At 37.7% G+C, this 144179-nt stretch overlaps 11 protein-coding genes and 1 non-coding gene across 18 annotated transcripts in view; 6 read left to right on the top strand and 6 right to left on the bottom strand.

Annotated features, from left to right (window-relative positions):
* The window catches only part of LOC114519939 (zinc finger protein 318-like), an 8974-nt gene extending 2791 nt beyond the window's left edge, over nt 1-6183 (bottom strand). The window contains exons 1-7 of one of the 2 annotated variants that reach the window (XM_028540120.1): nt 5852-6183; nt 3937-4084; nt 2719-3067; nt 2036-2142; nt 1746-1897; nt 226-312; nt 1-79 (exon numbers count right to left, since the gene is read on the bottom strand). The exon at nt 1-79 is cut by the window's left edge and continues 93 nt beyond it. In XM_028540120.1, coding sequence (XP_028395921.1) covers nt 1-79; nt 226-312; nt 1746-1897; nt 2036-2142; nt 2719-3067; nt 3937-4084; nt 5852-6079 — 1150 coding nt within the window. In that variant the 5' untranslated portion in view covers nt 6080-6183. The remainder of the gene's footprint in view (nt 80-225; nt 313-1745; nt 1898-2035; nt 2143-2718; nt 3068-3936; nt 4085-5851) is intronic. The other variant, XM_028540121.1, reaches the window with a different exon arrangement.
* A 669-nt stretch (nt 6184-6852) lies between these two features.
* On the bottom strand, nt 6853-8799 carry LOC114520277. The gene is made up of 3 exons (XM_028540512.1): nt 8511-8799; nt 7639-7965; nt 6853-7122 (listed from the first exon to the last, which is right to left on the bottom strand). The coding sequence occupies exons 1-3, from the start codon at nt 8613-8615 to the stop codon at nt 6979-6981; spliced, it is 576 nt and encodes a 191-aa protein (XP_028396313.1). The 5' UTR covers nt 8616-8799; the 3' UTR covers nt 6853-6978.
* Nucleotides 8800-23397: 14598 nt separating this feature from the next.
* LOC114520106 lies at nt 23398-25766 on the top strand. The gene is made up of 2 exons (XM_028540318.1): nt 23398-25096; nt 25381-25766. Exons 1-2 carry the CDS (start codon nt 23468-23470, stop codon nt 25471-25473), a joined length of 1722 nt encoding a protein of 573 aa, XP_028396119.1. The 5' UTR covers nt 23398-23467; the 3' UTR covers nt 25474-25766.
* Nucleotides 25767-36506: 10740 nt separating this feature from the next.
* LOC114520187 lies at nt 36507-46640 on the top strand. The gene is made up of 3 exons (XM_028540413.1): nt 36507-40722; nt 41334-45760; nt 46340-46640. Exons 1-3 carry the CDS (start codon nt 36507-36509, stop codon nt 46451-46453), a joined length of 8757 nt encoding a protein of 2918 aa, XP_028396214.1. The 3' UTR covers nt 46454-46640.
* A 730-nt stretch (nt 46641-47370) lies between these two features.
* On the bottom strand, nt 47371-50897 carry LOC114520132. Its single transcript, XM_028540352.1, has 3 exons — nt 50476-50897; nt 49229-49555; nt 47371-48893 (listed from the first exon to the last, which is right to left on the bottom strand). The coding sequence occupies exons 1-3, from the start codon at nt 50623-50625 to the stop codon at nt 48273-48275; spliced, it is 1098 nt and encodes a 365-aa protein (XP_028396153.1). The 5' UTR covers nt 50626-50897; the 3' UTR covers nt 47371-48272.
* A 6137-nt stretch (nt 50898-57034) lies between these two features.
* On the bottom strand, nt 57035-89117 carry LOC114520098. 6 transcript variants are annotated; one of them, XR_003686662.1, is made up of 8 exons: nt 88493-89025; nt 87991-88347; nt 86340-87616; nt 85037-85193; nt 84651-84714; nt 73620-73669; nt 73350-73463; nt 57035-58000 (listed from the first exon to the last, which is right to left on the bottom strand). XR_003686662.1 is itself a non-coding variant. In XM_028540309.1 (3 exons), the coding sequence occupies exons 1-3, from the start codon at nt 88592-88594 to the stop codon at nt 86960-86962; spliced, it is 1116 nt and encodes a 371-aa protein (XP_028396110.1). In that variant the 5' UTR covers nt 88595-89025; the 3' UTR covers nt 86059-86959. The 6 variants fall into 6 exon arrangements, 1 of the variants encoding a protein (XP_028396110.1); XR_003686661.1 differs by lacking the exon at nt 57035-58000 and adding an exon at nt 72695-72748; XR_003686664.1 differs by lacking the exons at nt 57035-58000; nt 73350-73463; nt 73620-73669 and adding an exon at nt 78409-78662 and having other exon boundaries at nt 88493-88651; nt 89017-89117.
* LOC114520186 lies at nt 58007-78366 on the top strand. Its single transcript, XM_028540412.1, has 8 exons — nt 58007-61435; nt 62337-62664; nt 62740-62808; nt 63460-63677; nt 63954-64018; nt 64739-64875; nt 65220-77152; nt 77468-78366. The coding sequence occupies exons 1-8, from the start codon at nt 58127-58129 to the stop codon at nt 77558-77560; spliced, it is 16152 nt and encodes a 5383-aa protein (XP_028396213.1). The 5' UTR covers nt 58007-58126; the 3' UTR covers nt 77561-78366.
* LOC114520100 lies at nt 78975-83626 on the bottom strand. The gene is made up of 2 exons (XM_028540311.1): nt 83437-83626; nt 78975-80146 (listed from the first exon to the last, which is right to left on the bottom strand). The coding sequence occupies exon 2, from the start codon at nt 80062-80064 to the stop codon at nt 79123-79125; it is 942 nt and encodes a 313-aa protein (XP_028396112.1). The 5' UTR covers nt 80065-80146; nt 83437-83626; the 3' UTR covers nt 78975-79122.
* Nucleotides 89118-89197: 80 nt separating the features above from the next.
* Nucleotides 89198-110117, top strand: LOC114520095. Its single transcript, XM_028540304.1, has 6 exons — nt 89198-89289; nt 92396-92703; nt 94243-95966; nt 96290-96429; nt 96619-108266; nt 109169-110117. The coding sequence occupies exons 2-6, from the start codon at nt 92407-92409 to the stop codon at nt 109256-109258; spliced, it is 13899 nt and encodes a 4632-aa protein (XP_028396105.1). The 5' UTR covers nt 89198-89289; nt 92396-92406; the 3' UTR covers nt 109259-110117.
* Nucleotides 110118-115968: 5851 nt separating this feature from the next.
* Nucleotides 115969-119947, bottom strand: LOC114520184. The gene is made up of 3 exons (XM_028540411.1): nt 119938-119947; nt 117237-117493; nt 115969-116859 (listed from the first exon to the last, which is right to left on the bottom strand). Exons 1-3 carry the CDS (start codon nt 119945-119947, stop codon nt 116200-116202), a joined length of 927 nt encoding a protein of 308 aa, XP_028396212.1. The 3' UTR covers nt 115969-116199.
* A 6061-nt stretch (nt 119948-126008) lies between these two features.
* Trnaa-agc lies at nt 126009-126081 on the top strand. The gene has a single exon. It is a non-coding gene; the product is annotated as a tRNA-Ala (tRNA).
* Nucleotides 126082-134815: 8734 nt separating this feature from the next.
* Nucleotides 134816-142649, top strand: LOC114520096. The gene is made up of 2 exons (XM_028540305.1): nt 134816-140892; nt 141202-142649. Exons 1-2 carry the CDS (start codon nt 134830-134832, stop codon nt 141277-141279), a joined length of 6141 nt encoding a protein of 2046 aa, XP_028396106.1. The 5' UTR covers nt 134816-134829; the 3' UTR covers nt 141280-142649.
* Nucleotides 142650-144179: the final 1530 nt, after the last annotated feature.

Genomic DNA, 144179 nt, shown 5'->3' with positions numbered 1-144179 from the left:
TCTGTTTTGTGCTGCAAACGTAAGTCAGGAGCTCGCTGATGTCCCTTGCCTTTGGTGGGTCTTGTTGGACCTCTTGCTTCTAAAACGGACAGGAAATATGATTATAAAATAGCTCCCAGTTCTTAAAATATGCTCATGCAAAGGATTACCATTCTGCTTACATTGTTGGGATATTCTAGACAATGTATTTTTGATAAAAATATCAATACAACTTCCCATATTTACCTTCATAATTTCAGGATCAAATACTTTGCCTTGTTTCTCAATGGAGGCTTTCACATGACGTTCGCTCAAGAAATGCTTGTAAATGTTCTAAAGAGAACACACAAAGGAATATAATGAAGTGAAAAAGACCCTATCTATTCAAACTTTGAGATGACAAAAACATTGTTTACTTCAGGGGCTACTCAGGCGCGGATCTAGACCGTATCGAACGTGGCTCGAGCCACGGTCAGATTTTCGCATCCAGAATTTTCCCATCTGCAATCTAATATTCACACATTATTTAGAAGTACATATTAATTCTTTGAATCACACCAAAATTAAGGAAATATATGTCTAAAACAAATAATTTGAGTACTATCTTTCGTAATCGTTGTCATATTGTTACCAATTCCTGCTAAAAATGGGAAAAAATTCCCAATTATTATTCCTTGTTTCATATTATGATTGTTCAGTTAACACTGAACTATAAAATTCGCCGAAAGCTTGCCGAATTGTGCCGAGTATGTCCGGAAGCTAGTCGTGCATTCGAAGCTGCGATCACAGCAACTGGTTGACACGGTCAGCGTGCAGATTATTGCGCAATTGTTACTAAATATAGTAACGTCCGGACACGGTGCAGTGTAGCAAACCAATCACAGGGCAAGCTTTTGCCACGTGAGCCACGGTGCGACACGGTGGCCTGTTTTTGATTGCGCAATAAGCATGATAAACAATAAAGTTCGACACTTCTCGACTTCGAACTCGGATATAGTTTATAAATAACACGTTAAATTTGTCTGTTCGCTGCATCCTGGCTGATTCAGGCTGAATCGAATGTATTAATACATGAATCCGTCGAAATTTCTCAAAAGCAAATCTAAGCGAGCATATTTCAGGGGAAATATCGCTCTTCAGGCTACAACATGATGGAATTATTACTAAAGAAAGGCTTCGCTCGCTCGCGTTATACAATCGCAACGACAATTTTTAAACTGCTATTTCCCAAGAGACAAATACTGAAAATCTTTACTTAATGTCCTTGTAAGGTAAGACTTTTAGGTTTTAAATCGAACTATGGGCGCTCTTCTTTATACGGAAAAACGGCCAGACCGGTTCTGTTGTGTTCGGTAGTCGGTACAGACAAAAGTGTATCGTTATTTACATCTGCCTAACACGGGAAATGCAGTTTCACCGCTATATTCTTAACGAAATACTCTATTTCAATTTAAAATATGACCGGTCTGACCTTTTTGGCCGCTTAATGGAAAGCGCCATATGATACAAATTTGCATTTACGCTGTGAATAATTTGTGTATGCAAATCTCACGTTATGTTGAGTGTGAATGAAATATCCGTAAATACCTTAATAAGCCTTAACAAAAATTTTGAAAATGGTTTAGTGGTTTTATGAAAGTACAGGGATTTACAATATTCGCTTTTAAACGTTCCCCCTTCGCCATACGCCCCCCCCCCGACCGGAAAATTTTTAGTCCAATATGACACGGTCAGATTTTCGGCTGGATCCGCGCCTGCTACTGTACCTTTGACTTGAGACAAACAATTTTACAGAGAGAGCACCAGTAACGTTTGCCATCATAGTTTGTTTTAATCAACTCTTGGATATCTTCATCAGCAGCATTCTTTGATAACTTCGTTTCGCTTTCTTGATTTTTAGCATCTTTCCCCTCAGTTCCTTTAAAGTTTAAAACCACTACTTAAAATAACAAAATACTTAATTCTTCTATAACTGCATTAGTACAAGTTTTAGGGAATTATACCACATTCAATATTTCAATCAGTAAAAAGGTGGTATCGTAAACATCCAACAAACCTTTTGTTGGTGACCTGGCCTTAGTCTCTTTTGCGTCCTGTTTCACATCCTTCTTTGCAACAACTTTGGCAGTTTGTGTTGTGGTCTTCTTCACGTTTTGATCTTTTCTGCAATATTGAGACCAGAGGAAAGGCATTTAGTGAAACAGTATGTTTACTCGCTTCATAACTTATTGTCAATAACTTATTGTCATCATTTTGTGACGCCATTGATTACAAGTAAAATGTTGAAAAAAATCATAAAAATATTTTTTCACATCAAAATTCTCAATAGGGTAAATGTACAGTATTCACATATCTGGATGAGATTCATAGGGTGGAAAATAAACATCATTATATCTGCTAACTTGGAGAAATTGTTGCGCTGGTCTTTGCCGAAACCCAAATTTTTGATGTTATGTACTTTAAGCAATGGATGTGATTTAGAAATCTTAAACAATTTCAGGCAGCATTCAGAAATTATGTTCCATTCAAGCTAGGATAATTCTTAAAACTCATTTGACATCAAATGGTACAAATTGCAAGTGAATCAATACCACCACATATCTTAACCTACTAACTGGGAACTACCATAATTATACAGAGAATATACAACAGCAAGGTTTCTTGCTAATGATAGTTGGCAACTGCCTTGTTCCTATGCAAAAATAGTGAAGGTTGGGCAAAGAAATTCAATGAATAAACCTTGCTGCATCTCCATCTTTTCTCTCTCTTTTGAAAGGTCGCGGTGGAGGAGAGTATCGTCGTTTTCTATCATCTCTTCTGTTGTACCCTCCTTGGCGTTGCCGATCATTTCGGTTGAACCGGCCCCCCCTTTGTTGGTTCATCATCCTACCCCCACTACGACCATATGGAGCATTCCCCATCAGACTTGGTGGGCCAGGATTGGCAAGCTTTGCCTGGGCTTGAACTGCAGCCAAGAGTTGCTGGGTCTGCATCATGTTTAAAATTTGCTGTGTCTGAGAATTCAGGTTATTAAGACCACTGCCAGAACTGTTCTCATTCCATGACGAACTACCTAGATCACCAAGTCCTTATGAAACAAAGCACATGTTTAGCAAGAAGTTAACCTTTGTTTTAGAGTTCAAGTTCAAAATGAAAATAAAGAAAAACTATGCATAAGCAGTGAGGCAGTTTGAAGAACACATACCACTTAATTTGCCATAGAAATGGGCAATTCCAAATTGTGCTCAAAATCAGGGGTTTTTAGCAGTGACAGTAAAAAAAGCAACTTTATTACTTCTCGAAGGACAGAAATTTTAGGAGTAACTTGCCAGTCTCAAATTTTACCAAGAGTCAATATTTATGGAGGTTCCTTTAGCCTTATAATATAGTTTCTTACAGGCGCACAGAATATAAAGTTCTTGATTTTGTTGGAACACAGCTTAATCTGTATGACTGACAGTTTTGCATCTCAAAATGTTTTCAAAATAGTTTTGCTAGACAAATTATGGTTCATTGAATTGAGAAAACAAGAATAAAGAAAAAAATGACACATTCACTAGCTTTTAACTAAAATAGATGGTTTATAGGAAAAGAGAAGATAGTTCTTCTTAGGTTTGCAGGATGACATGAACGCATTCACAGTAAATAAAAGCAAAGCAGTGGTACAAAAATTTCAGGTCAGGAAGATCGATTGAAAAATTAATACAAAGAATACAAAGATGTGAAATTATTAGTTTGAAGACTTATCAATAGAATTGTTGAGAAGGAAAAATGTGAGAGATACAGGTATGAATCAATCTGTAATTAGACATATCAAGTGAAGGAGAGAAAGCTTTCAAAAAACATGGTGCAGGTCAATTATTACCATACGTACTTAAGAGAAAGTGCAACAGCAGGGTAAATGTACCCATCTTAACTACAAATATACTACAACTATTCAAATAAGAACATGCAAACCTGAAGATATTGCAGGCCTGTTGTTACCACTTGGGGCTGCGCCTAAAATTCCAGCTCCACCAGATCCAAAAACATCATCATCCTGACCACGTCTCTGGTTTCGTTGGTCTCGACGATCATTACTTCGTCTGTCATCACGATTAAATCGCTGTTATAGTTAGAATACAAATATATGAGTTGGAAAAAGTAAAGTTGAGATGTGAGTATAGATGGAGTCATCATCTGTGGAATTGAGTGCTTAAAGAGTAGAGTGGAAGAAGGAAAAGGGCAAATTTTGCTCCAGGATATTTCTGTACAATAACATTGTCACTTCAATTTTATCGAGTGCCCTTACCAAACCATGACATGGAGTTTCTGTGTGCGCACACAAATACAGAAGTACGAGCTTCTGAATCTTGATGATCAAAATTATACATATTTCTCATGTAAGTACACCTTCACAAATGTGGCAACACTGTTTTACATGGAATATAGGTGGATACACCTCTTGATAATTCACCCTTCATAATTTTCCAACAATGGTAAATTAATGGAAGGTATTTGAGAGCAATGTGGGCACAGTCCTGAGGTATTGCACAGCAGTTTCACATATCTTCTTCATTGAATCCACCTTCAATATTTCAGTTTATTTAAAATGAACAATCAATTGTCAATAATTGACACTTCAAAAAGCACAATGATTTTCAGTAATTATAAGGTAGACCAATACTCCCTCATTGAAGTGTATTTGTCAATTTTTGGTTTTCAAAGATAATACAATCATGTAGGAAAAACTGGATTAAGACAGGAAGGAATAACGACAAAGAATGGATAAATGTAATGTGATGAAGCAAGTGACAGGACAATGGTTTAAACAAAAACGCAAAATAAACATTCCTGTTGTATATAACATTGCAACTTCCAAAGCACAAGATATACCCAATCAGGCAGGGCCATGTTTTCTGTGTGCATTAGCCATATGGCAATCAAAGACCTTTTGAAAGGTCTGTAATCATGTCTAGCAGTCTCAGCAACGAGAGAAAGCTTAAGGTACTCTTCAACATACAACTACTTTCAAAATACGAAAGTCAAAGAACATAATTTAAGAAATTAAACTATGACTAAAGAGGAATTATGAGAACAGAACATTGTGGCTGATGAAATTCAGTATGTTGCAACTGACAATAAAAGAACTTGTAGTGACGAAAGAAAATCATTCTACTTGTTTTTCGAATGAATCCAAGTGAATCTTCTTCGCCAAGTCAATTTTATTTATTAACAGAGCCACCAAGTTTGGCTAATTTGGCATTTTTACTTCAGTCAAGTTAACAAATAGGACTACACAGAAGCACAAATTATAGAAAGAATTACTTTTCTGAAGTGCACCTAACTTTCAGTTTCTTAACCTACATTGCAGTGTGGATAAGTGGTCAATTTAAACCAGGAAAAAGAAAACATGTCTATAAATGGAAACTTAAATTTCTTTCACATTCACTGTTATTGGCAACTAGATCCATTACTTCTTCAGTCAGGTTTTAATGCTGAATTAAGCAATTACCAGATTATTTTTTATCAATTGAATGCCAGAGCGGCCTAAATAGTCCTTAATATGCATTCCCCTTCGAGTGTAGACCTACATGACACTATAATTTGACTGGACATTCATGGAAATACGTGGACACTGGACAGGTGGCAATCTACTTGAGACTGAAAAATTTTCAGCATCTACATGTCTGCCTACACTTTAATGCTTTGCCAACGCTTTTGCTCTCCCCTGATCTTCTCTTAGCTGACTAAAATATACACATGGCAACACAATATAAAACCAAGCATCGACCAGGATACCTAGCTTCCGACCTGTCGATATATTTTGCTAAAAAAACATATAAGCTCAAGAAATCTACAAGTTTAACGAAAAATCGGCTTTGATATTTACCCGAGGAGGCGAGGGAGATCGCCTGCGAGAGCGATCGGTGCTCCTACCGCCGAAGAAGTCGTCGTCCATTGATCTTCGCGAATCATTTCGACCATAGTTGCTTTCCTGCCTTGAGGAGCCACGATTACCTGCCATCAAGCGATCAAGCCTTTGTGCGGACTGTGCTAGTGTTCCTAGCATACTCATCGATCCTTGAGAGTTTAACCCAAAGTTTCCCAACCCAGACATCGTCGTAAAGTTTCGGTTTTGTCAGGAAATGTATACTGCAGTCCAAATTTTGATCAAACGCAGTTCTCTTGCGTTTTATAATAAAAAACACGTTGCTTTCGAAATCTCGAAGCGAAACTAAACACGTGATCTCTTCTATACCACAATTCCTTACGCGCTTCAAAAATTAAGGTTGTTAGATTGCGGGTGCTGTGCTGCGGGGTAACGGCGATGCGAGAAAACGGATGAATCAAATGTTCTTTTACGGATGCATTTGATAGTGCTAGCAATGTTACCATACTGGTGAAGCGAAGTCAATATACAGATGAATATTTTAGTGAGAAAAGACTTCATTTGTTATTTTATCCAGCGGCTGAAATTTGCATTCCTATGATTATTTAAGAAATAGAAAACATTTTCCGTGTTTCTATACAGTTATAGAAACACGCGTGGGAGTTTGGGAGAACGAGAAATAATCAGTGGGAAAACGAGCCCGTAGGGCGAGTTTTTCCACGTTATTTCGAGTTCTCCCAAACTCCCACAAGTGTTTCTATAACTGTATAGAAACACAGGAAAAAATGTTTTCTATTTCTTTTATAATATAACTCAATAAAAAGATTTTGTACAAATATTATGATTCGATTCAATTACAAATTCTCATTACATCGCTTCGCTTGTCAAGTTCGGCGGGAAAATTCCCGTGTTTCTATACAGTTATAGAAACACGCTTCTCGACCAATCAGCACGCGCGTACTATAAATGTTATATTATAAAAAACAATGCCAACTCTCGTCTTTCGAACAAGTTATCTTTATTAGTAGCAACAACTGCATGCATGCAATGGTAAGTTTTTTATCGATGTCCAGAAGCACGTTTAACTTCTTTGCCTTGTTTAATTACGTAAATATCCTTTACTTATCTTAACCTTTCATTTTATTTAATGCAGTAAACGTCACACTAGTTGAATCTTCTTTTCCGGAAGAATGACAAGTAGAATATATAGTGCTGTTTGGCTGAACATCGTAATCTTTTAACTTAAGAAGTCTTTTGTGTTTCCCTGTTTCCTATAAAAACAAAAACAAAAACCGAGATTTGGTCACTCGATAATATCAACTGTTGTTACTTTACAGATGAAACCAAGGAATCACTTTACACAACATTTTATCATCCATTTTGCCGACAATCGTACTAAACACTTTTTGACAACAGTTTTCATTCTGAAGCTCGTACTCTTAATTAAAGAAAAGAGTTTCAGTGACAAGCGCCAATTTCACCCTAGATTTAACTGTCGATTATAGAACTACGGACCACATTGTTAAAAATATGCAAGTCAGGTGTACTGTATTTTAAAATGCAAAAAACCGAACATAATTTTGTCCGTTTGCTTTCTGAGCTAAATAAACACAGGGGCCGGTTGTATAAAAACGTAGTTAACTTTTAAGTAGAGTTAGTGACAGAATTGATCAATCAGAGTTATGTATTTCTGAGTTAACTACGATTTAACTACGCGAAATGTAGTTAAGAGTTTTATACAACCGGACCCATAATATCTAAGATAAAATGATTTGTTGCATAGGCACCTTTAACTCCAAGTCGTTATACCACAGCCGTTGTTCGTTACGAGGCGTCTTTAAATTTTGTTCAACAATAAATTTCAGATCGGTAATAGTTTGATTTGGGTCATAGTCAACTATATGGCATTCTTCAGAAAGGGTGGTTATAAACAAGTGAGATTTTGATGCGACGTCATGAGATTGACGAACTGTTTTACTGTCATCACCAGCGCCGATTGGGGGGAAAAGAAATTCCAAAGCTTGGACATATTGTGTATACTGCATATTGTGTTCAGTAACTCGGGAATCACATTGGGAACATTTTTGGTGGTCTCGTACCGATGCTGTTACACACTACAAGAGGAATAAATTAAATTACCCAATCAGCATGTGACATTATGAGGGGCATTTATAGAGGTATCTAGAAAACGAATGGCGTAGCCGAAGGTTCCGGAAAATATAATACTGCATTATTTAGAATGCATGCATGCTAGACGAAAGAAAATGCAAACAAAACTGATGAGCATCAAAGTTATTTGCTGATGTATTCGCCCTACCCTTGGTCTTTCTTGCACCGGAACTGGTATCGTATATAGGCTATTCAAATAAAATTAAGCTCTTTCATGTCAATATGGCTTGCCATGCACAGGTCAATTGATTTTCTTTAACAGCTTAAACCCAGCAAAATACTGCGGTTCGCTTGCATTGCCGAAATCACTCCTACTCAAAGGCAAGAATGTTTCTATATATATACACAACGTACAGTGGTAGCCGGCTTTCATGGCTTCACTTCAAACTATATTAATTTTTAGCCGTATGGCACCCAGTAGCTACAATATCAGGGAAACTGGGAAACTACAACAACATTACATAGCCTAATACGCTGTGATAATACTTACTCTAAGACAATGCAGCAATGGATGTACTTCAGCACATTCCTCCGTGAGATGTTCCTGTGGAAATTCTTTAGAAAGTTTCTCTTCACCACAACTATAGCAAATCATGTTTCACTGACCAAACTGCAATTTACCTGCATGAGCAAAATATCGCAGCCTTAATTTACTGGAGTAGAAATAAGAACGAATAACTTGTATGAAATAGAGCGAAGCACGAAATTCATTCCCGTAGTTTTATTGCTGCCGGGCACCTGTCAACAAAATGTTGAAGTGTCAATGCCGAATTTCGAGAATAATGCGAAACCTTTCTTAATTTTTAATACTTTTCTTAATGTTGAACAGAGTGAGATTTGAAATTAAATATGCAGCCCCCTGCGTCTTCACCTCGTTATAACGTTGCACATCAACGAAAAACGAAAGCAGTGGTTTTCTGTTTTGAAGTTCGAGATCGCGTATAAATTAGAACTTCTAAAATTTAGTATAAGTCTATACCTGTAAACTTTGCATTTGTTGTACAAAAACATAACGTCATGCTAGTCTAACTACTGCAGATTTTATAATAAGCAATGCAAGTTATCTAAATAGTAAATACAATATTGAAATTAAGTTGGTGTCCCTGCTGTGTTTATGAGAATGTAGATACAATGTTGTTGTTGATTCCACATATCATGCATATCTTATAGTTATAAATCTTCTACAATTTATCGAAGGTATTTACTATTATGCAAGATGTTAGACTAACGACTTTATACGGCCATGCGCTTCGCTTCATTCTATAACGGACATGCTGAACTTATTTAACCCACGATCAAGAAGTTTAGTTCAAGGTATGACTGCTGCATGATTAATGAATTGAACTACCTGTTTGAGGCTACGAGCTATAATGTATGTGTAAAATATGACGGGCAGGAATATGAGCAAGGTGATTATTTTCGCTCATTTCCAGGTTATTACGGCTGAGATAAGGAACAGTTTGTAGCGGGTATCTGTTTTTAGGGGTAAATTCCTGGTTCACTAAAAGCTGGTTTCGCTTTCGATTCGTAGTCGACGGCTAACCGCGGTATGTTTTGTCGAAATCATAGACCAATTTTTTATGTATCGTAAAGATATCGTGGATTCTATGTATGCGAAACACCATTACAGTTATCCACAAAGTGACTGACTTTCAGATTTTGCTATTCAATGCTAACAATCCGAAATTTTGCTTCAATGCATTTATAGTAAATTGGGACAAACGTCATATATAATGTAAAACAATGTATATAGTTATATGGCTTATGTAAACATTATATCCTTGGCTTTCTTTAGTCGGTATAAAAGCTCATTTTCAGAAGTACTATATAAATGAAGATACGAATCCCTTGAAATATAACCCATTTCGCTTAAAATTCCAGTTTTGTGAGGTCTTGGATACTGCAATCTTCTTGTGTATAAAAATGTTTGCATATAATAATAATGTGGCCATAATATCATATTAACGTTTCAACTAATTTTACATGCTTAAGATGGCGTAAAGCATTTTATACGTTTTAAAAATCTATTCTAAAGTATTTTGCAATCAATAGAGGCTATCAGGGTCAGGACCGTAGCCTTAGAAACCTAATTGGGGGGGGGGAGGGGAGGGGGGGCGAGGTGCGAGGAACTCAGCTTCAGGAAACTATCGTCAGTAGAAAGAGAAAAAATTAAATATAGCTGATGGATGGGGAAAGTATTCTTCACAGCCGTGAACCTTTTTCTCACTACTATACACTCAAATTGGCACTCAGCATTCGAGCCATGTTAGAAGCAAAGTTTATTACCATAGAAAGAATATTTACTCATATTCGGTGAGATAATTCACCGCTCCCTTTCACAATTGTAGATTGAGCTATGGCTGAGCGCCCAGACAATTCTTCTTCACCGAATGCAGGTGGTTTGGGAGTTGACATCCTTAAAGAATATCAGAATATGATTACAGCCCTTTTTTCATTTATAAAAGTGGGAAATCGGGATGATCAGGTTGCACACCAAGGAATGCTGCGTTGTGTGATGAAAAGTGCTCCAAATTTAGTCGCTGCCATGAGTTTGTTTGAGCGTTCTGATGTATCCATTTTGTTTGCCTCTGAAGACGAAGTTATCGATTTCTTTGTAACTTATTTTCACGAGGCGCAGAACGTGAGCGAAAAGAAAAAAAGTTTACCAGAGAAGCTAATTGAATTCGCAAAACTACCAGAGAAAGTTCTGGGTAAGCTTCTCAAATCGGTACACTCATTATTGCAAGAGTACGCTCAGTCTGACGAGGTGTTAACTGAAGAATATACAAGTGTTCTTGTTAAATTATTAATTCTATTGAAGACTCTTGGTTTGCATCAGTTGATTAGAATCCTTATGCAGTTTTCCGTTTCATTACCTCATCAAAATGTACTTCTCAGAATACTCGACGATAAGCTCTTCGCAAAGGTTTGGGTCGAAATTCCATTTGAAGAAAAGGTCAACATTTGTGAATCGTGGGCTACCACCAGAGTTATGAATCTTAACGGAGGCAGTCAACCCGGTGGCTCAGGGAAAGCTGTGGCAGTTTATGAATCAATTGATGCAATAATGCGATGTTCCCTGAATGATTCCATTGGCGAAATACTGGCTCGGAGAGTGTCTGACAGTGTTGCGAAAAGAAGTCTTGAAAATTCTGATTTCTTTGGCGTTCTTCAAGCTTTTGGTGCCATAGAAAAATGTTCACCCGTTGTTCAGAAGTGCTACATATCCCATGTAGAGAAGATGTTAAAACCAGAGCAGATAAAAAAGTCAAGTAAACTCCTAGAAAATTTGTCCAGCAGCAAGTGAGTATTTCTGTTTTTAAAATTAAAATCATAAGCACACCAGACAACTGTGAAGGCAGCATCAATGAAGGTAAACAAAAGATCAATTAAGTAATTAAGCTTGTTGGTACACCACGTAATTATTTAATACTGCAAAGCTTTCGGTCCGTTAACCCGGGCTTTCATCAGTGCAATTACCTGAATACACATCATAGAAATAATAGTCTATTATTTCTATGATACACATTCACACGTCACTTAAATATCACGTTAGTCGTGATTTGTTAACTCGCGCCATTATTTAAACGGTTTCATTTACCAAATAATTATGAAAAAGATATAGTTTTATTTAAAGACATAAACAAGACACTGAATATCTATCCTCTGTCTGTTTACCGTTAGGATTTTAAAATCGTTATGATTTTAAAAGAAGTTAGAATACAAATATACCATTCAAACAATAACAAATTGTTTCGCGCGCTCTTTACACGCACAAGGATGGCGTCGATGAACTTCAGAAACCTGGTGTGTACCGCATTCCATGCGAATGTGGTTTGGTTTACATTAGAGAGACCGGTAGAAATCTCTCAATACGTCTAAAAGAACATAAGACGAACTAGAAGAAAGGTAAACTGGATACGTCTGCTGCATGTAGCTCACCGTGCGTGGACTTATGATCATCGCATTAAATACAAAGATGCAAGCATCTTATTTGAAATCTATAAACATCAAACTGTTGCCAAAGAGGGCAAGCCTCTCAATAGTACGTACGTACTTTTTTCAATGTCTGCTAGCTAAATACTTGTCTAAGGCACGCGTATTAATTAGAACTATATCTTTTTCATAATTATTTGGTAAGTATATAGATATTTCCTTAACTGATATATTTCCTAAATAAATTAGAGACTGTTGTGAGTGTTTTATTCACAAATAAACGCACACGCTGACCATACAATGGACAAGAAATTTCAATATTGAGATATCGAAATTTCGAGTTCATTTTATGGTTAGCGCATGCGTTTACTTGTAACAAAATACGAACATTATGTCTCTAACACTTTTAATATGCTGAACCTCTTGAAATGTTGATTGATTGCTGCATTGAAAATCTAAGCTTCGTTGCAGGCTGTCATTTTTGAATAAACCATGATTTTCATGGGTTATTGCGAATAGATTATGACTCCCATGATCTGTCGCCAGGCAATAAGAAACCACGTGATTGACTTTGACCAATCGCGTGAGTAGATTTAGGCCAATGCATGAAGATTGTATATTAAATTATCATACATAATAATATTTTGGAACATATTCTAAAACCGAATCTGAAAAAAAGTTGTTTCTAGACCGCTTATTGTTGTCTTTATATAGTGTTGGCGAAAGAATTTTGTTCTGTATTTTGGGAAGAATAGAAGTACCAAATGTTGAAAGAGGCGAAGTGAATGAAGAAAATATCATAAAAATCCCCGATTGGTATGATGTTTGGATCAACTTACTGAAAACTAACGGTAAATTACTTATTTAACTATTTTTATTGTAACTATATGGTGACGGTGAAATGGAGACATGCGGTATTGACGCAAAAAGCCGCCGTATATTACACATTTTTAACCAATTACACGGCAACTCATACAATAATTAAGGTTTATGGATTTTCAAATTAAAATAATTTTCAAATTAAAATATTATACAAGATTTTAAACACGATTATTGAAACGGGGCACACAGTCTTGATCATGCACCAACATCCGAAAACCCCGTGGATTTCTGCAAATTATTATGCAAAATTGTGTTTTATCGTTACGAAAACTCGAATCTCTTTTAGAAAAGAATGGGGACTCCGAAAAATATGAACCCGGAAAAAGAATTTGCAAAGAACTAGCAGAACGCATTAAAAATGGCAATATAACCACCGATTTCATAAAAGTGCTCGACAAAGAAAAAGATAAAGTTTCAAAATTATGTGCCGGAGTATCTGATGAGCAAGAGCAGTTTTTTGTGGATAAAATCACTGAATTAATGAGCGTTTTGAATGAATCTTCCAAAAAAGTTCAGTCTCTAAAGTCCGCGATTGTCTTTGGAAAGGAAATAACAAATGATAAGACAGTTTGTGGAACCAAAAATATTAATAAGGCACTCAATGACCTAAAGAAAACCTGGCGTACCAGAAAGATGAAGGAATTGCAGGACGATAAGTTTTGGGAAACATATCCGCTCCTAAAACCAGCTCAAGCATTGCAACCATTGGTGAATTCCCAGTTTTTTAGAGTTGTGGCTAGAAGAGAACTCGAAAAGTTAACCACAGAATTTGACGATTTTTATGCACTGATTACGTTCCTTGCTACAAAAGCCAAAGAAGAATTCCTAAATATGTGGAATGAGCCCAAAACACTTATGGTAGAAACAATGAGCAAGTTACTTAAAAACTTGAATGAAAACGAATTGGATAACGAGCTAAAGCTTTTGGAAGAAAACCTTGGGAAAACGCTGTTTCAGAATGTCAACATGTACACCAAAGAGTGTTCCAAGTACCCATATACTTTGGAACGGGTAAAAGCTATAATAGGCATACATCAAATCTTCAAATTAGCAGACAGTTCAGGTAAAATGACGCAACTTGTAAAGTTTCAAACGGATTTAGAGAAAATTACTAAGATGACCTTAGGCAGTTTACATGAACTCATGGAAAACACAGAACAATTAAAGCCAATATTCAATCTTGAAGACGCCGGTGATTGTGTGGTTGAAGAGTTGTCGCGGTCAAGTGAATTGGTTAATTTCATCGAAGAAATAGTTGACGATGATATTCGTTTTGTTATCGATGCCGTTGAAGAACATTTCGACCAGTTTATATCAGAATCGTCAGTTTCCGATCTTATCGAAGTCCATGGTTGTCTCAAACCTTTGATAAAGAAGAAGAAGGAAGGGAATTTAAATTTCCAGGGCCTCCTATGCATGTTAAAAGAATCTTCCATTGGTCATAAAGATATAGCAGGAAAGATTAAGCAGTGTAGTACTAATGTCAACAGCCTTCGTGGATTGTACATGAGCATTACCAACCGTGGTGAGATGACTAAAGAAGTAATTCGAAATTGCCTGAACAGAGGAGAATATTTGGTGTCGCAAAAAGATGGAGAATGTGAAATTAAGATGAGTTACGTACTTCAGAATAGCAGCAAGGATGTGAAGCATTATTCTTTGTCGGAACTATATGATCTACGAAGTCGTGCGCATCTTATTGCTATCTCTCATACAGCTAGATCTAGTGAGTCTAAAGAGTGCAGTGAGGATTCTATCAAATGTACTGAGGCCAGTGATCAAGGAAAAAAACTTACGCGCACTCACACGGACACACAAAGGGAAATACAAACCAGTGAACATATCGATTTTGACGACTTCATACATCAGGTTAATCTGTTGACTGAAATTTCTACTCTTCTATTAAGACTGAATTCGTCTGGGTATGTGAAATATCTTGAACCGTTTTCGAAGAAGATGAAGTCAATTATAGAACTTGAAGGGAACAGGGACAATTTGAAAGACGAGCTGGAAAACTGGGAAAAAGAGTTAGAACACGCACGTGGTAACTTCCACTTTCTTAACTACTACCACTCCGATCAAATCCTCACACTGTACGATTTTTTCAAAAATGGTTCGAAAGATAATTACCCAGATGTCCTTTCGTTACTAAAATTCGTCGATCGAACTATGACTACACAGCAATTGAAGAAGCATCAAGAGGGTCAGGAGTTGCCACACTCTGATTTGAATAAAAACCCGGCGGCGAAATTACTATCAACTGTCGGTAAAGGTTTAGAAAAATTTTTTAGAAATTCGCAACATGTCATCAGAAAAGTACCAGAATTTCACAAGCCAAAATTTGAAGTTACTCCGGGAGAAATTTTTGTTGCTGTTTTGGAGGCGGGAAGTCTAAAAACAGCAAAAGTCAGTGACGACGAGAGCACGTCAAAAATATTTCGAGAGTCGTATCAAACTGTTTTCTGCAGCTCCGAGACAACATGGAATGAAATACATCTTTTAATTCAAAGATGCTTCGCGGTTTCAAAATATCCCAATCATAAAATTATCTTTTGTATAACCAATGTTGAATTGCTGCGAAATGAATTACAAGTTAGACTAGTCAGGGAGCTTAAAGAGAAACAGAAATGCTTTCAAGGTCGTGAGGGGAGTAAGAATAAAAACGCCTATTTTAAACTTGTACTAATATGTCGTAGTGGAGACAAACACCACATTGTCGAACAGTTTGCCCAATATACACAACACTTTGCAAGTATGACTGACCTTGTCGCCAGTTTGACGACAGAAGATACGAAAAATCAAATGCATGGCAAACTGGAAGCCACAGTTAGAAAGGGAGAGATATTTGTTGCTAGTTTGAAACCGAATAGTCCATTAACGCCCAACGTCATCCTCGCCCTGTATGAAAACACGTCGAAGGCATTTCCAGAACCATCTCAAATTGTTTTCTGTAGATCCGAAACAAAGTGGGAAGAGATACAACTTTTGCTGAAAAGATGTTTCAAGCATCCAAAAGATCAGCGTCATGAAAGCTTGTTCTGTATTGCATTTGTCGAATTGTTGCCAAATGAATTGCAATTCAAAATGGTTAATGAAATTAAAATGTCTGTCAACTCCCCTAACTATAAACTTGCTTTGATTTGCCGTGGTGGCGACCATCACCACATTGCGGAGCAGTTCGCCGAATATACCCATCACATTACAGGTATGAGTGATTACACTTTCGGACAGCGTCTCAAAGCTGGTTGGCCTAATGTAAAAATGGTCACATCCACTCTTCCGGGTTTAGGAAAAACAGAACAAATAAAACACGAGGCACTTGACAAAAGCATGAACGTTGTTACATTTTCCATCACAGGTCCATTTGACCCGAGCAAAATCATCCAGCGTCTAAAAAAGCTCAAGGTTAAAAAATATCATTGTCTGCATCTGGATATTGGTGAATTGAGCGATCCGCTGTCTTTGGACACATTCTTATTTCAACTGATTGTCACAGGAATGGTTTCAGCTGGAAATCAGTTTTATCATCTACCAACAACACACATTTATATTGAAATAGCCAATACAACGAAAAATAAGCTCCGGGAATCGATGATGATATCAAAATATTTCAACCGTATTCACTTGGAATGGCAACATTACAAGGACTATTTAGTCAGCGATGGAATAACAAGTAATGCTCAAATTATTTGCCAGTACTTAGATATCTTTGATCAAGGTTGTATTGATTCGAAAGACGTTCTTTTCAGCGAACCTAAAACACCCGAACCATTGAAAGCATGTCGTTGTCAAGAGCTTTTGGCAATGTATTTTTCGTCAGCAGACGATACCACCTTTACAACGCTCCGAACGTTTCTACAAGTACTGGCTAAACAACTTCTGAAATTTACTATGAGTGCTTTTTTTAAAGTTGCAAGTCTTAAATCTATGGTGGGTGATGAACAGAGTATCCGAAATATTCTTTTTAAGGCCCTTTTAGATGTCTCAAAAGAGTTCGCATCTCGTGCCATAACAACTTGTAGCTCAAAAAGAATAAAAAATAATGCTCAAAATCAGTCAACAAGCGCTTCTAAATCTGCCAAAAATATGGTTCAACGTGTAGAAGGGATGACAAAATGGAAAGACAACAACCATTTGGTGGTCGTGTTTCATGGTCTTTACTCCCAAGCAATCACCGCTTTTTATCGCAACAAATCTCGTGTCCCACCGAGCGTTGAAAAATTACTAAAGAGTCAAGACGTGACAGGAAATGAGCTTGATGACTTCAAAGAATTTACACAAGAACAGTTGCAGGAGAAGTTAGAGATGATAGCTCTCACAAAACCTGTAAGAGGAGAAAGAAAATTATACCCAGGTTACGCTCTGACCCCAGATAACATCTTGAAAATGATATTGATCATATTACGGGTCCGTGCCAATGTCCCAGTAATCATCATGGGGGAAACGGGTTGTGGAAAGACAAGTCTCGTTCAATATTTGGCGAATACTTGCGGAGTGCAGTGCTGTACATTTCACTTGCATGCTGGACGTTCTGAAGAAGAAATAATCAAATTTATTGAAGAAGTGGAAAATCATGCCAAAAACATCAATGAGCAAGTATGGGTTTTCTTGGATGAAATAAACACATGTGATCATCTAGGCTTGATCAACGACATAATGTGTCATCGTACCTTGCTGGGATATTCGTTACCCAAGAATCTTGTTTTCCTTGCAGCTTGTAACCCGTACGTGTTGCGTTCCGAAGAACAAATCAAGACAGGTGGCCTTGAAGTCAAGAATATATTTGATGAGTATTCTGGACTTGTTTATCGTGTCCATCCACTACCTGAAGCTATGATTGACTATGTTTGGGATTATGGCTCCTTGTCCCCAACAGATGAACGAGATTATATTAAGAGGATGGTGAGATGCGAACCAGAAAAGGATCAAGGAATGTTAGTTGATTTGCTATTTGAATCTCAACAGTTTATTCGGAAAGCTGAAAACAACAACTTTTGTGTCAGTTTACGTGATGTGCATCGTTGCATTCACCTGATCGGCTGGTTTGAAAAAAAAATAAAGGAACGTGAAGAGGTAGATGCAATATCCTCTAAAAAAGAGTGCCCCGAAAACATTCGTAAGTATTACAACCTGTCAGAACGATATGACGTGAAGCTCAAGAGCGTTGTTCTTGCTCTTGCACATTGTTATTTGTCCCGAATGCCAACTGCAAAATTGCGCAAGAATTACAGAGAACAAATGATTAAATTGTTTTTTAGTTATGGAAAAATAATGATCACAATATATAATTCAGATACCTTTGAGGCAATTGTACGTATGGAAGAAGAAGATATTTTGAATCGAATGGAACTCCCCCCAGGAACAGCAAGAAACGCCGCCCTACGTGAGAATGTTTTTGTAATGCTTGTTTGCATCTTAAACCGCATTCCTATCTTCGTAGTTGGGAAACCAGGGTGCAGCAAATCATTATCCATTCAATTAATCCGAAGCAACCTTCGCGGACGTGATTCACAAGATCCTTGGTTCAAAAAGTTGCCTCAGCTTTATGTCGTCTCGTATCAAGGTTCAGAATCTTCCACGTCAGAAGGAATCATGAAAGTGTTTGAAAAAGCACAAAAATACAAAGAATACAACAAAGATGGAAATATCTTGCCTGTCGTTCTACTCGATGAATTCGGATTAGCTGAAAATTCAAAGTACTACCCTCTTAAAGTTCTTCATAGTTTGCTGGAGCCTGGTGAAGGGAAACTTCCTGAAATTGCAGTTGTGGGAATTTCAAGTTGGTGTATTGATGCCGCAAAGACGAACCGAGCAATTCATTTGTCCAGACCTGAGCTTACCAAAGACGACCTTTACGAGACGGGGTATTCTCTACATTACTCTGTTAATGGAGATAGCAGTCATTGTTTGGCAAAGGGAGAGATAAAATGTTTAGCTGATGCCTATTTTGAATATCAAACACAACAAATATATTCTAATTTCCATGGTCTGCGCGATTACTATTCCCTGGTTAAAACAGTTTGCAGCAAAATTGAAGAAGTTAATGTCTCATTACAGCGCAACTTTGGTGGCATTCCTGATGAAGTAACCAATATTCAAAAAATCTTCCTCAACAAATTGGACAACACAACTTCCTGTGATATCATCCCAGTAATCCAGTTAATTCAAGCGAATCTTGCAGATCCCCACGCTCGTCATCTGATGCTTATAACAAGTGGAGCTTCAGCCATTGGAATTTTGGAAAAAAGTTGTGTTAACTCGAAGAAGGAAATCATCAAAATCTATGGCAGTCGTTTCGAGGAAGACCAGTCTGAAGAGTACAACTACAGAATTTTGAGTCGTATTATTCTTTGCATGGAGCGCAATTGCATCTTGATACTAAGAGATCTAGAAAGAATATATGGAAGTTTGTATGATATGCTAAACCAGAATTACGCAGTGGTCGGTAGCAGAAAACACTGTCGTGTTGGGCTTGGAGCCTACAGCAACTCAATGTGCCAAGTAGACGATGGATTTCGTTGCATTGTTCTCGTTGATCAACATAAAGTGGATTATTCTGACCCTCCATTCCTTAACAGATTCGAAAAGCAACTTTTACGATTTTCTGATGTGTTGACTGAAGATCAGAAGGGTGTTATTAAAGAACTCCGTGATTGGGTTAAAGGAATGTCAACAATACAAGCTTTAGAATTAAATTTCAAAGAAACAGATTTGTTCATTGGTTTCCATGAAGGCACCCTACCATCATTGGTCTTATCACATGGAAAAGAAAAAGATAACGTGCTACAGAAATGTAAAGATGACTTAATGTGGATTGCATCTCCCGATGGAGTGCTTCGGATGAAAAAATGCACAATATTGAAAAACGATACACATGAGGTGCAGAACTTACATGATGAATATTTCAAGAAACCAATCCACCAAGGTTTTGGTGTTTTTATGGAACACGTAACTAGCCAACAGAAATCATCTTTTTTTGCCACTGATGAAATGGAATCCAAAACGGTTGTCATGACATTTGCAAACATTCATACAGATATTCTTAAGTCCTTGGGGGACAATTCAAAGTTAAAATGCCAAACTGAACGGCTTAGTGCGTATAAATCTGAGAAACAACTGACTGAAATGATCAACAAATACTGGAATGCCCCAGATAAGGAGTTGTTAGTTTTACAATGTAAACCAGGTTTGGATGGTACACACTTGCTACATGCACGCTTTATCATCGAAGAAGAAAGAAATGCCTACAAACGAGGATTAACAAAAAAGAAAGCACAAACAAACAAGCATGTTTGTATCGTAGTGCACGTTCAACGCGGAGAAACACCAGATGTTTCCTGGCAGTTTAGTTTCCTGTGTGGTTGGAGACTAGTCTTCCTTGACGTCCTTGAAACTCCTCCTATTCCACTGAACGAAATACTTGGTAAAAGTGCAAAAGATCTTCTCAAATCCAAATGGTCCATTAGCACAATTGCGCAAAGCCACCTATTATGGTGTTTCACCTGCCTTAAATATACTGGTAAACAACGTCCTGTAGATACTGTTGTACACATTCCAAACAAACTCTTCCAATCCAAAGCGGTTTCGACAAATATCGAGGAATTAATCTTACAGTCAGCAGACCTGAGAGCTTTGGAAGATGTAAATTGTTCAAATTGGCAAGTTCGAGTTGCATGCGACCGCCAGTCGTTAGTTAATTCATCCACTCTCTACTATGCTTTGAAACAGTTTGTATCGAGATTAGTCCGAGATACACTGTGCAAAATTGTATATTTCCTGGAAAAGGAGAATGCTTGGCCGCCTCATCTAACTCAAGACACTGACGATACCCTAAAACCAAAAATGGAAGAAATTTGGTGCAATTTAATCCAGAAAACTTTCAAAATATCCGATATACCAGAGTATCTTGTTGAAAACACAAGCCTTCACCTATGCCTACCTTTCAGTCAACTAGTGAGCAGAAAAGTTGACGAAGTCAAGGAATTGTTTTTAGAAGACCACGCAAAGCTCCTAGAAAATGACGAGGCTGAGGAAACAGCTCGGCAACAACAAGTGAAAAGATTCGCGGTGATAATCAAAAACTGGGTTCCTGAACTTTCCAGTTATACTAGGGACTGTTACGGCTTGTACATGAAAGATATTTTCGATATAATGACTGCCGATTTTAGCAAAACACTAAGTCGTCCACAGCGGTTGTCAACAGCGCAGGCTGTGTTTCTTTCAGAAATAAAGCCAAGTTTGCCACCGGATGACCTGGTCGAGTTTTGTACATTGCTACACACCTTCGTATGGGTTCATCGTGAACGGATTGGTGATTTACTAAGAATGATTGATTTATGTCGGCCGTTTATAGGACTTAACGTTTTAGAAAGTTTAACAAAAGGCAGCCCATTTAGCAGCTCAAAAAAGGTCACTTTAGTGAAATCATTACCTCGCATCAACGACGGGGAAGAATCGGTTGATACGGAAAGAGAGAATGCAGGTGAATCAGGAACGTTTGCAGACATCTTGGTTACAAGGTACTGTGAAGAAATGCTTCCTTCGCCTGAAACGGTCAAACAAAGTGGTGGTGTCGAAGCTTGGAGACGAAACGCAAATTTACTTCTTTCATTGGCGGTAATAATAAGTGAATATCCATCCGCCGTACATTACCTACGTTTATGTGTGAATTTCTCAAGTATTATCACTCCTTTAAATCTACCTTCGTTGCATAATCTTCACAAAATCGGTCTTGATCTTAAACCAGAATACCTAGAAAACAAGAAATCGTTTGAAGAAATAAATAAATATTTAATCAAACCACTTGAGAAAGAAAGGAGTATACAAGCCGTTCATAAAAAGCGTGATTTACAAAAGTTCTTGGCTCTATTTTATGGTTGTTGTATCGACATAAACGTTGATGCCTCCGCTGTTTGTCCAATCATAAAAAACGTTTTGTCTTTGGATCGAGCGGAGTTTACAATGATGATGAGTTCCGTTGTCCTACCGTTACTCATGGTTGAAGAAATACAGTCACCTGGAATATTTATCGACTTAATTTCCACGCCTCGTGGTATGGAGAGTTGCCCTTGTCTTCAGAATATCGACGAAGCTTTCAAAGAACGTTTTGAGCAAGGTTTAATACACCATGATTCGTATCCTGCGGTAATGATTTGTGATCTAATTCAATGCCTGTTAAAATTCGATATTCTTAAATGCAGGGATCGAAATGACAATGGAACGTTTAAATTTAGAGACGTTAATGGCTCTGATTGTGAAGTTCTTACAGTTGTAAAATCTGCCATAAGATTGATATCCCAAAACAGTGAAGATAAGTGTGGTTTAAAAGTTCTCTCAGCTGTCGCATTCCTTAGAGAATTCATCACCAAGTTAGCGAAGTTCATTGCAAAAAATCCTGGTGTAGTGAAGAAAGACAGTCCATATGCTTGTGTACTGACAGAAATCAACTCACTTTTGAAAAATTCAAAAACCTCACTACAAATGTTTCTCATAAAACAACTGCACAAAAATTTAAATTTTTTTAATTTACAAAATTTGTTTGAAAAAGGCAATGTTCTTTCAACTGAGGAGAAATTATTGCCTCACGATATGTTGAATCCTGACATGCAAGATATAGCTGTATTTACATCTGTACTCAAGTATTCCGAATACGAAGATGCAAAGAATTCTTTCTTGAAATTGATGTCAGAGGAAGATGAGTCATCCATCAAAACATTTTTGAATAAATGCTATGGCTCTCCAAAACATGCCTTTGTTCTCCTTGGAATGCTCATAAATATGGTCTATTTAAAGCGGACTAAACGAAAACTCACTGATAAAGAAGAAAAATCAGTCGAATGGCTTGTTGTAAATACAGAACCCTTCCCAACGTTATTTCGGGAACTTTTGCTAAAAATTATCGGGCAGCCTGATTTCAATTGTTCAAAACTTCAACTGACACCCGAGTCGTCAGTGAGTGAAATAGAAACGGCTCTGCTGGTTCTTCACGTTGCCTGTGTCGTCGCCACTAGTTTCCTAGGCGAAAAATCACCAATGTATCGATACCTCACAAATCCTCAAAAATTCGTACAGCCTTGTGTTCTTGCCCATGGTAAAGACGAGATCCGTTCCGTATTTCAACACCAACTATTCACCCAAGAATCCGTTCATGTAACATGCTCCTGCAGTTTGAGGTTAGCTTTCAAAGACACAATAAAGGAAATCGCGTGTCCACGCTGTCCGACACGCTGTCATGAAGCCTTGAAACATGAGTCAAAGCGCATCACGTGTTACGATAATTCAAGTTCAGAATCGGATCTTTGCACAAAGCACATGACTCCTGCGGTTTATCGTGCTTTACATCTCATTGTTTATTCGTCCTACTACGCTGGAATTGCTGTGGGAACTTCGACAGAGGAAAGTGTGTCAAGTGTCCTAAATATGTTGCACGGATCTGAAGGAAAACACAAATGCAAAAGTGCAGAGGATTTTTGTTTTGAAACTATCGAATCTGATATGCAGCATTTAATGAAAATTCTTAGTAATAAGAAAGATGTTGTAATAAAAATCATGCATGTCGTGCTTGAGAGAAGTTCAGATCTGATCAGAAGTAAAAATTTACTAGGATCAAACGACTGCTCAACACCAGAGATGCGTCGAGAATGGGAGGGTGAGTTTGCGAAGCGTACAAAAGAGGTGTTTCTGAATTCCAGTGAAATGTCCATGGAAATAAAAAATATGATGAAACTGCAACAGACTGAAGACAGTCAAACGAAGGTTACAATGTACGCCCGCATCTTGGAACTCGACAAATATCCTGAGCATCGCGAAGAGCAGAATCAGCAGTTAAAGAGATTATTTCGAGTGACGAAACAACCATCTTTTGAAGATTTCCGCTCGGCATTTTTGCATTCTCCAAAAGACGTTCAATCAAAGCACAGTTTCTTGGCCTTGTTCTTCGCAAAGTTTAATCAACTAACGATGGTAGGAAATCTTCATCATCTGTTGAAATGGTCTCGTCTCGTATCATCGGCATTAACCCACCGCATCAGTAGAAAAGATGCAGAATCTAAATCAATTAATGACTTCATAACCGGCCACCTTTTAGAGATAAACCGCAGTCCACAAGAAAAAAGCAGCTTGAAAATGTTGTTTGAAAAGTTTCAAAAAGCGTGGAATGAAGTTTTTTCGTTAAATGAGCAAGGAGTTAAAGAAGTGGAGATGCCAGGACTAATGGAGACGGATTATATAGCTTATTGTTTAACGGAAGGTGAATATAGCATTCACCTTGAAAAAGCTATCAAAATGCTAGTTTCACTCCAAAATTCTATCTTAGACGCAACAATTTCTCTATCATCACGTGGGCATCCGGCTCTGGGTTTCCTTGAAAAGAAAAATTGCAGCGGTGTCGCGATCGCTTCGATTCAAGAAGTCAAAGAGGATGAAATAATCAGTTTTCAATGGTCTGATGATTTGTTGAAATACACACCAAGGAATCTCGAGTATGGTAAAGGCCACGAAATCGCGTATGATTTTGAACGAATAGAAATATTGCTTGCAAAAAAAATAGCGTTCGGAAAGTGCTATTTGGCAGGTACACTGAACAAGTTCATATTTGCAAAGGAATTGTTCCACATCTGTGGCCCTTTATTGACGGAGTTTCGATCATTAATAAAACAAAGTGAAACATTGCCAGAGGATGTGGGTAAAGAATTAGTGAAGCTGAAAGAGCAGAGGATCAAAGACGCCCAAGATCTTCTTCAAAATATCGAAGTGCTCATCTTCTTGCTAAAACGAAAATTTAAGGACATAAACGTGGATATGACATTGAAACATTTCACTGAAAACTGTCCCCCTGAAATCTCTTTTCCAGTAAAACTATTCCCCCAAACTGGAAGTTTGATCAAGATTGAACACGTTGCTGCACTTTACGAAGCTCTGGAAGACGTTCTTGCTGATGGTGCTATTGAAGGACTTGATAGAAAATTTCGGAAAAAATTGACAGACGACATGAAAAAGACCGTTAACGCTATGACAAACAGAACGACTGGCGGTGCTCAATTGATACCACGCAAATTCTTGAAAGTGCTTCGTCGTTTCGTTTTCCGTTATCTCTCATCTGAAAAGTACTGGCCTGAAGAGAGTACACCATTGCAGTGTCATTTGCAGGAACCTTCGCTGTGGTCCTCACTTGTACCACCAAATATGGATGATATCCCGAAAGAAATTACTCTAGAATACATCTACTCGATAGTGAAGTATCTTGAAGAAGAAGGGAAGGTAAGTTTAGATACGAAAAGTGTTCTTGATCCACAAAGAGTGGGAGTTTTTCGATATCCTTTAGGAATTAAGTATCCTTTAGAACATTTTATCTAATTCATTCGATTAAGCCCTCCTACGCAGTTAAGCTAAATTTTGAAATCAGAAAACTTAATAGTACAGCTGGCAAGCTTAGCACCATAAATTTGGTTAAGTTAAAAAAGTATCTGCATTGAATTTAGTGCAACGATTCGAGAAATAAAATTAAAGATTTTGTTCAAATACTGATATAAACTTTTTTATAGAAAAAGGAACGCAAAACCATAATTAGTACATCAAGGCAAGTAACCAACATTGGCCAACGACGTCAGCTTAGGAAAGCGACGTTTATAAAATGATCTGAAAGTATACAGCCTCATTTATAGACAAACAATAAAATGCTTTTGTTATTCTTAATGTAGCGTTGCCAGGAATATTTAAAATTTAACCACAGGTATTAAAGGTAAATGATCGATGTAAATACAATGTGCGCAAAATATTGAGCCAATCTCGAAAACTACAGTCTCGGTTTTTTCAAAGGAAAAATAGCCAGCCAACAATGAGTGTAGGAAAAAGCAAACAGTTTTGGTAACCAACAAGTGAAATCTGAGAACTAGGGATCCAATGATTAAATCATGTTACACGCTCGAAAATGGACGTTGTCGTTGTAGATTCCGGATGTTGTGCTATGAAGTAACGGCGAAAACAGTTCGCCAATCTCATGACGTCGCGTCACCTGTAAATCTCACCTGTTTGTAACCACCCTTTCTGAAGAATGCCATATAGTTGACTATGACCCAAATCAAACTATTACCGATCTGAAATTTATTGTTGAAAAAAAAAATTAAAGACGCCTAATTGTAACGAGCAACGGTTGCGTGATAACGACTTGGAGTTAAAGGTGCCTATGCAACAAATCATTTTATCTTTAATATTTGTATTTACTCGGAAAGAAAACTGACAAAGTGGGTTTCGTTAAGCCTGGTTTCATATATCGTAATTCATCGGCGATGCCGGGTTATTGACGGTGGTCATTGCTGCATGAAATCCTTTGTCTATCGAAGAAAATTATAATTAATTATATCGACAATAGATCGTAGACCATCGCCGATGAATTACGACATGTGAAAACCACGCGTCATTCGCTGTTTATGCTATCGAGTTGTACGCAAATGTTTATTATTATAATAAGCTATATTTCACCAATTTAAATTATTCTTGCATTCTTTTAACAATTTTTATTATAAATTGAAAACATTTACATAATAAAAAAATCTTAAAAAAAGTTCACAACATTTAACGAGCCGCCTATGGTTTAATATGTGGATTTATCAACAAATGTATGGCACGTCTTTGAATTTATTCGTCAATTTCGTTGAAATTAGTTTGATTGGGAAAGCATTTATTTTTAAAGGTGAATCTATTTAAAAAGGAATTGTATGGCGTCATATATCCGCCAAAATTCAACTTCGTTATTTTATGTTGAACATTCTTTGTTTTATTGGACTTTTTGTATTCTGCATTCAAGTTTGTGTATTACATTCATCTTTGTATTTTAAATTCATGTTTGTGTCGGTTTTACATTCAAGTTTGTATTTTGCATTCGAGTTTTCGCATTTTACATTCAAGTTTGCATTGTACATTCAAGTTTGTATTTTATCCAACCGCAATCCAATAGCTAACCGGCTTCGCGGGCGCGGGCGTTAGACATTATCTAACTTTACAATAATCAGTTGAAAATCGGTGCAAACATCACCAGAGGCCTCATATCTATCTATTGCATTAACAACGTCATTAAGTAAATACCGTACTTCCTCCATAGTTCAGTTGTGGAATAACACAAAATTCACTATTGTATTTTAATTTTGTTTTTTTTTATATGACACACCGGCGCACTGAGAACACACCAATGAACTATAAACAAACGACTTTACCTACAGTTCAATGAGAAACACACGCGCACTAACCATTTCGAAATACCACCTCTTTTGAAATCATTGAATCGAAATCAGTGATCGAAATAGAGGAAATTGAGTTCACTGGCACGCCCGCCATACTTGCGCCCGCGAAACCGGTTAGCTATTGGATTGCGGTTGGATAAAATACAAACTTGAATGTACAATGCAAACTTGAATGTAAAATGCGAAAACTCGAATGCAAAATACAAACTTGAATGTAAAACCGACACAAACATGAATTTAAAACACAAAGATGAATGTAATAAACAAACTTGAATGCAGAATACAAAAGTCCAATAAAACAAAGAATGTTCAACATAAAATAACGAAGTTGAATATATGGCGGATATATGACGCCATAGAATTGAAATTTCGCTAAAAGTTGTAGTAGCTATTTAAAACTATTCGTAGTACCAAGTATAGGTATGGTTTAATTTGATATCTCGAGAGTCAAGAAGTCTATACCTGTAAACTTTGCATTTGTCGACTGTCGTTATACAACCTCGTTCCCAGGGCCTTTATTGAAAACGCGGAGGGGGGGAGAAGAGAAAAAGGCCCTGGCACCGGCTGGCATATGTAGCCATTTGATTGGTCAACTGTATCACGCAATTAATTTATGCGATAAGGAATATTTGCATAATTATGTCGAGAAAAAAACTAAGATAAGCGAAAAAATATCGGGATTGTAGTGTGCAAAAAAGTTATTACGAGTTTCTGTCTTTGAAAACCAGAATGGCAGAAACTCCAAAAAAGATAACAGCTCGGACGTCATGTCGACTGTGCGGCTCATTGTACGAAAGTCATCCGATTTAAACAAGCTTTTCCGCTACTTTCATACGATGATCAACAAGCTGGAGAACTTCTGCCTCAATACCGATGTTCTTAGCAACCTTTAACTGGTCCTCGATGATTGCGTTTAAAGGACAGACAACAATAACGATATTTTTGTCAGCTTTGGTCGGCAAGAAATTTGGCAGAAGTTGAAACAGAAGAGATTTGCCAAAGCCAGTTGGTAAAACAGCAACGACGTCAAATCCGTTTAGTATGTGCTCAAAACATTTAATCTGTAACGGCTTTAAGACAAACGATGGGAAACCTCCCATATTTAAAGCATTATGAAGTCGCTGCAGCACGTGTAAGTGGTGTAAACACTTCGAAGGGTCGGCCATCTTGGAATATTTAATTATCGATTTAAAACCACGATTCGTGATTTTAGAATCAGCCGGTGCCAGGGCCTTTTTCTCTTTTCCCCCCCTCCGCGTTTTCAATAAAGGCCCTGGGAACGAGGTTGGTCGTTATAGTGATATTGGTAAGTATCACGGATACGCCCACATTGGAATTAATAGTATTCTAAAAATAGCGGTTATTGAGTGAGAGGCATACGTCTCTTGAGATACATTCAGTTATGCTCAGTTGTACTTTGTGATTTAAATAATGATTCAAATATAGCGGGAATGACATCAAACACATTATAGTTCAGCTGTTTAATTGCGTCGGAAGCATAAAAGCAGAAGCTGCAGCTTTATCGTTTTGTTTCGATGATGAAGGTCCGGGCCTTTAAATTTTCCCAACACGTTTTTTAACTGCTTTGAATCCTTGTTTGTCACACCTGACTGGAAATTGATTTGTTCGGACAAAGCTTTCCTCGTTTTATTTTTTTCTTGCATGGTTTTGTAATTGTTCTTTTTACTTTCTGAAAGATCTTTGTGCTTCCGCGCTAATCAGTTCGGTTTACAGCGTGCGACCTTTCCAATCGCGAGAAATATTGTCTACCTTAAGGCATCTTAAAAGTAACGTCGTACGAACGCATTGGCAAGTATAACAACAGTTTACATATTTTCTATACCTCCCTTCATTAATTACTAATCAACATGAAACCTTAACTCCAGCAAGTCACACTCGAGTGGGAACAGAGTACGTATCAAGCAAAACAGATCGAATCAAAAGAACCAAAGGACGGTGAGAAAAATAAATTAATTGTAATTTGTAGAAATTGCGGGCGTAATCATCTACACACGGGAGCATGCCCAGCGAAAGGCAAAACCTGTGATAACTGGGGAAAACCGAATGATTTCGCCAATGTTTGTCGAAGAAAACAAAATCAAAAACAAGCGCGGACACTGCGAAATCGAACATATAGATCAAATACGAAGTATAAGCCCAAGAATCTAAAAACATTAGACCAGGAATCAAACTCCTCGGACAAGGAGACGTAACATTAAATCGCACAAGCACGAAAGCTTTTGCCGATACGAAATCACCAGTCCAATTCTTAGGCAAATTCGAAGCGCGGTTATAGAAACACGGAAGCGGATTTCGGTGGCAACATTTTACGTAGCAAAAGGCGAAAATAGTGGTTATAATTACTTCTCCACAGCCCATGATTGATAATTAGTATGAACAGTATCATGAACGATTATACAGGGTGTATCAAAAAAAGTAGACAATTTTGAAATGTTTAGAAAACAATAAATTTATCAAAATATCTCATAGATTTGTGCTAGTATGGGTACTTTTTTCACAACACCATTGTTAGTTTAATCACCCGAGCAATCACTCATGCATGAAATCATTCGTGCATGAAAAAAGTTACTCAAGCTGCGAGTTAAACGGAAAAAAGCCCACGTTTACGCAGTTGCGCGGCTGACTTAATTTTCATCAAAATTTCTGAAATTTCGACTCCTTGTAAACAAATACCCAAACGTTCAGCCCTTGAATTCAAATTGGATTTTAAACCTCTCATTCATGTTTGCACAAGCAATTCAAAATGATGCTTCCACAAACCGCTCTTCCATTTTTCGAGGTTAATTTTTCTGTTTGTTTTTAGTGTTAGAATGACCTGAAGATGGTAAAGTACCCATACTAGCATAAATCTATGAGATATTTTGATAAATTTATAGTTTTCTTAACATTTCAAAATTGTCTACTTTTTTTTTATACACCCTGTATGATTTGCGATAGATTTATACATATAATTATATAGATACATTAATGATATAGACATAATATTCAAATTGGGAATTTTGTTTAAAACAAGGGAAGTGATATAGTGATATTGGTAAGTATCACGGACACGCCCACATCGGAATTAATAATACTTTTCTAAAAATAGCGGTTATTGTATAGTTGTTGACTTCTTGTTGACAAGAAGCCTAACTACGGCAGATTTTGCAATTTTAAGCATAGGTAGTCGAGAAATGTTTTCGTTCTCGTGGCGCTCGCGCGTGTACGCGAGTCTACTCAGCCTATTATTACGACAAGGTTCAATAGACCTTTTTCATAATGACGTCAAACGCGGAAAGTATGATGTTACACGAAGTTTGATTGGCTCGATAGTTTTGTGGAGCCAATCAAATTTCGTGTAACATCAGACTTTCCGCGTTTGACGTCATTATGAAAAAGGTCTATTGAACCTGCTCTTTGATGTAAGGGTGTTTACCGTGTTTAACCCATACGCCTCAAGCGAGCAGCTCGTTTAAAGCCAACGAACGGGAAAAGAAGCGACATTACAATTTACAACCAACGGATTGTTGAGGTCGAGCATGGCTCCTTCACACCGGTCGTCTTCAGCGCTTTTGGCGGATGCGGGGTGCAAAGCTTGATGGCAAGAAGAATCATTCTCCATCTATAGTGGTTAGCAGGTTACGACGAAAGATCGCCTTTGCTTTGCTTAGAGCTGGCGTGGTGTGTGTTCGTGGCAGTCGAAGTTGGAGGACTGCGTCCATCACATCGACTAATGACATCACTTTGTCTGAATGGAACTCAAACATTAGCGAGTCTAGTTAAGTTGTTTTTGTAAATACTCTGTAGAACTGCTGTATACTTATTTTCAATGCATAATCGATTATTGTAAATTTCCCTAGTACTAATATTATTAAAAAAATAATTATTATGATAAGGTTGGCAAGTTTTTTTTACTAAAATACTGCAACGTTTGCTATACCTAAAAGGTGACGATAGGGTAGGCTGGGTGTCTACAGCATAGTTTTGATGAAATTTTGTCAAAATTACAAAAATATTTGCTTTTTTAGCATCCTTAATATTGACGTTTGAAGTTAAAACTTCGGGAGAATGTCAAATTACCGGCTTTAAACGGATGTAATTTTTTATTATTTTTATTTGTAATTTGTGAGATAGGCGGTAGCAAACGTTGTAGTATATTTTAGTAAAGAAATTTCCAATCTTATCATAATACTAGACCGAACTGTGTAACCGAGTAGGGGCTGCTTGTGATGCAAGTTATCTAAATACAATATTGAAATTAGGTTGGTGTCCCTGCTGTGTTTATGAAAATGTAGATACAATGTTGTTGTTGATTTCACATATCATGCATATCGTATAGTTATAAATCTTTTAAAATTTATCGAAGGTATTTACTATTATGCAAGATGTTAGACTAACGACTTTATACGGCCATGCGCCTCGCTTCATTCTATAACGGACATGCTGAACTTATTCAACCCACGATCAAGAAGTTTAGTTCAAGGTATGACTGCTGCATGATTAATGAATTGAACTGCACGTTTGAGGCTACGAGTTATAATGTATGTGTAAAATATGACGGGCAGGAATATGAGCAAGGTGATTATTTTCGCTCATTTCCAGGTTATTACGGCTGAGATAAGGAACAGTTTGTAGCGGGTATCTGTTTTTAGGGGGTAAATTCCTGGTTCACTAAAAGCTGGTTTCGCTTTCGATTCGTAGTCGACGGCTAACCGCGGTATATTTTGTCGAAATCATAGACCAATTTTTTGTGTATCGTAAACATATCGTTGATTCCATGTATGTGAAACACCATTACAGTTATCCACAAAGTGACTGACTTTCAGATTTTGCTATTCAATGCTAACAATCCGAAATTTTGCATCAATGCATTTATAGTAAATTGGGACAAACGTCATATATAATGTAAAACAATGTATATAGCTATATGGCTTATGCAAATATTGTATCCTTGGCTTTCTTTAGTCGGTATAAAAGCTCATTTTCAGAAGTACTATATAAATGAAGATACGAATCTCTTGAAATATAACCCATTTCGCTTAAAATTCCAGTTTTGTGAGGTCTTGGATACTGCATTTTTCTTGTGTATAAAATGTTTGCATATAATAATAATGTGGCCACAATATCATATTAACGTTTCAACTAATTTTACATGCTTAAGATGGCGTAAAGCGTTTTATACGTTTTAAAAATCTACTCTGAAGTTTTTTGCAATCAGTAAGGGCTATCAGGGTCTGGACCGTAGCCTTAGAAACCTAATTGGGGGGGGGGGTGCAAGGTGCAAGGAACTCAGCTTCAGGAAACTATCGTCAGTAGAAAGAGAAAAATTTAAATATAGCTGATGGATGGGGAAAGTATTCGTCACAGCCGTGAACCTTTTTCACTATTACACTCAAATTGGCACTCAGCATTCAAGCCATGTTAGAAGCAAAGTTTATTACCATAGAAAGAATATTTACTCATATGCGGTGAGATAATTCAACCGCTCCCTTTCACAATTGTAGATTGAGCTATGGCTGAGCGCCCAGACAATTCTTCTTCACCGAATGCAGATGGTTTGGGAGTTGACATCCTTAAAAAATATCAGAATATGATTACAGCCCTTTTTTCATTTATAAAAGTGGGAAATCGGGATGATCAGGTTGCACACCAAGGAATGCTGCGTTGTGTGATGAAAAGTGCTCCAAATTTAGTCGCTGCCATGAGTTTGTTTGAGCGTTCTGATGTATCCATTTTGTTTGCCTCTGAAGACGAAGTTATCGATTTCTTTGTAACTTATTTTCACGAGGCGCAGAACGTGAGCGAAAAGAAAAAAAGTTTACCAGAGAGGCTAATTGAATTCGCAAAACTACCAGAGAAAGTTCAGGGTAGGCTTTTCAAATCGGTACACTCATTATTGCAAGAGTACGCTCAGTCTGACGAGGTGTTAACTGAAGAATATACAAGTGTTCTTGTTAAATTATTAATTCTAATAAAGACTCTTGGTTTCGATCAATTGATTAGAATCCTTATGCAGTTTTCCGTTTCATTACCTCATCAAAATGTACTTCTCAGAATACTCGACGATAAGCCTTTCGCAAAGGTTTGGCTCGAAATTCCATTTGAAGAAAAGGTCAACATTTGTGAATCGTGGGCTACCACCAGAGTTATGAATCTTAACGGAGGCAGTCAACCCGGTGGCTCAGGGAAAGCTGTGGCAGTTTATGAATCTATTGATGCAATAATGCGATGTTCCCTGAATGATTCAATTGCTGAAATACTCGCTCGGAGAGTGTCTGACAGTGTTGTGAAAAGAAGTCTTGAAAAGTCTGATTTCTTTGGCGTTCTTCAAGCTTTTGGTGCCATAGAAAAATGTTCACCCGTTGTTCAGAAGTGCTACATATCCCATGTAGGGAAGATGTTGACACCAGAGCGGATAAAAAAGTCAAGTAAATTCCTAGAAAATTTGTCCAGCAGCAAGTGAGTATCTCTGTTTTTAAAATTATAATCATAAGCACACCAGACAACTGCATGTGAGGGCAGTATCGATGAAGGTAAACAAAAGATCCACTGTTTCCATTCATACTAGTCCCATGAAGAGGTGATCTATTACATATATATATACATATATAACTATTTTGTAGTTAATGGCAATAATTTAAAATTTCCGATTGTATATGATTTATTAACATCAGCACTATTCTTAACACTGACTTCCGTAATTATTGTCTTCATAGTCTTGGTCGAGAGCTGTTGTTTTGTATTCTTGACATCATACGTGCACCCGAAGTGGCCGAGAAAGTTTTGACCGATGAAAAAGCCTTCATGAATATTTTAGACTGGTGTGATGTTTGGATAATCCTATTTAAAACAAACGGTACGTCACTGCCGCACAAAAAACCTTTAACAGATATTTTTGCATATGTTTTCGGTTTTTATTGATCATATATCATATTTCACATATCATATTTCTTTATTTACCTGCATAGCGGAGTATTTCGTATTCTAAATTTCGCTGGAATTTTAGACGATTCCAGCCAGATAATAGCGAGGAAACACATTTTCAAAAACTGTGCAAATTTTTCTTCGCCAACTCTTTAGGAATGCTTGAGAAGTCAAAAAAGTATCGCGCGGGAAAATTGATTTGCCAGCATCTGGCAGAGCACATTCGAGTCGGCAACGTCTCATTGGAACTATTAGAAGTGCTACACAATAATAAAAAAAAGGTTTCATTGTTATGTTCAAATATATCATCCAATCATGACTTAGGACAGTCTTTGAATGAAAAAATCTCCGAATTAAATCGTGTTGTTGAAGATTGCCCCCAAAAATTTCAGTTGCTTGAGGCAGCGATCAATTACGGAAAAGCGGTGTCAGGTGAAACGTTTCAATTTCAATCCGAAACATTTATCGAGGCACTCAATGTTCTGAAGAAAACCTGGCGCACGAAGAAAGTCAGAGAGTTACAGCATGAACAATTTTGGGGACTATTACTGCCTCTTTTAGGCCCAGCTAAATCACTTCACGATGATTTTCAAGCGCAATGGAAGTCTTTTCGGCATTATCCAGGATTGCTTCGCGTAGAAACCGTTAGTACATTACTTGACACCTTGAAGAGTGAAAACAGACTTATCGAAGGACAGCAATTGTTGGAGAAATACTTCAACCGAAAATTTTCTCCTTCCATCAAAATGTACATCGACGATTGTGTCAATTTACCTAATGTCCTGAATACATTTCTGTGCGTTGTTGATGTATTAGAAGCCTTTGGTTTGACGGACCCATCTGTGAAAGAATATTTACAATTTCAAAAAACTTTGAAGAACAGGAAAACGCTCACATTGGCAGAGCTGCACGAAATAATGGAAAAGATAAAGCCAACAATATTACTATTTTCTGGAAATAACGTTGATAGTGTGTTGCAGGAGCTGGCACGATCAAAGGAATTGATTAATTTCATGGAACAGATTGTCGAAGAAGATGTTCGTTTCTTGATTGACGCCGTTGAGGAACATTCAAATGTTACCATGTCATTGGTTTCCGATTTTATTATTGTTCATAGCTTTTTAGCACGTTTGATTAGGATGAGAAACGAAAAGAAAATATTTTATCTCGAGGATTTTCTAAAAACGTTAACATCCCGGATTGATGAAGATATAGCAGGAAAGATTAAGCAGTGTAGTATAAACGTCAACAATATTCGTAGTTTTTACAAGAGCATTGCAAACCGTGGCGAGATGACTAAAGAAATAATCAGAAATTGTCTGAGCAGAGGAGAATATTGGGTGTCGCAGGAGGATGGAAAATGTGAAATTAAGATGAGATATGTTACTGTTGAAAGCGACAATGAAAAAATCTGTTTTTTCTCGCTGTTAGATTTAAATGATTTGCAAAGTCGTGCTGATCTCATCCGTGCTTCTTGTGCAAATACGAAGGTTCCATTCAGCTATTCTAGCAAGAGCGAAGAAGACATTGACTTTGACGACTTTATAAATCAAATTAATTTGTTAACAGAAATTTCCATCCTTCTCTCGAAATTGCTTTCGTCTGGCTTTGCAAAATATCGAACGTATATAAAAATTCTGAAAACCACGGATGATCTCCAAACTAGCAGAGATGAGCTGCAGATTGTTCTAAAAAACTTGGAAAACCTCTTGAAAGAATCACGTGATAAGTTTCACTTCCTTAACTATTACTGCTCTGATCAACTGTGCAGACTGTATTATTATTTGATAAATGAGTCTGACGTTAATTGCGACGATATTCTTTCGTTAATCCACTATGTTGACCGTACAATAACAAAACAAGAGTTGGGGCAGCAGAGACAGTCGCAGAAGCCCGAGAAATCAGGCTCTAATGACAGTCCGGACATTTTATTATCGACTGTTGGTCAAGCCTTGGAAAAAATCTTCAGTAATTCGAAACAAGTTATCAGATTCATATCCGATGATAAAGGAAGCCTGTGGTATTCCAAGCTAGAGGCCTTAGTTACACCTGGTGAAATTTTCGTTGCAAGTCTGGAACCTGAAAGTCCATTGACGGCCAACGTGATCCTTACACTGTACGAGAATACATCAAAAGCGTTTCCGGAACCGTATCAAATTGTGTTCTGCAGTACTGAAACGACTTGGGAGGAAATACATCTCTTACTTCAACGATGTTTTGAGCGCTCAAAAGACGTGCATCGGAGGAATTTGTTCTGTATTGCAAATGTTGAGTTATTACCGAATGAATTGCAATTTACATTAGTAAATGCAATCAAAAACAGGCAGAAATGTTATCAAAGTTCCGAGGCTATGAACGAAAACCCCGATTACTTACTTGCCTTGATTTGTCGCGGTGGCGATCATCATCACATTGTGGAACAGTTCGCACAATTTTCGCACAACATTGCTGGTATGAGCGACAATGCTCTTTCAGATCGTCTCAGATCTTGTTGGCCTGAAGTTAAAATGATTACATCAACACTTCCTGGTCTTGGCAAAACAGAACGAATCAGACGTGAAATACAAGAGAAGAAAATGAACGCCGCAACATTTTCAATCAGTGGTCCATTTGAGCCAAGCAAACTCATTGAACGCCTGAAAAAGCTCAAGCTCAGGAAATATCATTGCTTGCATCTGGATATTGGCGAAGTAAGTGACCCGTTGCTGTTAGATACATTCTTATTTCAACTAATTGTCACTGGGATGGTTTCAGCGGGAATGCAATTTTATCATCTTCCAACAACGCACATCTACATTGAGATTGCGAACACGCTGAAAGATTGGCTCCTGGAATCTTTAGTTGTGTCAAAATATTTCACACGGATTCGCTTGGAGTGGCAGAATTACAAGAATCTTTTAGTCAGCCCGGAAATTACAAGTAATATCCAAGTTGTTTGCCAGTACTTGGATATATTCGATCGAACTTGTATGGAATTAGAAGAAGTCCAATTTAGTGGAGCAACTAAGTCAAAACCTTTGTCAGCAAGACGTTGCCAAGATCTCCTGGCTAAATACTACTCGTCAGATGCTGATATCACCTTCACAACCCTTCATAGATTTCTTGGAGTTCTGGCTAGTCAACTCTCAAAATTTTCTGAAAGTGCCTTTTTCAAAATTGCAAATCTAAAGTCTATGATGGGTGATAAAGGTCATAGTGTTCGCAGTAATCTTTTTGGCGCCCTTTTGAAAGTATCTAAAGAATTTGCATCACGAGCTATAAATACCTGTCGCTCCAGTGATAAAAAGAATCTATCTCAAGAAGAGTCAGCGAAAGCGTTTGACGAGGCCATGGTGTCGACTGCCACGTCCGCTAAAGATATGGTCGATTGGGTAACGGGAATGATAAAGTGGAAAGAGTGGAATGATTTTTTTGTCGTGTTTCATGGTCTTAACTCGCAAGCAATCACTGCCATGTATTGGAACAGATCACTTGTTCCCGAAGGTGTGGAAATGTTACTAAAAAGTCAGGGTGTGGGAGAAAATGAAGAGCTTGAAGACTTCAACTGTTTTACTCAAGAACAGCTTCAAAAGAAACTAGAAAAGATAGCTTGTTCTAAACCAGTTGAAAGGAGCAACTTATTCCAAGGTTATCGTTATGCACTGACCCCAGATAACATCTTGAAAATGATATTGATCATATTACGGGTCCGTGCAAATATCCCGATCATCATTATGGGAGAGACAGGCTGTGGGAAGACTAGCCTTGTCCGCTATTTGGCTAAAACGTGTGGCGTACAGTTTCATACATTCAATTTCCATGCTGGAATATCGGAAAAAGATATCGTTGCATTTATCAGTATGATAAACGAGAGAAACGAAGAAATGTGGATATTGCTGGACGAAATAAACACGTGTGATCATCTGGGATTGATCAATGATATAATGTGTCATCATTCTTTGTGCGGACGACGACTATCCAAAAATCTTGTTTTCCTTGCAGCTTGTAACCCGTACAAGCTACGTCCTCAAGAACACATTAGAGCAGCTGGTCTCGAAGGTAAAAATATCACTGATGAGTATTCTGGACTTGTTTATCCTGTCCATCCACTACCAGAAGCTATGATTGACTATGTTTGGGATTATGGTGCACTAAGCCCAGAAGATGAGCGAAACTATATTAAGAGAATGGTGAGAGACCTGCCAAAGAAATATGAGGGAATGCTCGTTGATTTGCTAGCTGTTTCTCAAAATCTCATTCGGAACGTTGAAAAAAATCATTTTTGTGTCAGTCTACGGGATGTGAACCGTTGCATTCACTTGATCAGTTGGTTCAATAATATGCTCAAGACGCGACAAGAGCTTAAGGAAAACAAGGTTGAATACCCCAGCCATCTTCAACAATATCATTCGATTTCACAACAGTACAAAAATGATCCGACGACCAAGAGTATTGTCCTCGCTCTTGCACATTGTTATTTATCCAGATTACCAACCGCGGAGTTGCGAAGAGATTACCGAGAAAGCATGATGTACATATTCAGCAACAACAAGATACAAATGACCTACGATGCAAATGTAGATACGTTCACAGCCATTGTACGTATGGAGGAGGAAGATTATTTAGAACGAATGGACCTCCCACCTGGGACAGCAAGAAACGCTGCACTTCGGGAGAATATGTTTGTAATGTTGGTTTGCATCTTAAACCGCATTCCAATTTTCGTAGTTGGAAAGCCTGGCTGCAGCAAATCATTATCCATTCAATTGATTCGAAGCAACCTACGCGGACGTGATTCACGAGATCCTCTATTTAGACAGTTGCCACAACTTTACGTCGTCTCATATCAAGGTTCAGAGTCGTCCACATCAGAAGGAATCATGAAAGTGTTTGAAAAGGCACGAAAATACAAAGACTACAACAAAGATGGAAATGTTCTGCCCGTCGTTCTACTCGATGAAGTTGGATTGGCTGAAAATTCAAAGTATAATCCTCTTAAAGTTCTTCATAGTTTGCTGGAACCTGGTGAAGGAAAATTGCCAGATGTTGCCATCGTAGGAATTTCTGATTGGTCTCTAGATGCTGCCAAGATGAACAGAGCTATTCATTTATCCAGACCAGAGCTAAACAAAGAAGATCTTTACGAGATAGGGCATTCACTGCATTATGCTGATGAAGGAGATGACAGCCAACACTTGAGAGTTGAAGAACTACGATGTTTAGCCGAAGCCTATTTTGAATATCAAGCTCAACAAAGACATGCGAATTTCCATGGTCTTCGCGACTATTACTCCCTAATCAAGAGTTTGACTGGTAGTAGTAGCTTCCAGCAAGTAAACATTTCACTACAGCGCAATTTTGGTGGACTTCCAGGTGAAGTGACCAACATTCAGAAGATTTTCCTTGACAAATTAAAAACATTCATGGTATCAAGTGGTCAAGACATTATTCCAATCACACAACTAATTCAAGAGAATCTCTCAGACCCTTACGCTCGCCACCTGATGCTTATAACAAACGGGGATTTAGCCCTTGGTATCCTGAAGCAAAGTCTGGCTCAGTTAGAAAAGGAGACCATCACGATATTTGGCAGCCGATTCGAGGAAGACCTTTCGGAAGAGTACAGCTACAGAATCCTCAGTCGTGTCATTCTTTGTATGGAGCGGGATTGCATTTTAATTTTGAAGGATCTAGAAAGCATTTATGGAAGTCTATATGATATGCTAAACCAGAATTACACCGTGGTCGGGAACAGGAAAGACTGTCGTGTGGCCCTTGGAGCTTATAGTAATCCAATGTGTCAAGTAAATGATGGCTTTCGTTGCATTGTCCTCGTTGATCAGCACAAAGTAAATTATTCTGACCCTCCATTCCTCAACAGATTCGAAAAGCAACTTTTACGATTTTCTGATGTGTTGACTGAAGATCAGAAGGGTGTTATTAACGAGCTGAACCGTTGGGTTGGAGGAATTTCTACCGTAGAAGGTTTACAATCACATTTCCACGTATCAGATGTTTTCATTGGTTTTCATGAAGACACCCTCCCATCACTGGTTTTATCACATAGTCATGACGCAGATAGCTCAACAGACGTTTTGAAGAAATGCAAAGATGACCTGATGTGGGTTGCTTCACCTGATGGCGTGCTTCGAATGCAAAAATGTAACTTTTTGAAAGAAGATTCAAGCGAAGTCCAAGACCTAAGTGATGAATATTTCCGGAAACCACTCCATCATGGTTTTCCCGCCTTCTTTGAACACGTTGTTGCGAATCATCAGGAATCTTCTTTCTTTGCTAGTGATGAGATTGGTTCCAAAACGATTGTCATGACATTTGCCAACATTCACACAGATATACGTCAGTGCTTGGGCAATGGTGTAAGATGTCAAGTCGAACGACTGAGTGCGTACAAGTCAGAGAAGCAGTTAGCTGAAAGAATTAGCCAATTCTGGAATGCTTCAGAAAAGGAGTTGCTGGTTTTGCAGTGTAAACCAGATTTAGATGGCACACATTTACTCCTTGCCCGTTCCATAATTGAAGAAAAACGAGATGCCTACAAGCAATGGTTGCATGAAACAGAGAGTAAAGCACAAGGATTCAAGCACGTTTGTATCGTAGTACATGTGCAACGCGGAGAAGAAAACGCAAATAGTATTCGGTGGCAGTTCAGCTTTTTGTGTGGTTGGAGACAAGTCTTCCTTGACGTTCTTGAAGCCCCTCTTGTTCCACTAAACGAAATTCTCGGTGAAAGCGTGCAGAAACTTCTCACGTCTTCCATATGGCCTATACGGAGGATCGCGCAAAATGATCTGTTATGGTGTTTCACGTGCATCAAATATACACGATGGCAACGGCCTCTGGATACGGTTCTTCGCATTGCCAAAAGTCTATTTTATTCAGATACAGTTTCCGAAGTCATTGAGAAACTTATCCTGGAATCGATTAATCTGAATACCCACGAAAAAGACCAGGATATTTATTTTAGAGACAGTTGGCAAGTAAAAGTTGCTTGTGATCGGCAGTCGTTGGTTAATTCATCCACTCTATACTGTGCAATGGAACAGTTCGTCTCTCGGTTAGTGCGAAATCCTCTTGCTAAAATCGTCTACTTTCTGGAAAAGGAAAATGCTTGGCCACCTCATCTTTGTAACGATCTTGATGAAACCCTGTTGCTAAAGTTAGAAGACATGTGGCGTAATTTTATCTTGGATAGCGCAGTTTTCAATATGTCAGACATTCCTGAGCCTCATGGAGCTGAAACATATATTCTTGAAAGCATCAGCCTTGATCTTTTGCTACCTTTCAGCCAACTTGTTAGCAAAAAAGTTGACAGTGTTAAGGAATTTTTTTGGAAGATTGTTCACAACTGGTGGAAAATAAAGATAATTTGGATGAAAATGGTGAACTAAACCAGTCTGTTCGACAACAGCAACTGGAAAGATTTGCAAAGATGATCACAGACCAGGTACCCGAACTTGACAGCATAACCACTCACTTCCATATTTTGTACATGACGGATATTTTCGATATGATGACTGCCGATTTTAGACTAACATTACCTCGTTCACAGAGGGTGGCACTAGTACAAGCAGTGTTTACATCGGAGGTTAAGCAGGGGTTTCCGGCAAAAGACATGCCCGAATTTTTCGCATTGCTTCACACATTTGCTTGGGTTCACCGGGAAGAGATTCTAGATATGCTGAAAATGATTGACCATTGTCGCTTGTTCATAGAACTAAGCGTTCTTTTAAAGATAACGGATGATATACTGGGCAGTTCGAAAGAAGTTATGCTGGCGGAAATTGATGAAACGGAGTCAAACCCACAAGTAGACAGCCAAACTGAAACGCTTAATGAAAATCTGGAGACAGCAGAAAACACTGAAAGCGACGGTGAATTGGAATCAAACGAAGATCCATCCGAGCAGAGTGAAGCAAAGCTTGCTGATATAGACCTGGAATTCGAGAAACCTTCATCAGAAAACGAAGATAACGAGGAAGAGGTCATTGAAGAGATAATGGACGACCCTGGAGATTCAACCGAAAAAATAGGAGATGTCTTGGTCACTTTGTACTGTGAAATGATGTTCCCTTCGCCAGAAGTTGTTGAAAAAAGTGGTAGTCCCGAACTGTGGATGCGAAATGCCAACTTACTCCTTTCATTAGCACTTAAAATCAGTGAACACTCACCAGCATTCCATTACTTACGTTTGTGCGTTGATTTTCTACGGATCAATTTCATCTCTGACGAATTGCCATTGTGTACTTTGAGTGAAATCGCCACAACTCTTTCTCCAGAATACTTGGATCACGAGGATTCATTCGAAACGATAACTGAGCAACTAATTAGACCGTTGGAGGAAGAAATGAAAGGTAACAGGCATAAACGGGAAGCCTTACAGAAGTTCTCAGCTCTGTTTTACGGCCGTTGTATTGACACAAATGTTGATACTTGTGGTGTTAGTCCTATTGTTAAAGAAGTTCTTTCTTTGGAGCGACCTGAGTTGGTGTTGAAAATGAGTCCTGTTGTGCTACGGTTACTCATGGTTGAACAAATGCAGTCTCCTGGCATATTTAAGAATTTGATCGACAATCCAAGTGTCATGGACAACTGTCCATGTCTTCAGAATATCGATGAAGTTTTCAGTGATCTTTTTTCCAATGGTTTGATACATCATGATTCATATCCTTCAGTAATGACCTGCGATTTAATTGAGAGTCAGCTAGATTTCAAGAATGATTTTGGTATCAGTGATCTAAATAGCTCTGATTGTGAAGTCCTCGTGCTTGCCAAATCTGCTGTAAACGTGATAGCTCAAAACGGTGAAGATGCTTGTGGTATCAGAGTATTCTCTTCTGTTGCCTTCCTTCGAGGATTCTTTACAATGTTAGCACAGTTTATCGCTGCAAATCCTGGTGTTATCGACAAAGGCAGCCCTTATGTCCCAGTTATAACTGAAGTCAATTCATTACTAAAAGATGCTAAATCAACCTTGCCGACATTTTTCTTGAAACAACTCCGAGAGAATGCAGGTATATTTGATCTACAAAAGTGGTTTGGTGAGAATAGCGTGCTTTCATCAATAGAGGAACTATGGGCCAACGAAAAATACGAAGATAAGTCGGTATTTACCACTGTTTTAAAACATCCTGAATATAAAGACGCGATGGCAGCCTACTGCAAATTGATGTCAAACGACAAGCAATCAATGCAAAAGTTTTTGAGCAAATGCTGCGGTTCACATAGCCATGCTTTTGCTCTCCTTGGAATCCTAATAAACATGGTGTACTTGAAACGTGCCGTAAGAAAACTAGCTCCTAAGGAAGAAAAACTTGTTGACTGGTTTCAAGAGAACGTTCCTCTTTTTTCTAGCTTGTTTCAAGAGCTTCTGCTACGAATTATAGGTCGTAAGGATTTCCATTGTCCAGAACTACAGCTATCACCGGAATCTTCAGTTGATGATGTCGAATTTGCGCTGTTAGTTCTTCACATCGCCTGTGTCGTCGCCACTGGTGCGCTAAATGAGAACCTGCCATTTTATTGCTACGTTACAAATCCTGTTAAGTTCAAACAACCTTTGGTTCTGGCTCATTGTGAAGAGGAATTACATTCCATATTCAAGTACAAACCATATCTCATGGACTCCGTTCTTGCGACCTGCCAATGTGGTGTAAGGTTGGCCTTCAACAGTGAAGTAAATGAAGCAAAGTGCCCTCGTTGTCATGAAATCTTGAGTGATGAAACAGAGAGCGGTACGTCCGCAACACAGCCACTCTCCTTCCATTGTGGTGCAAGTCTTGAAAGTGATCTCTGCGCAAAACACATGTGTCCAGCGGTGTATCGTGCTTTGCATCTCGTTGTTTACTCATCCTACTACGCCGGAGTTGCACTTGGAACTTCGAATAAAGAGAATCTGTCAAGTGTCTTGAATGTATTAAATGCATTTGGTCCTGATAGCGATCCAGTGAAGACATGTGTTAAGACCATTAGAGATGATCTGTCCCATCTAATGAAAATTCTTAGCTGCAAGAGAGATGTTGCCATTAAAACCATGCATCTTGTCCTTGAGAAAAGTTCAGATCTTATTACAAGTAACAGTATGCTAGGAGCAAATGACTGTTCCACGCAGGAAGGCCGCAGGGGATGGGAAGTCGAGTTTTCACACCTTACGGAACCAGTGTTTTTAAAGCTACGTGAAGCTCTCGAGAATATGCAAGTGTCGATAAAACTGCAACAGACGAATGACAATCAAGAAAACCTTTCACTTGAATGCCGTATTTTGGAACTCGACAACTATCCCAACGAACCGACTGAGCAGAATCAACAACTAAAGAGATTATTCCGTGCGACAAAGCAACCATGTTTTGAAGATTTCCGATCAGCATTCTTACATTCTCCTAAAGAGATTCAATCAAAGCACAGTTTCTTGGCTTTGTTCTTCGCAAAGTTTGAGCAACTCCCGATCATTGGCCATCTTCATCATCTGCTGAAATGGTCTCGTCTGGTATCATCAGCACTGACCCACCGCATTAGTAGAAAAGATGCAGAATCAAAGTCTATCAATGATTTTATCAGCGGCCATCTTCTGGAATTAGAGCGTTCTCCTCAGGAACTAGAAAGTTTAAGATTGTTGTTCGACAGCTTCAAAGAAGCGTGGAACGAAACGCGTCCGCTAGTTAATCAAGCGCTTGCTGAGAAAGAGTTGGACAAAATGCCTTGGTTGGTGAAGACTGATTGTATAGCATACTGTCTAATGGAGAGTGATTTTGGTGTCTATCTTAAAGAGGCTGTTGGGATTCTGGTTTCCTACCAAAATTCAATTCTAGACGTAATACTTTCTCTTTCATCCTCACATCTCCAGCCCGCTTTAAGTGTCTTCGAAGAAGACCATGGCAGTAGTGTCGCGTGCGTAACCATTCAAGAGGTGAAAGAAAAAGAAATCATCTGTTTCCAGTGGTTTGACGCTGACTTGTTGAGATACGGACAAAACAATCTAGAGTATGGCAAAGGCCGAAAAATCACATATGATTTTGAGCGAATTGAAATGTGGCTTGCATCAAAAATCGTGTTTGGAAAGTGCTTCTTGACCGGGGCACTCACAAGGTTTATATTTGCAAAGGAACTTTTCCACTCCTGTGGTCAATTGTTGACAGAGATTCGAAAACTGGTGAAACAGAATCCAATTTTGCCAGAGGAAGTATGTAAAGGTTTAGCTATCCTGAAAGAACGAAGAATCAAGGAAGCCCAAGATCTTCTCCAACATATCGAGGTGCTTATCTTTCTGCTTAAACGAAAATTGAAGACCTTCAACGTCGATATGACTTTAGAAGAGCTCGCTGAAGAATGGACCTCGATGTTACCGAGTCCCTTCCCTGTCAGTCTGTTACCAGAACCAAGAAGTTCCATTAAAATCAAGCACGTAGCTGCTCTTTACGAAGCCCTCGAAGATCTGCTGGTTGATGGCGCTATTGACGGTCTAGCAGATCAATTTCGATACCAGTTGCCGATTAAAATGAAAGAAGCCATTTGCGCTGTGCTGGCCAAAGATGTACTGGCGTTAAAACCACCCAACTTCCTTAAAGCGTTGCGCCGTTTCGTGTTTCGTTACCTCTCATCCGAAACTGAAAGATATTGGCCCGAAGAAAGAAAATCGTTGCAGTCGTGTTTGGACGAACCTTCGCTTTGGTCACCACTCCCACTGCCAAACCTTGACGAAATTCCACGAGAAATTACCCTAGAAAATATTCACTCGACCGTCAAGTACATAGAAGAAGTGGAAAAGGTGAGATTTCGATTCCTATAAACAATTCAGCTCTAATGCATTCGGTAGAGAATTTCTATTTTCAGTTAAACTTTCTTTTTCAGTTGTTTTCATTAAGTATATGATATTATATTCTGCTAATAAAGAATATATGTGATATAATGCAGTTTGTAGAATGACTCTCTTGAAGAGTTTTCGTGGTGTATACTCAAAGAGGATAATTATTTTACTTATTTAATTTGCCATTGCTACAGTAAATATAGTTCAATACAATAAAAAGACAATAGGCTTTTTCGGTAATTACGTCACAACATTTTAACATCGCAACATTTTAAATTTAGAATCACCTTAAATGAAATGGATTTCAAGTTTTACTCTTACGAGCCACGTCAAAGATACAAAACATTCTTAGCCAGTACATGTTCTGGCGAAAAAACTCGTGCATACTAGAAAAACGGTTCAATCGTTGCGATACTAGGATTTGGTTGGACCACATTTCTGTGGAATACTCAATATATGTATTAATAATTCTGATATAATGACAAATATGCATGAATGAAGTCAACAAAATGAACTACAAATAAAAATATTTTTTCTTAGGAGAGGAAAGCAAGCATTTCTAGAAGACCCGGTCTACGAAGTTCACCGCGTCAGCCTCAGAAAATCAAACAACCAGGGAAATCAGCACGACGTCGGGTTGAAAATTTTAACTAGATTCGACAATTAAAGCCAACCTTTTTTTCCTATTATAATTATATGTGTAACGTTTTAATTTTTTCATAATATAATGCAACGATCTTAGCTGAGCGTACAACACTCCTCGAACTGCTAGTGCTAAGCCTACAGGCAGTGGCGTAGCCAGCATCGATAATTGGGGGGGGGCCATATTCATATATTCATGTTAACAGACTGTAAAGACAATTGATTTGGGAAGAAATTAAACCTGCGTACGTATCACGAATATATGAATATGGGCCCCCCAATTATCGATCTGGCTACGCCACTGCCTACAGGTAAGTAATGAATTGATAAGTCATCAAGTAGAACTATAGTGTTTAGGTATAATTACCATGCAGTGCATGCACTACGTTTCAAGAAAAAATGCACTTAATTCAGCCCTAAAAGAACAAAAACACCAACTCAGTTGCACTAATCTTATATCCTAAATTAGTAAATCCGCTTATCTTGAGTAGTATCGTCCAGGATTAGACGAATTCGAATGCACTTTGATTAGGTGTATAGCAAACGTCAGTATCAAGACACCATCTTTTTCCTAATGTGGGCTACCAATAAGCTAAATTCATTCCATGTATATATGGGACTAATAATAGCATGAATAACGATTTCGACAGTTCGACATAAATGTTTTTTGTCATCAATTGATTAAACGAATGTTTAGCCCATGGTAACATGTTTTAATAATTCATTGATTATCCTCATGTTGATGTAATCGATGTTCACGTGAACCTCATTTATGGTGATTTGAATTTCAAGAAGCTGATGTCTTTGCAACTGTGGGTTTGGCATGGGACTCAGACATTCCAATTTAAAAAAAAAAGATAATTTCTATACCGGATGTATAAAAAAGAAGAGCGATATCGGAGTCCATTGTTAAAAAGAACAAAATTGGAAAGAATGGGAAATTAATGAGCAGTATAAATTCATTTGTTGAAATGTTCGAAATGAAATTATATCAAAAATGAGATTTGATTAGATTGTGCATGTTTGCATGTTTGCGCACCTGTTTGCGCACCTTAACAAATTGACCAGGGGCCGGTTGTATCAACTACATATTCAGTGCATAATATTCAAGTTGACTCATTCAAAATAGTTGTAAGAGTGTTATTTAATTTTGACTTATCCACCGTTTAAGCTAAACGGGCTTGATACAACCTGCCCCAGGCATTAAAATGTTAACAAAGGATTAATTTCTAATGGTCTTCTTTTTTTACACACCCTATTTAGTGTGCACTTTATTCTTATATAGTAAACATCAGTATATATAGTCTTTAGAGATGTCATTAACTACCAGGTAGCTCTGCTAAGTACCAACTGATAGCTACGTTCGGCAAAAATAGCCTCGACAAAAAGTGTAGAGTAGTGTTGCAGTTTCAAATTTACGCTAGAGCTATAGTTCTTATAACTAAACATAATCACAAAATTTCGACTAGTTTCATAAAGAATAACAAAAAGATATGATCGATTAAATACTGCAGAATGGATTTCCTTTGACCGCGATATCACCTGGATGTTTTGCAAGGGTCGTTATGCTGTTTTATAGGCTGCAGCTGGAATAAAATGTTCTCTGAATGACGTGAATGTTCGAAAATATATAAATTCTTAGAATTTCTAAAACAATCACCCAGCCTAGAATGACCTAATTAGAAATATCTTTGGAAAATATATTCGGAGTTAGTGCCATTTTAGTGCACGGCTCATTACCCAATCTCCCTTTCCAAATGTGCTCGAAAATGTATAAAATACAACGACTAATGAGGCTATATTGACCAAAAAGTAGTTTCATAGCAAGCAACTAAAACTTTAGACCTTTTTCGAGACTAATAAGGTTCACGATCGTGTTTTTCAAAGGTTCATAAAACCTAGCATTCCCACGCGATGGATGTTTCAAACTGACTACACGCCATTTGCCGTTTCGGTTGGTCAAACAACACATGATAATGGCACGTGAATCGGCAGCCTGGTCCATCCTATCATCACACAGTTGCTTGTCTGGACGCCTTGCATCGTAAAATTTTAAGCTTGGATTCGGAAATTGTGATATATTCTTGGAATTCCAAGCACTCAAAGTAAACACCAGTCGGTTAATATGGTCAGGTATCGATTTAATTGACACCTCAATGGTGTGATGGCCCAATCTCTTTTCATCATCCATGACATCGCCAGAATGGGTAACTGCCGAGCATATACCTTCTTTTTTGCGAAAGTCAACCACTTGAACGACTTCTATACCTTGGAAAAGTAGTACTGAGGCATCTAAATAATCTCTTCCGCTTTGGGGATATCCCCAGAAAAGATCAAAAATGACATTATCGTAATCTTCTGGTATCTCATATAATAACACCAGCAGATATATCGTGCTGTTTGGCGGGATATTGTAGTCCTTTAATTTAAGATCATCATTCTGCCTTGTAGTCTATAAAATAAAGCGTGCATCATTATACTAAAACACGAGGCTTTAAAACTGGCTTTAGTGGACTGATATAGATCAACATGGAAATTGCTCCCTGTTGGCTAGCGAAAATTATTACGCCTTGGTACAGGCCTGCGCTGTGTCAAAATGTCTTAAATGTAGCCTGTAGGATAAAATATAGATAAACCTATGACATTGATAGTACGCCAGTGTTATCAAAAGTACAACATGAAATCCAGAAAGATATTTCCAAAAAACTGGCCTGGTTCTAATAAACACATATATGGGAACTAAAATAAAATCAAGACATGAATATAAACATGTAAATATAGGAATACCTCTAACTCTATGTCGTTATACAACAAGCATTGCTTTTTATGCGGAGTTTTTAAGTCTTTTTCAACATTTTTTTTCAGATCGATAATGGTTTGGTTCGGGTTATAGTCAATAGTTGTATACTTTCCAGAAAGAGTGGTTATATATATGTGGGATTTCGACCCCTCGTCAGACGATTGAATAATTGCTTCGTTACAGTTAACTGCATCGATTGCGGGGAAAAGAAACTCCAAAGACTCCAGATATTGTTGGTATTGTGTGTTGTCTTCTGCTACTCCAGTTTCACATTGGGAACACTTTTGGTGAACTCGCACAGACGCTATTGCACACTACAATAAAAACAGATACAATTATCATGCAGCTAGTGTTGAAAATAGGAAACAAGATGGGGCTGTCTGAAAAAAAGATACTATGTAAGTTGCTATTACTAGGCTCTAAATAAAAATGAATACGTTTACATACTAATTTCGTCACTGATATTGTAACATGTGCATTTCTAATTCAATGTGTGCAGGTCTAAAAGTATTTGTGCAGTTGAAAAAGTACGAACTTTCAAGATAGTACAAAACATTTCTTCCTTCGTACTATACTAACGTTAAAGCATGTTCTCAACTTTTTAATGCGACTACTGAATATGGCGAATATGGTGCATGTATAAAATTAAACAGTGAAAACAAGCGTAATCTATTAAACTTGTTAAATCGGAACGCGTGCATGCGACTACAAATTTATTATTTTATTTTTAATTCTTGCTTCTCACTACTGCATGCTGTTCTGCAGTGCCAAAGCTTTTCTCGTACTGATCAGCGATATTCGCAATGCCGGATGCTTTAGAGTTTTTCGAATGCAAAGGAAATTCGTTGATGGCCTGCCTGTGAAGTACCTGGTTATACAAGCAGATTGGCTGAGTGCAGTGTCGACAGCATTAATCTAAGCTCATAGCTAAGTTTAAATTTACATCCCTACAGTGATACGTGCAGATTTAATCAGATAATTCATTCAGGCTTTTGTCTATTCAAATCGAATGGTCTTTAGTTAATATATAAATAAATACTCTTCTAAAAATGTGTTTGCGATTGTGCATATTATAGATATGGCTTTAATTTAGCGTGGAATAGACGTCATCCAACAGGGCTGACTCACGTTAATAGACCACTCCGTTAATGCAACCAAAATATTTTGGCTACACGGTGGTCGTATCATTACTATTTACTGGGCTCCACTGTAATCGTGTCGAGTTAATACTTACCCTAAGACAATGCAGCAATGGATGTTCAGTACACTCATCTGTGAGATGTTCGTGTGGAAACTCTTCAGATAACTTGTTTTCATGACAACAATGGCAAATCATTGCTTGCTTTCTCCGTAATATATGGGCTCCGACGTTATATATTCGCATATATAGAGAGAATGAAAGTTAAATAATCCAATATTTTTTATGCGGTTTCCAAGTATTAAAGATATTTCTGGAACAATTAAAAATTGCGCCCTGCAGGTTTTAAAAAGTTTTAATTACTTTCACAGTTAGCAAACGGAACTAATTGCATGAACATTTCCGTATGAAACTAAATTTAAAACTATATATAGGCAAATTTGTCAGTACAGCTAGAAGAAGCATGCAGTAAAATTGGAAACTTAATTTGTAAAATTGGATAGTTTAGTTGCAAAATATTCCATGTTTAATATTTAACATTCTTCGAAGAAGAAAGAAATTGAAATGCAGTGTTGTAGCTATATTAAATATTTCTGTATAATAAGGAATTACGCCCTGCAGACTTTGAATAATAGCACCACGTACACATGCACGGCAGGTAATTTGTCTTTTCTCTTCTATAATCAGCAGAGTGAAACTATCGATGCAAAATGTCAAAGCTACAATGGAAAACGAAAGCAGTTGCTTAACAAGTGCATGAACGCAGTTAAAGCTGATTTTGATTCTTACGATTGTCTCTTTTCATTTGGCTTTTTAAAGATACGCAACAATTTTACATCAGCTGTATAGAGTGGCTACTGTTTATAAATTTCACAAAACAAGAGACTTTACTCAAACAATATTCAAAATAGGTAAGAGCCCCCGCTGACTTTAAATGCAATTAGAACACTTTCGGTTCATCAATATCAAAGTCAGTTAACAGTATGCGTGGACTTGTGGAGAGGCAAAGCTTGGTCTAATCAATCTCAATGGCGCCCTCTATGCTTCACGCTGAAACTTGAGGTATTCAATTTTCTTATCGCTTTCCGAGTTTACCAGTTAATTACAGGATTAGACCTAAATCGCTACTGAGTCTTACTGTGTTAAAAAATCATTGGTCATTAGAAAGGATTAAATGCATTTAGATTTTAGAGAGGCAATTTCCATGTACAAACATGTAAAGAAAATGTAATTTAAATTCTTTCTCAATGTTGTATAGGACGGTTTTGTTTTCGACTTGTATAGAGAACTTCAACTCGAGTCCAAGGTATGCACATTGCGTGCGTGTTGAATTTGTTGTTTATTACATGTATTGCGAGAAATATATTGACACGGCCCTGCATGAAAAGTTATATGCTCATTAGTTTCAAAACCTTCTTAGTAATAAAAACTATCGAAACATGCTGTTGTTATTAAATCAGAAAGCTGGGCGCTCCAAATGACTACAAGTTCTGCCAGTGTATTAGTGTTGCTTTAACAGTCATCTCGGAGATTCTGAAAGGCACTGAGTTCCTTGTTTCTTTTAAAAATCTACAAGGCTGAAAGAAATTTTGCTACTAATATTAAATGATCTTATTTCGAGATTTTTGGAATATATACATTTGCATGCTATTGAATGCATTTACAAAAGTTATATTTATGTGGCTCAACAATACACTGTCATACTGAGATATGATAACTTTTAAGATAACTTTTTTTCATGACAAAAATAGCAAATCATGACTGTGCATGCCTTCTTTATTGTAATAAAAAAGCTAGGATTTTATAAATTCGTAATGCAGTGGCGAGAATGAAAGTAAAAGAATTCAATCTATGCACAGTTCTATTATACAGATATTTCTAGAACAATTAGAAGTTGCGCCCTACCGACAAAATAGATAATAATTTGCATTCGTTGTCATGAAAGCATTTTTGAAATATTGAACTTTCTTAAGGTAAAAAGGCTTAAAGTCCGATATTAGGAAACAAATACGAATTACGTTTTAATAGAATGATGATGATAAATACTTTAGTCAAAATGAAAGTTGTGGCTTCAGTAACAACGGTTAAAGCTGAATTTTGATCTTATTATTCCTTGTTAATTTTAAAAAAATGTTATTGATACAAAGACATTCATTTCGGCAAAAGGGTCACTATTGTAGCAGCATTACTTTAACAGTCATTTATCGGGAAAAATAACCACCTTAAATTTTCCTGACGTGACTATATGAAAACTGTCCGATTAATAATGAATAGAGTGCAATTTGGTGTGAAATCGATCAAACGCATGTTACAAAATCGCGCGACTGTGAAGTGGAATATTTCGTAATTTAAACAAACATGTTTGTTAGCGCACTTTGCAGGGGTGGCGGAACAGGAGGGCTAGAGTGCTCTCCCCCTAAAAGTAAGTAAACGGGGGCTTAGTCCCCTGGAATAAAACACCAGAAGCGGAAAACATTTATACAAATTACGAAGTTGCCAAATTACTGCTCGCCAGCCAAAATACAAAATGAAATATCCTAGTATCATACCGCATTATGATGAAGCGAATGTAAATTGATATTCTTTCGTCCAGCATGTATATCTTTGATAAAAATTGCCAGATTTTATATTGTTTATATTATTTTGCGATCGCCATCTTGTTTAGAAATTATTTTGAGAATTGAAGAGATACTTCTTGTAGAGTTATGTCATAAGATATTAAAGATATCCCCTCTTATCCAAGCCAAATAACCAATTACCCAAATTTATTCCAAAAACCAAAACATTGCTGTAGTATGGTCTATTGTAATTGTCCCCCAGCGTCGCTAGCTGCAGGCCATATCACCCTAATCGGGAACCTGCGCACAGGTAAGTTGCTAGTTATTATTATCAAGAAAGCGATCAAAATGCTAGCAAACGCTTCCCTCATCTTTACGTTCATTATGCATATATACAGCCGCACACGCCGAGCACAGTAAGCCTACACCGGCTACCCCAAGTAAAAGATCTAGAGCGGTTTTGAAATGGGCTGTTCTGTGTTCCTCCTGCTTTCAACATGCGACCTATAGTTCGGTATATTGTTCATTTTTATTATTAAGAACATTTACGACACAAAATTTGCATAGCTGGGCTGGCTACGCCGCTGTGAACGACGCGACCATAACGCCTAGTAGGCGTCTTGTTGATAATATGCTCAACAGCATGATCTAAACATGAAAATAATTGATACGTATTGGCCTTTGTGATTATTTGAGAAATGCAGAAATAAAAATTAAGTGATGGAGTTTCAGACTTTCCTAATTGATTCTAACCCACGATTTTAAATATTTACATAGAATAAAAACTGCTGATGCAAGCATTGCATTTATCTTATGTTGTGCTATTGTTTCAACCAGAATGTATGTATGTACGAGCAAATGTCAAAGCTACAATGGAAAACGAAAGCAGTTGCTTAACAAGTGCATGAACGCAGTTAAAGCTGATTTTGATTCTTACGATTGTCTCTTTTCATTTGGCTTTTTAAAGATACGCAACAATTTTACATCAGCTGTATAGAGTGGCTACTGTTTATAAATTTCACAAAACAAGAGACTTTACTCAAACAATATTCAAAATAGGTAAGAGCCCCCGCTGACTTTAAATGCAATTAGAACACTTTCGGTTCATCAATATCAAAGTCAGTTAACAGTATGCGTGGACTTGTGGAGAGGCAAAGCTTGGTCTAATCAATCTCAATGGCGCCCTCTATGCTTCACGCTGAAACTTGAGGTATTCAATTTTCTTATCGCTTTCCGAGTTTACCAGTTAATTACAGGATTAGACCTAAATCGCTACTGAGTCTTACTGTGTTAAAAAATCATTGGTCATTAGAAAGGATTAAATGCATTTAGACTTTAGAGAGGCAATTTCCATGTACAAACGTGTAAAGAAAATGTAATTTAAATTTTTTCTTAATGTCGTATAGGTCGGTTTTGTTTTCGACTTGTATAGAGAACTTCAACTCGAGTCCAAGGTATGCACATTGCGTGCGTGTTGAATTTGTTGTTTATTACATGTATTGCGAGAAATATATTGACACGCCCCTGCATGAAAAATTATATGCTCATTTGTCTCAAAACCTCCTTAGTATAATAAAAACTATAAAAACATGCTGTTGTTATTAAATCAGAGAAAGCTGGGCGCTTCAAATGACTACAAGTTCTGCCAGTATAGTGTTGCTTTAACAGTCATCTCGGAGATTCTGAAAGGCACTGAGTTCCTTGTTTCTTTTAAAAATCTACAAGGCTGAAAGAAATTTTGCTACTAATATTAAATGATCTTATTTCGAGATATTTGGAATATATACATTTGCATGCTATTGAATGCATTTACAAAAGTCATATTTATGTGGCTCAACAAAAATACACTGTCGTACTGACTAAGATCAGACTCATTCATCGTCAATCGAAAAAACTGGTAGCATTCATTATTATTATAAAAAGAATGCCCGACAATCCAGTTTTATATTCCTTCCTCAGTTCAAACTTACCCCAAGACAATGCAGCAATGTATGCTTATTACACTCATCTGTAAGATGTTCAATTGGAGGAAGCGCTTAAGATAACTTATTTTCATGACAAAAATAGCAAATCATGACTGTGCATGCCTTCTTTATTGTAATAAAAAAGCTAGGAACTTTATAAATTCGTAATGCAGTAGCGAGAATGAAAGTAAAAGAATTCAATCTATGCATGCACAGTTCTATTACAGATATTTCTAGAACAATTAGAAGTTGCACCCTGCCGACAAAATAGATAATAATTTGCATTCGTTGTCATGAAAGCATTTTTGAAATATTGAACTTTCTTAAGGTAAAAAGGCTTAAAGGCTTAAAGTCCAAGATGACAGACATAAAATTCCTATTCACAGGCAAATATTATATCTATCACAGAAACTGTATGCATCATTGCATATTGCATTTTCGCAGATTTTGAACTATTTTTTCTACATATGTAACTATGCCGTAAAACTTGCGGATTGTGTTTCCACTTAGTTATTTTTTAACTTTTAAAATTTAGCCCCCCCAAAAATGTGTCGCCGCGGACGCCGCCCCTGGCACTTTGTTAACATTTTGAAATGTAATGTTTCTTAAAACTGCTGATGTACTGTCTATAACATATTATTGGTTTACTATCTACTCTGCTTCTAAGTGAATATTAGAAATCCTGCTCGAAAAAATCGAAACATGGGAAATTTGAGCAATTTCTAAATTAGCAGGCCTTAGGGGCTGTTTAAATGGAAGCCTATCGAGATCTCGCCACGAATACATTTCCCAATAGAAACGTCTGTGCGTTTATATGGACAGGCAGGCTGGCCCGCTACTTGACGAGATCCCGCTTAGCGGGATGAAAATATTCTCATACAAACACTCCAAGCGGGCTGGCCCGGTTGCCGAGGTAGAACCAATTTTTGTAATTTTTATGTTTCTCAGCGTTTCTTTTTGTACTTTTGAACACTACATGATTAAAAACGAACAAACGGTGGCAACGTACTTTAATAGATACTGAAACTAATGTGATATGAACTTTAAAGCAAAGCCAATAAAGGCGTTGTAAATAATCTCTATCCGGAATGCTCTCATATAAACATAGGAAAAGTTTATCCCGTTTACCGGGCTGGCTAGCTTAGCGAGTCCGGCCCCCATATAAACAGCCTCTTAGATTTTTTTTAACCTATTAAGGCACACGATGCACAGAAGCTGCTGTAACTATTTCAAACATCAGTCCAGCGTATAGCAGTCTGACAATTTAGTCCAGATATGCTAACATTTTGTGTTTATTGACCACAATAATAATCAAATACTGAAAAAATGAATAGTTATTATAACCGCGATAACTTCGAAACGGTTCGAGCAATCGAAAAAATATACAGTGCTGACCTTTATTAAGAATTATTGTCATATGGCAATCGTCACTTCCGGTGAAATGGAGCTCAGTGATTGGCTAAGAATTTTCAGCGGTCAATTACTTTCCCGAAATGGACCAGAAACAGCGTTGCAAAAATAGTTAAACCTTTCTCCGGTAGGATTTCAAGTTTTGAAAACCTTCCTCAAAATGACGTCACGTCACTGAGTCAAGTGGCAACCAGCATAAAGAAATTGGTTCTTTGCCGGTCTGGAATCCCCCAGTAATGGACCGTTGCCGTAGTAGCGGTTCAACTCTCATATTTTTGAACAAAAACAAGCTTGCACTTTTATTTTTGACACGAAAAATATCGACGGAGAATGGACGAAGAAGGGCATTATTTGGTACATGTGAATATTATATTTATTCATCTTTGATTTTTGTTTATATTACTGTATCATTCTTATTTAACGTGTAAAAAACAAAGTTTTGGAAGCCACTTCAGTGCTTGCTTGCCGACTGGCTGGCGAAAGAGCCGGCAAGAATGCTGCAGCGCATCGTATAAATAAATAAACTAAATACTGTATGCCATATAATAAATCCCTTATTAACCGAATACGCTCGGTCCGTACTGGAGAAATATCAGACCTCGGTCTTTTATGTATAGACCTCGCTATCGCTCAGTCCGTACTGTCAATACCTCGTCTGATATTTTCCTAGTGCGGACCTCAAATTCGGTTAATAAGTGGTATATACTAATACGAATTCATGCCTTTCTTGTTCGCTTCAAGTAAGTAGTCCGATATTTCGCGGTAAAGACCTCGCGCTCGGTTAATTAATAAGAAGTTAAAAAACGAGAAGCGCTAAAATCGAGAAGCTTAGCTCGTATTCTCCCAACGTTCCCCATCGTGCATTATTATTACACCATAAAGGCACGCACGAAGAATTAAAGGGCAACGCAAAATTTATTTATTAGATCAAAAATGAAATTCCCTTTATCAACAAAAACAGCTCGGTTCGAACGGTTCGCTTTCAGCAAACAACTTCCCAGCACGAATTTGAGCTCTCCGAGTTTCTGATATTTTGCAAACCTTAATCTCTTTGCCGGCACCAACGCTTTGATTTTCGGAACTAGAGTCTTGCAAGTTAGAATTCTATGTTATATTTTTTAACTCATTTTGAGAAATTTTGGACTTTACTTATTGAATTTATAGTTTGTTTTCCTTTCAACAAGAGGTGGGAAAATTTTAAAAGCTATACAAGCGTGCATTACGGCCTCACAATGCACGCGCGTTGGCCAATCAAATTGCTCGTTCTATCCCACTTATATTATAACATTTAATGTATTTTGGGCGGTTTTTAGCTTTCGGATTTTATTTAGAGGCCGAGCAGAATATATGGTGATTTTTGTCCGTTCACAATTTAATCCAGAGCCAGATTTAAAGTGCCGTGTAACGGCCGCCGACATAAAAATAGAAAACTAAAAGGAGTTATATTTGCTAAACCCATGCATGTATTGTTGAAATATTCTTTCATGCCATTCTGCCTCAGCATTGGCAAAATCCAATCGATTAATCCAGAACTTTTCAACTTGTGCTACATCGTCCATAGGCGGCGCCGCTATGTGTTGATTTCAAACACTTTTGCGGCATAATTGAAATATCTTGTTATTGATGTAAGGCCGGCTTCTCGGGCGTCTGGTAAAAGACGGAACACGGAACACCAAAAATTGCTAAAACCTGAACATAAAAATTTAGTTATTCTCTCGTGTTTTACACTCGCATAAGCACAGAAATGTCTTTTATTCTCCTAGTAGGTTTATTAACAATACATATAACGTCATTCACATTTTATTCAGTTTATTCATGGAAAAGAAAGATAACAGGATTATCGCTTCAAAAAACACATTCCAGCCTGATACCGACGACAACGTTAGAGAAACTAACAATCAAACTACAATAACACATAGGGGTGATGGCCCAACCAAAGGTGAGGTGGGCCTGAGTTCAAACAAGGATAGTAAGTATACCCAGGCAGACGAAAGTCAATTTGAACCAGAGGGGGCAAGAGGAGAGGATCCGTTAATGCCACAACATGGAAGAAATGGCCCAGCTATAGATCAGGCAGGCCATACTGAAAAGATCAATACTAAGAATAGGGAAGAAAGAGAAAGTAAAGGTGATCTATGTGGGACAAGACAAGGGGAAGACCTGTTTGAGGGACAATATGGCGATGATTACCAAACCAGAAATGAGACAGGCCAGCATGAAAACAAGAATTTCAAGAATAAAAAAGTAGACGAAAGTCAAAGTGAGCCGGGTAAGACAAGGGAAGGAGATGATCGGTTAGAGGGACAACATGGAAAGAATGGACCAACCAGGGATGAGGTAGGCCAGAGTGAAAACAAGATTGTCAGAAATAACCTATCAGATAAAAGTCAATTTGAACCAGAGGGGACAAGAGGAGATGATCGGTTAGAGGGACAACATGGAAGGAATGGACTAGCCATAGACGAGACAGCTCAGAGTGAAAAGATCAATACTAAGAATAGGGGAAAGGAGGAAAGAAAAGGTGATCAATGTGGGACAAGACAAGAGGGAGACCTGTTTGAGGGACAATATGGGGATGATTACCAAACCAGAAATGAGACAGGCCAGCATGAAAACAAGAATTTCAAGAATAACCAAGTAGACAAAAGTCAAGGTGGACCAGAGGGGAGAAGTCAAGAAGATGATCTGTTAAAAGGACAATATGGGGATGATGACTCAACCAGAGATGAGGCAGGCCAGAGTGAAAACAAGAATTTTAAGAACAAAAAAGTAGACAAAAGTCAAAGTGAACCGGGTAAGACAAGTCAAGCAGATAATCGGTTAGAGGGACAACATGGAAAGAATGGACCAACCAGAGATGAGGCAGGCCAGAGTGAAAACAAGAATTTTAAGAATAACAAAGTAGACGAAAGTCAAAGTGAACCGGGTAAGACAAGGGAAGGGGATGATCGGTTAGAGGGACAGCATGGAAGGAATGGACTAGCCATAGACGGGGCAGGTCAGAGTGAAAAGATCAATACTAAGAATAGGGAAAAGGAGGAAAGTAAAGGTGATCTATGTGGGACAAGACAAGAGGGAGACCTGTTTGAGGGACAATATGGCGATGATTACCAAACCAGAAATGAGACAGGCCAGCATGAAAACAAGAATTTCAAGAATAAAAAAGTAGACGAAAGTCAGAGTGAACCGGGAGGGACAAGGGAAGGAGATGATCGGTTAGAGGGACAACATGGAAAGAATGGACCAACCAGGGATGAGGTAGGCCAGAGTGAAAACAAGATTGTCAAAAATAACCTATCAGATAAAAGTCAATTTGAACCAGAGGGGACAAGAGGAGATGATCGGTTAGAGGGACAACATGGAAAGAATGGACCAACCAGAGATGAGGCAGGCCAGAGTGAAAACAAGAATTTTAAGAATAACAAAGTAGACGAAAGTCAAAGTGAACCGGGTAAGACAAGGGAAGGGGATGATCGGTTAGAGGGACAACATGGAAGGAATGGACTAGCCATAGACGAGACAGCTCAGAGTGAAAAGATCAATACTAAGAATAGGGGAAAGGAGGAAAGAAAAGGTGATCAATGTGGGACAAGACAAGAGGGAGACCTGTTTGAGGGACAATATGGGGATGATTACCAAACCAGAAATGAGACAGGCCAGCATGAAAACAAGAATTTCAAGAATAACCAAGTAGACAAAAGTCAAGGTGGACCAGAGGGGAGAAGTCAAGAAGATGATCTGTTAAAAGGACAATATGGGGATGATGACTCAACCAGAGATGAGGCAGGCCAGAGTGAAAACAAGAATTTTAAGAACAAAAAAGTAGACAAAAGTCAAAGTGAACCGGGTAAGACAAGTCAAGCAGATAATCGGTTAGAGGGACAACATGGAAAGAATGGACCAACCAGAGATGAGGCAGGCCAGAGTGAAAACAAGAATTTTAAGAATAACAAAGTAGACGAAAGTCAAAGTGAACCGGGTAAGACAAGGGAAGGGGATGATCGGTTAGAGGGACAGCATGGAAGGAATGGACTAGCCATAGACGGGGCAGGTCAGAGTGAAAAGATCAATACTAAGAATAGGGAAAAGGAGGAAAGTAAAGGTGATCTATGTGGGACAAGACAAGAGGGAGACCTGTTTGAGGGACAATATGGCGATGATTACCAAACCAGAAATGAGACAGGCCAGCATGAAAACAAGAATTTCAAGAATAAAAAAGTAGACGAAAGTCAGAGTGAACCGGGAGGGACAAGGGAAGGAGATGATCGGTTAGAGGGACAACATGGAAAGAATGGACCAACCAGGGATGAGGTAGGCCAGAGTGAAAACAAGATTGTCAAAAATAACCTATCAGATAAAAGTCAATTTGAACCAGAGGGGACAAGAGGAGATGATCGGTTAGAGGGACAACATGGAAGGAACGGACTAGCCATAGACGAGACAGCTCAGAGTGAAAAGATCAATACTAAGAATAGGGGAAAGGAGGAAAGAAAAGGTGATCAATGTGGGACAAGACAAGAGGGAGACCTGTTTGAGGGACAATATGGGTATGATTACCAAACCAGAAATGAGACAGGCCAGCATGAAAACAAGAATTTCAAGAATAACCAAGTAGACAAAAGTCAAGGTGGACCAGAGGGGAGAAGTCAAAGAGATGATCTGTTAAAAGGACAATATGGGGATGATGACTCAACCAGAGATGAGGCAGGCCAGAGTGAAAACAAGAATTTTAAGAATAACCAAGTAGACAAAAGTCAAAGTGAACCTGGTAAGACAAGTCAAGAAGATGATCGGTTAGAGGGACAACATGGAAAGAATGGACCAACCAGAGATGAGGCGGGCCAGAGTGAAAACAAAAATGTCAGAAATAACCTATCAGATAAAAGTCAAGGTGAATCAGAGGGGACAAGAAGAGATGATCTGTTAGAGGGACAACATGGAAGAAATAGACCAGCTAGAGAGAGAGATGAACTGTTAAAAAGAAAAAATGGGGGCGATAGCTCAACCAGAGATGAAGCTGGCAAGAGTGGAAACAGCAATACAAAGTATTCAAGCCCAGAACAAATTTTTACCCGAGTAACTCCGCCATTGCATATACTAGAAACTCCAAAAACCAAAAATACGGTAAGAAACATAGAAATTATAAGTTATAACTTCTAAGTAACACTATAGGGGCATGAATGGTCATTCATTCTTTCTTAATAAAATAGACGAAATTTTAAGCTATAGTTGAACAATCTCAGTTGCATTCTGTTTTTTCTCTTCTAAATAACAGGATTATAATTTGAAAACCTAAAATGTGGAAGTACAAACTACTACGTCAGTTGCAAGGGCCCAATATGATTTAGAGCCAGTTTACTTCGTCAGATTGCCATGGAGCAAGTTATCTGTTGTCTTATGTAAACAGGCCCTTATGAACCCTCTTATCTTAGATCTTTCAGTCTCCATTTTTGATCAGTTTAAATTTAATGATTCTTACTGCATGGTGTCATAGGTTACAACAAAAATAATTTCGACTGGCCCGTAAGTATGATGCGAACTAACTATATCCATATCAGGCGTCTTTAAAAAAAGCCATTCGTTTGACTTGATATGTTTGACTTGATATTGTATATTATCAAGAAGACAATAGCGGAACATACTATGTAAAGGGGAAAAATTACATTACTGCAGTGTAAGAATACAGGTATCGTGAGCCCCGTTTACACTACATTAAATTTGCTCTAAAATTCGTCCCCGCGTTCAGTTTATTAGTGCCCAAGGTACAAATACAAAGGACAAGTACGGATGAAATTGGTGCGGGTAGCCGTGCCAATAAACGGAGCTATACTATACGATATTCGTCTACATGTAGCTCTTAATTTATGAATGTGGAATCTTCATTGTGAAAAAGCTGATCCACAATAATTCTGTACTGTATTGAAAACTCTTTCTTAGATAATTGTTAGCGTGGCATAAAGGACATTCAACTTCCAATACACAGCTGATTAAAAACGATTAATATATGTCTTCTACTCTCTTTTAGATTTCCTTCTATCTTTTGATACCTGAAGAGGTTTCCGTCATTGGTGTATGCATGAAAATCGGTACTGACGAAAATGTACATCTTTTCCAAGTTCCAAATGAAAAAAAAATCTGGTATTGTAATATCATATTTAATAAAGATCCGATAAAGATTCCGAAGAATTCAAAGTATAAATACAAAATATTCCTTGAAAGTTCCACCGGGGATGATACGACACAAAGTGGTCTGAAAACTGCAGCATCAATCTGCACAGAAAAAGATGTAAGAAATGTGGAGTGGCCAGTTCAGTTCGATGTGTTTAAATTTCCCGACAACAGACACCGAGAAGGTGAAACCTTGCCATATTCAGTTAAATTTTACCTAATGTGGCTCCTGCAACATGTCAATGAGTCAACATTACCAGAAATTCTAAGCAACATCACAGGTTTAGATGTCAAGTCACTATCAACAATAGACGTGCAGGAGTTGGAAGGTAGTGTTCTTAAACATGCTTTAGAAACTACCACTACAGATACACAGAGATTGTACTTGTGCATGGTCCTGAGTCATGTCAATCGTACTAGCAAAAAATTGAATCTAAAAGAGAATAAGTTGGCGTGCGATCGTTTGCTTCAGGGTCTGGTCCTTGATTCCAAATTTAATTCAATACTAGATACCACTCTTTTAGCAGAAATTGCCATTATTTTGGTAGAGAACTGTAGTAGTCCGGGATGGCTGACCCTTGCAGCATATTTTTATCCCTATTTTGGAATCAAATATTTCCTTGACAAAAAAATAGAATCTGAGCATCTAACTCACACGTACGAAACCGAGGAATACAAAAAAATGGTCACAATGCTCTTTTCAAGTTTAAAAGAGGAAAACCGCGAAGAAAACAAAAAAATGTTGAGCTCGGTGCTAAGAAGCGCTCAAACTTTGCTCGATGCTTTAAATCTATGTAGCCGAACTGAAATGTCAAAATTCTTTGAAAATGATAAAGACAAGATTGATTTTTTCGTCGAATTCTTCTCTCAGGCACAGAGAAAAACTAAAAAAGGTTTAAGAGTTAAACTATGGGCATTTTATCACATGCCAAAAATACTCTGTGAGAGAATTTTCTATCAGTTGCACACGTTATTGCTAGAATACGTCCAGTTAGAAGATGAGACGAGAGAAGAAAAAGACAAAGACGTTGTGCTAAAGTTATTTCTTGCAATAATGGATAAAGATAAAGATGAATTCACAGAATTGTTATTTGAACTTTCAAAATCAAAGTCAATTCTTACACAAGATCTACTGCTTAACGTTCTACAAAGCAAAGATTTCAAGAGAGGCTGGCATGATATTCCAGACCAAAAAAAGGTAAACATTTGTGGAGACTGGATTATCTCCCGAGTGAGGAATATTGAACGCAGTCTTGATGGCCTAAATTGCGTTAAAGTGGCTTATGAATCCTTGGAAGCTATAATGAGATGTTCTCTGAATGTTTCATTATCCAGCAGACTGGCTCAAAACGTTTTGATGCATGTTGAAGGGGATATTTTTCAAAACATAAAATCATATGATGTTCTCGAAGCCTTTACACATATAAACAAGTGTTCACCTGCTGTTCAAGAGTGCTACATTTCCCATGTGCAGAAAGTATTGAGTACACAGCTAATCAGAAATTCACAAGGATTATTTAGAGAATTCCTAGGCAACAGGTATGTTTTACAATTTTTCGAAATAACTTAAGATTATTACGGAAGTTCCTGATTTCGCAACTCTGTCAGTTTTTGTAAAATATCTAACAATTGTTACATAAATATCAAAATTAAAAGTGATAAGTGATTCTGTGATATATAAGTGATAAGTGATTATAAGTGAAATTATATGGAAAAAAATGCATAAGTGACTATTTTAAATAAAGCGTTCTAACGCTTATATTTCCTTAACTGATATATTTCCTATATAAATTAGAAACTGTTGTGAGTGTTTTATTCACAAATAAACGCACACGCTGACCATACAATGGCCAAGAAATTTCAATATTGAGATATCGAAATTTCGAGTTCATTTTATGGTTAGCGCATGCGTTTACTTGTAACAAAATACGAACATAATGTCTCTAACACTTTTAATATGCTGAACCTCTTAAAATGTTGATTGATTGCTGCATTGAAAATCTAAGCTTCGTTGCAGGCTTTCATTTTTGAATAAACCATGATTTTCATGGGTTATTGCGAATAAATTATGACTCCCATGATCTGTCGCCAGGCGATAAGAAACCACGTGATTGATTTTGACCAATCGCGTGAGTAGATTTAGGCCAATGCACGAAGATTGTATATTAAATTATCATACATAATAATATTTTGGAACATATTCTAAAACTGAATCTGAAAAAAGTTGTTTCTAGACCGCTTATTGTTGTGTTTATATAGTGTTGGCGAAAGAATTTTGTTCTGTATCTTGGGAAGAATAGAAGTACCAAATGTTGAAAGAGCCGAAGTGAATGAAGAAAATATCATCAAAATCCTCGATTGGTATGATGTTTGGATCAACTTACTGAAAACTAACGGTAAATTAGTTTATTGACGCAAAAAGCCGCCGTATATTACACATTTTTAACCATTTTTTTTTCTGACAAAGACAAAATCACACTCCCATATGATCAAAAATTGCGGATGGGAATCGTATAAAAAATGAAATGCATAGACAATTACACGGCAACTCATACAATAATTAAGGTTTATGGATTACAAATTAAAATAAGCAATGCTACAATATTATACAAGATTTTAAACACGATTATTGAAACAGGGCACACTTGATCATGCACCAACATCCGAAAACCCCGTGGATTTCTGCAAATAATTATGCAAAGTTGTGTGTTATCTTTACGAAAACTCGAATCTCTTTTAGAAGAGAATGGGGACTCCGAAAAATATGAACCCGGAAAAAGAATTTGCAAAGAACTAGCAGAACGCATTAAAAATGGCAATATAACCACCGATTTCATAAAAGTGCTCGACAAAGAAAAAGATAAAGTTTCAAAATTATGTGCCGGAGTGTCTGATGAGCAAGAGCAGTTTTTTGTGAATAAAATCACTGAATTAATGAGCGTTCTGAATGAATCTTCCAAAAAAGTTCACTCTCTAAAGTCCGCGATTGACTATGGAAAGGAAATAGCAACTGATAAGACTATTGGAACCAAAAATATTGATAAGGCACTCGACGACCTAAAGAAAACCTGGCGTACCAGAGAGATGAAGGAATTACAGGATGATAAGTTTTGGGAAACATATTCGCTCCTAAAACCAGCCCAAGCATTGCAACCATTGGTGAATTCCCAGTTTTTTAGAGTTGTGGCGAGAAGAGAACTCGAAAAGTTAACGACAGAATTTGACGATTTTTATGCACTGATTACGTTCCTTGCTACAAAAGCCAAAGAAGAATTCTTAAATATGTGGAATGAGCCCAAAACACTTATGGTAGAATCAATGAGCAAGTTACTTAACAACTTGAATGAAAACGAATTGGATAACGAGCTAAAGCTTTTGGAAGAAAACCTTGGGGAAACGCTGTTTCAGAATGTCAACATGTACACCAAAGAGTGTTCCAAGTACCCATATACTTTGGAACGGGTAAAAGCTATAATAGGCATACATCAAATCTTCAAATTAGCAGACAGTTCAGGTAAAATGACGGAAATTGTAAAGTTTCAAACGGATTTAGAGAAAATTGCTAAGATGACCTTAGGCAGTTTACATGAACTCATGGAAAACACAAAACAATTAAAGCCAATATTCAATCTTGAAGACGCCGGTGATTGTGTGGTTGAAGAGTTGTCGCGGTCAAGTGAATTGGTTAATTTCATCGAAGAAATAGCTGACGATGATATTCGTTTTCTTATCGATGCCGTTGAAGAACATTTTGACCAGTTTATATCAGAATCGTCAGTTTCCGATCTTATCGAAGTCCATGGTTGTCTCAAACCTTTGATAAAGAAGAAGAAGGAAGGGAATTTAAATTTCCAGGGCCTCCTATGCATGTTAAAAGAATCTTCCATTGGTCATAAAGATATAGCAGGAAAGATTAAGCAGTGTAGTACTAATGTCAACAGCCTTCGTGGATTGTACATGAGCATTACCAACCGTGGTGAGATGACTAAAGAAGTAATTCGAAATTGCCTGAACAGAGGAGAATATTTGGTGTCGCAAAAAGATGGAAAATGTGAAATTAAGATGAGTTACGAACTTCAGAATAGAAGCAAGGATGTGAAGCATTATTCTTTGTCGGAACTATATGACTTACGAAGTCGTGCGCATCTTATTGCTATCTCTCATACAGCTAGATCTAGTGAGTCTAAAGAGTGCAGTGAGGATTCTATCAAAAGTACTGAGGCCAGTGATCAAGGAAAAAAACATACGCGCACTCACACAGACACACACAGGGAAATACAAACCAGTGAACATATCGATTTTGACGACTTCATACATCAGGTTAATCTGTTGACTGAAATTTCTACTCTTCTATTAAGACTGAATTCGTCTGGGTATGTGAAATATCGCGAACCGTTTTCGAAGATGATGAAGTCAACTATAGAACTTGAAGGGAACAGGGACAATTTGAAAGACGAGCTAGAAAACTGGGAAGAAGAGTTAGAACACGCACGTGGTAACTTCCACTTTCTTAACTACTACCACTCCGATCAAATCCTCACACTGTACGATTTTTTCAAAAATGGTTCGAAAGATAATTACCCAGATGTCCTTTCGTTACTAAAATTCGTCGATCGAACTATGACTACACAGCAATTGAAGAAGCATCAAGAGGGTCAGGAGTTGCCACACTCTGATTTGAATAAAAACCCGGCGGCGAAATTACTCTCAACTGTCGGTAAAGGTTTAGAAAAATTTTTTAGAAATTCGCAACATGTCATCAGAAAAATACCAGAATTTCACAAGCCAAAATTTGAAGTTACTCCGGGAGAAATTTTTGTTGCTGTTTTGGAGGCGGGAAGTCTAAAAACAGCAAAAGTCAGTGACGACGAGAGCACGTCAAAAATATTTCGAGAGTCGTATCAAACTGTTTTCTGCAGCTCCGAGACAACATGGAATGAAATACATCTTTTAATTCAAAGATGCTTCGCGCTTTCAAAATATCCCAATCATAAAATTATCTTTTGTATAACCAATGTTGAATTGCTACGAAATGAATTACAAGTTAGACTAGTTAGGGAAATTAAAGAGAAACAGAAATGCTTTCAAGGACGTGAGGGGAGTAAGAATAAAAACGCCTATTTTAAACTTGTACTAATATGTCGTAGTGGAGACAAACACCACATTGTCGAACAGTTTGCCCAATATACACAACACTTTGCAAGTATGACGGACCTTGTCGCCAGTTTGACGACAGAAGATACGAAAAATCAAAAGCATGGCAAACTGGAGGCCACAGTTAGAAAAGGAGAGATATTTGTTGCTAGTTTGAAACCGAATAGTCCATTAACGCCCAACGTCATCCTCGCCCTGTATGAAAACACGTCGAAGGCATTTCCAGAACCATCTCAAATTGTTTTCTGTAGATCCGAAACGAAGTGGGAAGAGATACAACTTTTGCTTAAAAGATGTTTCAAGCATCCAAAAGATCCGCGTCATGAATGCTTGTTCTGTATTGCATGTGTTGAATTGTTGCCAAATGAATTGCAATTCAAGATGGTTAATGAAATTAAAATGTCTGTCAACTCACCTGACTATAAACTTGCTTTGATTTGCCGTGGTGGCGACCATCACCACATTGTGGAGCAGTTCGCCCAATATACCCATCACATTACAGGTATGAGTGATTACACCTTCGGACAGCGTCTCAAAGCTGGTTGGCCTAATGTAAAAATGGTCACATCCACTCTTCCGGGTTTAGGAAAAACAGAACAAATAAAACACGAGGCACTTGACAAAAGCATGAACGTTGTTACATTTTCCATCACAGGTCCATTTGACCTGAGCAAACTCATCCAGCGTCTAAAAAAGCTCAAGGTTAAGAAATATCATTGTCTGCATCTGGATATTGGTGAACTGAGCGATCCGCTGTCGTTGGACACATTCTTATTTCAACTGATTGTCACAGGAATGGTTTCGGCTGAAAATCAGTTTTATCATCTACCAACAACACACGTTTATATTGAAATAGCCAATACAATGAAAGATAAGCTCCGGGAATCGATGATGATATCAAAATATTTCAACCGTATTCACTTGGAATGGCAACATTACAAGGATTATTTAGTCACCGATGCAATAACAAGTAATGCTCAAATTGTTTGCCAGTACTTAGAAATCTTCGATCAAGGCTGTATTGATTCGAAAGACGTTCTTTTCAGCGAATCTAAAACACCCGAACCACTGAAAGCATGTCGTTGTCAAAAGCTTTTGGCAAAACATTTCTCGTCAAAAGACGATACCACCTTTACAACGCTCCAAACGTTTCTACAAGTACTGGCTAAACAACTTCTGAAATTTTCTAGGAGTGCTTTTTTTAAAGTTGCAAATCTTAAATCTATGGTGGGTGATGAACAGAGTATCCGAAATATTCTTTTTAAGGCTCTTTTCGATGTCTCAAAGGAGTTCGCATCTCGCGCCATAACAACTTGTAGCTCAAAAGGAATAAAAAATAATGCTCAAAATCAGCCAGCAAGCGTTTCTAAATCTGCCAAAAATATGGTTCAACGTGTACAAGGGATGACAAAATGGAAAGACAACAACCATTTGGTGGTCGTGTTTCATGGTCTTTACTCCCAAGCAATCACCGCTTTTTATCGCGACAAATCTGCCGTCCCACTGAGCGTTGAAAAATTACTAAAGAGTCAAGACGTCACAGGAAAAGAGCTTGATGACTTCAAAGAATTTACTCAAGAACAGTTGCAGAAGAAGTTAGAGATGATAGCTCTCGCGAAACCTGTGAGAGGAGAAAGAAAATTATTCCCAGGTTACGCTCTGACTCCAGATAACATCTTGAAAATGATATTGATCATATTACGGGTCCGTGCCAGTGTTCCAGTTATCATCATGGGGGAGACGGGTTGTGGAAAGACAAGTCTCGTTCAATATTTGGCGAATACTTGCGGAGTGCGGTGCTGCACATTTCACTTGCATGCTGGACGTTCTGAAGAAGAAATAATCAAATTTATTGAAGAAGTGGAAAGTTATGCCAAAAACATCAATGAGCAAGTATGGGCTTTCTTGGATGAAATAAACACATGTGATCATCTAGGTTTGATCAACGACATAATGTGTCATCGTACCTTGTTGGGATATTCGTTACCCAAGAATCTTGTTTTCCTTGCAGCTTGTAACCCGTACGTGTTGCGTTCTGAAGAACAAATCAAGACAGGTGGCCTTGAAGTCAAGAATATAATTGATGAGTATTCTGGTCTTGTTTATCGTGTCCATCCACTACCCGAAGCTATGATTGACTATGTTTGGGATTATGGCTCCTTGTCCCCAACAGATGAACGAGATTATATTAAGAGGATGGTGAGATGCAAACCAGAAGAGGATCAAAGAATGTTAGTTAATTTGCTATTTGAATCTCAACAGTTTATTCGGAAAGCTGAAAACAACAACTTTTGTGTCAGTTTACGTGATGTGCATCGATGCATTCACCTGATCGGCTGGTTTGAAGAAAAAATAAAGGAACGAGAAAAGGTAGATGCAACACCCCCTGAGAAAGAGTGCCCCAAAAACATTCATAAGTGTTACCACCTGTCAGAAGGATATGACGTGAAGCTCAACAGCGTTGTTCTTGCTCTTGCGCATTGTTATTTGTCCCGAATGCCAACTGCAAAATTGCGCAAGAATTACAGAGAACAAATGATTAAATTGTTAACTAGTAATGGAAAAACAATGAGCACAAAAGATAATTCAGATATTTTTGAAGCAATTGTACGTATGGAAGAAGACGATATTTTGAATCGAATGGAACTCCCCGCAGGAACAGCAAGAAACGCCGCCCTACGTGAGAATGTTTTTGTAATGCTTGTTTGCATTTTAAACCGCATTCCTATCTTCGTAGTTGGAAAGCCTGGCTGCAGCAAGTCATTATCCATTCAATTGATCCGAAGCAACCTACGCGGACGTGATTCACAAGATCCTTGGTTCAAAAAGTTGCCTCAGCTTTACGTCGTCTCATATCAAGGTTCAGAATCTTCCACGTCAGAAGGAATCATGAAAGTGTTTGAAAAAGCACAAAAATACAAAGAATACAACAAAGATGGAAATATCTTGCCTGTCGTTCTACTCGATGAAGTTGGATTAGCTGAAAATTCAAAATACAACCCTCTTAAAGTTCTACATAGCTTGCTGGAGCCTGGTGAAGGGAAACTTCCTGAAATTGCAGTTGTGGGAATTTCAAATTGGTCGTTAGATGCCGCAAAGATGAACCGAGCAATTCATTTGTCCAGACCTGAGCCTACCAAAGACGACCTTTACGAGACGGGGTATTCTCTACATTATTCTGTTAATGGAGATAGCAGTCATTGTTTGGCAAAGGGAGAAATTAAATGTTTAGCTGATGCCTATTTTGAATATCAAACACAACAAATATATTCTAATTTCCATGGTCTGCGCGATTACTATTCCCTGGTTAAAACAGTTTGCAGCAAAATTGAAGAAGTTAATGTTTCATTACAGCGCAACTTTGGTGGCATTCCTGATGAAGTAACCAATATTCAAAAAATCTTCCTCAACAAATTGGACAACACAACTTCCTGTGATATCATCCCAGTAATCCAGTTAATTCAAGCGAATCTTGAAGATCCCCACGCTCGTCATCTGATGCTTATAACAAGTGGAGATTCAGCCATTGGAATTTTGGAACAAAGTTGTGTTAACTCGAAGAAGGAAATCATCAAAATCTATGGCAGTCGTTTCGAGGAGGACCAGTCTGAAGAGTACAACTACAGAATTTTGAGTCGTATTATTCTTTGCATGGAGCGCAATTGCATCTTGATACTAAGAGATCTAGAAAGAATATATGGAAGTTTGTATGATATGCTAAACCAGAATTACGCAGTGGTCAAGAGCAGAAAACACTGTCGTGTTGCGCTTGGAGCCTACAGCAACTCAATGTGCCAAGTAGACGATGGATTTCGTTGCATTGTTCTCGTTGATCAACATAAAGTGGATTATTCTGACCCTCCATTCCTTAACAGATTCGAAAAGCAACTTTTACGATTTTCTGATGTGTTGACTGAAGATCAGAAGGGTGTCATTAAGGAACTCCGTGATTGGGTTAAAGGAATGTCGACAATACAAGCTTTAGAATCAAATTTCAAAGAAACAGATTTGTTCATTGGTTTCCATGAAGACACCCTACCATCATTGGTCTTGTCACATGGAAAAGAAAAAGATGACGTGCTACAGAAATGTAAAGATGACTTAATGTGGATTGCATCTCCCGATGGAGTGCTTCGGATGAAAAAATGCACAATATTGAAAAACGATTCACATGAGGTGCAGAACTTACATGATGAATATTTCAAGAAACCAATCCACCAAGGTTTTAGGGCTTTTATGGAACACGTAACTAGCCAACAGAAATCATCTTTCTTTGCCACTGATGAAATGGGCTCCAAAACGGTTGTCATGACATTTGCAAACATTCATACAAATATTCTCAAGTCCTTGGGGGACAATTGCCAAACTGAACGGCTTAGTGCGTATAAATCTGAGAAACAACTGACTGAAATGATCAACAAATACTGGAATGCCCCAGATAAGGAGTTGTTAGTTTTACAATGTAAACCAGGTTTTGACGGTACGCACTTGCTACATGCACGTTTTATCATCGAAGAAGAAAGAAATGCCTACAAACGGGGATTAACAAAAAAGAAAGCACAAACAAACAAGCATGTTTGTATCGTAGTGCACGTTCAACGCGGAGAAACACCAGATGTTTCCTGGCAGTTTAGTTTTCTGAGTGGTTGGAGACTAGTATTCCTTGATGTCCTTGACGCCCCTCCAATCCCACTGAACGAAATACTTGGTAAAAGTGTAAAAGATCTTCTGACATCCAATTGGCCCATTAGCGAAATTGTGCCAAACCACCTGTTATGGTGTTTCACCTGCCTTAAATATACTGGTAAACAACGTCCTGTAGATACTGTTTTACACATTGCAAACAATCTCTTCCGATCGGAAGCGGTTTCGAAAAATATCGAGGAATTAATTTTACAGTCAGTAGACCTGAAAGCCTTAGAAGATGTAAATTGTTCAAATTGGCAAGTTCGAGTTGCATGCGACCGCCAGTCGTTAGTTAATTCATCCACTCTCTACTATGCTTTGAAACAGTTTGTATCGAGATTAGTCCGAGATCCACTGTGCAAAATTGTATATTTCCTGGAAAAAGAGAATGCTTGGCCGCCTCATCTAAGTCAAGACACTGACGATACCCTAAAACCAAAAATGGAAGAAATTTGGTGCAATTTAATCCAGAAAACTTTCAAAATATCCGATATACCAGAGTATCTTGTTGAAAACACAAGCCTTCACCTATGCCTACCTTTCAGCCAACTAGTCAGCAGAAAAGTTGACGAAGTCAAGGAACTGTTTTTAGAAGACCACGCAAAACTCCTTGAAAATGACGAGGCTGAGGAAACAGCTCGGCAACAAAAAGTGAAAAGATTCGCGGTGATAATCAAAAACTCGGTTCCTGAACTTTCCAGTTATACTCGGGACTGTTACGACTTGTACATGAAAGATATTTTCGATATAATGACTGCCGATTTTAGCAAAACACTAAGTCGTCCACAGCGGTTGTCATTAGCGCAAGCTGTGTTTCTTTCAGAAATAAAGCCAAGTTTGCCACCGGATGACATGGTCGAGTTTTGTACATTGCTACACACCTTCGTATGGGTTCATCGCGAACGGATTGGTGATTTACTAAGAATGATTGATTTATGTCGGCCGTTTATAGGACTTAACGTTTTAGAAAGTTTAACAAAAGGCAGCCCATTTAGTAGCTCAAAAAAGGTCATTTTGGTGAAATCATTACCTCACATCCACGACGGGGAAGAATCCGTTGATACAGAAAGAGAGCATCCAGGTGAATCAGAAACGTTTGCAGACATCTTGGTTACAAGGTACTGTGAAGAAATGCTTCCTTCGCCTGAAACGGTCAAACAAAATGGTGGTGTCGAAGCTTGGAGACGAAACGCAAATTTACTGCTTTCATTGGCGCTAATAATAAGTGAATATCCATCCGCCGTACATTACCTACGTTTATGTGTGAATTTCTCAAGTATTATCACTCCTTTAAATTTACCTTCGTTGCATAATCTTCACAAAATCGGTCTTGATCTTAAACCGGAATACCTAGAAAACAAAAAATCATTCGAAGAAATAAATAAAAATTTAATAAAACCACTTGAGAAAGAAAGGAGTATACAAAAGCATGATTTACAAAAGTTCTTGGCTCTATTTTATGGTTGTTGTATCGACACAAACGTTGATGCCTCCGCTGTTTCTCCAATCATAAAAAACGTTTTGTCGTTGGATCGAGCGGAGTTTACAATGATGATGAGTTCTGTTGTCCTACCGCTACTCATGGTTGAAGAAATACAGTCACCTGGAATATTTATCGACTTAATTTCCACGTCTCGTGATATAGAGAGTTGCCCTTGTCTTCAGAATATCGACGTAGCTTTCAAAGAACGTTTTGAGCAAGGTTTAATACACCATGATTCGTATCCTGCGGTAATGATTTGTGATCTAATTCAATGTTTGTTAAAATTCGATCTTCTTAAATGCAAGGATCGAAATGACAATGGAACGTTTAAATTTAGAGACGTTAATGGCTCTGATTGTGAAGTTCTTACAGTTGTAAAATCTGCCATAGGATTGATATCCCAAAACAGCAAAGATAAGTGTGGTTTAAAAGTTCTCTCAGCTGTCGCATTCCTTAGAGAATTCATCATTAAGTTAGCGAAGTTCATTGCAAAAAATCCTGGTGTAGTGAAGAAAGACAGTCCATATGCTTGTGTACTGACAGAAATCAACTCACTTTTGAAATATTCAAAAACCTCACTACAAGTGTTTCTCATAAAACAACTGCACAAAAATTTAAATCTTTTTGATTTACAAAATTTGTTTGAAAAAGACAATATTCTTTCAACTGAGGAGAAATTATTGCCTCACGATATGATGAATCCTGACATGCAAGATATAGCTGTATTTACATCTGTACTCAAGTATTCCGAATACGAGGATGCAAAGGATTCTTTCTTGAAATTGATGTCAGAGGAAGATGAGTCATCCATTAAAACATTTTTAAGTAAATGCAATGGCTCTCCAAAACATGCCTTTGTTCTCCTTGGAATGCTCATAAATATGGTCTATTTAAAGCGGACTAAACGAAAACTCACTGATAAAGAAGAAAAATCAGTCGAATGGTTTGTTGTAAATACAGAACCCTTCCCAACGTTATTTCGGGAACTTTTGCTAAAAATTATCGGTCAGCCTGATTTCAATTGTTCAAAACTTCAACTGACACCCGAGTCGTCAGTGAGTGAAATAGAAACGGTTCTGCTGGTTCTTCACGTTGCCTGTATCGTCGCCACTAGTTTCCCAGGCGAAAAATCACCAATGTATCGATACTTCACAAATCCTCAAAAATTCGTACAGCCTTGTGTTCTTGCCCATGGTAAAGACGAGATCCGTTCCGTATTTGAACACCAACTATTCATCCAAGAATCTGTTCATGTAACATGCTCCTGCAGTTTGAGGTTAGCTTTCAAAGACACAATAAAGGAAATCGCGTGTCCACGCTGTCATGAAGCATTGAAACATGAATCAAAGCGCATCACGTGTTACGATAATTCAAGTTCAGAATCGGATCTTTGCACAAAGCACATGACTCCAGCGGTTTATCGTGCTTTACATCTCATTGTTTATTCGTCCTACTACGCTGGAATTGAGGTGGGAACTTCGACAGAGGAAAGTGTGTCAAGTGTCCTAAATATGTTGCACGGATCTGAAGGAAAACACAAATCCAAAAGCGCAGAGGATTTTTGTTTTGAAACTATCGAATCTGATATGCAGCATTTAATGAAAATTCTTAGTAATAAGAAAGATGTTGTAATAAAAACCATGCATGTCGTGCTTGAGAGAAGTTCAGATCTCATCAGAAGTAAAAATTTACTAGGATCAAACGACTGCTCAACACCAGAGATGCGTCGAGAATGGGAGGGTGAGTTTGCGAAGCGTACAAAAGAGGTGTTTCTGAATTCCAGTGAAATGTCCATGGAAATAAAAAATATGATGAAACTGCAACAGACTGAAGACAGTCAAACGAAGGTTACAATGTACGCCCGCATCTTGGAACTCGACAAATATCCTGAGCATCGCGAAGAGCAGAATCAGCAGTTAAAGAGATTATTTCGAGTGACGAAACAACCATCTTTTGAAGATTTCCGCTCGGCATTTTTGCATTCTCCAAAAGACGTTCAATCAAAGCACAGTTTCTTGGCCTTGTTCTTCGCAAAGTTTAATCAACTAACGATGGTAGGAAATCTTCATCATCTGTTGAAATGGTCTCGTCTCGTATCATCAGCATTAACTCACCGCATCAGTAGAAAAGATGCAGAATCTAAATCAATTAATGACTTCATAACCGGCCACCTTTTAGAGATAAACCGCAGTCCACAAGAAAAAAGCAGCTTCAAAATGTTGTTTGAAAAGTTTCAAAAAGCGTGGAATGAAGTTTGTTCGTTAATTGAACAAGGAGTTAACGAAGTGGTGATGCCAGGACTAATGGAGACGGATTATATAGCTTACTGTCTAACGGAAGGTGAATATAGCATTCACCTTGAAAAAGCTATCAAAATGCTAGTTTCACACCAAAATTCTATCTTAGACGCAACAATTTCTCTTTCATCACGTCGGCATCCGGCTCTGGGTTTCCTTGAAAAGAAAAACTGCAGCGGTGTCGCGATCGCTTCGATTCAAGAAGTCAAAGAGGAGGAAATAATCAGTTTTCAATGGTCTGACGATTTGTTGAAATACACACCAAGGAATCTCGAGTATGGTAAAGGCCACGAAATCGCGTATGATTTTGAACGAATAGAAATGTGGCTTGCAAAAAAAATAGCGTTCGGAAAGTGCTATTTGGCAGGTACACTGAACAAGTTCATATTTGCAAAGGAATTGTTTCACATCTGTGGCCCTTTATTGACGGAGTTTCGATCATTAATAAAACAAAGTGAAACATTGCCAGAGGATGTGGGTAAAGAATTGGTGAAGCTGAAAGAACAGAGGATCAAAGACGCCCAAGATCTTCTTCAACATATAGAAGTGCTCATCTTCTTGCTAAAACGAAAATTTAAGGACATAAACGTGGATATGACATTGAAACATTTCACTGAAAACTGTCCCACTGAAATCTCCTTCCCAGTAAAACTATTCCCCCAAACTGGAAGTTTGATCAAGATAGAACACGTTGCTGCACTTTACGAAGCTTTGGAAGACGTTCTTGCTGATGGTGCTATTGAAGGACTTGATAGAAAATTTCGGAAAAAATTGACAGACGACATGAAAAAGACCGTTACCGCTATGACAAACAGAACGACTGGCGGTGCTCAATTGATACCACGCAAATTCTTGAAAGTGCTTCGTCGTTTCGTTTTCCGTTATCTCTCATCTGAAAAGTACTGGCCTGAACAGAGTACACCGTTGCAGTGTCATTTGCAGGAACCTTCGCTGTGGTCCTCACTTAGACCACCAAATATGGATGATATCCCGAAAGAAATTACTCTAGAATACATCTACTCGATAGTGAAGTATCTTGAAGAAGAAGAGAAGGTAAGTTTGCACACGAAAAGTGTTCTTGATTCACAAACAGTGGGAGTTTTTCGATATCCTTCTCGCATATAGGAAGTATCCTTTAGAACACTTTATCTATTATAGGGCTCAGGGTTTTTCATATTAAAAGGTGAATAGACCCCTCCTACCCAGTTAAACAAAATTTTGAAATCAGAAAAATTACTACAGCTGGCAAGCTTAGCACCATAAATTTTGTTAAGGTAAAAAAATATCTGCATTGAATTTAGTGCAACGATTCGAGAAATAAAATTAAAGATTTTGTTCAAATACTGACAGATATAAACTTTTTTATAGAAAAAGGAACGCAAAACCATAATTAGTACATCAGGGCAAGTAAGCAACATTGGCCAACGACGTCAGCTTAGGAAAGCGACGTTTATAAAATGATCTGAAAGTATACAGCCTCATTTATAGACAAACAATAAAATGCTTTTGTTATTCTTAATGTAGCGTTGCTAGGAATATTTAAAATTTAACCACAGGTATTAAAGGTAAATGATCGAAGTAAATACAATGTGCGCAAAATATAAAGCCAATCTTGAAAGCTACAGTTTCGGTTTTTTCGACGAAAAATGTATTTTGAGGGTGTTAATTATTAAAGGTGTATTTTATATACCGAAACATTTTGTGTGAAAATGAAATCCAAGTTAAGTTGGAGGTCAAAATTGGCTTTATGCGATCTCAGGCTAGTGGCTATTATATCTTCGAAGTTGTATTGTAACTATAATAACTATTATGTCAACCTTATATAATAGACGAAACTATATATAGTAGAACTAGTGATTTATAGCAAGTCTCTACTTAGATCGGGACCTGGTTTCTTTCCTTTGCGAGGATAGCCATGTTACCAATTTCCCTTCGGGGCCTGATGACGATACAGACATCAATGAAAACAACTTATATAATTTAATATTAATAACGGCTACCTCTACAGTCACCGCTTGCATGATGGAGACATATCTAGTATGTAATGCATTGTTTCATTACTAATATCATTATACATTATAGTATAATACAAGCAATTTGATTAGCTAATAGTTGACAGATAAATCGCGCAATTACGCAAAATTCAGTTATCTGCTAGCAGATAACTGAGTTATCTGCAAGTGAGCCTGCGGTGGTTAACAAGCGGTATTCATTTGAATGTATTTATGTATTAATAATTTATGTATTTTTGGATGTCGCTATTAAATAAGGTTTTTCATTCGTTGATACTATGTTTACTATTCTTCAAAGGTATAATAAAACAATTATTGAATTCGGTTTTTGTGATATGCAGAGTTATCATGTGTGAATTACACGACAGAATCCATTTTTCTCATTATCGATTTGCGCTGTTGAGATTTGTTCACCCTGGAGTTAAACTTTAGATGTAATCACCTCAACTTCCCATTCTGATTAATCTCCCAGCTCAAGATCCTCGAGCTGTGGCAACGAGGTTAAAAAAATCAAAATCTTGCGCTGCGAGGTCCCTGAACGTTGTCAAAGCCTAGAAAACGAGGATCGGTCAGGATATAATGAAATAACTCATTCCGCTTTAATCAGTTGGCAAGAACGTCTTTTGCACTGCAGATGTCGTTTCGCAATGAGTGGAAATGACATTGTCTACGATATTTTATATTTTGTTTGTTTGTTGAGGTTTCTGGGGTATTCTGACAGGACATTCAGATTGAGAAGACCATGGACTGTGGCGATATAGGTAAATTTTAATGATATTTAAACGTTGTAAACAGTCTAAGAACTAACTTACAATTATTTATATAATTATGATAACACAACTTTTTCTTTACCAAATCTACGTTTGGTTATATTGTTCAAATGCATGTGACTAAATTGTTATTGTTTTCCTAGTCTATTTTCTATAATTTTCTTAAGTAAATTATAGGCGTATATATATTATATGGAATGAAAGGTTTTCCTTATTCCGTTGCATTCAATTACAATTACAATTACAATAACAGTTCGTTTTCTAGCTCTTGTGCTAGTTTTCGGATTTCTTTAACGACCTGAACAATTGAACCATTGCGAACCTTTATGAATGTCGAAACCAATGTATAAATATCGAGTGGTATCAGTGCAGCTCCGGCGACGGATCCAAATAAACGGAGTCCTCTAGATGCACCACCAACAGTTCTACACGTTTCCCCAAGCCCACCACTGAATATCTTGGCAAACTCCATTGCTGTAAAGATCGCACTTCTACTGAACTGAACGGCCTTTTCGACGCCTTTTGGGCCGATGAGATTTTTTCGCCCTAATCTCTTCAATTTCTCCATCATTTCATTGACTTCATCTGACTTATCCTGAAGGTTTTTGGTCTCTTTTGCGTCCGTATTTATTGCTTCACAGACGTTTTTAACTTTACGATATCGTAAAACTTTATTTACGATTAGTGTGCCAGCCATTGTTGTACCGCCCACAGCAGCAATAACAGCTCCAACAGCACCCAAGGGCAGAGAGGCGCCCAGCCCCGTGAAAGCCGCACCACTTCCTAGACCTACACCTTTGCCAAAAAGATAAGATAATGCGCCCGTTATCGTTGCCATTCGGGAATTTTCTTCATCTTTTTGTATATCATCAGCAAGTGCTCTCAGTACCATTATGGTGGTCTTACGCTCACGTTTCCATTTTCTCTTTAACTCTTCCAGTTCTCTTTTTAATTGGGCTATTTCTTCACCGGAATCTTCAGCGCTTTCCAAACAGTTGCTTTTTCCATCTCCGAGTTTGAATAGTTCACTTTTGGGGTTTACATGCCAATATTCTTCTTTCAAATCTTTTTCCCGATCCTCATTTAACGAATCTTCTTCCCTTATTCTTGAATCTTCACTTCCTCCGGATTCTGCCTGTTCTCTTTGCACATGGTCATCGCTTATTGCTTCCATCTTGGACATACAGCACTGCGTACAAACTGGTAACAGAGCTGTACAATGTGTAACGCAAATTTACCAATCTGTAGCCTTTGTTGGGTAAAACCTGTTGTGTGGGCAGAGATAAGACAACTTTAGTGTAGGTTAAACAGCAACCCCTTCTTTTTCGCGCCGCTAAGCATGATGGTAGGAGGCTGTACGTTGCTTTCGAACGAAATGGCGGTGCTGGAGCGGGTGATTTCCTTTGGACGAATATATGGCAGTTTTTAGACTATTTATTGCTTCAATCGACATTCGTTTTCCTATGGGAAATAACAAAGGCGCTATGCTCTATATTTTGAGAGAATTTGAGAAGTTTCTATCCATTAGCAACGAGAAAATACTCCGAGAGTGACACGCTTTGAAAACTTACTTTGCAGAATTTACTAGGGGAAATTTCGATCTCCGCAACAAAAGCAGGTGAGTTGGCCTTTCATTATGCGATCGGCTGAATTTTATTTCAAAATACGATGTTCGGATAGTGCCTTGCATTCGATCTCACAGTTACTTTGCATGTTCGCGCATTAAAATGGCATTTTTGGCCTCCTGAAATTTACAACCTCTGTCGCATTTGTGTTCGAATTTGCTATTGAACTCAATAGAGACTTCAATAAATGTTTATATTTGTTTTGGCGCGAAAATACACTAAATTCAAATTCAAGTCGTCTACTTGTGGCACAAAAATAAAAAGATAGACGTTTTTCTGCTGTTATTTATCCTTTAGCTGAAGTGTAACTGTACTCCTCTCCTCCCGTACTAAATTTTGTATATATCATATACGTGAGTTGTATCGTAATTTTAGGCAAGATATAGTTCAATATAAATTTTTAAAGTCGCTTTAGATTTGTATATAAATTTTTTAATAAAATATTTAGTTAAATTATAAGACTCAGTACAATCAATAATAACTCTTGTGTTAGGATAGACGTGCTAAAAGCAGGAAGGCATGTTATCTTGAATGAATTTACGGCTAGGCCAAATTGGGAGGGTGGGAAGGCGTTGATGCATAAAGCGAATCCAGGTTTTAAAAATACGAGAAACACTGCTTGTCGAGATATTAAATCTGTGAGCAATATCTTGTAAAAGTTAACCCAAATGTAATCTTGTAAGCACAAGGAATAATTCCTGTTCTGGAGACATTGATCTTCGTTTACCACATTTTGTTTGTGAAGCCGAAGTTATGAGCAGTGTTGGAACCATAATACACAAGGTGTTCACAGGCCGGAGAAAGGTAATCATAAAAAGCTTTAAAACTTGAATAGTTGGGAAATCCAGCATAAAATCTAAAATCATTGTCACTGTCTATGAATCTTTCTAATCGGAAGGCACTTAATTGTACTTTTTTGATATCTTCTTCATGCTGTTTTTGTAGCTGCTGTTTCTCAGCCTCAAGTATAGCCATTTCCTTCTTAATTTTATTTATTGGATCCTCAATCTCAACTGTAGAATTAATCTCACTAGTGACCGCATCATCTCTTATTTCTTTACTTGTTTCACTTGATGAACATTGTGAATAATTATCATTGTCAACTGTTATTCTTAAAGTGGGCCTTTTTCTTGGTTTACTTGTTGATTCAAAAATTGTTGGAATGTTGTTGGTATATGTCTTCTTCCCTCCCACAAAATGCATTGAACACACCCTATGGCTGGAACTAGGATCTCTTACACCTTTTCTTTCCGAAAGTCTTACCCACTTTTTCTTTAAATCAGGATTTTTTGGAATCTAATTAAAAGACAGTTCAAGGTTTCTCCGATTCTTGTTTTCGCATTGTGGGATACAACAATATCTTTTCCATAACCTTGCAGTGACTTCATTTTTTTCAGTGTTATTTACCTCAAGTGAAGTGTGTGGTTCAACCTCCATTATGATTATATTATATATTTTAAAATTTAAATACTGAGCTAACCTACACTAAAGATTTTAATTTAATTCTACACTAATTTAAAATATTAACAAATTTAATAAATATTCTAAATTGTTTCTATAATTTATATATATATTATTTTTGTGCCACAAGAAGACGACTTGAATTTGAATTTAGTGTATTTTCGCGCCAAAACAAATATAAACATTTATTGAAGTCTCTAATCTCTCTATGAGTTCAATAGCAAATTCGAACACAAATGCGACAGAGGTTGTAAATTTCAGGAGGCCGAAAATGCCATTTTAATGCGCGAACATGCAAAATAACTGTGAGGTAGAATGCAAGGCACTATCCGAGCATCGTATTTTGAAATAAAATTCAGCCGATCGCATAGTGAAAGGCCAACTCACCTGCTTTTGTTGCGGAGATCGAAATTTCCCCTAGTAAATTCTGCAAAGTAAGTTTTCAAAGCGTGTCACTCTCGGAGTATTTTCTCGGCTGCTAATGGATAAAAACTCCTCAAATTCTCTCAAAATATAGAGCATAGCACCCTTGTTATTTCCCATAGGAAAACGAATGTCGATTGAAGCAATAAATAGTCTAAAAACTGCCATATATTCCTCCGAAGGAAATCACCCTCTCCAGCGCCGCCATTTTGTTCGAAAGCCTCCTACCATCATGCTTAGCGGCGCGAAATCTATAAAATGCAAGTACTAGTTGTCTAAATGGTCATTCAAAATGCAAACAAAGCGTTTACATTATTGACAGTATCCATGCATTTAAATATCTCTGAGGGTATTTTCACCACCAAATGATAGGGCTTGAAAATGTTATGCAAATTATATATTTAGATTAGCAGACAGCTATACACATCACTTGTAGTACGTGCCAAAAAGCTATAGGATGTTTCGTTACCCTATAAATTACTCAGCTTAGCATGCAACTATACATTTTTGAAAATTCTGCGTTTTTTTGCGTTTTTTGTACCCTGTTACAATTCATACTGTTACTATTCATTACATTTTATTCTCCTGCCCTGATTTTAAGTAGTTTTCAGGCAGGATGTACAAAAGAATAGGATAAATAACAGGTCTTATTCTCAGATGCAAGCGTTGCTAAGCAAGTGCTTAGTGCCTTTAGAATGCAATATATACAGCATTTCGCTCTCGTACTCCAAGAATACCGTTTTGGCAACACAGTCACCCATCTATTGTAAAGATAAATAATCAAATCGATTTCTTACCTACACCAATTCGCATTTCTAACAATATTATCGAACGTATATTTATATATTTACACGCCATTTGGAGTATAAAATAAGATTAAAGTGTCTGTGAGTATTTGCGCTAGAGACACCGAAATACCACCAATTGATAGCGCTTGAAAATGTTATAAAAGTAGTATATTTCATTTTACAGCCAGCTATAAACAGCACTTGTAGTACGGGTTTAAAGTGCTATAGATGTATTGTTATCCCAAACTATATACACACCTTTAGCAGCAATATTCTTTTAGCAATTCTTCGTTTTTCCTCTTTTTTGTACCCTGATTTTCTCCAAAGGCAGGATGTCAGAACAATCGGAGAAGTTGTCAAAAGAATCTGAGAATTAGCTGTTGTTCTGAGACGCAAGCGTTGCGAAGTGTCTGCTTAGCGCCTACTGGAAATATTATCGTGTGGTGCCACTCCCTTAGGGTGAAATGACGGCAGAATCCAAATCCTGGCGTAAAATTTAAGTATGACTGGTTTTTCGGCTTTTTTGAGCCGAAATTCGTTCGTACTTTTTTACTTATTGCTATATCGGGCGATGATTCCATGTTCAGAGAATGCTAAATACTCGACTTCATACCTTGGATTACTGTTTGTTTATCGCATCAAGTCATTTCGGATTAATCTGTCGTCTGCACGTACGTAAAGCGCTTCGCTCCTCCCCAAGTGATTTTTATTTACCTTGTTTTTTAGCGATGCTTAAACAAAATCTTAAGCATTTCCAACGTAGCTGTCCATATCAGCCATTTAATTGAAATGATGTGGCAAACGTTCCGGCGGGAAGTTTGTATCGGTATTATGGGTGTAAAAAGATCTGATAGCCTTCTGTTAAAGTAATATCACATGAGCTGTCATTGTTAACAACTTCACGAAATTTTTAACCAGTATCTGGCTTAGACTTGCAGAGAAATGATGAGTACGTCAGTGTTCATGTTAATGCAGTGCAGTTTGAATTTTGATTATATATAGATCAGATTATATGTAGATAATCATGCGTGGAATATTTGTGGCTCGATTAATTTTTTGCCGTATATAGTAGGTAAATATACTGCATGTTTGTAGCATATACTGCATGTTTGTACCATGCATGTACTGCATGTTTGTATCATGCATATACTGCATGTTTGTACCATGCATATACTGCATGTTTGTACCATGCATGTACTGCATGTTTGTATCATGCATATACTGCATGTTTGTACCATGCATGTACTGCATGTTTGTACCATGCATATACTGCATGTTTGTACCATGCATGTACTGCATGTTTGTATCATGCATATACTGCATGTTTGTACCATGCATATACTGCATGTTTGTACCATGCATATACTGCATGTTTGTACCATATACTGCATGTTTGCACCATATTTTTTTGTTTCAAATCATTGTATAGTTCTATGAGACTACACCAGGAAACAAAGTGCTTGGTGACCTACCGATCAATCTCAGTCACTATCTCTGACAACATCAATGATCCACTCTGCAGTAAGCACCTCAAGACTAAAGAATGCAATATTAGAACTGGTATCTTCATTTGTACTTCACAAAAGCATAATAATTATACAGGAATACAGGCAAACAGCATACAAAAAAGGCACTGACAGGCACCTAGATATGCCTAGATATACCTTCCCCTAGATATACCTTCCCCTAGCTACATTGAGATTTGAGAGGATGATACATATTCTTAATATCAAACAACACATGGGGTATAGATAAGCTTTCCTGTCCATCTGTCTGCCCAACTGCCTATTTGCCTGTTCCCATATGATGTCTAATGAACAATTAGTAATTATTGTCAGAGTTTATTTTGACCACGTACAGTGCAGGCGAATGTATTTTTGATCTTCTTGGCATCTCTCGCATTGAAGAAGATGCATTCGGGATGAAAAAATGGCTTGCATTCAATGCATTGCAAGGATGGACGAGCCCTCTTCCTTCCACGGCAGTATTTATTACACACAACAATAGTGCACCACCTGAAGAAAACACAAAACTTAAGATTCCAAGTCCTGTAAGATTAATAAGGAAAATTAGTTTTCAATGCCAATGGGAGGAATTTGAATTTTTATTTAACATCAAAGTGCTATATGAAGTGCACCTGTGTTTACAACAGAAATTGCTTTGCTAATAGTATTAAATAGGCACACCTTTATTAAATAGGCACACCTTTAAGGTCTGTTCACACAATCCAATTTTGTTGGATCCAATTCACTTCTGACGTATGAAATATAGTTAGTTATTGATAAAGCAGTACTGCATTGGCCTCAATACATTACAACACAACAGACTACAAAACATCCATCAGAAGTGAATTGGATCCAACAAAATTAGATCGTGTGAACAGACCTTTAGTTCACAGAGTAGAGAGCCAGTTTTATAGGAGATTATAATTTTAACTTTTAATAATAAATAATAAACAATTATTGGATGAGGCTCAGCATGATATCAAGAATTATTCAGACCAAGGTCAATATTATCTGCCGAGGCAAATGTTTTATTAAACATTTATAGACATCAGAAACGTACCGTTACGTATAAAACGATTAAACAAAGTTTATTTTAAAATGCTTATTTGATTTGATTTTATTTATTTTCGCGCTCTTTTGGGTTCATGATGCTGGCGCGCCAGGGTTTGGGCACGAGAGAGTCCAATATTGGACCAATAATTGTTTTTTTTTTCAATGCAAGTTCGATGCAAAAAAAAATTTTGGACGCTGAGCACGTGAGCAGCGAAACTACGTAATAAATACAAAATATTAAGAATTAACTGATTCTTTTGACCAATCAGGAACGACAATACACACGAAATGTATAATAATATAACTAAATATATTTGCATTTTGTAATATGACTTTTTGTTTCATAAATTATTTTACCAAGTCCAAGATAACAAAGGACATTAATTATCTTTACTCCTTCACAGACTAGCTAAATTAGCAAATTGGTAAACTTGGATTAACTATGGATAACAAACACAACGTTTTACAATGTCTGTAACACAAACAGCAGTCACCTCCTTGACCCAGAGTAGTTTACACTAGCTTCAAGAATTAACTGATAATTCGTGTCTCAAAGTCGAACGTTTCTAGATTCTCAATTTAACGAATTCCTTCGCTTCTTACCTTATTTATAGATATGGACCATCACATTCCATACTACAATGATGAATTTGTGAAATTGGTAGAAATATGCCCCAAAAAATAGTTCAAAAATCCAAATATCGACCAAATCCAAAAGCATGCTTTCAGGACATAATGTACTCGGGACGAGGTCGGAATTTGCCGTCAATTTTCGCGCCTTTTAACAGACTGCAGGGTTTCCACTTTGATGGAAATTTATATATTTTATGGAAATTTTGATATAAAGGCAAGTGAGATGGCATTTTTTATGGAAATGATCAAATGAAAAACTTATGGAAATTCTCTAGAACTTTCAACATTTTCTTTCTTCAATTAAAAATTTAAAATCATAGAGCTCATTGATTCAAATTCAATATTTCCAACAAACATAAAGAGACTTTTTGGGATTGCGATGACAATTTACTTTGTTAAGTTTGTTTATGTTTGCTGGTTTTGCGCCAAAATAAGATACATCCGTTTTGCTTGTTATTTATTAGCTATTGATACTTGAGGAAACCGGCGTGTAATAAAACGAAGGAAACCAGGGTGTAATAAAAGGTCCAAGAGAGCGTCACGTATTTTGCGAACGGCCCCTAACTACAATTTCTATGTGCATGTCAATATCATGGCATTTGCCCAGATTCTATGAGGTGTTCAATCGTGGTTTTTAGTTGATCGTAATTCTTCGCGTTTCCAGCAGATGGATATTTTAAACTAACTACTTGCCACTCATCACTTCGTTTGGTTAAACAACACATAATGATGGCTTTTAAATTAGCAGCGCATCCCAACACATCGTCGCAAAGCTGTTCGTTTTGTTTCTTTTTATCATAACATTTTAGGCTTGGATTTGTATATTTCGACACGTTCGGGGCATTCCAAGCACTTAATGTGAACACCAGACGGTTAACCTCAGCTGGTATTGATTGGGTTGACACAGATATAGTGTGATGACCAAGCTTATCTTTATCATGCATGACGTCACCAGAATGCTCGACTGCTGGGCATGATTTACTTGCCTTATTGCGATAGTCCACGACTTCTATAAATTTAGAATCACTGTAGAGAAATACAGAAGCATCGAGATAGTCGCGAACTTTGAACCATTTAAGTTCGAATATCTCGAAATTCAAAGTTTTCTTCGGATATCCCCAGGAAAGATCAAAGATTATATCCATATTCCAAGGAATTGCATACAGTAATATTACCAGGTAAATTCTGCCATTGGGATTTACACCGCAATCTTTCAATCTGAGTTGTTTGCCCTCGCTATTACTGGTCTGGAAAAAAACATTGACCAAAATCAAAATTATGATATCCGTTGGAAACATGCATGCATGCATTTCTGACTTCCTTTGGGACTTTAGGTCTATATTTCGGTATATTCGATCATGCAAAAGTCGAATATACCATGACCTTATCAAGGTCGAATATACTATATTCCGGTATATTTGACCATACCAAGGTTGAATATACCATATCCCGGTATATTCGACAATATCAAAGTTGAATATATATACCGGAATATGGTATACTCGACCGTGGTAACGGAATGTCTGAATATTCGAACCAACTGAATATTCGGACCAACATTATCCATGAAATGTTGCAATGTTCATTAAAATTTCCACGGCAAAGACAGATTTTTTCTTACCTCCAGCACCTCATTATTGTGCAACAGACATTGTTTGTTTGAAGGAATCCCAAATTTTTCGTTAACAATAGATTTCAGATACATAATAGTTTGTTCTGGGTTATAAACAATTGTGATACTCTCTCCTGAAAGAGTAGTAACAAAAATGTTCGGTGTCGTGTCATTAGCTGTGGCACCACCAGACTGACTAGCTGTTGCGAGTTCGCCGCCACTAATTGTTGGTTTGTCACCAGTGATAATTGCGGGGAAAAGGAACCTCAAAGTCTGGACATATTTCTTGTACTGTCTGTTGTCTTCATCAACGACGGCGACACATTGTGAGCACTTTTTATCATCTTTGACTGACTTTGTTGCGCACTATATTGACATATATAAAGAATTTTGCTGATTAGGGCTGGATATTCTTGGAAGTTTAATACGACATGCCTTGCCGAATCTTCTGTTCGTGTCGAACTTAATGAAAACTGATATATTCTACATTATATTTCATGCTCATACTCACTCTGAGGCAATGTAGCAATGGATGTTTAGTACACTCCTTTGTGAGATGTTCGTGTGGAAATTCTTTCGATAATTTATCGACACCACAACTATGACATTTCATTACTGCACTTTAATTTCCTCCAACGCCGAGAAAACACAAAGATGAAATTAAAAATTCCTGGAGAAGAGAATGAAAGGAAAAGCACTTGCGGAGTATGCAAAGTTTCCTGGTATTGCGAATATTATTTATTTACACGCAATTTTCAGACGCGAAGTCTCAGGTTTCAGAACCAGATAAATTCAATTCTGATTTCTGGAACGCAATTTTGAGAGCTAGACAAGTCGAAATGTATTATCGTTCCGTGATTCAGAAGAATATCATAACATGATAAAAATTAGTTGCTTTTAAAAACTGAAAAATTCGTGGACATGGTGGCGCTTTGGCGGAACACACCAGTGCGTGTCGACTCAGACTGTTGACATCACATTTCCGCAACGGAAATTTCATTGGCGCCACAGTTAATTAGAAAACGAAATCTGTACCTTTTGGAGTTGCTCAACGATCAACGATTCCTTGTTAGTTTCACTAATCAAGACTTTACTTTAGTAGGGTTTACGACAAGTCGACAATCTAGATAATCTAGATTTTTATGTCAAAATATCCTTGTTATACGTAAACAATCACCCCCTGTGAAGTTAATATTGAACAATATTAAGTATAAAGATTGGCGGAATAAGGAAATCTGAATCTATATTGTCATGGCAGCCTCCAAGGGTGAAATTCCTTTTCACAAGATATAGAAAACGATACTTATGGTATGTCTATCAGTTGTTGATTTAAAATATTTATTTGGGTTAGTTAAACTTTAGATTTTGTGTATTAGTGATAGAGCAGATTCATGTTTGTAGCATGTGGGTCAAACTCGACCTTTTGATTTTAAAAATGTAGACGACTAGACGGTAGTGAACTTGCAGTCCATTATAGGTAAAGCCTTTTATTCTGAACGCTATATTTCTTAAATTTGATACTCAATCTGACACAATAATTATATTAATTCGGCCACGGCTCTCACAGCATTTCGTGTCGAAAGTCGAAACATGCGAAATAATACTTGAATTCTTGTTGTTAATTATAATGCACCTAATAATATTTGAATGCCTAAAGGCTTATAGTCATATAGAAGTAATCTCAATGGGTGTTTGCATGTTCAATCGCGCGCAATGTAGATTTTTTGGCTGTTCACCCAAGTTCGATTCAAGAAGAATAGCTTTTAGGTGATATATATCGATGCTTTCAGTTTCAATTTCAATGAATTAAGCATAGAGTCAGAATCCGGTAGTGGAGAAGATACATTTTTTATTCTATTACGACCTTACCACTCACGACGTTAACCACGACAACTCCGCCAGTTAGAAATAAGTAAATCAAAGTATAAATTAAACTTAAGACAAATTTAAAGTAAATTTAAAGCCTTTGGTCTCAGATCGATCAAAAAGCTAAACGGCCAAAATCGTGTGCAAGTAAAAAACCACATTCTTTCATGCACCGCAGGGAATATAGTTTTGATAGCTTTATATTCGCGCATATATACATCAAAGCTCATAACAAATTCAAATTTGTTTTGCCTTCAATCGGACGAACTTTTATTCCTTGCTTTAATTCTAAACATATTCAAGAAAAGTATAATTGGGAAGCTAAATAACTGCTTTTGATTACTGCATATAAGAAGGTCATGGTCATGTATTCGCCATATTATATGTACTTTTTCCTCAAGATAGGTAGTACAGATTTTTATTAGCTTCGCGTCGGTATAGTCAGTCCCATTAACCACCAAATGTTACATACTGTATGAAAGGTCTCGTATATTGCTTAGTATTTAAGTGTGCTACAATGCTTAACTTCAACCTAAACGTATTCGCGTTCTGTTCACACTTACCCTGAGGTAAGTGTCTGTTTGGCTAAGGGTCTGTTTGCACGATCCGATTTCAGCTGGATCCAATTCACTTCTGACGCGTATGAAATGAAGCTAGTCTGTTATTGATATAATTATATTTCAGTACTGCATTAGCTTGAATTGCATGATTATCTTGAGCTGCCCATAATTCAAAATTTTTCAACATTATCAAAATGTTTACTCCAATTCTTGGAAACGCGAATGTTTTTAGAATGGTTTGAAAATTGCGGTTCTTTAGTTGTCAGGATTAGCATGAGCGTCGTAAAATTTGAATAAATTTTTAATTACAACAAAGCTGCGTTGAATTTTGCATCACAAAGACAATCAGACGATCTAATATCAACCAACAACTACATACTTTTCCTGTTGCAATCATGAATTTACGGGCTGATGAAAGGAACATTAAAGACGCGTCATCGCACTGAAAAGACCCACATAAAACGAATGAAATGTAAGAAAATAATTATGAAATACTTGTATAAAAGAATGATTGTAAAATTAATCAGCGATTGCGGTCGTCTTGAAGACGAAAAATGTAGAGCAGCAGCAAATAATTTCAACGAAACTGCGTCGGAATCTGTATCACAATAGCCTTCAAATGTTGCAGCAAAAAAGCTGAATCCATCTATACGTTATACGTTATCAGTTACAATTATACATCAAAACTTTAAAAACGAAACTTTCAAAAAATAGAATAAAAATCCGCATGCCAACAGCCAGCAGATGAATTCCATATAGTAAAAAGCCAAATGGATATAATCATATATGTTACCTCTCATAATTATCACTCTGCGAAAAAGCCAGTAAAGAAGGGCAATTCAGGCGTGTATAGCTACAGAAGAGAATTCTTTGAATTTTGACTGCAAAGGTTCATATGAAGTGGGCAAATAAAATAACTAATTCCAAGAATCGCAGATGTTAAAATAACTAATTCCAAGAATCGCAGATATTTTTCAAGAAAATTAGAATTTCAAAACAACGCTGCGTCGAAGCACAATCTACACAATACAAGAGCTATCAGATTCTATATAGCCACACATATAAACTTTTGACAACGTTCCTCATGCCAGGGAAGTAAAAAAGACATGCAAGCACAAAAGCGGACCATTCTGTGTGAGTATTTTGACAATAGAGATTCATGAACTAAAAAAATGAGGCAACTGAATTTCAAGATGTTTTTAATTCATTAGAAACGCATGTTTCTTGTTGCCATAAAAAAATGTAGGAATCGCTGTAGGAGTGGTTGCTGTAGGAAGAGCAAAGATTGGATCGAATACATTAAGTTGGTAAACATGGCATACTTAATTTTTAAATCCTCCGCAAAAGGTGGATCTGTTGTTTTCGCACATTTTTGGTCAATTACATGCAACGCCACAACTTGTCTAGGTTATATATGTGCGTTCCTTTGTAATCAGAATACAAATATTTCTGTATGGCATGAGGATAGAAAGCTTAAATATGTGGAATGTATTTGTGGAAATCCGTGAATTTTAAATACTTTTTGGTCATGCATTGTGTAACGGGTCGCTGTAATTGCACAACAAAAGCTGTGGCCGAGGACGAAGGAAGAATAAAAGAGCAGAGAAGGAATGGAGCCGTGGGTTTCATTAGAACCTAAGAACAGCTAATAGGAAAATCTCATTTATTAATTTAATGATTATTTCTATATGCCGGTTCAAGGAGAAAACTAGAACTGCAGTCAGCTCTTATTAATTAAGAGACGCCTGTTTTCCTCTGGATCATCAATGCTATAGGCGATCTAGTATTCAGAACTATATGCCGAGTAAGCTCATGCATAAGTTATGCTCATGCATGCACAAAAATCAACATTCCCTGTGAGAATTGAAACATTTCTCGCAGGGAATAAGAATAGCAGGACTGTAAGTTTTCTGCATTGAACTTGTACAAAAAGAATACTTCGAGATTCTCATGGAAACGTGCTTTACTATTCTCGTAATTTTGTATAGATTAAAAGATCATGGCCGAATGCCTCGACAATAACCCGTCCGCACAGGAGGAAGAGGCTATTTATCATGATGATGAGCCGTATGTTAAGATTGATCCACCGGGCTCACACCAAGAAAAACCTGGCCATATTGAAACTGGGCTGACGAGATGGCATTGTACACTCGATCCATTAACTAGTGATCAGCAAGCTGATGCAGGAGGAAATGATGCTCCCGATCCTGCAAACACACGAATAGGTGAATTGATTCTTGCAGGAGTATGTGAGCCAGAGACTATATTACCTCCAATACCAACCAAACCAACAACGGTAGGAAACGCAATTTTGTACATCTTCAGCTTTTGTCATTAAGATTTCTAGTATTATACCAAGTATTCGCTTGAGACCAATTTATTTTTAAATTGACGTTTCGGGGTGTTTTAAGAATGTATACTGGGAAAAAGAGTCCTATTGCCTCGATATGTTTAGAGGAAACTAAAATGGCTGATCTAATAAAAAAGCCAATCATGGCCAGAAATGCAGGCCAATATGGCCATATGCCAAGCATGCGTGATTTAGCGCTAATTTAAAAATCCAATATGGCGTACCGCATTTCTATATAACCCACAATCAGTGAACTCAAATAAGACTGGAACGCTCACTCTCTGACTTTCCCTCATTAATGAGTGAAGCCAAGATGGCGATTCATAAAGCCTTTCTTGTAGGTGTGATCCAGGCCTCTGACGCGGAAATTTTAAAGGAAAAATCATAATTGCCGCCGTTATACCTACGAAGTTTCCGTGTGGAGGCCTGGATCATACCTATAAGAAAGGCTTCATCTTGGCTTCAAACTTCCGACAGATTGAGCGTTCCGGTCTTATTTGAGTTCACTGCCCACAATTGAGAAGTAATGTTTGTCCACGTCTAAAACATTATCAATTTTATCGATCTTTAAACACTGAAAATTTGAGGACCGGGAGGGGATGCCCAAGTATGTTCCCGAGAAAGAACACTTTTACGATTGAGATTGTATAACTATAAGAAAGTGTATACTCCGAGAGTATTAGGTACCAGCAGCTCCAATTTCAGCTCGTTGTTGGCAGACATCAGCAAATGTCCGCATCAGAGCCAGTGGTTCATAAAGACTACAGCTTTATTTACATCGCATTCTAGAAGCTTAAAATGACGCTTAAATGTGTTTCCCAACGCGATGAAATATGTCAATTTCGTAGAGTGATTTTTGATCATAGAGATTATAAATACACTAGAGGAGGTTGGTATCGGTAACATCAGTCAAAAAAGAGAGCGCGTTAATTGATGGGGCGGGGGGGGGGCAAATTCAAGTTCCGGATGCTAAGCCAAGCGCCTATTGGCTACATCAATGCCTCTCTTTAGCAACCACGTTAGCATCAACTAAAATTTGCATTAAAAAATTCATATTCGTTTTTAGGTCGCTTTTCCGCTTTTTGAGGAAAAATAGTGTTTTTTTTATCTGGTTTTATTTACTACGTTAGACATCGCAATTATATTTTAGGGAAAAAACCATTTAGAAATAAAAAAAACTCGCTTCAAACGATATATTTGGCTCGGACATCGTGAATAAGTGAACATCCGGGACTTGGATTTGCCCCCCATTAACGCGCTCCCCAGTTTCTCCTCGCTAACTCCCCCCCCCCAGTGTTATTTATTATCTCTATGGTTTTGATCGCAATTATTTTCTTTTAGCTGTTGCTATGATACAAGCGACACTGATCTAAAACATAAACTTAAAACTGAACCGCATGAGCACACACACCTCACCGCTTACCGACCTTGCATTTCTGGCCATGAAATGGTTGTTCAATGTATATACACCCCTATCTTATACAGGCAAATTTCTATCTTTGGATCCGCGGAAAGCATCGTGTCGAAGGGGCAAACCTCCACATTGGCCCAGAAGAATTTACATTACCTCTTTTACCAGTTGACAAATCATCCCAGGAGACAAATCTGTGGTATATTAGTTTGAAGTTTGGGCAAGATCCAATCAAATGTCAATTAAAATATAAATACAGTTTGCATATAGGTGGTTATGATTGTAATGTGCCTATGTATGGCAAGATCGAGTCTTTCAGTACAAAGCCCCATGATGTGAAAGAGGGTAGTGAAAGACAGATGGCAAGCCAAGTTCACTTTGACGTCTTTCATTTTCCTGACAAGAGACGCCATGGAGATAACACTTTTTCAAAAGGAGTAAAATTTTACTTGATGTGGCTCTTGGAATTTGTAAAAGTTTCCATATTTTCCGACATTCTTACCTACCTTCGAGGCTTCAGTTCCAACGTCTTTGGTTTCAAGATCCTGACCAAAAAACACGTGGAAAAACTGGTCTCTTGGATTGTGGCAAAGTCTTTAGAAAAACCTGTAACGGATTTACAACGATTATACTTATGTATGGTCCTGAGCTATCTAAAAAGCTGTGGTCCAAAAATGTTTAATCTACAGCCGCATATAAAGAACAAAAAGTTTTTTGACGCATTGCTTAAGTGTCTTAACAATTGCGCAGATTTCAACTTCCATCAAGATTGCCAGATTATGCATAAAATTGCTGAAATTTTGGTTGAAAACAGCAGCAGTCCACGATGGCTTACTCTCGCAGCACATTTTTATCCCTATCTGTTAATCGGATTCATTATCCACGTCGACTCTAAAAAACGTCTTAAAATCACTAAAGATTGCGAAGAATTCAAGAAACTTGTAGCGCAGCTCTTTTCGCGTTTAAAAGTGGAAAATAAGAATGATCAGGCCGATCACTTAGGATTACTAGAACGGATACTGGAAAATGCTCCAAATTTGATCGCAGCTATGAATCTATCAGAACAGTTTGAAATGCTTGAGTTGTTTGATTCTGAGGACGAAAAAGTCAATTTCTTCGCGAATCATTTTGAGAAAGCCGAGTGCATGACCGAAACAAAAAAAGGCTCACGTGCGAAACTGGATGTATTTCAGCAAATACCGAAGAAGATTCTTAACAAGATTCCAAAACTGCTGCAATCGACATTGCTTGATTACAGCAAATCATATGACAAGTTAAAAGACTCAGAAAGGGACGTTTTTAATAAACTTCTTCTTTCTATGAAGGATCCTGATGTGAAGCAACTCACCCAAATACTGACATATCTTTCCAAGTCACTTTCCGGTCAAGATTTACTAAAAGAAGTTCTAAATAAGGATAATTTCAAGGAAAGTTGGTCGAAAATTGAACATGAAAAGAAGGTGAACATTTGTGAATCGTGGATCTTCAGGAAGTGTAAAATTAGCAACGCGAGCGGTCTTAATTTGGTTTTAGAAGTTTATAAATGCATCAACGATGTAATGCAATTTCCCCTTAATGTTTCCATGCAAGAAACTCTCGCTCCAGAGGTCCACAAACGCGTGGTGGAAAGTGTTATGACAAAGAATTATGGCATTTCTGTTCTTCAAGCTTTTGTTCATATTGAGAAATTGATCCCCGCTGTTCAAAAGTGCTACATATCCCACGTAAAGGAAACATTGACGCGTGATTTGGTTAAGAAGTCAATCGATTTTTTGAAGGAAAACGTAAACAGCAGCAGGTATTATTATTATTATTATTAAAACTTTATTTCATGAGGGGTTCACATTGTTACCTTAAGGTATTCTTCCCAATGGCCCTCAAAAGGTACGTGTTCTTGTTTCGTGTCTGCCATTAATCTAGAGCAAATGAAATGGTTTACAAGTAGTTCTTAGCGATTCGGATGCAAAAATTTATATCTAAAACTTTAATTAGACACAAAACTAAATCTTTCCAAATGAGGTAAACTTATGGATGTTTGTAAAACATATACCTAATCTTAACAATAAGCCTAATATCCTGTTATTCTTGAAATGTTTATAAAGTTCTATTTTGCCTTTATAGTCTCAGTCAACAATTATTGTTATGTATTTTGGAAATAATTCATCAACCAATGGTTAACAAGAATGGTATTTTCAGTGAAAAGGATTTCAAACCAATTTTAGATTGGTGTGATGTTTGGATTATCTTATTCAAAGCAAACGGTACGTCATTATTCTTACAAGCTTTCACTGTCCTTGTTCGAACTCGTGTTAAGATACCGTGGTGCAAACATTAATCTTGCATTCCCAGTTTTATATGACACTTGATCGCTGTCTGCCATATGAATATATATACCAGATTGCTTAAAAAGTACTTGAATTTACTAAAATGTATGTTTCTTTATTTTGCAGGAGTGTTCGAGAACTCGAAAAAATATCAAAATGGAAAATTACTTAGCCAACAGCTAGCACATAACATTTTGGTGGGAAACATTTCCCCAAAATTTACACAAGAACTGGCCGAAGTGAAGGAGAATGTTTCGAAATTGTGCGCTAGCGTAAACACCAAAACCAGAGAGTCCTTCGAAGATCGGATCGCAGAATTAAAGTCTGTTGTAAAAAGTTTCCCTCCAAAATTTCAATGTTTAGAACAAGCGATAAACTTTGGGAAGAAACTATCACATGAAGTTTATCCTGCTTCTGAAGTTGTTAATATCGAGAATATTATGGAGACCTTCAATAATCTTCGGACTAAATGGCGTGAACGAAAAGTTAATGAATTGCAAAATGAGACGTTTTGGGGAGCCTTACTTCCTTTGTTAGAAGCAGCTCAAACATTACAACCTTTGGTAAATTCAATGTCGTTTATGGCCATGGCTAAAATATGCTTAGAATCCCAGAAATCAGATGAAAGCACGATGGTAAATGACCTTAATTCATTGATGGAATTTTTAACAACTACAGCGATTGAAGGGTTTAAGGCCCGTTGGATTTTTGTGCTAAATGATCCGAGGTCGTTTATTGTGGGTGAAATGAAATCGATGCTTGGAACTTTAGAGGAAGGAAAGAAAGTTGATGAGGAGTTCAAAATGCTAGAAGAATTCTTCCAAGAACCATTCACCAGCAAGGTGAAAGTTTTCGTCCGAAACTGCCTGGCGTATCAGAGCGCCTATGAAGCGACACAACACATTAATGACACGCTAGAGATTTTCCAATTTACCCACCTATCTGAGAGAGATAAGTCATGTCTTCCGAAATTTCCAACAACACTGGAAAATGTCGAGGCACTCACTCTAGAAGATTTGGACGAACTTATGGCAGATTTCAGACAAAAAATAAAACAGTTTTCGGGAGAAGGCCTAGAATGTGTGTTCAAGGAGCTATCGTGTTCCAGCGAACTTGTTAGTTTCATGGAGGAAATTGTTGATGATGACATTCGTTTCCTCATCGATGCCGTTGAAGAACATTTTGATCAATCTGTATCCGAATCTTCTGTTTCAGACCTTATCGTTGTCCATGGTTTTCTGGCGCCTTTGATTAAGAAGAAAAATAACGAGAAGCTAGATGTGGAGGAATTTTCCAGCATATTAAAGAAATCTCCGGTTCGTCTGGAAGATATAGCAGGAAAGATCAAGCAATGTAGTATGAACGTGAACAGTCTTCGTGGATTGTACACGAGCATTGCAAATCGAGGAGAGATGACTAAAGAAATTATTAGTAACTGCCTGAGCAGAGGAGAATATTGGGTGTCACAGGAAGACGGAAAGTGCGAAACTAAGATGAGTTATGAACCTCAGGGAAGCAGCAAAGATAAAAAGTATTATTCCCTTCCGGAACTACATGATTTACGAAGTCGCGCGCATCTTATTGCCACCTCTCGTAAAAATACCATAAAGGCTACATCCAGTGGTTTCAACGAGTGCAGTGAGGATTCTTTGAAACGCGACAAGAACATTGATTTTGATAAGTTTATAAATCAAGTTAACTTATTGACGGAAATTTCTGCGCTTCTATCGATATTGCGTTCATCTGGATGTGTGAAATATGAAAACTTTGAGGTGAATATCAAGGCAGCTGATGATCTTAAGGAATTCAGAGACAACCTATTAGACCATAAACGAAAATGGGACGAAGCACTAGAAGGCGCGCGCAAAAAGTATTACTTCCTTAACTACTACCGCTCTGACCAAATCCGCACAATATATTATTTTTTAATGGATGAAAGGAATATGGACGGATCGAAGGTTAATTGTGACGAGGTTCTTTCGTTGATTCATTTTGTTGACCCAGCTATAACTGAACAGAAGTTGAGAAAGCAGCAAGACCAGCAACAGAAACCATATTTAAAGGACATTGCCAAGCCTAAATCATTGCCAGAGGCTGTTGGCGAGGCGTTGGAAAAACTTTTCAAGCAATCAGAACCTGTCGTTAGACCAATATCCTACGGTTGTCAAAATCATTTACATTCTAAGGAGGCTAAAGTTATTCCGGGAGAGATTTTTGTTGTCTGTTTGGAGCTTAAAAGTCCGTTAACTGCCAATGTAATCCTCACTCTGTACGAGAACACGTCAAATGCATTTCCTGAACCGTACCAAATTGTTTTCTGCAGTTCCCAAACAACGTGGGAGGAAATACATCTTCTATTGCAGAGATGTTTCACCCATTCAAAATACTGTCATGGAAAATTGTTTTGTATTGCGAATGTGGAATTGCTGCCCAATGAATTCCAGTTTAGATTGGTCAATGCACTCAGAAAGAAACAAAATTGCCAACGAAATTCTGGGGCTATGAAGAATTATCATCTTGCTTTGATTTGCCGTGGTGGTGACCATCACCACATTGTGGAACAGTTTGCCCAATACACCCACCATATCGCCAGCATGACAGATCTTGTTCTCGAGAATCGCATCCAATTCGGTTGGCCTAATGTGAAAGTCGTGACCTCAACCCTTCCAGGCCTTGGAAAAACAGAAAGAATCAAAAGCGAAGCACTCAGCAAACGTATGAACGTCGCTACAGTCTCAATTAGCGGTCCCATCGAGCCAAGCAAACTTATCCAGCGTTTAAAGAGGCTCACGATCTATGAAGAATATCACTGTTTGCATTTGGACATTGTTGAAGTAAGTGATCCATTGACATTGGGCATATTCTTATTCCAACTGATTGTCACAGGAACGGTTTCAACTGGAAATCAATTCTATCATCTACCAATACCACACGTCTACATTGAAATAGCGAATACGTTCAAAAATTGTCTTCGGGAGTCAATGGTGATATTAAAGTACTTCACTCGTATTCATCTGGAGTGGCAGAATTACAAGAATCTTTTGGTCAGCCCTGAGATTACAAGTGATATTCAAGTTACTTGCCAGTATTTAGATATCTACGACCGATCATGCCTTGAATTAGAGGAATTCAGTGAATCAAAAGCGTCATTGCCAACTGGTCGTTGTCAAGAGCTTCTTGCCAAACATTATTCGTCCGATGCAGACATCAGCTTTACAACGCTCCACACGTTCCTAGGAGTTCTGGCTGATCAACTTTCAAGGTTATCCAACAGCACGTTTTTTAAACCTGCACAAATTAAAAATATGATTGGTGAAAACACTCAGGGTGTCCGCACAAACCTTTTTAAAGCACTTTTGAAAGTATCAAAAGAATTCGCATCCCGAGCCATAGCGATCTATCCACTTAGAGATCCAAAAAATTGCTCCCAAAAAGCGTCTGTGAAAATCTTTGGAGAATCGTCGATGTCAACTGGCAAATCAGCGAAAAACATGGTTGAACGAGTTGGAGGAATGATACAGTGGAAAGACAGCAACCATTTGATAGTCGTGTTTCATGGTCTAAATTCGCAATCAATCACTGCCATGTATCGGGACAGCTCGCTTGTTCCCGAAAGTGTGGAAAATTTGTTAAAGAGTCAAGATGTGAGAGGAACTGAGGATCTCGAGGACTTTAACGACTTCACTCAAGAACAACTACAAAGTAAGTTGGAAAGCGTTGTTTGTACGAAGCCAGTTGTAAAAAACAATTTATTCCCAAGTTATGCGTTGACTCCAGATAACATCCTCAAAATGATGTTAATCATATTACGGGTCCGTGCCAACGTTCCAGTTATCATCATGGGGGAAACAGGTTGTGGAAAGAGCAGTCTCGTTCGTTATTTGGCTAATACCTGCGGTGTAAAGTTATGTGAATTCAATTTCCATGCTGGAATAACAGAAGAAGACATCCTTACATTTATCAACCGGCAAAACGATAGCAACGAAGAAATGTGGATTTTCCTGGATGAAATAAACACGTGTGATCACTTAGGATTGATCAGTGATATTATTTGCCATCATTCCTTGCTTGGATGTCCATTATCCGAAAATCTTGTTTTCCTAGCAGCTTGTAACCCCTACAAGCTCCGTCCTGAAGGAGATTTAAAGACAGCTGGTCTCGAAGGCAAGAATATCACTGATGAGTATTCTGAACTTGTTTATCGTGTTCATCCACTACCTGAAGCTATGATTGAATATGTTTGGGATTATGGCTCACTAAACCCAGAAGATGAGCGAAACTATATTAAGAGAATGGTGAGAGGCCTGCCAGAGGAGTATAAAGAGATGCTCGTTGATTTGCTAGCTGCTTCTCAAAATTTCATTCGGAACGTTGAAAATAATTACTTTTGTGTCAGTTTACGGGATGTGAACCGTTGCATTCATCTGATTAAATGGTTTGAAGATATGTATAAGAAGCGTCAAGAACTCAAGGAAAAAAAGGTTGAATACCCCAGCCATCTTCAACAGTACCACTCGATTACACAACAGTACAAAAATGATTCGACGATAAAGAGTATTGTCCTCGCTCTTGCACATTGTTATTTATCCAGATTACCAACCGCAGAGTTGCGAAAGGATTACCGAGAAAGTATGATGGACATATTCAGCCAGAACAAGATACAAATGACCTACGATGCAAATGAAGACACTTTCGCAGCAATTGTACGTATGGAGGAAGAAGAATACTTACTTCGGATGGAACTCCCCCCAGGAACAGCAAGAAACGCTGCACTTCGTGAGAATGTGTTTGTTATGCTTGTTTGCATCTTAAACCACATTCCTATCTTCGTAGTTGGAAAGCCTGGCTGCAGCAAATCATTATCCATTCAATTGATTCGAAGCAACCTACGCGGACGTGATTCACGAGATCCTCTATTCAGACTGTTGCCACAACTTTACGTCGTCTCCTATCAAGGTTCAGAAGCGTCCACATCAGAAGGAATCATCAAAGTGTTTGAAAAGGCACGAAAATACAAAGACTACAACAAAGATGGAAATGTTTTGCCTGTCGTTTTGTTGGATGAAGTGGGATTAGCTGAAAATTCAAAATACAACCCTCTTAAAGTTTTACATAGTTTGTTGGAGCCCGGTAAAGGAAAATTTCCAGATGTTCCTGTTGTTGGTATTTCAAACTGGTCGTTAGACGCTGCCAAGATGAACCGAGCAATCCATCTGTTCAGACCAGAACCATCTATAGACGATCTGATTGAGACTGGCAAGTCGCTGACACTTGACAATAACTGCCAATACTTGGGGGAGAATGAGCTGAAATGTTTGGCCGAAGCGTATTTTGAGTATCAGACCCAACAAACCCATGCTAATTTCCATGGACTTCGTGACTACTATTCCCTGATTAAGAATTTGACTCGTGATAGTAATCAGGCGGGTATTGTTAACATTTCACTACAACGTAACTTTGGTGGTCTTCCTGGTGAAGTAACGAACATTCAGAAGATATTCCTACACAAGCTAAAGAACTTCATGACTTTAGGAGATCAGGAGATTTCTCCAGTGACCGATCTGATCCTTGCAAATATAAAGGATCCCAACGCTCGTCATCTGATGCTCATAGGCAATGGAGACTCGATCATTGATATTCTTAAGCAAAGTCTAGCTCAGCTTGTAAAGGAGACAATCACAATTTTTGGCAGTCGTTTTGAAGAAGACCTGTCTGAGGACTACAACTACAGAATTCTAAGTCGTATTATTCTTTGTATGGAGAGAAATTGCATTCTAATATTAAAAGATCTCGAAAGCATCTATGGAAGTCTTTACGATATGTTAAACCAGAATTACACAGTGGTGGGTAAAAGGAAAAACTGTCGTGTAGCTCTTGGGGCCTACAGCAACCCAATGTGCCAAGTGCACGACGAATTTCGTTGCATTGTGCTCATTGATGTTGACAAAGTGGCTTTTTCTGATCCGCCATTCCTTAACAGGTTTGAGAAGCAACTTTTACGATATTCTGATGTACTGACTGAGGAACAGCGGAGTGTTACCTCAAAGGTCTCTCGTTGGGTCGATGGAATGTCTACAGTGAAAGGTTTGGAAGCACATTTTGACGAAACAGATATGTTCATTGGTTTCCACAAAGACACCATCCCATCCCTGGTTTTATCACATAGTCATGACACAGATAGCTCAACAGACATTTTGAAGAAATGCAAAGATGACTTGATGTGGGTTGCCTCACCTGATGGCGTACTTCGAATGCAAAAATGCAACTTTTCGACAGAAGATCCCAACGAGGTGCAAGAATTACGTCATGAATATTTCAAGAAACCACTTCATCATGGTTTTAAGGCCTTCATTGAACATGTAATGTCCAACGACCAAAAATCATCTTTCTTTGCTGGCGACGAGATTGGATCCAAAACGGTTGTTATGACTTTTGCCAACATTCACACAGACATCAGTCAGTGTTTGGACAACAGCGGGAAATGTCAAGTTGAACGACTGAGTGCGTATAGATCAGAGAAGCAGCTCACAGACAAAATCAATGAATTTTGGAATTCGTCAGAAAAAGAATTGTTGGTTTTGCAGTGTAAATCAGATTTAGATAGAAGGCATCTTCTCCACGCCCGTTTCACCATTGAAGAATCTAGAATTTCTTACAAACAAAGTTTATATAAGAGGGATAATTACGGACACAAACACGTTTGTATCGTAATGCACGTGAGACGTGGGGTGAATGGAGATGACATCTCGTGGCAGTTTGGTTTCTTGTGTGGCTGGCGACAAGTGTTCCTTGACGTCCTTGAAGCTCCTCAGGTTCCACTAAGTAAAAATGTCGATGGAAGTATCCAGAGTTTTCTAATATATAGCAAATGGTCCAGTAGCGAGATTGCTGTAGATTATCTTTCGTGGTGTTTAACCAGCATCAAAAATACACAAAACCAACGAACTTTGGACAGTGTTTTGTACAACTGCAAAAATCTTTTCAATTCAGAAGAAGTTTCCCAAGCCATCGTAACACTCATCTTGCAATCGATAGATTCAAATGCCCACCAGCAAGATCAAGAAAGTCACCAAAAAGAAAATTGGCAAGTTCATGTTGCTTGTGACCGTCAGTTATTAGTCAATTCATCCACGCTTCACTGCGCAATTGAGCAGTATGTCAAAAGGTCAATCCAAAATCTTTTAGCCAGAATTGTTTATTTCCTAGAGGAAAAAAATGCTCGGCCCCCTCATTTGTCTCGCGACTCCACTGAAATCCTAGCCCGAGACCTAACAAAGTTGTGGTGTAGTTGTTTGGTGGACAACTCCATCGTTGGAATTTCTGACATTTTAGAACATGGAGGAAACCAAACGAGTTGGAAACTCGATCTTTGTCTACCTTTCAGCCAAGTAGTAGCTGGAAATGTTAACAGCTTTAGGGAACAATTCCTTGATGATTACCGTTTACTTATGACGAACGAAGAAAATTTTGGGGAAGATGGGAAGTTAAAAACGACGGTTCAAAAGGAACAACTGAAAGCGTTTGCTGTAAAGATATCAAACTTGGTTGGTTGCTATACTTCTGACTGTCACTATTTGTACATGGAGGATCTTGTTGACGTTGTAACTGCCGAATTTAGCCAAGTGTTATCTCGTTCTCAGCGAGTATCCATTGCACAGATTAAATTCATATCAGAATTCGGGCAGAATTTGCCAGCGAATGATATGGCTGAATTTTGCACAATTCTCCATGGCTTTTTATGGATTCATCAAGAAAAGATAATTGACCTGCTGAAAATGGTTGATCTGTGCAGGTCATTTATAGATCTTAAAATTCTGAAAAGTTTAACTGATGGTCCTTACCAAACCTCAAAAAAGGTTTTGTTTGTGAAAGAGGAAAGAAATATTTCTCAAGAAGAATCAAGTGCGCAAAAAGGTGAAAAGATTTTGCCTGACGGTTCAATTGATGTGAGACCTGGGACAGAGGAACTTGAAACAGATGAAACTGAGTTTAATTGCGACGACGAATTGAAAGATGATGAAAAGGCAGAAGAAAGTAAGCTGGATGACATAGAGCTGAAACTCGAAGGACAACCAGACGACAGTGAAGAAGATTCTGAAAGGCTCGAAGACATCTTAGTAACGGCGTATTGTGAGAAAATGTTTCCTTCTGTGGAAACTGTCGATAACGATCTTGAAAAGTGGAAGCAAGGAGCAACCTTGGTTCTTTCATCGGCAGTCAAAGTTAGTCAATGCGCCCCAGAATTCCATTTTTTACGTTTGTGCGTTGACTTCTCAAGGATCGTCCCGAATAATCCTTTACTGCATACTCTAAGTGACATTGGCAAAGCTTTAAGTCCAAAATACCTGGATCACGAGGAAGCATTCGAAAGGATAACTGATGAAATCATTAAACCAGCAAAAAAAGAAGTGAAGGATGACGAAGATAAATACGAAGCATTACAGAAATTCTCATCTCTGTTTTATGGCCGTTGTATTGATACGAATGTTGATACTTGTGGTGCTTCTCCGATAGTGAAACATGTTCTGTCATTGAAGAAACCAGAGTTGGTAATGATGATGAGTCCCGTTATTCTACGGCTACTTATGGTGGAAGAAATGCAGTCTCCAGGAATATTTATGAGATTAATCCATCAACCAAGCGCTATGGAGAACTGTCCTTGTCTTGAGATTATCGACGAAGTATTGAAAGATTGTTTCTCGAAAGGTTCGATGCATCACGATTCCTATCCTGCAGTAATGATATGTGATCTAATTCAAACTCTGTTAAATTTCGATCGTTTGAAAAACGGAAACAAAATAACTGGCACATTTCGTTTCGACGAGGTAAAAAGTCCTGATTGTGAGGTTCTTGAGCTTGCTAAACTTGCTATAAGAGTCGTATCCCAAGACAACAAAGGCGAAAGTGGTTTAAAGATTTTCTCAGCAGTAGCATTTCTCAGAAAACTCTTTACAATGTTAGCAGAGTTTATTGCTAGAAATCCCCGTGCTGTAATTGAAACGAAAGGAAGTCCACATGCTATATTGATGACTGAAATCGATTCACTACTCAGGAATCCCAAAACTCCATTACAATTGTTCTTCATGAAACAACTCCACAAGCACTTTAGTCTTTTCGATATAAAAAAGTTGTTTGAAACGGACAGTGTTCTCCCGACAATAACGAAACTATGGAGCGATGAAAAGATTCAAAACAAGGCGGTATTTACATCTGTAGTGATGTACCCAGAGTATAAAGAAGCAAAAGAGGCCTATTGGAAATCTTTATCAGAAGACGACAAGCAACCTATGCAGAAATTCTTAGATGAATGTAGAACTTCTAAAAATCGTGCTTTTGCTCTTTTTGGAGTTCTTATAAACAATGTCTATTTGAAACGTGCAGTACAGACACTCGAGGACAAAGAAGAACAATTAGTCAAGTTCATTGAAGAAACCCTTTCGCGTTGTCGTGATTCGTTGTTGTCTTATGAACTTTTGTTGAGAGTTATGGGCCGTCGTCATTTCAATTGCGAGCAACTTCAACTGTCGCCCGAATCGTCGGTAGAGAATGTAGAATTGGCGTTATTAATTCTTCACATTGCCTGGGTCGTGTCTAGTGTCCCATCTAGACTACATCGTGTTTTTGTACAAAAAAGTGACGAGACAAGTTTCATATCTGTAGATCTACTATCAGCCAAAGAATCAGTCCGTCTTACATGCCCATGTGGACTAAGGTTGGCGTTTGGAAGCAAAGTCAGTGAAAGAGTGTGTCCAAATTGTCACAATGTCTGGAAAAACGAATCAATAGCCAGTGAAAATTCATGTCTTAATTCGGATCCTCGCACAAAAAAGGCAAGTCCAGCCGTCCATCGTGCACTACACCTCATCAGCTACTTGTGTGACTACTCTAGATTTGCTCTTGAAACAGCAACTAAACATGGTCTATCCAATCCAATCAAATTGGATTTAGATCCCGAAATCGATCCCGAAAACCATTCTGCAGCTTGCTTTAAAACTATCAGAACTGACTTATCTGATCTAATGAAAATTCTTAGTTGCAAGAAAGATATCGCTATAAAAACCATGCACCTCGTGATTGAGGAAACGTCGGATCTTATCGAAAAGAAGTTTCTTAGAACAAACGACTTCTCATGGGAACACGATTTTTCCAAACGTACTCAAAAAGTGTTTTTGAAGGCGCGAAATTTGTCCGTGGGAATCAAAGAGATGATGAAACTACAACAAACAGAGGACAGTCAAGAAAAAGTTACTCTTGAATGGCGAATCTTAGAACTTGACGAGTATCCTGAACAACAAAAAGAGCAGAACCAGCAATTAAAGAGATTATTTCGTGAGACGAAGCAACCGTCATTTGAAGATTTTCTTTCAGCATTTCTGCACTCTCCCACAGAGGTTCAATCAAAGCACAGTTTCTTGGCTTTGTTCTTCGCGAAGTTCGACCAGCTCTTGGTCATTGGCTATCTTCATCATCTGCTGAAATGGTCTCGTCTCGTATCATCAGCATTGACCCACCGCATTAGTAGGAAAGATGCGCAATCTAAGTCCATCGATGATTTCATCATGGACTATTTCCCGGAGTCAGAACGGACCCCACAGAAAACAAACGGCTTGAACCAGCTGTTCAATAGCTTCAAGGAAGCATGGAATAAAATGTGTCCTCTGGTTGATCAAAAACTTGCAGACAAAACCCAAGAAAAAATGCCCCATATACAGAAGATGGATTGCTTAGCGTACTGTTTAATGGAAAGTGACTGTGGTATTTATCTTAGCACGGCTATCGAAATACTTGTCTCTTACCAAAATTCTATTTTAGATTTCATGCTTTCTATTTCTTCCCATCGCCATCCAGCTCTACATGCACTGGAAAAGCGCAATTGCAGTGGCGTCGCGTGCGTTACAATTCAAAATGTTAAAGAGAAGGAAATAATCAGTTTCCAATGGTCTGATGACGTGTTCAGATTCGCGCAAAACAATCCCGAGTATGGAAGAGGCCAAGAAATCACCTACGATTTTGAGAGAATAGAAATAGAGCTGGCAGCTAAAATTGCGTTTGGAAAGTGTTACTTGACTGGAACATTAAACGAGTTCATTTTCGCAAAAGAATTGTTCCACACTTGCGGTCGGTTGCTGACAGAGATTCGAGAACGAGTGACGCAGAACGATGAACTTCCCGAGGATGTGTGTAAAGGATTAGATGCCATGAAAGAACAAGGGATGAAGAGAGTCCAAGATCTTCTTCAGCAAATCGAGGTAGTGATGTATCTTCTCCAAAGCAAATTAAAGGATTTCGAGGACGAAATGACCTTGGAAGATCTCGCTGAGAAATGTTCAAAGATGTTACCAGGTCTTTTTCCGGTAGACCTGTTACCCGAACCCACAAGTTCGATTAAAGTAGGGCACGTTTGTGCTCTTTACGAAGCTCTTGAAGATATTCTTACTGATGGTGCTATCGAGGGAATTGCTGGAATATTTCGTGAACAGTTCCCAGATGACATGAGAGAAAGCGTTGACGATATGTTGAGCAAGAACGTAGATCAGTTTAAACCACCCAACTTCTTAAAAGTGTTGCGTCGCTTTGTGTTTCGCCATCTTTCATCTGGGACTGAAAGATACTGGCCTAAAGAAAGTACACCGTTACGGTCCTGTTTGAAAGAACCATCGCTATGGTCTCCACTTGAAGCACCAAATATGGACGAGATCCCGCGAGAAATTACTCTGGAATATACCCATTCAATGCTGAAGTATGTTGAAGCTAAAAAAGAAAAGCCAAACGAGGTAGGTATAACCAATTAAAGTATTGAAGAAGTGCAACCTTTGATACAATGTGACTGGTAATGTGGTATTTAATGTCAAATTCTGGGATGTTTCCGGCTTTTGAGTATATTACGTCACATCTCTATAAAACATGCCATAACTTTAGATTACTTCGTGGTTTTATCTATTACCTGGTTAAATCTATTACATGGTTATAACGGTATCTTTTACCGTTCAGTTTCGTTGTAAATTTGTTCAATAAAAGTTGGATATTCTTTCCGCAAGATTGTATAATGTGAGGAATGTGAAAATGTCTTGAATTTGAGAATCTCACTCCTATATTTCGACGCCATCTTGAAAAATATGTAAACAAATTAATTCCCGCCAAAATGATGTACCACAATTTTTTCACGGGTGAAGAATATCGTACGTCCAATCAAAAGCCGTGTATGGCATTTTTTCACATGTGAAAAAATCGTACGTCCATGCAATCAAATTCCATGAAGTTGATTTACAGTGAAGGACAATTTTTATTTCATCATTCTGGGGCCGTTTAGCTTAAACGGTGGATAAGTGCGACAGGTTTCAGGTCCACAAATGTGTCCTTCGTTCGCAGTAAATAAGTGTTAATTAAATAACACTTCTTACATCTCTCTGGAATGAGTCAACTTGAATATTATGCACTGAATATATAGTTGTATACAGTATCTTTGTATTAAGGTAAAAAAATGAAATGAATAAAACGATAGACTTGCTTTCTATTTTGAACTTATCCACCGTTTAAGCTAAACGGGCGTGATACAACCGCTCCCTGCTGTGCATAAATAATCTCTATACACTTATAATAAGAGTATTTTACTAGTTATTTATACTTTATAACAATACACTTACAATAAGATTTTTTTATGTAATTTCTTTTCAAGGTACAGAGAAGCAAAAGTACAAGTCAAGCAAATGTAAGAATGTCGGCTAGGACAAAGAAACGCCATCTTCAAAACTTTTCAAACGCATGAGGTGAAAAGGAATTTTTGAAAGCATCATAAATTTTAAAGTAGATGATATATTACACATTTTTAGTAATAGTTATATAATCAACATTTAATTGAAGACATGATAATGAAACAGTTCGTTCAGAATGGACGGAGACTAAATGATCGCTACAACCATGCATGCAGGGTAATTGTAGAAAATAAGTTGATTAGCACCTCACGTACGCGCACAAGGCCTTTTTTAACAAATAATTTTGGGGGCAAATGCTCCCCTCACTCTCTCCTTGTTTCCCTCCACGAATTTCTCTTTCCCCCCACTCCAGGAAAGGTTCATTTGGTGTGTAAATATTGGCCAAACGACCACGTTCAAAGATCAGAAGAACGTATTTTCATTCCCTTAACACACCAGGGGTGGATCCAGCACTAGTGCACTAATTTGCATGGCACAAGAAAACTGCTCAAAATAGCCATTTTCTTTTGTAATGTAAATTAGTGCACTAGTTCTGGATCCACCCCTGTAACAAACCAAGCTTTTAGATTGAGCACGTCAAAAAGTGTGCTCAAAAATGCATGAAATCAAATCAGAGAGTAAAGTTACCTGGGAAAGCACCTCCAGACCCAAACTTTTCCCCCAAACGTTTCCATTTAAATGCCTTTTGTTTATGCCACCCAAGAACGATTTCTTAAAAAAGGCATACGCACGCGCACTTATTATATATGCACCAAAAATAGCATAAACAAGCGTAAACTGTGCTCAAACAATTACTTTATATCATAGGGCTTTTGAATCATTTTTATTAATTAATTAATATCAGTTGCAACTTCATATATATCGCAGACATTTGATAATGTGATTTAGCCAAATATATGACATAATATTTCTCGTGAGCAGAAGCATTTGTCTGTTTTAATATGTACATCCAGATTTACGAGGATCTACGACGTAAAGACGACATATAAAGTCCAATGTGCATGAAAGTTTCAAAAGGCGCTCTCGTTTTTTCTACGCTGCAAATCACAGATTATCGCGTCTTTAAGTAGAACGCCGCGAGCATTCAAAGCCAATTCAGTCGCACTATACGTACGCAACGCATGCACACTTTACGACAGGAGTTTGAGCTAATTTTAAAAAATTAATAGATGAAAAAATTAAAAGATGAAAACCTTTTTAAAACAGCTAGAGGAAAAAACAATTTTTGAACGTTCAGTAGCTATGAAAAGCAGAGATTTATAGCTAAATGAAATATTGATGTTTTTGCATATATAGCGTCTGTTCACACCAAAACGTAAGGTATATATATATATATATATATATATATATATATATATATTAATATATATATATATATAAATATATTAAGGTTTATACCGACTGCAACTTATCTTGAGGAAAGAAGATTGAAACGGATTTTGCACTGGTAACTATAAAATTACAGGCTTCTTGCTGCCGTGTAATTTATGAAGCATATTTTCTAACTATGCAAAAAGCTGTGTGATTTTCAAGCATTGCCCATATGATAAATGGCATTTTTAACGAAACTATATATTCCAAACTTTCCGTTAATTAACTTCAGAATCTAATGGAGAGTTAAATATTCCAGCTGCAGGAAAATGTTTAGACGTGCGGTTGTTGAAGTGCTACTGCGGTCGTGAAAATGTGTCAGTAGTTACGATAATCAGATTGCACTGGGTTACGGCAGGACGTGACATGCATGCCCTTCCTTAATTGTAATGCCACCAGCGAAAATTATCCTCATTGCCGTTGCAAATACCTTTTCGTTCTTAATCGTCAGAAAGACACGCAGGAAAATGTCACAAAAATGTTCTAGAACAAACACGTAATTCTAAAGATTCCAAAGCAGTCAAACATTTCAGAAATTTCAAAAACATTTCAACACGTCTGATTCAATTTTAATAAATTGAATTACACGTTTTTACTTTGTGGTAATCTATAACTGGCTATATGACATGAATAAACTGGCTATATGACTAAATCTACGTTTCAAGGGCATGCATTCCGATTTGGGGTTCAATCATTTATCGACGAAGCTATATCACTGAGCACATATCGATCGACGAAGCATATATCACTGAGCACCGGGACAGAAGGACTAAACGTTTACGACTAAAATGCTGAAAAGTTAAAGTAAGCAGGAGTTTAGAAGAATAAAGGCGCTTTCTCGCAATTTTTCTGGCAACTAGTCCTGCAAAGCCTTTTGGGGGTCAAACTGCATTAAGCCAATTATGATTTATGCGTGGCTTGATGCAATTTGTCTCGAACAGATTTTGACGATTACAAATGCAAAGCATGCTTGACGGTGCAGACTTGTGCAACTTTTTGCAAAGTTCTCAATTAGGTTCAATAGTATTCATACACCCCGTATCACAGAGTTTTTCCAGATTCTATAAGATGTTTAATGGTGCTTTTCAATGGATCATAGTTATTAGCGTTTCCAGGAGACTGCTCTTTTAAACTGACTACACGCCATTTATCGCCACGGTTTGTCAAACAACACATGATGATGGCTTCTGATTTAACATCATTCTTCTTCGTATCATCATCATTCTTCTTCGTATCATCATCATTCTTCTTCGTATCATCAGCATTCTTCTTCGTATCATCAGCATTCTTCTTCGTATTATCACACAGTTTCTTGTTTGGATCCCCCGCATTGTAAAAATTCAGGCATGGTTTTAGGTATTTTGAAACATCTGGGGAATCTAGCACTCAAGGTAAACACCAGTCGATTAACTTCGGGTGGAATTGATTTTATGGACACAGTTATGGTGTGGTGACCAAGCTTGTCTTCATCTTTCATGACATCCCCGGAATGTCTGACTGCTGAGCTGCATTTGCTTGTTTTATTGCAGTAGTTGACCACTTCTTTAAATTCAGAGTTGCTGTAGAGGAATACAGAAGCATCAAGATAGTCTCATCACGATGATGCATGCGGCGTTTAAATTATAAGAATGGATTAATTTCTAAAGGTCTTCTTTTTTTAATGCACCTTGTGTATGATCAGCACATTTGACGATTGTAAGGCATTTAAATTTGTAGACCATTGTAGATTTCGATTGCCAGTTATGTTGAGCTTCTTTAATTTTTCAAAACCAATTAATTTAAGTTTTTCTAGCCTCTCATTATGGGATAAGTTTAAAGTCTTCAGATTTATCAAGGTGTGATTCGAATTATTTAACGAAACATATTCGAGAAGGTTCCCAGTTAAGTCAAGTTCCTCCAGCTTGTCCATTTTCAAAATATCACGAGGAATGTACGTAAGTTTGCATTCAATAACTGATAACTTTCTCAGCTTCTTGAACTTGTTGAAATATTTAAAATCTTCATTTACAAGTGGACAGCATTTTTCTAATATAAGTTCCTCACTGTTTTCAGTGAGGTGAAATATTGTAAGAGGAATTCCCGGAATACCCATTAACTCTAATATGGGGAGAGGTTTTTTCAATCGCGTCTTAAATCTTTCAACGGGCCAAAGACTTGTTAAATCATATTGCTGCAGCTTTTTTAGGTACGCCGCAAAACGAACTGCATATAACTTATTGGAATGGTGCAACAGATGGAACAGGAATTCCAGGTCATCTTTCGCCCGATAAGAAGTGAAATCCTCAATTGGAAGCTTTTCTCTGGTAAGCTCATATTGACAATTCCAGCACATTTTGAAACCAGTAGACACGAAAGTGCCGCCAAAAATTAAAAAGCTGAAGAGTAATGCTCCAGTATATATATACAAGACAACAACGAGACCGCTAGCAAGGCGATGTGAACAAATGAAATATTCATGAGGAACAGGGATGTGTATATCATCTGTTAATGTACAGGTCATATTCTGTTTCAAATTTTCTAGCCTAACCAAACTGCCGATGTTATATGCAAAGAAACCAATGGCAAACACTGATTGTAATCCACTTTGACACAGATAAAGCCTCCTTATTCCGATAATTTTGTGAGATGTTTCCATGTTATGTTTCAATTCCTTAACCTTTTCAAGTAACTTCTTCTTAGCACTGTCAGTTTCAAAATGATCCATACTTATACTTTGCAATGCCTCGTTAATCTCTGGAGGACTTTCCTTCTGGTTTGTGGCCATATCAATATCCAATATTTTTGTTAGTTCTATTTGAGAGACAGGGGACCTAAAACATTCTATTACTAGCATGACGAAATTTTCAATAAATGACGCCGTAGTCGGGAGTTTTAGCCACAATTCACCCAGAAAAAGGAGTACTAATGACTGACCAAGCAGTAGAATGTGAATCCAGGACAGCAGGCCTTTGCTGCATTCAGAATTAACAAATCCAGCATACTGGAGAGATGTTTTCGTGTCCGTAATTACATGAATATTTACTGTATTCCTGGAATTCACGGAACTGTATATTTCTTTACATATATTATGGTATTTCCAGGAGGTGTTTGACAAACCCGGACATCCAACAGCAGGCAAGCATTCGAAACTACCAAACGCAACTTGCGTAGCAGCGTATAATAAAGATAATAAGACCAAGAACTTCACAACATACTCAGCCAGCACGATCCACACAGGCTTCAGAATTCTGTGCTTCGTTTCTTCAATATCTATACTTAAAATATCACTCCATGACAACATTTCTTAACGTTTATTAACGAAAAAGGACCTGAACTCAATATTTATGGCTGTGCATTCCAATTGATTATGGCAACTAAGGCTATAGCAACGTTATTTGTATTAGGAATGAAGCAACAAGCTGACTGACCGCAGCGCATTTTTGAAAAGAAAAATCGATTCTTCCCATGAGAACTACGTACATGCAGATTACGGCCGTCTTTGGCCGTTGTATTAGCTCATTTTCCTAACCGTAGATCCGTGGAGCTGCATTTTTTTCCAAGCTTAGCCTATATGGAGAATGGAATTTCCATTTTTTCCCTATGAAATTGGGAAACCAATTGGGAGGAAAATATTCCCAAAGAAAAAAATATTTAGGCGTGCGGTTTTTGGAATGATTGCGTGAAGTGATATACCACCTGTCGCCGGATTGTGCCAGCAATTAGGCCTGATTCACACTTGTCCTTGCGATGAAAGCAATAAGCGTCCTTCTGAGTGTCCTTTTTTCGTGTTATTTTTTTGTAATTTATGCGGATTGCAGTGTTAATAAAACCCAGGAATTGACTAAACCACTGCCAGGACAATCAATAATGTGAATTACCTCATTATCCCAATGCCTCAAAGAGATTTTACGAGCACTCCTTTATGTTGGCTAAACGCGATCATTTATTTTTGCTAGTCCAACGCTGTACCAGGCCTGTTCGATTAGTTTCTATTTAAAAACGAATCCATTCTCTGATTTCTCTTCGATATGGTTTGTGGTGTTAATGCACTCTCCATTCGGAGCAATCTTCCAGCTCAAGATCAAGGTGGTGTAGCAAATTAAGGTCGAAAAACCAAAATTTTGCGCGGCAATATTGCAACTATGAATGGCTAAATCAGAGCTGATTTTAAGAAAGAGTTTTAAATTTTTTAAAATTGTTTAAAAAGCGGTATACATTTAGAGATATTTTTGTTTGTCATAAAGTTACGGCAGGATGTTACATGTAGCTATTAACAGCAACATTGAAAATTATCCTCATTGACATTGAACATAATCGTATTTGTTCTTTTTTCGGCCAGGCATGCAGGAAGTATGGGCCGCAAACACAACACGAGCAAATTTCAATCGCCACAGTCCTACACGTATTTCTCGCCAACCGATCAGTTCTGAGAAATTGTTCTAAGAGATGTAGACTTTTCGGGGTTTTCGATAAAAACCATGTTTTGTCACATGTCTAATTCAATTTTAATTAAGAAAATTGAATTACGTCACGTTTTTCTCCGAGTTGGCGCGGAGCGCCTGCGACTGGGAAATCAATTACACTCGGGTACAATGACAGAACATAGCGGAATCCAAAGTTGCCGAAATTCTATGTCATGGATCATGAACCATGAGCGTTCAATGGTCATGGTACTTGTGCGCACGCGCAAAATTTGAACGAGTGAAGAATGGTAATTAGGAACTTGCTGATTGGCTAAGATGAAACGTTTGTGTTTCAGTCACTGGTTTCAGTGAAAAACGTCAGCAATCTAACTGTCATTTTGAAAACTACTTTTAAAAAAATGTTTCGAAAACACAATATGAAAGAGTTTAAAATATTATCAGAACTGGAAGAGTTAACAGTGAAAACGAACAACTCGTTGTTTATAATCCTTGAAATGGTAGGAGTCTACTTTGTTTATTTCGAGGTTTATTTCGTGTTTGCTGTACATTCATGACCTTCGTACAGAATGTCGTTTTGCTCGCTTTTGCGAAGACATAACCGACTATTTAAGGTTTACATCATCGTTTTAACTTAAAAGCGTAACTTCGGAGTTTTGATATCACAAATATATCACTTTCAAGCTTTTATAGAGTCGACTGCAATCACCGCATGAATTCAACAATCGAAAAACAACATTCGACGTTTACTGCTTGGTTATTTATATTATTTATGTTGTTTTCACGTTTTGAAGGTTTAGTTATAGTGAAGTATTAACTCTCACTTGAACTGTGAAAGTCTATAACTTCATGCAACGTAATGCAGCAAGAAAAAGGGTGATTTCACTTCATCTTTAATTTTAATACGACTGTGTTTGTTTCCGAAAAGTTTGAAACATCAGCTACCGGCTTTACATTTTATAATAGGTCATTTCAAAATATTGAAGGTTAGGTCTGGCTAGCTCAGGAAATATTTTGCTTCGTTTGAAATGGGGAGGGGTTGCTGCATGCATGTATTTCTAGTACATTGTAGTAAACTATAATAACGGGATATGTGCATGAAGTAAACATAAAACTATATGAATTGATATATACTCGGCCTTATACCATTGATATACGCCTTAATTAATTGTGGTTCAGCACTGATGAGGGTAAAGTTCTCATTTAGGTTTAAATGTTATTTACTACAGCATTTTCCCCGATTCTATAAGTTGTCTAATGGTGTTCTTTAAAGGACCATAATCCTTAGCGTTTCCAGGAGACTGCTCTTTTAAACTGACTACACGCCATTTATCGCCACGGTTTGTCAAACAACACATGATGATGGCTTCTGATTTAACAGCATCCTCCATCGTATCATCACACAGTTTGTTGCCTGGATCCCCTGCATTGTAAAATTCCAGGCATGGTTTTAGATATTTTGAAACATCTGGGGAATTCCTAGCACTCAAGGTAAACACCAGTCGGTTAACTTCGGGTGGAATTGATTTTATGGACACAGCTATGGTGTGATGACCAAGCTTCTTTTTATCATCCATGTCATCCCCTGAATGTGTGACTGCTGAGCTGCATTTGCTTGTCTTATTGCAGTAGTTGACCACTTCTTTAAATTCAGAGTCGCTGTAGAGGAATACAGAAGCATCAAGATAGTCCTGAGTTCTAAACCAATCCAAATTTAGCAATTCGAAAAACCAATTTCTATGTGGATATCCCCAGAAAAGATCAAAGATGACTTTATCAAGTTTCTCAGGAATTGCATACAATAATATCACCAGGTATATTTCACTATTGGGCTTGACATCATAATCTCTTAACTTTAAATCTTTGTCATTCTTATCACTTATCTAAAAAAACCCAACACACACTGTGAACACAAAATCATGGTATCAGGTATTCATCTGGTACTTATGACCTCCAAGAAGTGCTATATTCTATATGTGGTTACAATCAGTATGCACAAGGTTAATTTGAAGCCGATCGAAACAGAAAGAGGAACAGAAGAATTTTGTAATTTGTAATAGGAATGGCATAGCAAGAAATATGGTAGCAGGTGTTAAATCTTACTCTGATTTACTTTTATTACCCCCTCCCTTAAACAACTAAAATGTTTGAGGTATGTTCTAGTTTATTCCATGTAGTACTACACATGCTTTCATAAATGACTTTTAAGCTGACAAACATTGCATATACATTGAATATTATTCCCTAAAAAACACTATACCTTCAACTCCACATTATTGTATAACAGACATTGCTTCTTCAAAGGAATCTTGAATTTTTTTTCGACAAGAGATTTCAAATCAAAAATTGTTTGGTTTGGGTCATAAACAATTATAATGCTCTCTCCAGCCAGAGTAGTTATAACAAGTGGAACACCACCAACCACTGTTGGTTCAACCACTGTTGGTTCAACCACTGTTGGCTTCTCACAAAAAAAAAATTCCAAAGCCTGGACATATTTTATGTAGTTTGGGTTGTCTTCAGTAAAATCACAAGCACTTGTTCTTATCTTTTACTGATTTGTTGCACACTATATTTAAGCAATGAAAAGAATTCTTCTGTTGAGCAGTGCGGTTGTAGTACACTAGGTGTTTCTATGAACTGTAGAATGGACTGTAGTATATCTTCCAGTAAGATTAATCACAAGAGCATTTGGGGATGGATGGCGTTTACAATTGCATCATCGTGTAAAATATTAATAGACACTCCGTCATCTTCAGGCTTCTCAACTTTGAAAACAGAAACTATGGAAACTTGATAACGATTTGCAGTGTTTATTTCTTTATATTTTATCAAATTCTGCTATGTACGCTACAAAATACATACCTAATATTAGACGTCCTCAATTTAACTACGTACTATATAGTATTCGAGTTTAGTTTTATATACGTACCCTAAGACAATGCAGCAATGGATGTTGTCTAGTACACTGCTCTGTGAGATGCTCGTGTGGAAACTCTTTCGATAACTTGTCTTCATGACAACAATGGCAACTCATTTCTGGAATTGATAACGCGTATATGGCCCGAGAGAGGAATCACTTTTGGCAAGTGAATATTCCTAATTAATGTAGAAGTTGCCAGCAAATTATTACAGCGAACTCACGAAAGTCGAAATATGCATCAGAATTCACAATAACAAGATCGACAGAGTGAGCCGGTGAGGGCTATTTGACTATTTCAGATCCGTCGGAATCTGTCAGAGCCAGTGACTGCCGCAATCTCAATTTCAGGATTTTCCGCGCGCGTCCGAAAAGGCCTGATTACTAGATGGTCTAACAGATCTGAAAAAGCGAAATAGTCTCCACCCGAAAAATACCCCAAACACCCCCGCGCGCTCGCTTTTTTTCAGCTGACCTCTATACAATATTTGAATGCAACGCTATATATTTTACTACTAAAGGCTGCCCCACCCCTTGTTCTGCTTTTGATGTCTCGTGACATGTATTTCGAAGACGCTCAACAATGAGGAAGCCTGTGCAGAAGAAAAACGAGGTTTTTATCGACTATTTAACGCAGGAAGATCGACACTGAAGGTGCTACTTCTTTGTTAAATGTTGCATGAACAGTTGATGTTTTTATTTATTTGATATTCTTAGCTACTTTAGGATATTTCAGCATACAATGTTGTTTGTGTTGCTGTTTACCGGCTACGATTTTTAAATAACTCTTACGGTTGAGATTGAAGTGACTCTCTAGCTATAGTGCAAATTAACGTTGCAATCTTGCATGTCATTGCAAAGCTTCCGGACATAAAGATTATGTCATATTATTAAAGTAGAAGCGTTGCAAACCTAAATATGTTGTATGTATTCAGACAGCATATCGTATTACAAAAAGGATAGAATTTCAAAATCTAAACATTCCGTTAGTTGGCATACGGGTATCCTTCGCTGACTGGAATTCGTGCTATAAAAACTTTGGTTCATATTTAGCTGCAAGTAAACCCTAGAGCTTACAATAGCGTGTAATAGTGTGTTCACTAATGTATTATTTAAATGGTTCATGTTGTTTATGCGCGTAGCAATACGTAGCGATCTATATTATGAAAGTAGTACCAAATCCACCATAAAACTTAACATAAAAATCTCTTACAACTCGTTTTTTTAACGGTATAAGACGAACTGCGCCATAATTTGGTTTGCGATTAGTTCAAATGTTTGGAGATACGATCTTCAATGAGCGTCGCATCGTGTTGTGACTCTCCAATGAGCGTCGCATCGTGTTGTGACAGTACATCATACCCTATGTTGAAGCAGGCCCTGCCCCTAGGTAACAAATTAGCCGATTGCTTTTAGTAAAATATAAAATATATTTCGCGCTATAACACACTTGCGACGACGAATAAAAATAACAAAAAAACAAAACAAAACTTGATTATCGTATCGGCCATGACTATCGTAATATTTCAGTAAATACTTTTTTAGCACTACCCAACCGGCCGTACGTCTAAATTGATCCATCCCTATTTGTATTAAAACGGATTTTTACAGACAAAATTCCTGCCTAGACTACGCCGACGAGTTTCCCGTCCTTAATATGAATTCGGCTTAGACCATTTGAAATATTTAAGTGTCAGACACAGTGGAGATAGTTCGCAAAACACATTTTGTGCGAGAAACAGTGAAATTTAATATCTTAAATTAAATCTTCGCCTAAGTTGAACTATTTTGACTTGGTTAGGCGAATGCATGCGACATTCATCGATATTATTGTGCTTCGACTTTGCAGCCATTCATCCGAAACAGGCTACAAACAACTAGACCCAAACCAATGAACCAAACACACATAGCATAATTCTTATAGCCAGAATAATGGCAGCCAGGCCAATACATTGTTTCTTGTTTCCCAGAACACGATCGGCCAACCTGTGAAATCGGTTAATCGGGGGGAAAACGCTTGGCAACTTATTTTTAATCTTACTTATGGCCATGACTTTGTCCTGCTGATAGGACAGGAAACAAATCATACGGATCCAGAAACACTATATAAATACAATGACAAATATGCATATTTATCTGGTACTAAGGTGGTGTTATACTATGTAACTTTTCTTGCAACTTGCAACGCAATTCTACTTCTAAGGCATCTGAGGCTGACAAATGCGAACATTTCTCACGATCTGCTAACGTTTTCTTTGCATTTCGAACACTCTTTACAGGCTTTACAAACTAACATCCCTCAAAATTCTAATTGCATTGCAAGTTGCAAGGAAAATTGCATAGTGTAACAACATCTTAACCAATCCTGCTGGCACACTTTGAAGAATATTGTGCCTGTAGAGTGTAATAGACAATATGTAGCTATATCTTGTGACTTTATGCTTCTTCTCGTAGCTGTAAATAAAAAAAACGCTCCCGGAAAGACGGGAAAGTTTTGTATTACTTTTGCAGGAAATTTCATTTTCATTTTTTCATTTTGCCGCCAGGAAGCGGTAGGTGTAGCCCGCTATTGGGTTTGCTTTTAGTTAAATATTTATATAACCAAGGAGCAGCGTGGCAGCGTCTTCAAACAACTTAGCATCAAATGTGGTATAACAACTGCCAAAATAGACGAAACACTTCTCGACGTTCCAACCTGAGGGCCTTCGTCAGGAGAGTTAAAGGACGTGAACGCGACGACGACGGCTATCAATACAATGGGTTATTGAAAAGAAATGAATATTTTAAAGACCCATGCTGGGTTTTAGGCGTCGTCTTCGTTCTGTTTACAACGGGAAAACGTCGTTTTTTACGTCGTGGCTACAACGGTGTTTAACACAATGTTTTTAACGCCTTATATCTCACTAAATCGGTACAATTAATAAAATACAACAACCACTTTGCCATAGCATTTATTTAAAGGAGAATTTCAGCCGCGTCGTATTCGTGTTGCCGTCCAATATGCTTAAAGTCCCTACTAACTCTCCTGACGAAGGCCCTCAGGTCGACACGTCGAGAAGTGTTTTGTCTATTTTGGCAGTTGTTATACCACATTTGATGTTAAATATTTATATATGCATTCTATGCACAACGACATGAAGTATCACCTTCCATAATTCAACTGCAGACATATTATCGCAGGCGCTACTTCGTGCGTTGCAGTGTAATGTATTATGTATAACATATACGACAGAAACTCTTGTGATGGTGAATGCTTCCTAATTTTCTATGCATTCGCATGTACATTTCATTGACATGCGCAAGAAGTATGTGTTTTTTTATATGGATGGGGCTATTTTACTGAGAACCAAAACACTCGTAGAACTCATATTACGCGTATTTTCCGTATGTCACGTTTAGGGGTGACATAACGAGTTTAAAAAATTTTCCCGCCATTTTCATTGCTGTTGTTATGAAAATACAAATGGCCTTTGGTTCGTATATAAAACGAAATTAACGTTGGATATACAAACGAAGGCTTAAAAGACATCCTTAGATAAGTAAAGTTTATTTTACTTTAATTTTAAGGTTATAATTTGAAAAGTATTCGTTTTTATAATGGTCTTCCACGGCTTATTTACTTGTCGTCTTTGTGTGTATTTTTGTCACTCTGAATTTAGTCCATATAATAAACAGAACATTACACGGTTTGCTCGAAGATATGGATTTTACAATTCTTGTGGTTCATTCCTGAGAAAAAAGTGTTTAGAGTCAATAAAGGTTAGAGATAATAAAGGTTTTGCATATAAGTTATGAGACACAATACAATGGAACAATAAAGGTCAGGGTAAAATCCTAATTAATAAAATGTTTTGTTTCTTGTGTTCTTGATACATTTCGAAGAAAAAAATATCCAAGATCGATTAGGGAGACCTCTTAGATTGCATCCCTTAAATGTTTCTATATTAATAGTAAGAATCGTAATTTTGTTGTAGTGAACCATCTTTAATAAACTATTGTCGATCAGTATTATGCAAATAAAACCTAATCGGTTCTAGGAAAAAAACAAGGAATTACATCTCAGCTATGTACATAAACAAATTTTGAGAGATAAAATATTAAGAGATAGAAAGCAAAAAATAACAATCATAGCTGGCAGGTTTGCATGGTTAAAGAAAAATCAACTTTCGACAGAAATTCGAACGTTATCTGAAAAATTGCGAGTTCCTTATGAGTATAATAATTAAAAAATATTTTCGGAAGGTGAGGTGAATAACGATGAATAAAATCGAGACGAAGTCGAGTTTTTTATTGCATTTATTACCTAGGCGAATAATTGCGAATAACATGTTGTGGACATATTTATTTACCTGCGTAAAACAAATATCTCGACCGTTTACAAAAAATAAGTTTAGAAATTGAATTTTGGCCTGAATTTGCCAAAGCTTCTTTTGCTAAATAAAGATCTTTCGCCCTCTATTGATGTTAGGAACCAAGATCCAACGTTTAATTTGTAGAGATATAATATTTTTGGCTATTAACACCTACCTATTGGTATAACTAAAACGGTTATCAGTTTTTTCTGATATTATTTTTATTTCAGCTCCATGTTGAAAACGAAAAAATTCTGAATGGCAGAAGCATTTCCCGGAGCTGGAAAGGCTTTACCTGCTGGCAGAAAATTTAAGATCACCATCGGCGGAGACAAGATAGGAGTTCTGTATACTGATAATAGTCTAATTAGGGAATTAATCAGCTTAGACGTTACAAGAAGAGTTGATGGCGACATTGAAAATGTCCTTCTGGAAGTTTTCGAAATTCGACCAGGAAGTTTGCATGTTGAGTTACATTGTTTCACAGACGAAAGGTTTCTGGAAGTCTTTGCGGATTACGAATCAGGAAGGATGAAGGAACGATTGCAGGAAGAATTTTCTCGGGTTGGAATTAAAGTGGAAGGACTGAAGGTGAAGATTGAAAACATGGAGGAGGTGAATGAAACAAGGGAAGCCATTGAATATAGGTATTTCTTCAAATCAAATTTTCGGTAAACGTCCTCAGAGAGAAAAAACTACTTCCATATTAAACCCGTTTCCCACTACGCGAATTTATTCGCGCCAACTGACAAAAATAGGAAGCGATTCTACCCTTTCGTGCCGAATTTTTTCGCAAGCCAATCACATCACTGCCACTGGATTTCCGTTCGCGTCGCGCGAATAAATTCGTCTAGTAGAAAACGGGCTTTAATATCACTATGATTTTAGTCGATTCTGACTTGCATGTGCGCTCTCAGTAATGCGCCGACCGAACATCTCTCGGCTGAAACAAGATGGCGCTTTAGATCGAGCGAGGGTCGGAAAAAAAGCCCGATATAATATTGTTGTGATATTCAGTTTACCAATTTTCTTTATTTTTCTACGTTTACGCCTTTTGAAAATACACGAGCTTCGGTTCACAGCATTCACATGTCTCAAAGGGAGAGAGATTTTGTTGACATTTGATTGTGATGCAATGATGGCATTTGGTCAAATTTGGTCACAGGTAGCCCGCTATCGTGTAGCTTCACGTGAAGTATCTTAATCCTTAATTCGACTGCTGCAGGCGCCGCCATTTTTTTTCAGAATTTCAGTGCACTTCACACTTTAATTATGTATTATGTATATATGTAAACATATGATCAGCTAAATTTGATCTAACGAAATGAAAAATCACGACAGAAAAACATCAAGTTATATAGAAATATAAGAATAGAGAGACTGTTCTGAACAAATTTATTGGTTTTGCTTTTGACAGTAACTACAAAGCAACAGGACTTACTTAATGAAACAGACATTTAATGCAACATTGCATTTAAATTTCGATCCTCCTAAATGTAATATGAGAGGGAAGCCCACAATTCCTGTTACTCATTGACTTTGAAAACAATTTTATGAACACAATTTTCATACTTTTCATACGTTTCGAGTCTGCAACACACTCCAGAGGCGTCTTCAAGCCAATTTTCCGCAATACGATTCCTCGCAGGCAGAGCTAACCAGTCGCTTCCAAATTCCTCGTCGTGGTCGTAGCATCCCAACCAGCACTCACGACAATACTTCGTCAGGACAACCAGCCACACGGCACACATCGTCAAGTCTCTCAAACAACTTTAATCTAAGGCAAAACATCGATATATCTGCTCATAACATAGATTTATGAGTTATAACACCGATTTATTTGTTTACAACATCGATATATTGTGCATGACATAAATATATGTGTTTTGAACATTTTGTCCCTAAAAAAACTTCATAGAATACCAAGGTGTATGGTGTTGATATATGATACTGAGGAAGTGGATAATGAAGCCCATTCCAGCTACAGAACAGAACAAATATTTGCATTAATTTCTTAAAGCACTACTAAAGCACTATTAAAGCAAGCAATTTCAGAATCAACATGCAAGATTGAACAGGTTCCCAGCAGGTCATAAACAGAGTACATAATTTGAAGCTACATGGTATAACAAAAGAGTGAAATTATATTCTTGAATAGAAACAAAATCATGTGAATAGGCCGGGCACTTTCTGCGCAATTTCGGACCAGGTGCAAGTAAGGTGCAAGCGTTGCTTTAACTAACAAACGTTCATATACACTCGAATTTTTTGTTTTTCTACATCGCGTGAAAAATTTTTTGCTCAAATTTTTCGCAAGCGCGATTGGAAAGTAGCGCATTCTCTCACTGGCTGGGAACAGGGCCCTTATATAGTATATAATAATGCATATACTAAATAAAAAAACTTATAATAATAATATATAGCTAATAATACATATACTATATACTTAGGGCCTAATTCTACGGCCGCTTTTTCTCGGCAAAATGCGAAATATAAATATTTCGCATTTCGGTTGAAAATTTGGCCCGTGGAATTAGGGCTTTATACTATAGTAAGCGCCCTGATTGGGAAATTCACGTGACAGCTGTCCAACCTCCTCTGATTTGCACCCGAAGCCAAAGCGTTAGTGTTTTTCCAAGTTTTGTTTTGTTTTTCAAAAAAAGAATGTAGCTACTTTTGTTTTTGTATCACAAGAGTTGGTAAGCATGAAACGAGTTTTCGAGCATTAATTCAAGAGCTTTATCCTACAGATTGTATAGGAAATATTAAACAATTACTTAATGGTTGCCGTGTTTGGATGGCCTGATCCAAACACGCGGGAATGTTGCGAGAGTTAACGAGCCGAAAGGGGAGTTTATCTCACTGGTGTCTTGGAGTGCTAACCTGGTTACACCATTCTCGTAATTCTGTTTAGAGAGTTCATCGCTGAACATGGCATACTCGATCCTATGGCTTCTACAACTAGCGATCAGCAAGCTGATACGGGAGGAAAAAGTGCTCCCGAAGGCCGATTATTTGTGAAAGGACATAGGCCAGATTTTATATTGCCACAAACACCAACCGACCCAAAGACGGTAAGAACTTTTGTCATGCATGGTTTAGTGTGTAGGATATTCTTTTTGGGTAAAATGATTGCGGTGCCCGCGCCAAGTTTGGCACCGCATTATATTCTGCCTGTGAGTTTGTTTGTTCGCATCAATACGTTTCCTTAATCGCCTAGTAAAAATTCCTTGCACATGCTTGGAATGCTTGGAATTTTTTCCTAATTATTACTATTAATCTTGTTGTACGTTCGCCAAATTCCTTTTTTAAAGGAACGTTCTTTTTTCAATTTCAATCTCAAACTCTGATAATTGCGTGTATCTCTGCTTTTATGCACCCAAGAAGGACAAAAATACCACCATTCGATTCAGCGTAAGAAATTATACTAACAGATCTTAAATATATTACTAAACAAAAGTATTCGCAGCGATTTATGACGTTTGAAAGACAAACGAAATTGAATTGTTGACAAATCGCTCAAAATTACTCTGCTATACTTAAATGTATATGTGATGTTGCTACTCTGTGGTCGCGGGTTCGATTCCCACCGTGGTCAAGCTAATTTTTCAGCTTGCCCGGTTGGTGACTCAGAGTAGCAACATCACATATACATTTAATATACACACCTGAGTCTTTGCATTATAACTATCAATTTAAGACACACAGATATGGAAGGGACTAGACTCAGTTCCGAAATATCAAACACTCGAACCGTCTTGACCTTGTAGCTCAGTTGGAAGAGCATTGGACTAGCAAACCAAAGGTCGCGGGTTCGATTCCCACCGTGGTCAAGCTAATTTTTCAGCTTGCCCGGTTGGTGACTCAGAGTAGCAACATCACATATACATTTAATATACACACCTGAGTCTTTGCATTATAACTAGTTAGGTCACGAACGTTTCAAGCACTGTCTCGTATTTAATTATCGTGTATTTTATGGAAATTAGTGAATAGTGTAGATAAATTAATTAATAGATAGGCCGGAACAGCACGAAAATGGCCTTGAGAGGTTGTTATTATCATATATTAAATTCACGTGTTTACATGTCCCCACTCTTTTGTGGTTCATTTGGAATCCAAGTTAAACGGCGGATTAGCAAGTGAACTCAGAAATCTGATAGTTGTTTTTTAACCAAGCGCTGTTATACTCTGTTATTCAAATATGATTCAAACAATTTTAACTGGATTCCTTTTACTGCATGCGAAGAAATTACGCCTCTTCAGCAGGTTGCTAAATCTGTCGACTTCTCTTATACAGGTCACTTTCTATGTTCTGATTCTCGGAGAGACTCGTTCCCTAATAGCAAGAATCGTTATTGGCAATGATACAATTATACGACTTTTTCCAGTTCCGGGAGAAAAGAATATGTGGTTTGGTAGTGTACCATTCAATCGTGAACTGATCAAAAACAAATTGAAGTATAGATATAATTTGAATGTACTGGGCGATTTTTCTTTTTTTTCTTTATATCAAGAGAGTCTTAACCGTTTATTACAAGAACACAGCGGTTTTACGGAAAGATGTGAAAGATCGATTGTAAATCAAGTTAACTTTGATGTATTTCACTTACGCGATAGACATCTCCCAGAAGCAGTGGAATTTTACTTGAAATGGTTCTTCCAGTTTGTAAACGACTTGACAATTTCTGACATTCTTACTTTCGTCCAAGGCTTCAAAAACAGCGATATTGGTTTCAAGGACCTAACCAAAGAATATGTAGAAAAGTTGCTTTCTTGGATTGTGAAACAGACTTCGGACATTTCCACTAACGAGGTGCAGCGATTATACTTATGCATGATTCTGAGTCATCTTAATGAAAATTTTCGTGGAATAAAGCTACAACTCAATGATATAAAGGAAAAAGTTGTTGTTGACTGTTTGCTGAAGTGTCTTAGAACTTGTGCACATAGCAACTTCCTTTCAGAATCAGATTGCGTGCTTTTACGTGAGATTGCAATAATTTTGGTACAAAAGAGTAGCAGTCCAGGATGGCTCACACTCGCAGCACATTTTTATCCTTATCTTGGAATCAGATTTCTCCTTAATGTCACATCCGATCAATTTCCTAAAATCTCATACGATTTCGAACAGTACGAGAGCCTTGTCGCACAGCTCTTTTCGTGTTTTAAAGTGGAAAGTCGGGTTGATCAGTTCGAGCACCAACAATTGCTCGGATTGGTTCTGGAAAGTGCTCCGAATTTGGTCGCAGGTATGAATCTATTTGAACGTTTGGAAATGTCAAAGTTGTTTGCTTCTGAAGACAAAAAGATCATTTTTTTTGTCCTTTATTTCGAGAAGGCACAGAACATGACTGAAACAAAAAAAGATTCACGAATGCGACCAGATGAATTTCACCAAACATCAAAGGAAATTGCGGACAAGAACCCGGAATCGCTAGTTTCAACAAAGCATGATTACAGCAAATCAAATGATGAGTTGGAGAGCGATATCAAGGATCCTGATGTGAGCAAACTTACTGAAATACTGATGACTGTTTCAATGTCTGCTTCGCTTTTCCATCATAATTTACTAAAGGCAATTCTAAGTAACGACAATTTCAAAGAAAGTTGGTCGAAAATTGCATACCAAGATAAAGTGAACATTTGTAAATCATGGGTTGTCTCCGAAATCAATAACATCAACATTGCAATCGGTGTTGACAGGGTAGAAAAGGCTGTAGCAGTTTATCAATGCATCGATGTCTTGATGCGATGTTCCGTCAATGTTTCCATACAAGAAACTCTCACTCAAGATGTGTATACACGTGTTATGGAGAGTATTTTTACAAAAGATGATGGCATTTCTATTCTTCAAGGTTTTTTTCAAATAGAGGAGCTGCTCCCCAGTGTTCAAAAGTGCTGCACATCTCATGTAAAGCAAATATTGACACCTGAGTTGATGAAGTCAAGAGAATTTCTAGAGGGATGCTCTATCAGCGAGAGGTACGGTTTTCTTTTGTTTCTTTGCTCAATATTCTATAAATAATTTAGCAATCGTATCTATTTATACAACTGGTGCTATAGCAGTCCGCTCTGGGTTGTGGTAATTCCCTATTTATTTCCACCAAAAAACATCGATCCAAAGCTTCGATCGATGTTTTTTTGACTGATGTTTTCTCAAAATTATAGGCTAACTTATATAATTTTCTAAATGAAATATCTAATCATAGCTGTTCTCTAGTCATCTTTTCGTTACCACACGGCCTTAAGCGTTTATTTTTAGACGTTTTGTTTTGCCTTAATAGTCCTGGCCTGGAGGAAATATTATTATGCGTTCTGGAAATCATTGAAGTACCAACGGTTAACAACAAAGAATTAATTGATGAAAAGGATTTCAAAATAATCTTAGAATGGTGCGACGTTTGGATAATTCTACTTAAAGCAAACGGTATGTCATTGTATCGCAGAGGCCTAATTCGTTCGGTTACAAGAAGGACTTTTATTCCCTTTCAGCTAAAGTGAAGAAAGTTGATGGTGTGCGCCGCGTTCGAACATAACCACAATGGATTATATAATAATGGATAACATATTTGTGTGCATGGATTATACGGTGTTTGATTGACTTTAATGGACGTAGGGATAAGAAAAAACTATAATATCAAAATCGAAAACTCTTCGTTTATGTTAAACGCGCCACATATATATTCAGATTTTTGAGATATAATCATGCAAAATACGATTTGGCCTAACCTATATGTTGTCATGAACAAGTTGTTCATCACGCTCAAGCAAATGAACAATCTTGATTAGTTTACTTTCTGTATAACTTGTTCATCTACTGTAAACATGAGAAAATATTCTTTTCAATCCAGGAATTTGTTTTTTGTCTTAGAATTTGTCTCTTTTTACAGCTATTTCCTGAAATTGTCGGTTTGAAGTGGTTGATATTTTAAGTAAACATGTAATTGTAGTGTTTTTCATAAACTTAAGAATCTTCCCCATATTTATTTTCAATTGACAAAGAAAAATATGCATTGAATCATGAATCTTCATTATTGAGTTTCATGCAGTCTTTGTATAACCAAAAAAGAAGAATAATAATATCCTCGGAAATTTTTCTTTATTTTCAGGAATGCTCGAGGACTCAAAAAAATATCACGATGGAAGAATAATTTGCCAACAGCTATCAGAGTGCATTTTCAAGGGAAGCATCTCTCCAAAACTCACAGAACAACTGTGCAGAGAGAAAAGAAAGATTTCAACATTGTGCGCCAATGCAAAGCCCAAGCAAGAATCCCGACTGCTTTTTGAGAGTTTAATCTCAAAATTAAAGTCGGAGGCAGAAAAATTTTCCCGAAAAATTCACATGATAGAGTCTGTAATCAATTTTGGGATGAAACTATCGCATAAAAAACTCTCTGATTCTGAAATTAAGAACTTCAAGAATATTATCGAAATCTTCAATGATCTTCAGGCAAACTTGCGTACACGGAAGGTGAATGAATTACAAGATGACACAATTTGGGGAACTTTATTTCCTTTGTTTAAACCAGCTGAAACATTGCAACCTTTGGCAAACTCAATGACATTTATGGCTGTGGCAGAAAAGTGCTTAGAATCACGAAAATCAGATGGAGACAAAGACGGAAGCAAAGATGGCAGCACGAGAGTAAATGATTTTTATTCGTTGATAGAGTTTATAACCAATACAGCGATAAAAGAATTTGAAAACCACTGGCATTCTGTTTTCAAAGATCCAGAAACGTTCAAATTTGAGGAAATGAAGTCGATGCTTGTCAATTTTAAGGATGAAAACCAACTTGATAAGGAGTTCGAAATCCTTAAAAACTTTTTCCGTGAGCCAATTTCTGGGAGTGTTGAAAGCTACACCAAAAACTGCCTGATGTACCAAGAAGCAGAAAAACACCTTGAAGGAAGCAGCCCAATTAAATTTAAAAATTCCAAATTAACCAATATGTTCGAAAAATTTAAATCATGTCTACCAAAACAAGACACACTTACTTTGGAAAATTTCAGCAAATTCAGGAAAACGTTACAGAAATTAACTTTAGCGTTTTCGGAAGAAGTCCTAAAATGGGTGTCTAAGAATTCGATGTCCAGAGAATTGGTTTGTTTCTTAGAACAAATTGTTGACGAAGACATGAGTTTACTGATTGGTGCTGTCGACGAACATTTCGAAAAATTTGTTTCCGAGTCATCAGTTTCCGAACTTATTTATGTTCATAGTTTTCTAAAGCCTTTCATTAAAAGGAAAAAACAGGAATGTAATTCCATGGACTTCTTGAGGATGCTGAAACAATCGTGTGATGGTGATAAAGATGTAGAAAAAACGATTCAGAAGTGCAGTATGAACGTGCACAGTCTTCGTGGGTGGTACAAGAGCATTGCGAACCGAGGAGAGATGACTAAAGAAATCATCAGTAATTGCCTAAGCAGAGGAGAATACCGGTTGTCACAAAAAGATGGAAAATGCGAAACTGAGATGAGTTACGAACCTCAGGAAGATGGTGGAAGTAAAAAATATTATTCTCTCCCGGAACTACAAGATTTACAAAGTCGTGCGCATCTCATTGCTACTTTTCATGGGAATAAGAGTATATCGAGTGATTCAAACAAATACAACATGGATTCTACCAAATGCAGTGAGAACATTGACTTTGATAGCTTTATAGAACAAGTTGACCTGCTAACGGAAATTTCTACCCTTCTATCGACATTGCGTTTGTCTGGGTACGTGAAATATCGAAACATTGAGATAAATATTAAGACAACTGAAAAACTGAGGAAACAAAGAAACACCCTACTGAAAGATAAACAAAAATGGGAAAACGACCTGGTTTACGCGCGTAAACAATATTGCTTTCTCAACTTCTACCGCTCTGACCAAATCTGCATAATATACGATTATTTAATGAATGGATCGAAAGTTAATTGTGACGAAGTTGCTTCTTTGATTCATTTCATTGACCCAACTATAAATGAGCAGCAGGTAAAGCAGCAACAAAGCCAGAAATCAGATTCAAACGACAATCCAGAGTTGTTGCTAAGGATTGTGGGCACAGCGTTAGATGAAATCTTCCGTGAATCAAAACCTGTCGACAGACTGATACCAGAAGACTGTCAAAGTCAATCACACCCCACGATGGAGGCTACAGTTACCCCGGGAGAGATTTTTGTTGCGAGTTTGGAGCCGGGAAGTCCATTAACCGCCAACGTAATCCTCAAACTGTACGAAAACACATCAAATACATTTCCTGAACCGTACCAAATTGTTTTCTGCAGTTCCCAAACAACGTGGGAGGAAATATTCCTTTTACTGCAGAGATGTTTCACACATTCGAAATACTGTCATAAAAAATTGTTTTGTATTGCGAATGTTGAATTGCTACTAAATGAAATCCAATTTAAATTGGTCAACGCGCTTAGAGAGAAACAAAATTGCCATGAAAGATCCAAGGATGAAGAAACGGATTATCGTCTTGCTTTGATTTGTCGAGGAGGCGACCATCATCACATTGTGGAACAGTTTGCCCAATATACCCACCACATTGCCGGTTTGAGTGATTTATCTCTTGGATGTCGTCTCCAATCTGGTTGGCCCAACGTTAAAATGATCACATCAACTCTTCCTGGTATGGGGAAAACGGAACACATCAAACGTGATGTGCGGGAGAAAGGTATAGCCGTTGCTACATTTCCAATCAGTGGCCCATTTGAACCAAGCAAACTCATCCGGCGTTTAAAAGACTTCAAGCTTGAGAACTATCATTGTCTGCATCTGGATGTTGGCGAAGTAAGTGATCCGTTGTCTTTGGACACATTCATATTTCAACTGATTGTCACAGGAATGGTTTCAGCTGGAAATCAATTCTATCATCTACCAACACCACACATCTACATTGAAATCGCGAATACGCAAAGAGATTGGCTTCGCGAGTCATTCGTAATATTACAGTTTTTCACTCGTACTCATTTGAGATGGCAAAATTACGAGAATCTTGTAGTTAGTTCTGAAATAACAAGTAATATCCAAGTTGTTTGTCAGTATCTACATATCTTTGATCAGTCTCGCATTGAATCGGAAGATGTTCATTTTAGCGGATCAAAAAAGTCAAAGCCATTGTCAACTAAGCGCTGCCAAGAGCTTCTCGCAAAATATTATTCCTCAAATGCCGACATCAGCTTTACAACGCTTGACGCTTTCCTTGGATTTCTGGCTGATCAGCTTTCAAAATTATCCAAGAGTGCTTTTTTTAAAGTCGTTCATATCAAATCTATGATTGGAAAAGAAAGTCAACGTGTCCGTACGAAACTCTTCGATGGACTTTTAAAAGTATCAAAGGAATTTGCATCCCGTGCCTTAGCTACTTGCCGCCCCAGTGATGATATCAATTCTCTAAAGGCGTTGGACGAATCGATGGCCTCAACTGTCAAATCAGCTACATACATGGTTGAACGAGTAGCAAAAATGATAAGGTGGGAGCACAGTAATCATTTACTAATTGTGTTTCATGGTCGCAATTCGCAAGCAATTACTGCCATGTATCGAGACATACGCTTTGTTCCTGCAAGTGTCAAAGAGCTGTTAAAAAGTCAAGGTGTGAGAGGAAATACAGAGCTAGAAGATTTCAACGAGTTTGATCAAGAGCAACTACAAAATAAGTTACAGAAGATTGTTTGTACGAAATCGCATGAAAAAGAGAAAAATATTTCCGAGGGGACAAGTACGTATGCGTTGACTCCCGATAACATCCTGAAAATGGTATTAATCATATTACGAGTACGTGCGAATGTTCCAGTTATCATCATGGGGGAGACAGGCTGTGGAAAGACCAGTCTTATAAGGTATTTGGCCAATACATGTGGCGTACAGTTCTGTACATTCAATTTTCATGCTGGAATATCAGAAGAAGATATCGTTGCATATATTCGGGAGAAAAATGAGAGCAACGAACAAATGTGGATTTTTTTGGATGAAATAAACACATGTGATCATCTAGGAATCATCAGTGAAATGATATGTCATCATTCCTTGCTGGGACAACCATTATCGAACAGTCTTGTTTTCCTAGCGGCTTGTAACCCATACGTTTTACGTTCTGAAGAAAAAGTCAAGACAGCCGGTCTCAAAGACAAGCAGAATACAAGTGAAGAATGTTCTAAACTAGTGTACCGTGTGCATCCATTGCCTGAAGCTATGGTTGACTATGTTTGGGATTATGGTTCACTGGCACCAGAAGATGAAAGAAACTATATTAAGAGAATGGTGAAAGACCTGCCAAAGGAGTATGAGGGAATGCTTGTTGACTTGCTAGCTACTTCTCAAAAGTTAATTCGGGAGGCTGAAAAGAATCGTTTTTGTGTCAGCTTACGCGACGTGCACCGCTGTATTCACCTGATCAGCTGGTTTGAGAAGACGTTCAAGTTGCGGCAAGAGCTTAAGGGAAACGAGGATGAGTACCTCAGCTATCTTGAGCAATACCATTCGATTTCACAACAGTGCAAAAATGATCCGACGATTAGGAGTATTGTCCTCGCTCTGGCACACTGCTATCTTTGCAGATTACGAACTGCAAAGTTTCGAAAGCGTTACCGAGAATCCATGATGGACATATTTAATCATGATAAGGCCATAATGACCTACAATGCAGATTTAGATACTTTTGCGGCCATTCTTCGTGTGGAAGAAGAATACTATTTGGATAGGATGGAACTCCCTCCTGGCACAGCAAGAAACGCAGCCCTACGTGAGAACGTCTTTGTTATACTTGTTTGCATCTTAAACCGCATTCCTGTTTTCGTATTTGGTAAACCTGGCTGCAGCAAATCATTATCTATCCAGCTCATTCGAAGTAATCTACGCGGAGAAGCCTCACGTGATCTATGGTTTAGAACGTTGCCACAACTTTACGTTGTCTCATATCAAGGCTCAGAGTCGTCCACATCCGAAGGAATCATCAAAGTGTTTGAAAAAGCGGAAAAATACAAGTCACACAACGAAGAGGAAAACGTTTTGCCCGTCGTTTTGCTAGACGAAGTTGGGTTAGCAGAGAAATCAAGGCACAACCCTCTCAAAGTTCTTCATAGTTTACTGGAACCTGGTGAAGGAAAATTTCCTGATGTGGCAGTTGTGGGAATTTCTAATTGGTCGTTGGATGCTGCCAAGATGAACCGAGCAATTACTCTCTCTAGAATAGAACCAACTATAGAAGATCTGTTTGAGACAGGAAAATCGCTGTACAGAGCTGGTGGCGGAGATTGGGAAACTTTTCAAAGAAAAAGATCTACAGTGTTTAGCTGAAGCCTATTTCGAATACCAGGCTACACAGAGCTATGCCAATTTCCATGGTCTTCGCGATTATTACTCTCTAATTAAAAACTTGGCAGCTTCCCGAAATCACAAAGAAAACAATAACATTTCATTACTATTACAACGTAATTTTGGTGGCCTTCCCGGAGAAGAGACCAACATTCAGAAGATTTTCCTCGCCAAGTTGAAGTTATTTGATGGTAAAGAGATTACTCCAGTGATCGATCTGATCCAAGCGAACATAAAGGATCCCCTTGCCCGCCACTTAATGCTCATTAGTAATGGAGATTCAGCCATTGACATCCTGAAAGAAAGTCTTGTTGAGCTAAAGGAAGAAACTATCACAATTTTCGGAAGCCGCTTCGAAGAAGATTCGTCGGATGCATATAACTATAGAATTTTGAGTCGTATTATTCTTTGCATGGAGAGGAACTGCACCCTGATATTAAAAGACCTGGAAAACATCTATGGCAGTTTGTATGATATGTTGAACCAGAATTACGCCGTTGTCGGCAACACCAAGAATTGCCGTGTAGCTCTTGGAGCTTATAGCAACCCGATGTGTCAAGTAAACGAAGGATTTCGTTGCATTGTTCTTGTTGATCAAGTGGACTGTTCTGACCCACCATTTCTTAACAGATTCGAAAAGCAGCTTCTACGCTTTTCTGACGTGCTTACCATTGACCAACAGAATATTATTACCAACCTCAGGCACTGGGTTCTGGGAATGTCCAGAGTGAAAGGATTGGAATCACATTTTAAGGAGATAGACATGTTCATTGGTTTCTACGAAGATACACTGCCATCTTTGGTTTTATCTCACGGCCGTGACACAGATAGCTCAACTTTGGAAAAATGTAAAGATGAATTGATGTGGATTGCGTCCCCTGATGGCGTGCTTCGGACAAGAAAATGCACATATTTGAACGAGGATTCACAGCAGGTCGAGAAATTGAGGAAAAAGTATTTCAATGGACTAATTCACCAAGGTTTCTCTGTCTTTGTGGAACACGTTATCAGCCAACCAGAATCATCTTTCTTTGCTGGTGATGAAATAAGCTCCAAAATGATCGTCATGACATTTGCCAACATTCATACAGATATTCGTCAGTGTTTGGAGGCAAGCTTGAAGTTGAAATGCCAAGCTGAACGGCTTGGTGCATATAAATCTGAAAAGCAACTGACTGAAATGATCAACAAATATTGGAATGCACCAGAAAAGGAGTTATTAGTTTTGCAGTGTAAACCAGATTTGGATGGTAAACATCTATTACTTGCACGCTTCATTATCGAAGAGGAAAGAAATGCCTACAAGCGAGGATTAACAGGAAAGAAAGCACGAGGGAAGAAGCATGTTTGTATTGTTGTACACGTTCGACGCGGAGAAGAAGCAGATGTTTCCTGGCAGTTTAATTTCGTTAGTCGTTGGAGACTAGTATTCCTTGACGTCCTTGAACCACCCCCAATTCCACTGAATGAAATACTTGGTAAAAGCGTCAAAGAGCTTCTTTCATCTTCCATATGGCCACTCAAGAAAATTGCACAAAGCCAACTCTTATGGTGTTTCACCTGCCTTAAATATACCAGTATCCAACGACCTTTGCGAACTGTTTTTCACATTGCAAAGAATCTCTTGAAATCAGAAGCGGTTTCGAAAGTAATCAAGCAATTAATTTTGGAGTCAATTGACCTAAAAGCATCAAAACATCAGGGTACATACTCTGATTGGCAGGTTGAGGTTGCTTGTGACCGCCAGGCGTTAGTTAATTCATCCACTCTTTATTATGCCATGAAGCAGTTTGTGTCCCGGTTAGTCCGAAACCCACTGTGTAAAATTGTTTATTTCTTGGAAAAGGAAAATGCATGGCCACCTCATCTGACTCAAGAGCCCAATGACATCATGAAAACAAAATTGGAAGACTTATGGTGCCAATTGCTCGTTGAAACCAAAATTTTTAAAATGTCGGATATCCCAGAGCTACTTGGAGCGGAATCATGCGTGGTTGAAAGCACGAGCCTAGATCTAAGCCTACCTTTTAGCCAACTGGTAAGCAGAAAGGTCGATGATGTCAAGGAACTGTTTTTAGAAGATTACGCGAAACTCCTGGAAAACGACGATGACGACAAAAAGGCTAAAAAGAGAGTTCGAGAACAGCAAGTGAAACGATTTACTGTGATGATCACAAATTTGGTTCCTGAACTTAGTGCTTACACTTTTGATTGTTACGACTTATACATGAAAGATATTTTAGATATGACGACTGCGAACTTCAGCCAAACATTAAGTCGTTCTATCCGGGTGTCCATAGCACAAGCTGTATTTGTTTCGGAGGAAAGGCCGGATTTGCCACCGGATGATATGGCCGAGTTTTGTACACTGCTTCACACCTTCGTATGGGTTAATCGCAAACAGATTAGTGACTTGATGCAGATGATTTGTGTTTGTAAGCCGTTTATAGGACTCGAAGTCCTAGCAGGTTTAATTGAAGGCATCCTTTGCAGCTCGGAGGAAGTGAGATTATCACAAACACTCCCTAGCGACCAGGAAGAAGCTTTCACAGAAACAGGAAGATTAAGAGACATCGTGGTTACGGCGTACTGTGAACAAATGTTTCCTTCTCCTACAAATGTCGAAAAGAATGGTGGCCCCTACGCATGGACACGAAACGCAAATTTACTGCTCTCATCGGCGACCAAGATAAGTGAATATCCACCCGCTTTACATTACCTACGTTTATGTGTGGATTTTTCCAGGATTATCCTACCTTTAAATTCATCTTTACTGAATACTCTCAACGAAATTGGCATGGCCCTTAAACCTGAATACCTCGATAACGATAAATCATTTGAAATGGTTACTACATATCTGATAGCACCACTCAAAGAGGGAATCAGAGATAATGATGATAAGAAAGAAGCTCTACTGAAGTTTTTGGCTCTGTTCTATGGACGTTGCATCGACACGAATGTTGATGCCTTCTGTGTTCGTTCAATAATTGAGCAAGTTCTTTCTTTGAAGGAATCGAAGTTTGCAATGATGATGAGTCCTGTTGTGTTACGGCTACTCGAGGTGGAAGAAACACAGACGCCTGGAATATTTATGGACACAATTTCCAATCCAAGTGCTTTGGAGGACTGTCCTTGTCTGCTGAATATCGACGAAGCTTTCAAAAATCTTTGCTCGATAGATCATGATTCGTATCCAGCGGTAATGATTTGTGATTTAATTGGACTTTTGTTGAAATTTGATCGTTTTAAATCCGGAGATCGAAGTAAGAGTGGCACTTTTAAATTTGACGACGTTAATAGCCCTAATTGTGAAGTCCTTTTGCTTGCTAAATCCGCCATAAATTTGATATCCCAAAACACTGAAGATGAGCGTGGTTTAAGAATACTCGCAGCCGTTGCATTCCTTCGAAGATTCATCACAAAGTTAGCAGAGTTTATTGCTAAAAACCCTGGTGTTATGATCAATGACGGTCCATATACTCATGTGCTGAATGAAATTAACTCACTGTTGAGAAAGCCAAAAATCCCATTACGAGAGTTCTTCGTAAAAACACTTCACAAGCACTTAAGTTTATTTGATTTAGAAAAGTTATCTACACAGAACGAAGTTCTTCCAACAGTAAAAAACTTGTGGCCTAATGATGCTTTGTATCAGGATAAAGCGGTGTTTACCTCTGTGTTGATGTTTTCCGAGTATAAAGAGGCGAAGGTTGCTTACTTGAAATTGTTGTCAAACGATGATTCATCAATGCGAGGGTTTTTGAAAACAGCCAATCGATCTCCGAACCATGCTTTTGCTCTTCTTGGAGTTCTCATAAACATGATATACTTAAAGCGGGCTGTGCGAAGAATCACGGATAAAGAAGCACAAATAGCCATGTGGTTTGTTAACAAGATTAATTCGTTCCCGAGGATGTTCCAGGAACTTTTGTTACGAATTATTGGCCGTCGTGATTTCCATTGTTCACAACTTCAACTTTCAACGGAGTCATCAGTGAATGAAGTAGAAATGGCGCTATTAATTCTTCACGTTGCCTGCGTAGTAGCCACCAGTTCACTTAACGAAAAAATGCCAATTTATTGGTACTTCACGAAACCTTTTAAATTTACACAGCCTTGTGTTCTTGCCCATTGTAAGGAGATGCGTTCCGTATTTCAACACCTACCAAGCGTCGAAGAATCAGCCCGTGCTACCTGTTGTTCATGTGGTTTAAGATTGGCTTTTAAAAGCAATATCAATGAAACAGTTTGTCCACACTGTCAGGAAGCATTGAAAGATGAGACAGAGTACATTGCCTCTTCCGAGACGTTTTCGACTCAGTCACTACTCTCCAGTTGTTGTAATTCAAGTTTGGATTCGGATCTCTGCACAAAAGAAATGCGTCCAGCGGTTTTTCGAGCTTTACACCTCATCGTATACTCGTCCTATTACGCTGGAATTGCTCTTGGAACCTCGACGGGGGAAGATGTGTCACGCGTTTTGAATATCGTACACGGATATGATCCTAAAATTGATACCAAAAGCTCAGCAGATTTTTGTTTTGAAATCATCGAATCCGATCTACTGCATTTAATGAAAATTCTTAATAGTCAAAAAGATGTTGTAATGAAAACCATGCATCTCGTGCTTGAAAGAAGTTCAGCTCTGATCAGAAGTAAAGACTTACTAGGATCAAACGACTGCTCAACACCAGAGATGTGTCGAGAGTGGGAAGACGAGTTTGCGAAGCACACGAAAGCAGTGCTCCTGAAGTCACGAAAATTGTCAATGGAAATAAAAGGGATGATCAAACTGCAACAGACAAACGACAGTCAAGCTAAGGTTACATTGGAAGACTGGATTTTGGAACTTGACGAATATCCTGAACATCGTGAAGATAAGAACCAGCAATTAAAGAGATTATTTCGTATGACGAAGCAACCATGTTTTGAGGATTTCCGTTCGGCATTTTTGCATTCTCCAGAAAAGATTCAATCAAAGCATAGTTTCCTGTCCTTGTTCTTTGCAAAGTTTGAGCAAATCAGAATCGGTGGCCATCTTTATCACCTGTTGAAATGGTCTCGGCTTGTATCATCAGCATTGTCCCATCGCGTCAGCAGAAAAGATGCAGAATCGAAATCAATCAACGACTTTATAACTGGCCATCTTCTACAACTAAACCGCACTCCAGAAGAAAAAAGCAGCTTGAAGGCGTCCTTTGAAAAGTTTCAAAAAGCGTGGAATGAAGTGTGTCTGTTAGTTGACCAAACAAATAACAAAGAGAAAATGCCTAGTTTGATGGAGACAGATTATGTAGCCTACTGTTTAACAGAAGGTGAATATGGTATCCACCTTAGAAACGCTATTGAAATCCTGGTTTCACATCAAAATTCGATCTTAGATGCGATAATTTCTCTCTCATCGCGTCACCATCCGGCTTTAAGTTTCCTCGAACAAGAAAACTACAGCAGTGTCGCGATCGCATCGATTCAAAACGTTCAAGAAAAAGAAATAATCAATTTCCAATGGTCTGATGAGTTGTTGAAATACACACCAAGGAATCTCGAGTATGGTAAAGGTCACGAAATTGCGTATGATTTTGAGCGAATAGAAATTTGGCTTGCAGAAACAATCGCGTTTGGAAAGTGTTATTTGACAGGTACACTGAACGAGTTCATATTCGCAAAGGAACTGTTCCACTCGTATGGTCCTTTATTGACAGAGTTTCGACAGTTAATAAAACCTTGCATTACCTTGCCGAAAGATGTACGCAAAGATCTGGATGAGCTAAAAGAGCAGAGGATCAAGGACGCCCAAGATCTTCTTCAACATATCGAAGTGCTCATCTTCTTGCTTAAACGAAACTTGAAGAACATCAACGTGGATATGACATTGAAAGTTTTCACTGAAAACTGTCCCACTGAAATCCCCTTTCCAATAGAACTCTTACCTCAGTCTGGAAGTTCGATCAAGATAGAACACGTTGCTGCACTTTACGAAGCTCTTGAAGACGTTCTTGCTGATGGTGCTATCGAAGGACTTGATGGAAAGTTTAGGAAGCAAATGACAGACGGCATGGAAAAAACCGTTACCGCTATGACAAACAGAACGACTGGCGGTGTTCAGTTGAAGGCAAGCGATTTCTTGAGAGTGCTTCGTCGTTTCGTTTTCCGTTACCTTTCATCTGAAAAGTACTGGCCTGAGGAGAGTACAACGTTGCAAAATCATTTGAAGAAACCTTCGCTCTGGTTCCCATTGAAACCACCAAATATGGATGACATCCCGAAAGAGATTACCCTAGAATACATCTACTCCATAGTGAAGTATCTTGAAGAAGAGAAAGTAAGTAATAACATTATGCGCAATAAGTATGCTTGATACTCCCATGCACCATGAGATTATTTCTGAACACTTTATCCAATCCACTTGGTTCAGGTTTTAGGCTTTAGGCTACCCCGCTGTTAAACTAAATTTTGAACTTGGAAAGTCAGCAGTACAGCTAGCTGGAATAGAAAATTGGCATAAACAAATAGCATAAAAAATTGGTATAAAGTAAAGAGTGAATGTGAAAAGTGAATTAAATGCGACAATTAAAAAAATAACTTAAGTAAAAATTACCAATTTTACTGATATGAACACTTTTTTCCATAGAAAAAGGCAAATACATCAGGGAAAGTAACCAACTTTGGCGGCCGACGTCAGCTTAGAAAGGTGTCGCATATAGCATGACATAAAATGACACAGCCTCATTTATAGATAGGCGACATAATGCTTTAATTATTCTTAAGGTAGCGTTGTAATGAAGATTTAATATGTAACCATAGGTATTAAAGGTAGATAATTAATTGAAGTGAATACAATGTGACGTGAAATGTTAAACTTGAAAGCTACAGTTCCAGATTTTTCGAAGAAAAATCGTGAGCGATGCATGGGCGTGGAAAAAAACACGCAGTTTTGAGAACCGACAGCTAAAATCCTAAACGTTTTTAGAAATTAAATACCATTATATCCTGCCAGAAAAAAAGTCAAATTGAAGGTTAAAACTGGCTAAAGCTCAGTCATTATGGTGTCATTAAAGTTGTATTCACTTCATTATGTACTACGTCAAATGTTCACAGTATAGTGGATCTATTGACAAAACCATGGTATGAAATGAAACACACTCCGATAAACAAAGACATCTTACAAACCCAAGATTTGATTTATAAAGGCCTATTTACACTACCATTTGTGGTATACGATTCGTACCCTGGCGTATGTGAACGTAAGAACACACGTACAAACGTGACACTTTAAATTCCACACTGAACAATATGAATGAAGATTGTGATATAGGCCCTCTTTTACATCCGTCAGAATGATAATTGCATACAACTTATCGTGTAGTCTAAATAGGCCTTAAAAAGACAAGAAGCGATTATTCAATTGGTGATATTTCGACTCTATTTCAGAATCATTGTCAAACCAGACACCAGACTAAATTATTTACAAGCTTGTTAGGTCTGTATACAGGAAAGATGACGTTATCAACTAGAGGAGATGAGAATGTTAGGTGTTATATTACAATTGGCAACAAAGATTACAGAGACACAATTAATTCCATGAAAATAAGAAATGATTCTGAAATAAAGTCGAAATATCACCATGGAATTGGATAATAACGTCTTGTCTTTCTTATAAATCAAATCTTGCATGGGTTTGTAAGATGTCTTTGACTTTGTTTATCGTAGCATGTTTTATTTTATACTTTTTGAAATTGTCTTCTAGTAAAGATTTTAAATCATAGTATACCACAGTATAGTGGACCTTTTAAAAAAACAAAAAAAAATGCTAGAAATAGTGACTGTAGTAAGTCTTTGTAGATGAGGAGCTGCCTCTTATCCCGGCTCTTGTGAGGATTGGCACATTTTGACAATTTCCCTTTGGAGCCTGATGATACATCAATGAGAACAATTGCATGTATGCAATATAAATGAGAGGCGACCTCTAGTATGTAGCTTTTCCACTTTCAACATAATTGCACATAACAATGTTTTGTTATTGTTGTTTTAGTAATCAAACTATAACATATTAAACTGCTTTGATTTTATGCTAAAGAATATAGTTCTTATTTCAGTTATTTGATACAGGACAAATAATTGTACATTACTTGTCCCAAGTTATGAATGATTCAGTGTTGAAGTTGATAGTATATGAACAGCCAAATTTTCAACGGAGCTCAAGATACGCCGTTTTCAGAGGACCTGGCCGTCGACGAAATATATAATCAACAATGCGAGGCGAAAACGAAGCGGATAGGCCGTATTCTGTGGCACGAAAAGTCGCTTAGAAAACGATTTTCGTTGCCCCCCTTCGGGCACTACTTGAAAACACGATAGAAAAATAGGATAAATTATAAAAAGTCTAAATTCATTTGTTTTCACCTTCACAAACTTGCAGTTTTCGACCATTTCATCTTCGAAAAATCAGTAAATTTGCATGTTTTGAAATACACCGACGCCATTTTGATTCAGGAAATGTCCCAAAAAATACTTGGTGTAATATACAACATATATAGCAGAATCAGCAGTTTTATTTGTAAAGGTGGCGTCTTCCGACTCATGTCTAATTCTTTTTGACGGAAAAAAGGCCCACTACAACTTTTAGTGACGTGTCTTCTCAAAAACTTTTTTATTGTCTTAGTATTTAGCTAACGCTAGACGGAGAGCATCGTGATATTGCACGGAGAAGTTTAGATCTTGTCAGCGAAAACGTAGAAAATGTTAAAACTGACTGTATCGAATACGCAAATTTCTCGTATCACAGAGCTTGTTATTCGGCATTGACAAATAATATTCACATCAATATCTATACGTATCTTGGTACAACGCAACAAAGCTCCCTTGTTGAAGCCTGCTTGCACAGCAAAAATGCTGGAAACTTCATTTAAATACCGGTATAAAACTGCTGAATCTGCCATATATGTCGTATTTTACACAAAGTATTCTTAATATTTCCTGAATCAAAATGGCGTCAATTTATTGCAAAACATGTAAATGCACTGATTTTTCGAAGATGAAATGCTCGAAAACTGCAGGTTTGTGAAGGTGAAAACAAGTGAATTTAGACTTAGTTTCTATAATTTACCCTAATTTTCTATCGTGGGGGCAACAAAACTGAACGATAATCGGCCACAGAATACGGCCTCTAAACCGAGTTAGCAGCTATCAGCCATATATGACGAGCCTATATTTGATTCAGCAAATAAGTTGGTAATCGCATACGGAGCCCTGGGCATCCAGTTTTCAGAGCTATATATAGCCGTTCTCACTATACTAACCGTACAAGACGAACTTTGGGATGTTGTACGTTGCAATGACCTGAAAAAATATAAGTTGTAAGGTGCGTGATAATTGTAGGCGAAAAGAAAGCTTGAAAAGGTAAAAATAATCTATTTCTTCCCACGCAGTAAATACATCTAAGATATAGAAAACAATTCTGATAACAAAATATAGTCGAAAAGATTTCAGATAACAAAATATAGTCGATCCATCATGTTAATGGGAATGGGTAAAACTCTCACGTAAGTGGACGGCAAATTTTTCATCAAAATTCTTTTTAACTGCACAGCGGACATTGTTACATTCCCA

Source organism: Dendronephthya gigantea, unplaced genomic scaffold (genome assembly GCF_004324835.1).
Source record: "Dendronephthya gigantea isolate DGI-Jeju-01 unplaced genomic scaffold, DenGig_1.0 000015F, whole genome shotgun sequence".
NCBI classification, from domain to species: domain Eukaryota; kingdom Metazoa; phylum Cnidaria; class Anthozoa; order Malacalcyonacea; family Nephtheidae; genus Dendronephthya; species Dendronephthya gigantea.
The sequence above is the reverse complement of the archived record's forward strand: the minus strand, read 5'-3'. Positions and strand labels throughout refer to the sequence as shown.

What these genes read in the sequence shown, in the direction of transcription:
- LOC114520098 (XM_028540309.1), bottom strand. Translation starts at nt 88,594, where the DNA reads ATGAAATGTCATAGTTGTGGTGTCGATAAATTATCGAAAGAATTTCCA. An exon ending in CATTGCTACATTGCCTCAGA is followed by an intron (nt 88,348 to 88,492) that starts GTGAGTATGAGC and finishes ATGTCAATATAG; the next exon opens with TGCGCAACAAAGTCAGTCAA. An exon ending in ACAATAATGAGGTGCTGGAG is followed by an intron (nt 87,617 to 87,990) that starts GTAAGAAAAAAT and finishes GTTTTTTTCCAG; the next exon opens with ACCAGTAATAGCGAGGGCAA.
- LOC114520277 (XM_028540512.1), bottom strand. Translation starts at nt 8,615, where the DNA reads ATGATTTGCTATAGTTGTGGTGAAGAGAAACTTTCTAAAGAATTTCCA. An exon ending in CATTGCTGCATTGTCTTAGA is followed by an intron (nt 7,966 to 8,510) that starts GTAAGTATTATC and finishes TTCCTCTTGTAG; the next exon opens with TGTGTAACAGCATCGGTACG. An exon ending in ATAACGACTTGGAGTTAAAG is followed by an intron (nt 7,123 to 7,638) that starts GTGCCTATGCAA and finishes TTGTTTTTATAG; the next exon opens with GAAACAGGGAAACACAAAAG.
- LOC114520132 (XM_028540352.1), bottom strand. Translation starts at nt 50,625, where the DNA reads ATGCGAATATATAACGTCGGAGCCCATATATTACGGAGAAAGCAAGCA. An exon ending in CATTGCTGCATTGTCTTAGG is followed by an intron (nt 49,556 to 50,475) that starts GTAAGTATTAAC and finishes TTTTTATTGTAG; the next exon opens with TGTGCAATAGCGTCTGTGCG. An exon ending in ATAACGACATAGAGTTAGAG is followed by an intron (nt 48,894 to 49,228) that starts GTATTCCTATAT and finishes TTTATTTTATAG; the next exon opens with ACTACAAGGCAGAATGATGA.
- LOC114520100 (XM_028540311.1), bottom strand. Translation starts at nt 80,064, where the DNA reads ATGTCCAAGATGGAAGCAATAAGCGATGACCATGTGCAAAGAGAACAG.
- LOC114520096 (XM_028540305.1), top strand. Translation starts at nt 134,830, where the DNA reads ATGCTCATTAGTAATGGAGATTCAGCCATTGACATCCTGAAAGAAAGT. An exon ending in AGTATCTTGAAGAAGAGAAA is followed by an intron (nt 140,893 to 141,201) that starts GTAAGTAATAAC and finishes TTTTTTCCATAG; the next exon opens with AAAAAGGCAAATACATCAGG.
- LOC114520184 (XM_028540411.1), bottom strand. An exon ending in ACAATAATGTGGAGTTGAAG is followed by an intron (nt 116,860 to 117,236) that starts GTATAGTGTTTT and finishes GGGTTTTTTTAG; the next exon opens with ATAAGTGATAAGAATGACAA.
- LOC114520095 (XM_028540304.1), top strand. Translation starts at nt 92,407, where the DNA reads ATGGCCGAATGCCTCGACAATAACCCGTCCGCACAGGAGGAAGAGGCT. An exon ending in TACCAACCAAACCAACAACG is followed by an intron (nt 92,704 to 94,242) that starts GTAGGAAACGCA and finishes TATCTTATACAG; the next exon opens with GCAAATTTCTATCTTTGGAT. An exon ending in AAAAAGAAAAGCCAAACGAG is followed by an intron (nt 108,267 to 109,168) that starts GTAGGTATAACC and finishes TTTCTTTTCAAG; the next exon opens with GTACAGAGAAGCAAAAGTAC.
- LOC114520106 (XM_028540318.1), top strand. Translation starts at nt 23,468, where the DNA reads ATGCGTCGAGAATGGGAGGGTGAGTTTGCGAAGCGTACAAAAGAGGTG. An exon ending in ATCTTGAAGAAGAAGGGAAG is followed by an intron (nt 25,097 to 25,380) that starts GTAAGTTTAGAT and finishes ACTTTTTTATAG; the next exon opens with AAAAAGGAACGCAAAACCAT.
- LOC114520187 (XM_028540413.1), top strand. Translation starts at nt 36,507, where the DNA reads ATGATTACATCAACACTTCCTGGTCTTGGCAAAACAGAACGAATCAGA. An exon ending in TCCACTAAACGAAATTCTCG is followed by an intron (nt 40,723 to 41,333) that starts GTGAAAGCGTGC and finishes TTTTTTTGGAAG; the next exon opens with ATTGTTCACAACTGGTGGAA. An exon ending in ACATAGAAGAAGTGGAAAAG is followed by an intron (nt 45,761 to 46,339) that starts GTGAGATTTCGA and finishes ATTTTTTCTTAG; the next exon opens with GAGAGGAAAGCAAGCATTTC.
- LOC114520186 (XM_028540412.1), top strand. Translation starts at nt 58,127, where the DNA reads ATGGAAAAGAAAGATAACAGGATTATCGCTTCAAAAAACACATTCCAG. An exon ending in AGACGTGCAGGAGTTGGAAG is followed by an intron (nt 62,809 to 63,459) that starts GTAGTGTTCTTA and finishes CGTTATTGCTAG; the next exon opens with AATACGTCCAGTTAGAAGAT. An exon ending in CAACTTACTGAAAACTAACG is followed by an intron (nt 64,876 to 65,219) that starts GTAAATTAGTTT and finishes AATCTCTTTTAG; the next exon opens with AAGAGAATGGGGACTCCGAA.